This window comes from Mixophyes fleayi, chromosome 6, assembly GCF_038048845.1.
Source record: "Mixophyes fleayi isolate aMixFle1 chromosome 6, aMixFle1.hap1, whole genome shotgun sequence".
Taxonomy (NCBI): Eukaryota; Metazoa; Chordata; class Amphibia; order Anura; family Limnodynastidae; genus Mixophyes; species Mixophyes fleayi.
Window position 1 is genome coordinate 127,536,005 of NC_134407.1, and position 144,179 is coordinate 127,680,183.

Here is a 144,179-nt window from a genome sequence, read left to right on the forward strand (position 1 = left end):
CAGATACAAAACAAAGGCAGTCATAACAACAAGTTCCTCAGAATACAGATAATGTGAATGGTTATGGCACTGTTTAATTACTTGATCCAATACCTACAGGGTGTGGGCAACAACCTGACAATACCATTGCATGTATCACCGCTTATCCACGGGCATTTTTTTTTTTTTTACTTTTTATGTTCAATTCGTATAAAAATAGAAACACCAAACACATTACAAAGGAAGCAATCGAACATTCCAATGACATAGTACAGTAAATCCTACTGCATTTTTTATACCCATGCTTTCTCAGAGTTTCAAGCGCCTATTTCAATTATCTGACACTTTGCTATTGCTGCTCAAGGAACTCACTTATTATAGCATGTATTCCACTCACAGTAACCTCTACTATTAGTATAGTCAGCAGTGTAACCCGCAATCACAGGGCTTGCAGAAAAATTTGGGAAGACCTAGCAGTGCTTCTTCATCTCCTCTGCTTCACTGCACAAGCATGTATGCTCAGTAGACCATAGTGCGGATACTTTCTTCAGGTGATTTACCCCAGTATTATCTGTTGCATTTCATGAGCATTAGTATCAAGCTCATTAAAATTATGTAAGATTACTTTGCATATCCCGCCCCACATATCCCTTAAATAAATGTGCCACCTTTATTTATCCCCCATTCAACCTGTGCCTTTTTGGGTGTTGTGACATAGGCAGGGTTTTTCCTGGGTAGATGCTTACTGGGAGAAAGCACACTTCTTTCTTGGTGAGAGATCTCCTGCACAGACCTGCATGGTGGCACTAAAAGTACCAACTGTAAGTGAACAATTCTAACACATTACACTCCCTAGTCAACACCCTCCCAGTGATTACACCTACAAACCCTAATGCTGAATATTCACTGACATTATATACTGCCACTTATCAGATTGGTAGCCATGCACTTTCACATTGGTAGCCTGGTGTAGAGCCATACTTACTGAACTCAGACACATTTATTCTACTTTTCCCAATACTTATTTTACTATTACCAACAGACATCAAAAGTCAATTAAATATAAATAAACCATGTTCCTAGAAATATACCAGTTGTGTGATTAGTTTATATCACTATTTCTAAGGAAAAAGTCTAAAACTATGTCACAGAGCAGGTTTTAATAGTCAGTTTGATTTCAATTGGGTGTACTTGTGACACCAGAGGCACACACCCACTCCTAAAGTGAGGTGATAGTGGGTCCATAGTATTATTGCAACTCCATGAGTTACAAATTTATTTACACTACCCCCAATGTTGTCAGAAAGAGTTCCTGTCCTTTTCAGTGCAAGACTTGTTGTTTTGCTGGCTCCCCCCCACAGAGCCCTGCAGCGGCCAGACAGTGTCAGGTTTCCACTATGACACGGGAACCCCACACTGCAGGTAACAAAACGAAGCAAAAACAGATAAAATCCAAATCACAGTGGAAATCCTTTGGGCAAATGAACCTACATAACAGGGATGTGGATTGAACTTAGACCAGGAGACCTAGCAGTATTGAGATCTAGTGATTGAAAAATTGCTGGGTTTTAATAGTTTTTGAGTGGGTGGATAGGTAAGGGATGGGACAAAAGGAGAGTGCACAAATGAGTGTGGAGTGTTATGAAGGTAGTGGGGAAGGGAAAGGGCAGTAATCACAGCAACGCTGTGTGTGACCATATGAGGAATAAATGTATAAGAGCAACAAAAATGACTGTATCATGGAGAAGGCTAGTGATATATTCCATAGAAGCAGCATGCCAGATTCTATTAATAATCGCTTGTCTTCAAGGTTGTAAATCTTTCTTCTAATCGCTGGTTATTTGGAGTTGCATTGCAGATTGTTAGGACTGCCAGTATTTTGTATCTGGCTTGCAGTACCTCTTTAACACCAGAGGTGTTGCTGTTTTACCTTTGAACATTCCACATTGCCTGCAGGAGTTACCCTCCTTCCTTGATTAGTGCCTGCACCTGTTCCACTGCTTTATATACCGGCCCCAAAGATTGCTGCTTGCAGTTCATCTTTTGTCCTTGTTGCTACTGCTGTCTGTATACACTTTAAATATTCTGCTCCAGTTTGATACTTGGTTTTAACACTCTGCTTGTGACCTGACCATTCCTCATTGTTGCCTGGATTGACCAATTGTTTGTGAACCTGACTATGTATTTCACTTCTTGGACCAACCCTTTCCCTGGAATTTGACTCTGCCTTTTGTCTGAGATACCAACTCCCAGCCTCAGGTTTGTGCTATCTGCTGTCTGCTCCATTAGACTTCCCTGTGTTCACACTGTTTCACCATCCAGATTTACAGCTCAATCTGGCTTATGCACCATTCCTTATACAGTGTTGCTCTCCAGCGCTATATCCACACAAGCCACAACTGGAATAACACCCAACCTTGAATGTGTTGTTCCTATAGAGTGAACTATTACTTATTCCCTGCAAACTTGGCTCAAACCTGGTAGACGTGCTACTTTGTGCTGCAGTTAATCCTTCATATCCTGGAACTGTTGTCGCTATGGACTAACCTTGCTATTTCACATATCATTTCTGAACTGAGTTGTTGCTTACAGGTTCTATGCAGCTATTGACTCCAGGAGAAAGAAGACAAAAGAACGTTATATAACAATGAAATGTAACCTCGACGTCTAGGGTTATAAATACAAACATTCAAATTGTGTCTAGGTTCTAAGCCTGGATCATTGTGCTTGAGTCTGGATGAAGCTTTTATTTGGACATAATAAAATTGAAGGGTATTGGGGAGGTTATGTTTGTCATGCAAACGATTATGGAGCATGCTCTCCCATTATGTGGAGAAATCTGTCCAATACCACTTTTAGCCAGGGTTGGGCAAAAGCTGCAGTACACCCCAAAGGGGAAATTGGGTGTTTCCAGATTGGTAAAAGTGGGGAAGAATATGGAACTAATTCAAATTTTTTATTTAATTTATACCAAATCTCCAACGTGAAGCGAATGGAGGGGACAGTTTAAGCAGAGACTTGTCTGTCGGTCCTAGGAACCCAAGGCAGAAATCTCACTCCCATATCTACTGAGAGTGCACTCTCAATATCAACCCATTTCTTGCCATGAAATGAGGTGACTTAACTGTATAGCATGGTAGTAATTTTCAAACTATGGTAGGCCTGGGCCACTAGTGTACTTTGATGTAGCCAGGCAGGTTTTACTGAGTCTGGTTTTTTTTGCCGTTCCATCTAAACTTGCCGCAAAGGGTTTAGAGAAACTGAAAAAAACAATCTGGGATTTTCACTGGCAAAGTTTGAAAAAAAGACAGCAGCTTGGGCACTGCATTCATTTTAATTGCAATAATCTTCCCGAACCACGAAATGTAAAGGGAATCCCACATATGCAGATCGCGTTTAATAAGAGACAGCAAAGAAGGGTAGTTAGCCTGGAATAGTTGGTCCTAAGTTTTTAAGGGACACACCGGATTGCTAATGGATACCACCAAAATTCAAAGTTAAGTTCCAATAACGTCTTAGTGTGAGAAAGGAGGTGAAGAGCAAGCACCTCAGATTTGGAATTGTTCGCTTTGTCACTGGAGTGTAAACCAAACCTCTCTATTTCTACAAACAATTTAGGGAGAGAGTTCTGAGACCAGGACTAGGTTAAAAGTACATAGTCCATGAAGTGTGAAATTTTATATTGTCTGACCTTTATTTTGATTGCCTTCACATCTGGGCTCAAGCGTACTCTAGGGCAGCCTTGTCTAGTCTAATTAGCGATACCAAACATGGAAAAGTACAAGCCATTGGTCGAGACTGAAGATAATGGGTATAAAGCCTGGATGGCTTGAAGAAAATTGCCCAAAAAAATAAATTTGTGATTGAAACATAAATGGCAGGGAGAGCCTATCAAAAGCCATCTCGGTATCTAAGGTCAGTATCACAGATGGGGTTTTCCCCTGATTGATATAGAATATCAGGTCCACTGTTCTTCTGGTGTTATCAAGAGTTTGTCTTCTGGGGACAAAAACAACTTGGTCTGGGTCAATAAGTTGAATCAGATGAGCGTTTGCTAAGATCTTAGCGATTATCTTGACGTTCATGTTTAGTAAAGAGATAGGACAATAGTTAGCACAAAAGTGGGATCTTTATTAGACTTGGGAATAACTATTATGGTGAAGCGCATAATATCAAAATGAAACTTCCCTCCATGAAGAACAAAATTAAAAGTAGAGAGCAGGTGTGGGAGTAAGGTGGTGGAAAATGTTCTATAGTAGGAGATGTGGAAGCCATCAGGGTCAGGAGATTTCTGAAGGTTTAAGCGCTTGTTTCACTTCTTCCTCAGTTATGTCTGCGCTAATCCTAGAAGCTAATGTTATGTCTAGTTTAGGGAAGTTACAGCTAAATAGATTTTAATTTGTTCGCGAGCATAATGTCAGATTTATTACTCTTTTCATAAAATTTCTAGTTCAACCAGCGGAGGGCTTGTTTGGGTTTTCTCAGCAAGAAGCGATTGAATCTTCACTATAACAGAAAGGATTTGATCATACACTGTGTCTAAGTAAGTCTGTTAATGAAAGTACCCAAGCTGCTGTAATCTAAAGGTAAGGGAGTCAAGCCTATGAGTTTACTCTTCCTCGTGAAACAAGGCATGTTTGATAATACAATCTCTAATGATTGGAGTCTACTCTTGTCACAATATTAATGTGGTTACCCTGCTTAGGGCAGTGACCCTTTCTGTTGATCAAGGGGTTTCTTTTCTACCTTCCAGTGCTTTATGCAAGGAAGTATTTCTTCTCTCTGATCTCTCTCTTAATTAGGGCTCTTCAGTGCAGCAGACCACGGACCTGTTCCCAAATTTGCCGGGTGATACCTGGACCTCCTCACCTCCTCATCTCCGTCCTGGGTCTTTGGCTGTCACTCTCTCCCCACACAGGTTCTGATTAGCTCATACCACTCTTATGTTGTTAAGCAACCATTCCTGACATGTTTCCTCTTGGTCCTATGGCACACATTCAGTTACTGAGAGGTGGGAACAACAACGCCAATAGGGCGTTAAAAATATATACATTGACAAAATTTATGCTACAGCAAAAGAGGACCATCATGTATCACACATTCCTAATTTTGCTGCAGAGCTCAAGTTCACACAAGTAGAAGCGGTGTGTGGTACAATTTCAAAGGAATAAGAAACACCTGATGACCTGTTCTTCCTAAAGCCACACAGTGTAAAGTACTAAATCACTGTATTGTATTGCTCCTATGTAATCTTTGTCTGCCTGGCCTTCATTTACAGAGTAGTAAGGTACTTGATGGAAGAGTCAGTGCAAGGATTCTCAGCACCATAGGGAAACTATCAACCTACTGCCCCCAATACCCTCACGCACTTGACTTTTGTAATATAAAAATAATAACTTATCTCCTACTCGCTGGCAGGTAAGGCTGCATTTTCTAGAAAAGGGGTGGGGGACAATTAGCTGGCAACAGCCCTAACCATCTCCCCACACATTACACCAATACCAATATAACCCATCACTTCACACATTATACCAATACCACCCCCACTCCTCTCCCCACACATTACACCAATATCACCCCCACTCCTCTCCCCACACATTACACCAATACCAATATCACCCATCACTTCACACATTACACCAATACCAACCCCACTCCTCTCCCCACACATTACACCAATATCACCCTCACTCCTCTCCCCACACATTACACCAATACCACCCCCCCTCCTCTCCCCACACATTACACCAATACCACCCCCACTCCTCTCCATACACATTACACCAATACCCCCCCTACTCCTCTCCCCAACATTGCATGTAGGGGCTGGCTGGCGAATAAAGTCTGGGGGGGCAAGCACACAGCAGTGGTGCATCAGAAGTAACCCACAAACACTCATAACTAGCCCCTCATTATAATCCTTAACCTCGTCTGTGGCCGGGTCCCAGAGTCCTGGCCGCTGCACATGGATGGAGCTCCAGTGCCGTGAGGGTTAATAACCGGCTTACTGACCTCTGAGTCAGCTTAGGCTATGATTAAGGGAATAGATGTTTCTCAAGTTCATCACTATCAAGAACCAGCCTGGCACAACATTGCAAGGCATAGCAATAGCTACTATTATAGGAAATCTGGCACTTCATGATTTTATCGCATCGCACCATTGATGTATTACAATTTTAGTCTCACTTTGCTGTAATGTTACAATTCAGAGATCATTAAATAAATTTGCTTGTAGTACCACCGATGATCACTTGAGGGACTCTTATCTCACACTATAAAAGTAATTCCTAATATTCTGTGCCACACTGGTCCATGTACTATCTTCAAGTTTATTTCCTGACTGTTATCTCAAGTGACCGGTGCTTTTGTTAGCAACTCATATTTATTTTGATTAGCCCATTCAATTCATTTAATGCTAACTGTTCAAATAAATTATTCCCTTGCAATCTGTTGTTCTCAAACTTTCAGTTGTTCCCCCAGTCATTTGACAATTGTACAAAAAAAGTAATTGCAATTGTATACCATTTCACTGACTGGTTGTCACACAGCGCTCCTCGGGTATCTCCACCTGAGCCTCAGTACGCTTACCCTCACATTAATTCTCCTCATTGTGCAGGCTGTCAGCAGCAGTTTGCACCTGTGCTTGCTTCACATGTGTTTGGCCTGTCTAGCCATTGGTCGATCCTCCTTTATAAGGCTCCTCCCTTCACCTTTTAACTGCTGGTTCTTCAAGTCTACACCTGGCTTGTATCAGCTTCCTACTCCCCATTGTATCTACCCCGCTATCTACTCTGCATGCACTGCTGACCTCTGCTGATCCGTTCCACATCCCTGTGGTAATAGCTGTGGCTCACCGTTTGCTGCATACCTGGATACCGCTGATCTCTGCTCACCTGTTCCACTCGTTAGTGGTAATCGCTGTGATCAACGCCCACTACCTACTCTGCATGCACCGCTGACCTCCACTGATCTGTACCACATTCCTGTGGTAATAGCTGTGGCTCACCATCTGCTGCATACCTGGATACCACTGATCTCTGCTCACCTTGTCCACTCGTTAGTGGTAATCTCTGTGATCATCTCCTACTATCTACTCTGCCTGCATCACTGACCTCCGCTAATCCGTTCCACATCCATGTGGTAATATCTGTGGTTCATCGTCTGCTGTATACCCTGTACTCCATTGAACGCTGCATAGATGTTCCACTCCTTAATGATATTTGCTGTGATCAACGCCCGCTATCTTTTCTGCATGCACCGCTGTCCTCCGCTGATCGTTTCCACTTCACAGTGATAACAGCCATGGTTCATCGTCTGCTGCCTACTCTGCACTCTTTTGAACTTGGCATACATGTTCCACTCCTTAGTGCCATTTACTGGGATCAACGCCCGCTATCTATTCAGCATGTACCATTAATCTCCGCTGATCCATTCCGCTTCACAGTGGCATAGCCGAAGTTCATCCTATGCTGCATACTCTCTACTCCATTGAACTTTGCATACATGTTCCACTCCTTAGTGGTAATTGCTATGATCATCATCTGCAATTAGAACTGTATTTCTCTGAACGCTGCCAAGCCACTTCTCTAATCTGTCTCACTGGGAACTTCCCTAGAGGGCCGTGACCTGCAGAGTGGAAGCCGTTGAAGCCCAAATCTCCTTGCGGGGATCCCTGACCTTCCACTCTGTTAGACTCCGCTCCTCTGGGGAAGTCTAACAGAGTGGAGACAGCAGGATCTCACTCATCCTTCGTGCGCAAACCTGACACTGATTTACTGTTTGCCCATCCCCCATTTCTGCAACTATTTTCATCTAAGGCCGATAACATCCCTTTCAATGATTTAATATGTCCTTTATTCTCCTACAGTGACAGTAACAATACACATGTGTAGCGCCAGAATTATAGTTCTATTTAGTCAGAGGACTGCTGTCCTTGGTAAATAGGTTTCCTCATTCTTTGCATTACGCATTTCCCCCAGTGATGTCTACCCACCTATGATAGAGGTTAATAGCCTTTACCTGCCCTGGGGCTTTTGTAAATAGGGAGAAGTCCTAAATCCTGTGGAAATGATACTATTACAATCAAAGCAGTAGGAGAAGTGGCGGTATGGCATCCTGTAGACTCAACTTCTAAAATACGGTGGTTAAGAACATTGTTTCCAATATATACAATAGTGTGTCAATGTCTACTTTACAATACTTTTGATACAATTTGTTTAACTTTAACTCAGCATGTCTAAAGCTATTCAACATTATTTGTGAGCTAGATAAGATGTTTAAGCTAATCTATGCTGGCATGTGTGCAGCCTCGGACTGGCCTGCCAGGGAGCTGGACTATACACCGGTAGGCCCTGACACCTGATAGCCCCACCCACTTCCTTGGTGGGGCGAAGCAAAGTAATGATGGTCCTGATCCATTTTCATTAAAACAGAGAGCTCAGACTGACTACTATGATAGCTGTGCACCGCTGCTGTCTGCTCCCCAGCCTCCCAGCTGCTGCTGTGAGCCTCTCAGTGACAGGCAGCAGCTGTCAAATAAGATCGGAGGTGAACTGCAGGGGAATGACTCGTGATCATGTGATCGTGACTCTGCTTCCTAGTTCATCAACTTCCTACTGCTGCTGTAAAAAGAAGGAGGCTCTACTGTTAGAGGCTGTGTAAGTATTTCTATTTCTCTCATCTTCCAATTATTTGTCTTACTTTATGGAAGTGGAAGTAGAGGATATCTTATGAAAATACTGGCACCTGAATATTATTCAGTGTGTGTACTGCAGTGCTCACCTACATATTGATGACATACTTGTTTTAGAGAATGCCAGTTATTACAGTAGGGGAAAATGGATAAAACACTATCAGATATATATGAGTATATGTTAACAATCGATTCTTTAAGAACTAATCTAATCTGTCACCAAGGACAGGTTGTTTTGTTGTATTGCTGACAGAATAATGGAGGTGTGGAGAGCAGTCACTCCATATTGTTGTTTCTCACAAGTATCTGAAGCCTGAAGCTTTCACATCCAAGCAAACTGCCCTGATAAAGCATCTGGTAACGTGTATTTGTATAGATGTATACATATACCGTATTTCCCCATGTATAAGACGCACCTTTTTCCCTAAAATTTTGGGTCTAAAAAGTGGGTGCGTCTTATACAGTGCCAGCGCTATTTACATCCCTCCAGAATGAGGAAGAAGACCCCTGTTGGACTAGCACCACTTACTAACCCCAACCACAGTGGAATAACCGGACACTGATCCCACCACTCTCCGCCTGCGGTGACACGGATCCGGTACCGAAGAGTACCCAATACACCCTATAAATTCTAATCAATCTAACAGTTTCCTCTCCCGGCACCTTTTTTGGGTCTCCGCGGTGTGTCGATCACGGGGCTTGAGCGCTGATTGCGGTGGGAGGATAAGAGAGGAGTCGCCGCCCCGCCACTGCCACCTCACAGGAAGCGAAGGGATTTACATGGCCGGGGTCCTACACGGTGGTGTCCGCTCTGCTGCCTGCAATTTGTCCAAGACAAGTATGAGCATTCACTCACCCCGGTACTTGTACCCGCAGAATCGATCAGCTCACTCTATGAACAAACTCTTTTGTTTCCTAGTTTCGGTATTCTAAAAGAACAAAGGTCCCTCAGGCGCCTCCCGCTCGGTGTGTTCAGCGAGGGAGAGCTTTGCACTGCCTACACAAGATGCTAATGAGTTTGGGAAGGTGAGTTTACAAAACACAGCAACTCTCGGGAATAGCTGGAGTTACTTTGTATAATACATCTTTTTTCAGATTTTGGGCCCCAAAGTTAGGGTGCGTCTTATACATGGGTGCGTCTTATACTTGGGGAAATAAGGTATATATATATATATATATATATATATATACATACACACACACAGATATACATAATCTCAAAGTTTTCTGGTATACAGTGGTATATAGATAGCTAGGTGTGTGTATATGTATGTGTGTGTATATATATATATATATATATATATATAGCTCAGTGGTTCCCAAACCGTGTGCCGTGGCTCCCTGGGGTGCCTCGGCAATCTCACAGGGGTGCCTCGACCAGGGCCTGTGGTAAGCAAGGCGGGGGACTACTTGGTAATTATTTTGACTTAGGGGTGCCTTGAAAAAATTATGGAGGCCCTAAGGGTGCCTTGAACTGAAAAAGTTTGGAATCCACTGATATAGCTACCTATCTATATACCACTGTATGCCAGAACACTTAAATTATATATAATTTAAATTGAATTATTTCTTATTTTATAATGCTAATACCATGTTAATATTAAAAATAATGGGACCAACAAATAAACGTTCATGTTATTTCACACAATAGTGCCCCCAGTTCATATTATGCCACACAGTTGTGTCCCAGATCATATTATATCTTAAAACTGTGCCCCCCAGTTTTATCCATCATAGTTGTGCCCCCAACTCGCATTAACCCTCATAGTTATGCCCCCATTTCATATTATACCTCATAGTTGTGCCCCCAGTTCATGTTACATCTCTTAGTTGTGAACTCAGTTCATGTTATGCCTCATAGTTGTGCCCCCATTTATGTAAGCTACGTTTGCATTTGAATATTTTACTTGATTGTCAGCAAGAAGATAGTTTTGCAAGAGAGAACAGATAAAATAATGTAGTAAATGCTTTCAGGTATGTGTGAGCAACTACTCATTTTGTCCTTTGTTCTGATGCAGCTTAAACTCCTTTACTTGATATTAACGGTGCTTTGGTAGACTTGTTTTTAACTAAACAGAACTCGTTCAGCGGCAGGGCTCAGCCTCTCATTGGAACAGGGAGAGGAGAGGGTAGGAAGGTTAGTTTCTGACAATAAAAAAACACTACTTGTAAACATAAAATTATACTGTTAATGGGGAGGCTGTTAAACTAATTTAAAAAATGTCCATAACTGTATGTTACAACCATTATGATGGTTAATTTATATGCCTTCATTTAAAAGCTGCTGTTTAATTTTCTATTTCTAATTTATATTTTTGTATTTAATCATACATGTGTTTATCAGTATAAATAAAGGTTATTTATTATTGATTGATACACATTTCATCTCTATTTTCTTTACATGATAAATGTGAAATTGACTTTATTTGCAAGGTACGCTTTTTCTTTATAGACTACACTAGGGCAGACCACACCCCCATAATGACTGACCACACCCCCTCTTGCAGTTGGCCACACCCCAATGTAGTGGGCCCCTATCACCGCATTCCCCCGGTGGGCCCTTTATGTCCCAGTCCGACACTGCATGTGTGTGCCACATTCTCACACTTTTAGGTAAATATCAGCATTTTCAACTTTGCAGAGCACTGATTAAAATTCTGGCAAGAAAAAAGCCCTTTAAAATTGGTATTGATCAAACTATTGCAATTATCCTAGGCAACACGGTGGCTTGTGGCTAGCACTTCTGCCTCACAGCACTGGGGTCATGAGTTCGATTCCTGACCAGGCCTTTTCTGTGTGGAGTTTGTATGTTCTCCCCGTGTTTGCGTGGATTTCCTCCAGTTGCTCTAATTTCCTCCCACATTACAAAAAAAACCATGGTAAAACTGGTAGGTTAATTGGCTGCTCTCAAATTGACCCTAATGTCTGTCTGTGTGTGTATGTTAAGGAATTTAGACTGTAAGCTCCAGTGGGACAGGGACTAGTATGAGTGTGTTCTCTCTATAGCGCTGCGTAATTAGTAGCGCTATATAAATAGCTGACGAAGATCTTTAGCTAGGTGGTTGCACCAAAATGTTTTAGTTATTGACATCAGTTGTTCTTTTTTATTATACTTTGCCACTGAGATAGAATTGTTTGAATAATCAATCTGGGTTACAAAATAGAGTTCAGCAGCCATTAATGTACTTATATGATTCTGTTTTTTAGGAAGTAGGTTTTGCAAGAGCTAAATATGCTTATATTTTTCATATTTCATGCTTCTTGGAATGTGCTTATGCAAGATCCTACTGTCTTGCACCAGTGTTATTTAGAAACATTGGTAAGAAAATTAACATTTCCAAACCTCAGAGATAGGACCTCATTTTAACATATTGTGGTCAAGGAAGCATATTCTTTGAAAGAGGTGCCAGTAATTATTAGTTATTCAATCAGTGTAAATGACAATCTAAATACCCCTCTGCGTAAGGGTGCCAAGATTATTGTCTATAAAACATATGTGCAAATGTATTATTGTTACCTTCTGATCTGATGGTTGTTGGTCCAAGTATAAGAGAGTTAATAAACTTGACTCTATCCTTCATCAAATTATCTGAGATTCCTGTCTTTTAAAAAACAGCTACATCACTACCTTCTTTTCATTAATGCCCACTAATTTAATGCAGTTAAAATCAGATGAACTATGGGAGGGGGGGGGGGGACTTGTTTGCAGCCTCCGGCATCCTTCCCTCTATGTTGGTGAAGTAGGTGGAGGCAGAGCTAAATGTGTCCTCCTTGCCCAACCCCATGATGTGACAGGGCAATATTGGTAACGTTTGACGGGGCGGGGCATAATAGCATGATTTGTGTGGCCAAGCCCCCATGACAGAGCCCACTTCCGGAGATCATTCTCCCAAAGTTGGCAAGTATGATAAAACCACATTGAAGTCAAACTAAATTGATTCAAAAGTGCCCAGCTGTGCTCTAAATCAAACCCAGATGCAGACTGCAGTGTTTGTACCCACTGGGGACCACCAGACTCACCTGCGGCCTCCCTGTGAACGCCCAAGGCCTTCTTCAGACTTGTGAGAGACGTACAGAACCTGCTGCAAAAAGGAGGCGGTAGAAAAGATTACTTTATGGCTGCATTGCTATAACCTGCTCGCCGCACCGCATCTGGCCACGTGGACGGCTGCATCTACACTGACAGGAAAGAACCTAAACAGCATAAAACAGAGGCATTCAGTCTGTCCACAGCCGCCCTCTTCAGCCATTGCCTGGGAATATAATTCCATATAGAGGGAAGAGACACCATAAGAAAATCTCTCACCACTGGGCATTTTCATCTGAGGCCTGCACTGTATTAAAGTAATTTTATCGTTTTCAAATAAGCATTGCCCAAGCGATTGTATTGTGTTTCCGAAGCACAAGCAATTTATTTAGCAAAAGCAATTTGTTTAGCAGTTCAATAAACAAGTACAATACAGTACAATATAGCCGATACATGATACCTATTAAAGATGTTACATTAAAGCAGGGAAGTATGAAAACACTGAATACATTACATTTTCCTTATAGAGCTCCCCCGAGGTCCATGGAACACAGCCATGCTCACATGTAGCCACGTTCAGAGAGAGAGCAAAAAAGAAAAGCGCTGGCTGATAAAAAAGCTTGATAGTATCCGGTTTCAGTTTAGAACATGTTTCCAGTGGTTCAGGGTTCAAGACAGTCTAATGTAAATCAGGTCTTAGGTTAGTTCAAAGGATTCCTCTGGGAAGAGGGGATCACCTTCCCCCAACAGCTGAAAACATGTGCTTCTCAAGGAAACTGACCCAAACCAGTTCTAAACACAATGCCATTTTGATCATTCAATCTTTTATCTTCCATAACTATTGATTGCAGGAAGCGATCACAAAGCCGAAATTATAGGATGAGAGATAGTAATGTGCAGATCAAAATGACACTAAACATGATACATTTGCTAAATCCTGAGCCTTAGATACTTTTAAAGTGCTTTTAACATTATTATATTTAACTGTAAACTCTATTACATTTGATTATAAACAACTGTGTGTTGGAACTATTTTAAGGTGAACTATTTACAAGTGAATGTGTAAGTGTATGTGTGCGTTATTTATCGTGCCATTGCGTCATAACAATATCAATCAATATAGTTTATTTCATCCAATTATTCAACTTTGACAACTGGATTCCACAATTACCACTACATGAGTCGTAGGCCTAAAGCAACAAATTTACTCTCCAAAATAAAGTTATTAATCACTATAGCACCAGCACTCATCACACAAAATTGCTGAAAAATTATAGGCATAACATATTCCCCCCCACACACACTGCTAGCTCTCTTTTGCATGCCCAAGTGCACCTCTCACAATAGGGATCTGGGACTCTCCAGGCCAGCAACTTCTCCACTTCACTGACTGCATTAAGGTGTAGCTACTAATCCACCACACTAGCCGCAGCAACGAGGTAACCGGGAGCCGCCTCCATAATTTGCCACTCAAGGGAGGTTTTCCTTAGTCCTTCCAAGCAAAGAAAAAGCCCTATACCCGAGTGAGTGCTCAAATATATACACTTTCACCTGCCTAAACATATTCTTTATTATCCAACTGAAATTAAGTCTACTAAAGGAGAGTGCACCAAAGCCACTCATCAAACATATCTGCAGAGACATTCAGTAGTAACACTGAACTGGAACCTATAAACCGGCTGCCCCCAACAAATGGTAATCATACTCTTGAATACTGTTCAATTTTGTCTTAACAAGGCAGAGATACTATATATAATGAGCAGATATTGGGAATTGGGTGTGGGTTTCTGAAGATGTTGACAGGAGGTGGAAGTGGGTTGACAAGAGGATAAGGGTGTCACGGGCACTAGGAGTCTTTACCCAGGGATCACCAGGTGATAGGCTTACCAGAGCAGTATAGGTGGTAATATGGTACTCTGGTAGCAGGGTGATCACGGAACAGGAAATAGCAGATGATGAGATGCTCAGGAAAGTCTATGACTAGCAGCACTGGCAATATGGAGGTAGTAATACACGAGGAACTGTATGGACAAAGGACACGTGAAGGTAGTCAGTGGTCTGCGGTAGCAAGTTGTACCACTGCTATAGTGAGGAGGAATGTCCAACAGAAACGAGGAGGTGATGAGAGTCAGCGGTCTGCGGATAGCAAGTTGTACCGCTGTCTGAGTGAAGGAATGGAATCCAAGTGGAGATATCCGGGGAGTCAGTGGTCTGCGTTAGCAAGTTGTACCACTGCTATGTGAGAGGATACTGGAACAGGTGAAACTGTAAACAGGAGTCAGTGGTCTGCCACTAGCAAGTTGTACTACTGAATATATATGTGAGGAGGTGCACGGGGAGAGACTGCAACACAATATATACACGGGCACCTTGACTTTGATCCACAGTAATATGCACAATATAAATGTATAAATGACTGAACAATACTGCCAATATAGAAAGTCTCTTGAAGTAGTCCAGCATAAGATAACACAGTCAATGATGGCAATAGACTCAGCGGATAGCACACTCCAGAGGAGAACCAACACAGTCCAGCAAGGTATGCAATACACAGCACAGTCAATGAGAAGTATGCATACCGTGGTTCAGGAGGCAGTCAGACAGGAGTGCAGAGATACCTGAACGGCAGGAGGCCGGCAGGATGCGAAGTCCCTGGATGGGTGAAGCGGTGGTCTAGTAGGTGCAGCGCACGGGAAGGTAGACCAGCAGGGAACACAGGAAAGCGTGGAGAGCGGATCAGCAGTAGATGGATGAGTAGTGCTGAGGAGTAGCAGCAGCGGGTCTCTGCGGGAACACGGAGGTAGCCAATAGCAACCAGCAGGTGCAGTAACGATGGGACACGGGAGAGCAGAGTTGAACAGGCACTGTTGATCACGGAGAATAGCGGGTAGCAATAGTGGAGGCAGACTCGAGAAAACACGGGAGCGTTGACAAGGACTGAAGACTGAAGCGCACAGAGGCAGCGGATAGGAATCAGCCAAACAGTCACGATGAAACACAGACGGGTTGCAGGTTGAAGACTGTAGTGCACGGAGGCAGCGGATAGGAATCAGCTAGCAGTCACGATGATGAAACACAGACGAGTTGCAGGTTGAAGACTGTAGTGCACGGAGGCAGCGGATAGGAATCAGCTAGCAGTCACGATGATGAAACACAGACGAGTTGCAGGTTGAAGCCTGTAGTGCACGGAGGCAGCGGATAGGAATCAGCTGGCAGTCACAATCATGAACAGGTGAGTGGATGTGGTTGAAGCCTGTAATGCACGGAGGCAGCGGATAGGCATCAGCTAACAGTCCCAATGATACATGGTAGAGTTGAAGTGATTAGAAGACTGTAGTGCACGGAGGCAGCGGATAGGAATCAGCTCACAGTCACGATGATTCAGTAGATGGTAGAAGTGGTATGGGAACCACAGTAGCAGAAGTGGTTTGGAAACCACAGAGGTAGAAGTGGTTTGGAAACCACAGGAATCAGCAGGGCTGAATAAACAAGGAAACACAGGAACACCTTCAGAGACTCATGGGGAATGAGACTCCAAGATCAGGCAATGTGGTGATGACCACAGGTGCTTAATATAGGGAGGTTGCCTGATCTGCCAATTAAGTTAAAGGAACATACACTGAAGGTTTGGAAAGGGCTGCGCATGCGCAGTCCCTCAGGATAGAGGACGTCCACGGTTCCTAATAGTCCGGGAAGAAGCACTCACAGTCCGGTGAGTGACAGTACCCCCCCTTTTAAAGGTGGGCACAGAACGCCTGGAACCGGGCTTGTCCGGATTTTTGGAATAAAACTTCTTCAGAAGGGCAGGAGCATTAAGATCTTCAGCTTTGATCCATGAACGCTCTTCAGGACCAAAGCCCTTCCAATGAACGAGGAAACGGAGGACTCCTCGCGAAATTTTTGCATCCAATACCTCAGTAATCTCGAAATCCTCCTCCTGATGAACTTGAACTGGCTGCGGTGCTGAGGGAGGAGTCGAGAAACGATTGATAATAAGAGGTTTGAGTAAGGACACATGGAAGGCATTGGAAATCCGAAGATTCTTAGGAAGAAGAAGTTTAACACATACTGGATTGATAACTTGAATGATCCTATATGGACCAATAAAACGAGGGGCGAATTTCATAGATGGGACCTTCAAACGAATATTTTTGGTAGATAACCAGACACGATCTCCAATTTTTAGTGGTGGAATAGCCCGCCTCTTCTTATCTGCGAAAGACTTATATTTGTTAGATGTCTTCTTTAAACAGGTTTTGACCTGAGACCAGATATTTTTGAAGGTCTGACAAGCAGTCTCCACAGCAGGAACTTGGGTGGGCGGGAGGGCAGGAAATTCCGGAAAAGACGGATGGTGACCGTAGACCACAAAGAATGGAGTTTTGGATGATGACTCATGGTACATGTTGTTATGGGCGAATTCAGCCCAAGGGAGCAATTCTACCCAGTTGTCTTGGTTGGCTGAAGAGAACATCCTAATAAAAGTCTCAAGATCTTGATTGACTCGTTCCGTTTGTCCGTTAGATTGCGGATGGTAAGACGATGAGAGTGCTAATCGTATGCCCAAGGTTTTACAAAGGGCCCGCCAGAATCTGGAAACGAATTGTACTCCTCTATCTGACACAATCTCAGACGGACATCCATGGATGCGGAAGATTTCTTTAATGAAATGTTCAGCCAGAGTAGACGAGGAAGGTAAACCGGACAGAGGGACGAAATGAGCCATCTTCGAAAATCTGTCTACCACTACCCAAATAGTATTGTGATTCTTACTTGGTGGCAAATCAGTAACGAAATCCATACTAATATGGATCCAAGGCTTGGACGGAATGGGTAGTGGTCGCAGCAACCCTGCTGGAGTTCTGCGGGAGGATTTGAACTGAGAACATAAATCACAGGAAGCAATAAACTCTTTGACGTCTCTCCTCATTGAAGGCCACCAGTAACTACGAGAGAGAATCTCAAAGGTCTTATGTTCACCGGCGTGTCCAGAAAAACGAGAGGCATGGAACCACGAAAGGATTTTCCTCCTCAGAGTAGGAGGCACGAGGGTCTTCCCAAATGGTAGCATTTTGGTGGATGACGCAGCCAGAGAAATACATTTGGGGTCTAGAATAGCATGGTTGGGAACCTCTTCTACATCAGAGGACGTCACAAAAGCTCGAGATAGAGCATCAGCTTTCTTGTTCTTAGCAGCTGGTTTGAAGGTTATAATTAATTCAAAACGGGAAAAGAAAAGAGACCATCTTGCTTGACGAGGGTTCAAGCATTGAGCAGATTGCAAATATGACAAGTTCTTATGATCCGTGAAGATCGTCACAGGATGGCGAGCTCCCTCCAACAAGTATCTCCATTCCTCTAATGCAGCTTTGATGGCCAGCAACTCCTTGTCCCCGATAGTATAGTTTTTCTCTGCGGGCAGAAGACCCCGAGAGTAGAAGGCACAAGGATGTAATTTTTGTTGCTCCGAGCGTTGGGAGAGAATAGCTCCTAAGCCCACATTAGAGGCATCTACTTCTAGGAAGAAGGGGAGTGTCACATCAGGTTGTCGCAGAATGGGAGCAGACGAGAAGGACTCTTTGAGGATTTGAAAGGCTTGGAGAGCCTCAGATGACCATTGCTTAGTATTAGCCCCTTTCCGAGTTAAGGCCACAATGGGAGATGCAATGGATGAGAAGTCTTGAATGAAGCGTCTATAGTAATTGGCAAAACCTAAAAAACGCTGGATGGCACGAAGAGTAGTTGGCTGAGGCCAATGTAGTACAGCATTTACTTTGTCTGGATCCATCTTCAGGCCAACTCCGGAAACTATATACCCCAAGAATGGAATCTGGGGTAACTCGAATGAACATTTTTCCAATTTACAGAACAATGAGTTTTTCCGTAGTCTGGAGAGGACCTCTGCCACATGTTGGTGATGAGAAGGCAGGTCCTGTGAGAAGATCAATATGTCGTCCAGGTAGACAACGACACATACATATAATAAGTCCCGAAAGATCTCATTGATGAAACCCTGGAAAACCGCGGGGGCATTACACAGCCCGAAGGGCATTACTAAATATTCGTAATGACCATCTCTGGTGTTAAACGCGGTCTTCCATTCGTCACCGGAACGGATTCTAATTAAATTGTAGGCACCACGAAGATCCAACTTAGTAAATATCCGAGCTCCCTTGATGCGATCAAATAGCTCAGTGATCAGCGGAATGGGATACCGATTCTTGATAGTAATGGCGTTGAGTCCACGAAAATCTATACAAGGGCGTAATGATCCATCCTTCTTTTTGACGAAGAAGAACCCAGCTCCAGCGGGAGAGGTGGAAGGTCGAATGAACCCACGCTGGAGATTCTCCTGTATGTACTCAGATGTGGCTTGAGTTTCAGGTAACGAGAGAGGATAGACCCGACCCCTGGGAGGAGTCTTGCCAGGTAGAAGGTCGATCGGACAATCCCAAGAACGATGAGGAGGAAGACGTTCAGACTGAGCTTTATCAAACACATCGGCAAATGAAGCATACTGAGGAGGGAGTCCCGGGGAGGACGATGAGATGGAAGATTGCTGTACTTTAAGAGGAATAACTTGAGAGAGACAACGATGGTGACATTCAGGCCCCCAAGACGTAACTTGAGGGGTGCGCCAGTCAATCTGGGGAGAGTGACATTGAAGCCATGGAAGGCCTAAGACAATCGGACTTGTCGTAACAGGAAGAATTAAAAACGAAATTTCTTCATGGTGTAGTACACCAATCTGAAGGGTTACTGGAGACGTACTCTGGGTGATGAGACCATTGATGAGACGTGATCCATCTATAGCCGTCACAGTAATGGATGTTTTTAAAGTGATCACTGGTAGGGACCATTGATTCACTAGTGATTTAGAAATGAAATTTCCTGCTGCTCCGGAATCAATCAATGCCTGTGACTCAAAGGATTTGGTAGCAAAGGAAATCGTAACATCGAAAGCGCAGACTTTAGATTTCATAGACAATGGAGAGGACTCCAGGGACCCTAACTTCACCTCTCCAGAACTAGTTAGGGCCTGGCATTTCCCGATTTCTTAGGGCAAGAACTGAGCATATGTGTGGAATCAGCACAATAGATACAGAGTCTATTCTTTACTCTTCGTTTCCTCTCTTCTAAAGATAATTTGGAACGTCCTATCTCCATGGGAATCACAGAAGGTGAAACTGGACGAAATTGAGGGTTTAAACGAAGAGGTGCTTTAGCAGAAGTTGTTTTCTCAGATTCTCTTTCACGAAATCTCATGTCTACACGATGGCAAAGAGAGATCAAATCTTCTAGTGACGAAGGAAGCTCTTGGGTAGTCAGTGCATCTTTAATTTTATCGGAGAGCCCCTGCCAGAAGGCGGCAACTAATGCTTCAGTGTTCCACTGAAGTTCAGAGGCTAAGATCCTAAATTGAATGACATACTGTCCTACTGTATGGGAGCCTTGTCGCAAACGAAGAATGCTGGAAGCAGCGGAGGTCACACGACCTGGTTCATCGAACACACTTCGGAACGTGGAAATGAATTTGGCACTATCTTGTAGAATTGGATCGTTTCTTTCCCACAGAGGGGAGGCCCAAGCCAGGGCTTGTCCAGAAAACAATGAGATAAGATAGGCCACTCTGGAACGATGGGTAGAAAAATTTTGAGGTTGGAGTTCAAAATGGACTGAACATTGGTTAAGGAAACCTCTACAAGTTTTGGGGTCCCCGTCATATTTTGACGGAGTAGGCAGGTGAAGCGTAGGAGCTGTAGACACCTGGGATGGCACTGGGGAAACGGAGGAAAGCACAGGAGCTTCAATACTAGCTGTAACAGTCTGTCCAGATGTTCCTTGGGAGGTTAACGATTGGTAACATTGAAGTAACAGCTGTTGGCGAGCATCCTGTTGCTCCACACGGCTGACCAGATGCTGCAGCATCTCTTTAGCAGTAGGTTCCGTATCTGGGTCTGTCATGGCCTGATCTTACTGTCACGGGCACTAGGAGTCTTTACCCAGGGATCACCAGGTGATAGGCTTACCAGAGCAGTATAGGTGGTAATATGGTACTCTGGTAGCAGGGTGATCACGGAACAGGAAATAGCAGATGATGAGATGCTCAGGAAAGTCTATGACTAGCAGCACTGGCAATATGGAGGTAGTAATACACGAGGAACTGTATGGACAAAGGACACGTGAAGGTAGTCAGTGGTCTGCGGTAGCAAGTTGTACCACTGCTATAGTGAGGAGGAATGTCCAACAGAAACGAGGAGGTGATGAGAGTCAGCGGTCTGCGGATAGCAAGTTGTACCGCTGTCTGAGTGAAGGAATGGAATCCAAGTGGAGATATCCGGGAAGTCAGTGGTCTGCGTTAGCAAGTTGTACCACTGCTATGTGAGAGGATACTGGAACAGGTGAAACTGTAAACAGGAGTCAGTGGTCTGCCACTAGCAAGTTGTACTACTGAATATATATGTGAGGAGGTGCACGGGGAGAGACTGCAACACAATATATACACGGGCACCTTGACTTTGATCCACAGTAATATGCACAATATAAATGTATAAATGACTGAACAATACTGCCAATATAGAAAGTCTCTTGAAGTAGTCCAGCATAAGATAACACAGTCAATGATGGCAATAGACTCAGCGGATAGCACACTCCAGAGGAGAACCAACACAGTCCAGCAAGGTATGCAATACACAGCACAGTCAATGAGAAGTATGCATACCGTGGTTCAGGAGGCAGTCAGACAGGAGTGCAGAGATACCTGAACGGCAGGAGGCCGGCAGGATGCGAAGTCCCTGGATGGGTGAAGCGGTGGTCTAGTAGGTGCAGCGCACGGGAAGGTAGACCAGCAGGGAACACAGGAAAGCGTGGAGAGCGGATCAGCAGTAGATGGATGAGTAGTGCTGAGGAGTAGCAGCAGCGGGTCTCTGCGGGAACACGGAGGTAGCCAATAGCAACCAGCAGGTGCAGTAACGATGGGACACGGGAGAGCAGAGTTGAACAGGCACTGTTGATCACGGAGAATAGCGGGTAGCAATAGTGGAGGCAGACTCGAGAAAACACGGGAGCGTTGACAAGGACTGAAGACTGAAGCGCACAGAGGCAGCGGATAGGAATCAGCCAAACAGTCACGATGAAACACAGACGGGTTGCAGGTTGAAGACTGTAGTGCACGGAGGCAGCGGATAGGAATCAGCTAGCAGTCACGATGATGAAACACAGACGAGTTGCAGGTTGAAGACTGTAGTGCACGGAGGCAGCGGATAGGAATCAGCTAGCAGTCACGATGATGAAACACAGACGAGTTGCAGGTTGAAGCCTGTAGTGCACGGAGGCAGCGGATAGGAATCAGCTGGCAGTCACAATCATGAACAGGTGAGTGGATGTGGTTGAAGCCTGTAATGCACGGAGGCAGCGGATAGGCATCAGCTAACAGTCCCAATGATACATGGTAGAGTTGAAGTGATTAGAAGACTGTAGTGCACGGAGGCAGCGGATAGGAATCAGCTCACAGTCACGATGATTCAGTAGATGGTAGAAGTGGTATGGGAACCACAGTAGCAGAAGTGGTTTGGAAACCACAGAGGTAGAAGTGGTTTGGAAACCACAGGAATCAGCAGGGCTGAATAAACAAGGAAACACAGGAACACCTTCAGAGACTCATGGGGAATGAGACTCCAAGATCAGGCAATGTGGTGATGACCACAGGTGCTTAATATAGGGAGGTTGCCTGATCTGCCAATTAAGTTAAAGGAACATACACTGAAGGTTTGGAAAGGGCTGCGCATGCGCAGTCCCTCAGGATAGAGGACGTCCACGGTTCCTAATAGTCCGGGAAGAAGCACTCACAGTCCGGTGAGTGACAAAGGGAGTGTGATATGTGGGTGTGAGTATAATTCCTGCTTGTGTATGCTGGAAAGTGAGAAGTCTGTGATGAGCAGAGCAATCTGAATTTGCAGTCATGTGAGCTGTAAGTGAATGTAGTGGAGGTAAGTAATGAATGGAAGGGTAGAGCTAAGATGATGGAGAGAGTGGAGGTGGTAAGTAGGAGGAGGATGCTTGCAAGGGGGAGGTGAGCAATTTTCAGCTCTATCAGCAGCTTTGACTAAAAAAAAAATACTTCCAGCTGGTCGAAAGTTTGGCCAACTTCCACAATTCTCCAGTTTCTAAACAGGATGTGGCAACACCCACTGGGCAAGGTCTAACCTTTAGAGTCATCTATCCAAAGTATAATCTCAGAACCTGCAGCATTAGAGAGAGAGAGAGAGAGAGAGAATGGAGAGCTCATTTAGAGTCTTTAACAAGCCAAAGGTAAGCAGAATGTGAGCTATCTAGCAATAATAATGCACAGCATGTGGAAGGAAGACTTTCAGCTATACCATTTAACTCTAAATTATGAAAGGATGTCAGATTACAAGCAAACTTGTTACAGCTTGTTACACGGTAGATGTACATTTCAATAGCAGTGGCCACAAAGCAGCGCAGATTTAACCCATTGTTTCCATGCAAGCCACCTTATTGTAAGGTACAAGCAGTGCAAAATCACTGATCTTTCCTCTATCATGTCTTCAATTTCCAAACACAACACCACAAATGCTTATTAGCAGAAATATTCCATCTGTTTTTACAGTTTCCCATCTTTTCAACACATTGAGAGATAGGCTCAAAAGGGGTGGAAAGGGTCTTAAGCTCTAAAAAAAACTACAAAAAAGAGTCTAACACTGGTTTTTCCATTTTTGAATCCTATTTTCCCTGTCACAAAAACACATTTACATTTCAGTACATTTGAGAATGCCCCACAATGAGTAAAAATAAAAACTGGAATTAATAACTCTAAAACTAATATATGTTCCATGAGGGCTTTATCCAAGGAGAAATAAAGAGAAAATTGAGTGTAAAATACTAAAGACATACTTCCACAGGTGGTATAGCCTGGGTTGCAAGGGTTGGGGCATTTTCTACATTGTAAAGCCACCAGAGATTTGGTGGGGGGGGGGGGGGGGGGGGGGGGGAAGGGGGGGATGATCCTTATTTTACATTGACATTCAGAACAGAGTTGACAGTGTATTATTATCAGTAATATTCTAATATTCACTGTGTTGTATGCAAAGGTCACTGGGATGCTCTTTGTATTGTATAAATTTACTAGAATGTTCTCTATATTGTATAAATATCACTAGAACACACCCTATATTGTAAATAGGTAGATATAAGATTTCAAAACTATCACACAGAATATTCCCCTGAATTTTGCACATTTCAGTGCAGAATTCCCATTAACGGCTAGCCCTAAAAATGGAAAAACTAAAACCAAAACTGCAAAATTGTATGGCGCTTGGTTTCATTCATATCATTTGCACTAGCTACAGGGCAGGTGTAAGTGCAGGCTGATAGTTATGACTGACATGGCATAGTCTTTGGTTAGAAACTACATGTATGTGTGGCACTAGCTAGCACAGAACATGTGTATGGAAGTAAGATAGGCTATAAAAACAAATAAGATTATAGAAAACAGAGCTGCTCTAAAAATGTATCATATATGTGGCTGCCAAATGTGAAACTGTGGGGGACAAATTCCAAACATATTCCCAATATACACAAAGCAGAGCAAAACTTATCCCACGGCCCGCAAAACTTGCGTGTGACAAATAGAATCAGACTAAGTATGGGGAAACAACCAACAGGTCTACATAACTCACTAATAGCTATATGCAGTTGGGTGAAACAAATCCCCTTTAATATAGCATTCAATTATAACAAATGGTAAAAAAAATGGTTAAATAAATCCCACGTAACAAAAATCGAGTACGAGTAATAACCAAGAATGATAACCAATAATGTCATATTGAATCACTAACATAAAGGATCTATAGGAAAAGGAGTTCAGAAATAACATATATTTATTTTATTTATTAGTGAATTATGTAGACCTGTTGGCTGTTTCTACACACTTAGGGCTATTTTTACTAAGCTGCGGTTTTGAAAAAGTGGGGATGTTGCCTATAGCAACCAATCAGATTCTAGCTGTCATTTTGTAGAAGGTACTAAATAAATGAAAGCTAGAATCTGACTGGTTGCTATAGGCAACATCCCCACTTTTTCAAACCCGCAGCTTAGTAAATCTAGCCCTCAGTCTGATTCTATTTGTCACATGCAAGTTTTGTGCACTGTGGGATAAGCTTTGTTCTGCTTTGTGTATAAAAATGCTTTGTATTTACAGTATGCATTGAAACATCTTGATTTATGTATTGAATGTAAAAAAAAATAAAAAAAAATATTTGAAAAGCCATATTTATATTAAAGATTACACTGATAATAGTTGTTCATTTGTTTTATAATATATTTTTTGTATGTTTTCTGACGTGACCTTACTTTGCACATATCCTTGTGCGTATCCTGCAGTCTGCTCTGCCTGTCAGCCTAAGGCAAGTACCATTTAGGCAGAACGTACTTATACCTAGATTGAAATAAAAATGCATCTTGAGTTCTACTTCAATTTAAATACAGTCGGAACCGTGCATTTTCTTAAAATGCAACTGCGTGCAAACATGAATCAGGCTCCATGTGTGCTATAAATCTGTGTATTTATAGATAATGCTGTTATAGGCCATTATGAAGTCTCAGCTCTGAAAATGAATCTGTCATTTTTTTGAAGTAGCTTTTTTTTTCTTAACATCCATGACAGATCACTCCCATTGTATTTTTGCCCCAAGCTTCCACACTCATGATTAGTAAAAGTACAATAAATTATCTAAAAATAATATAACGTTTTGAGTATGCAAATCATAAAAATGCACATTAGACATGAAACACGGATTTGTCAACCAATAAAACCAAACATCTGTATCTAGATCAAAGTCTCAGTAGAAAGACTTCTCTGGCCTGGTCTGGTGTCAGTATCCAGGGAGGGCTGCCAGTGGGATTCTATGGTCAAGAACAAGACCGTTCCAAAAACTGTACCTTACACCATGGTAAAACCTATGTGCCAGTAGTAATATCCATCAAGGCCTATTTTGCTATTGGTAATTCCATCAAGATTTAATATTTTATTGTTAATGCCCAGCACCATAAAATGTGCCTCTAATAATGCTCAGCAAAATCTAATACACCAGTACTAATGCCTAACAAGATCTAATATGTCAATTATAATGCATCCCAAGATATATGCCAGTGGTAATATATAACAAAATTCCCTATTTCAACATGCTACCAAAATTCTTATCCATTCTCTTATCATCTCCCATCTTGACTATTGCAACCTCCTGCTATCTGGCATTCCTGACACCCATCTATCCACACTTCAATCCATCCTAAATGCTGCTGCAAGACTGATCTTCCTCGCTCACCGCTCCACATCTGCTGCACCACTTTGCAAATCCCTAGACTGACTCCCTGTTTTCTCCAGAATCAAATTCAATCACTCACCCTTACCTACAAATCCCTCAACAACACTACCCCTGCATACATATCGAATCTCATATCAAAACACTCTCCCTCCCGCCCTCTTCGATCTACTTTTGACCTGCACCTTGTCTCGTCTCTGCTAACCACCTCTCACTCACACCTACAAGTCTTCTCCAGTGCTGCTCCCCACTTATGGAATTCTCTACCACGCTCAACTAGACTTTCTCACAGCCTTCAAATCTTTAGATGCTCTTTGAAAACCCATCTAATTTTTAGAGGAGACCGTATTCTCGATAACACTATTCACACTAATGCTCCCTCACAACTGTCCCAATCTGCACTATGAGCCACATTTGCTTCTCCTGTTTCAGCTGTGCCCTCTTCCACTTATAATGTAAGCTCTCTAATGAGCAGGGTCCTTCATAAACTTTGTTTTCATGTCTGCATTTATTTTGTCTACCTTGTATGTCCCTATTTTATATATGTACTGTTTTCCATACTGTACTGTGGCGCCATACAAATCTCAGATAAGAATAAGAATAATATGCCATCAGTAATGCCCAGAAACATGGTAATGTGTGGCATGATATATGCCAATGGAAATGCACATCAAAATCTAATTTATCAGTGGTAGGTCACACTAGGGTACAATATGCCACTGATAATGACAGATAAGCTTAAATATGGTATAGTTTATACCCACAAAGATCTAATTTACTATTGTGAATGTCATAATTTGTAAAAGACAGCGACTACCCAATAAAATGTAATATGCCAGTGAAGTGTGAATGAAGTGTCAGACAAAGATTAGGAAATGTTATCAGGCAATAGTTTATACATGAAACTAAATCTGCATCCAGGAACAGGTTATGACATGTTCTGTATATGTATTTGTATTATTACATTATGCAATCATTTCCACACCATATGATCCTCCACATTCCATGTTCTTACAGTAAATCCTAAAGTAATCATTCTCTTCCTGATGCCACAATATCCAACATTATAAATTATTAGAGTCACGGTTCATATTGTCATGGATAGGTGTGGTGTAAACCTTAAATTTGAGCCTCATAAAATGCACGTTGTTATGAAAGATGGTCAGGAATACAATGTTTATGATTGTTGGAACATTGACTGGCTGAGAAGAGAAAAGGGCCATTCATATGGCACCAAAGCCTTTTCTGTGCTTCATCTCTCAGGCTGTTTTCCACTGTTTTTGTTTGTTGCCACTTTAGCCACAAGTTTCTGTAAACAAATTGCTGTGCCCTAAGGTCAGAAATTTTTGGCACCTTGAGCAAGGAACTTGAGCTACAGCAAAATCTGTACCTGAACCATCAGTGCAGGTGGTGTCATGATACCTGGGTACTATATGCTTGTTTTGCCCTGGAAAACCAGCGGGGAGTATGTGCGGGTAACTGCAGTGTTTACCAGGTTACATTCAGCCCCTTAGTATTGCAGACATGGGAACATACCACACACACAGGCAAATATACAGTAATATAATATTTAAGATTTATTAATAAAAGGGATGCCAACTGTGTTTAAAGCACTATAAGGGTTAACACAGCAATTCTAGCATTTTTAAGAAAATTGTAAACATATCATACTGCACTGGATGTAACAGTAACATATCAAACACAAATGTATCGCAATACACCGGTCTATCAGTGGCCAACCACGGGAACCCGAACTGTGCTTGTTTCAATGCTGCAGAGGTTTCTTCCCTTGTGCTGCTGGCAAGGCAGCAGTCCTGCTTCATTGTAACTTGATGAAGGAAGAAGGCTTGCCAATCCTTGCAGTCCTTTAGTAGCCCTCTGATTGTTCAGGTAGTCCAGCGGAAACCATAACCCATATTCAGCCTTGACAGCCAACTCATGTACACCCAGGTGTATAAGATGGACAATACAGCAACATGTGTTTTTTATATATACCTAAAACCAGTCTCCATCCCTGCTATAAAATCAAATAAGCACTTGAAGTATAGCACAATCCTTGTGGATGTATGAGCAGGGTGGCCAATCTAGGAGAAGGGATAGAGTGCACTGAGCCAACTAATCAGAACTAAAATTGACTGGGCCAATGGACAAGGTCTTTATGAGTTCATTATGTGTTCAATGCTTCCCTGGCTGTGTGAGACATACCTCTATTCCTCTATTCCTTAACAGCATATCATAGCTTCAACACAGAGATCATTTCATACAGTGGTTGTACAATGAATTAGGAATTTTTAGTTTCTTGTAAAATGTTGATATATGTCATGGCGACCCATCTTGCATGAATATTTCAGCATTTTCCGGAAACCACTCTTACCTGGCAGATGAGACGACTGTTAACCAGCTCAATGTACTGTTCCTTTCTCATTGTGCCTTTAACAATGTACAATCTCTCTGACGTACAAACTTTAAAAAAACACAAAAGTTTAAAAATTCCTAATTCATTGTTCAACCACTGCATTAATGTCTAGCATCAAAGGGATTTCTACTCACAGGAAGCAAAGTGTTATCTAAATTGGAATTCAAACAATATAGAACAATAAAATATAACAAATATATAGTAATATTTATTTTAATAAAGAACTGTATCATTGGCACACTATCTTTAATAGAGACACACAGAGACCCGATGGTGTGCCTTTAAGCCATGATCAAGATAACACCATCCCCTGCGTAGCTGAGACAAGAGGCTAATTTACATGTGACTGTTAGAACATTACCCGTTGAGATGATAACACCCCTAGAACAGCTTCATGCGATCTTCACCTATAGTAGCCCCTTGATATACTTGGAAATACTCGGTTTCCCCAGTACTTTACTCATATTAGTAGGGGCTTATTAACTATGATTAGATAATAAGAAAGCCAGAACAGATATCAGTTGGAATGCTAACTTTAGAGGTGAGTGCAATAAACTATTCGAGGTCAGGGGCAGACAGCGCACAGAAGTAGAGTCCAGTAAAGAATACAAGGTCAGGGGCAGGCAGTGCACAGAAGCAGAATCCAGTAAGCAATCAGAGGTTAGGGACAGACAGCGTACAAATGCAGAGTCCAGTAAGCAATCTTAGATAAGGGGCAGACAGCGTACAAAAGCAGAGTACTGTAAACAATCTGAGGTTTCTCTATATTAAGAAATAGAAGAAATCTATTTCTTAATATAGAGAAAAGTAATAGTCAATTCTGGAGATTATGAGTACATGTTTTAAAATATTTGTAGTGTTTTGTGTGTGATATGTGTGGGTTCTGAAAATGTTTCTTATATGTATTTAAAAAGATTTGGATACAAACTGAATGTATGGAACAAAGGACATTTCTGAGTCAGCGAAGACACCTAGGCAGCAAGTTTGAGGAGCATGGTATATTGTTGTGTTGTCAACAGAATTTAGAGATGTCAGGCAGGTTGTTTCTGTTGACTGGTGGAAAGATTATTAGCGCAGTGTTTGAAAGATTAAGTCCAATGGGTTGTTAAATAGCCCATCATTGTAAATACAGGACTCACTATACATTAGGTTCCAAAAAGGAAATGTAATTCATACTTCAGATTTCCCACTGACATCAGTTTTTTAGTCAAGCTATCAAAATTATGACTTCATATCATCATCATTATAATCATCATTTATTTATATAGCGCCAACATATTCCGTAGCGCTTTACAATTGGGGACAAACGTAATAAACTAATAAACAAACTGGGTAAAACAGACAAAGAGGTGAGAAGGCCCTGCTCGCAAGCTTACAATCTATGGTGAGGAAAGCAGGAAAAAAACAGGAATTAGACTAACCTGAAAGCTACCTATTATGGAAGTTTTGCATATGGTATTTGCTGGGTATCTGAAAGATGCTTTGTTTAAAATGAAAAATGAACCTTTATCTTTGACTGGATCATTTTTATGGATAGCATTTCATACAAAAGTGGTGTTATTCTACAATCACAGGGTATATTCTACAAATGAACATATAAGGCAATTTTATTTGGAATCTTGTTACATTCATTTTTTATGGTGAAGTCTATATTCATCATATGAATGTCAGACATACATCAACAGACTTCCCACCACCACATAAACATGAGAGAAGCTTTTAGTGACATTTGCTTCCCTATGAAGGCCTTAGATATTTCTTTCATGCTGCAATATGTGTCCCTTAGATGGAAATGTACATAGACTTGACTAACCGCAGGGCTCATGCATGACCTAATGATTACAAGCATAACAGACTAGAGCTAAATATTGTATTTGCTTGTACAGGTAGAACTTCATATTCACTTGGATGCAAGCATACGACCGGAAACTATCCTGTACTATGCCAGGTAAGATATCCTCAGTTCCTGGTTTCAAAGAGTGTTATTTTTTGCTGCTCTGTGTTTTGTTTTCTGCTTTGTCTCAGAATTCCATTCCAGGTTTTTCTGAATATCAGAGTTGTTGTATGTCTGGTTGCTGAGCAATCTACCTCACCCTGCTTCCTCAGCTGCTAGTGAGGATTCCACATTGCAGCTGATTACCAGCTCTTGGTAGACTCATCTCTGCGGAATACTTAACTACTGAGCAGTCATCACTCTCTGCTCACATGCTCTCTAACCAATAGCTGATCAGTCACACTTGCTGCTCACATGATTTCTACCCAGCAGCTGATTGGCCAGGACCTGCATAAATACACCTTTTGCCATTATTGCCCTGCTGGTGTTAGGTTTACCTATGCTAGTTCTGGCATCGTTATCCTGGGATGTAATGATCCTCTGCTGCTGGATTTCTGTGTTTGACCTTAGCTTTGTTTACTGGACCTTGCTGTTGGATCTCTGCCTGCCCTTGAACTCCTGGCCTGTTTATTGACTTTGTGTATCTCTCCTGTCCTCTGACCCGGTTTGCCTATTGACCATTCTCTGTTGTGTTCCGTTTGTCTTGATTTGTCTGCGCGTTGTTCCATAGTTGGGAGTCTCCCTGACTCTACCTCACTCACAACCAATAACAACTATACATTACTGGTATCAAGTCCAGGGGACATCCAAGTACCAGTGAACAGTGTGGTTCTGGGAAAGGCGGCTGCTAGTGGTGAATAATATCCCACATGATATTTTCTGTATAGAAGGTATTAGTCGCTGATTATGGGGTTCATAACAAATGGTAGATTTTATATTTTAACATATTATCTATTGTGAAGTTCTCTATAACCTAAGACTACTCTCTTACCAGAATTACTAGATTGTGTCTTTTTCATTCAAGATCAGCAGAACAGGATAAATAAGCTATACAAGCCTGGGAGAATTCTCTTTCATGCTAACAGCTAATTAAGTCTTCCCTGAAAACATGTTAAGATTCCCTGATTGTTACTGAGACACAAAAAACTTTTTATCATTATTCATTCTTAGGACTCCATAAAGGGTGTGGTGGCATGGACAGAAAGTATCACATGTTGTAGGTGACATCACGGATTCAGGATGAGAACTCATTGTTTTGTTAGTGGTTGAAGATGGTTCACCTGAAAGCAGAGTCTAATTGATGTCTGTTCTTCACAAGAGACCTCCTCAAGGAGGTTACGGGTTTCACAGCTGAACACCTACAGTTCGTAGCAGTGGCGGATCCAGGGGGGGGCGATAGGGGCGATCGCCCCCCCTAGCAGACACTTGCTGCCGACGGCTGCACAGTATGTGCAGGTCCGTCAAGCCGTGACAGGCAGGGACAGTGTGCTGCCCGGCTGCTCTGATTGTGTTTAAAACACAATCAGAGCAGCCGGGCAGCACACTGTCCCTGCCTGTCACGGCTGGACAGACCTGCACAAAGTGTGCAGCCGTCAGCAGCCTAAGATTTTAGAAAGGGGCGGGGCCTAAATCGCCCCGGGTACAGTACTTTTCTAGATCCGCCCCTGGTTCGTAGTCCTAAGGCTCAAATACTAGAGAGCAGCTGACAGCAGAATTGATAGAAGTAAAATAATGCAGTAAAATCATATCCAACGACAGTACAGAGTTCAGGGTGGGCAGAGATGGCTCAACTTTAACGTATGAGCCAAGGTCTGGGTCACTAGAATACAGTAAGGACCTCCACTTAAATACATGTGAGAGATGTTGCCTGTAAACATCTCTACTAGGCAAATAACCAGGAACCTACAGACTGACTGTTAATGGTAGGCCCTTTTTTCTGGTGATAAGGCTGACTTTTTTTCTTACCTTTTATTGAGGCAATAAAAATCCCTGATTGCCACAGTTTATCAAAAAAGAACATCCACACCCAGCTGCTCCTCAAAAATAAAGCTTTTATTATATAATTCTTATTCAGTTATCTCTATCCATACATGTTTAATAGGCATTCCCATGCAAACTAATATGTTCTTAATTTATAGTCCAGCTTCCTTCACTCCCCCCTTTATCCCCAATGTTTATATTTCTCTGGTTTCTAAACTCAGCTCCACTTAACTTTTTAAAAGGGTTATGGCACTTGTTTTGTTTTCTTTAAAATCAAAACTGTATAGCAGAATGGAGGCATGAACAAGAGCTACTAAGAGTGAAGAGATGAAGGGGGCTGTCACGTCTGCACCTGTCACCATCCTTGTCTCTCCTACTCACTTATCGCAAGGAAGACTTTTTGTCTTCAGCATTTACTCCTTGTCACAATTTTGCACATCCAAAATGTTGGTGCCCTACCCCCCAAAAGCTGTGTGTCATAGGCTGCAGTCTAGTCAGTCCATTGGATAATCAGGCTCTGGTCTTAACAGATTACAGGAAGAAAGTTCAAAGGGTGATGAGATTGTAAGCAGTGAGATTTTACTACAAGATATAATAACAGTGAATCAGCAAATATCAGGATGGGCTGTGGTTACTTTTGTGATCAAAGTTCAGTATGATAAACAGCTTATTCTACAATGTGCTGATTCCTTAATAAGTTCTGCAACATCTGTGACTATGCAAATAAATTACAACTTAGAGACACAGTAAAGCTAAAGAAAATTTCTCCTGATGCAATATCTTTAATGATTTTACTAACTACTTTAAGTCCCGATCAGCATGCTGATTTATACGTAAACACCTATGTGATTTTACATATTTTACGTTCAGATCTGTGCTCTTCATCTGTAATAAATATCTGCTGAAAAGATCGTGACTCTGTAAACTCTATGGAGATCTGTCTACACTGCTGGTCGTGAGTACATACACACTGCAGAATTTGCTCGACATCGTTTCATCGTTCATAGTGATTTTTTGCTCAGTTTATAAAATCAAAGGAAATGATTCGATGTGATTTGATACAATAAAACATGATTGTGGGAGCGTACACACTAATGCGTTATCAGACCTAACAATCATTTATCGTGTGATTGACAGGATAATTGGTGTAGAAACCTGTGGTGCATACCCTGCTTAAGGTACAGGAAAAACTCATATTACAGATCAAAGTACAGTGTGATATGAAGCCTTGTCTGCAGAGTCCTTGATGTATTTTTGCAGTATCAGCTGTAAGTGGTAAACAATTTAGAGATGGCCTCATTTAGAACAAGGTGCAAGTTCAGCTAGGGGGTGCAAATTTGCACCTGAGCAAACAATGTTGCAAATGCAATTTGCGTTGTGCTGTTCACATCGTTCGAGTAATAAATGGTATGACAAATATTAAGTGCAGCAATATCCAAACCAATAGGTAAGGAAAGGGGTTTTTTTTACAATCCACAAAACAAACAGTAATCAAGGAACATAATGTTCAGGATTGCAAAATATTCTTCAGTTTTTATTTAAGTCATATAGTTAGTATTGTTGTTACCATCGTGTTTGCGATTACTCCAGAGTGACTGATTTGTGTTCTAACATGAGATGCCCTCTAGCAGTAGAGAAATAATCTGTAACAACTTTGAACAAAATACTTTGTGACAATTACCCAGCTTCCAAGAGTGATATATACACTGTATAAAATGAAATGTAGTGTATTTACAATCACAAATACACTTCTGTAGAAACGATCTAGCTACTTTTGTTGACCACATTTGTCTATATGAATGGTCTAGTATACAGAATTGTGTGGATATCTAGCCTACTATATTACATTACAGACCATCTAGCCTACTATAATCAATTATGGCTCAGGATGTAATATGATTTATGTTCAGTCCCAGTCAAATCCAGGAAACCAGCGCAAACAAAATATATATTACAATATCAATAAGTCAGCATAATACTGCAGTGTATACTCACCTGAGCAGTGATGTAATCAGAAAGCTAATGGTTCAGTCACTGCTCAGAGGAGCATACAGTGGATTATTAAGCTGCCTTATTGAAGTTGTAACAAATATGTTGTTTGTGTTGTTTTCCTGGATTTGACTGGGATGGGACCATTATTGATTGCTTTTACCAAGAACTTACAGTTTTTTTCTTTTTGAAGTGCTATGATCTATCTATCCTATTTTTTAATAAAAAAATCCACATGTATATTCAAATGACAGATTTTAATATATTTTATGAGATGTACGAGGCACTATCCTAGCACAGCATAATTGGGACTGTGACAGGCTATGTGAATATTTTTTAAATAAATAACTTTTTTTTTTAAAGATATTGTACTAAATATATTATTTTTTAATGATTTTTTTTATCTTGACTCCACCAGTGCCTCAATTATAAAATAACCTTTTTCTTCTTTATTGTTGGATATATGCAAGTGTTATTCTTTACAGCACACTCTGCACAAATACTATTTATGAATTAATATATTTCTTTCATCAAATATATTAAAATATTTTGAATCAATATATATTCTCTCATAAATGTATTACAATATGTTTCCAGTGCAGATTATACTTTTTATTTATCTCGAACAGTGAGGCTCAACCGCAGTCTCGCCAGCATGGTGCTGTATTCCTTAGCATAATAAGGCCCATAAAAAAAAAATCACTTTGCTGAATAGCACTTGGACTTTCCCCAACTGCCCTGTGTTTGGAGGGTTGGGTTAATGAGTGAGAGTTAGAAAGAGATTAAGGCATGTGACTACAAGTCCCAGCAAGCCCTGGCAGCATCTTACAGGAGCTTAAAGAACTTGTTACCAGAGCTTATATGTGCAAGAATGCTAGAGCAGCCAGGGCTCGCTGGAATCTGTAGTTCCACGTAGTAAACTAATAGTAAATAAACACTCAGCACCATTAAAGAAATCCATATTCAAAATAAGCAGTCACTACTTCCCTAACAATGTTAATAAAAGTAAGGGGGTCTGTCCACAAATAGCCAATCAAAGTATAAAAATAACAATGCTCTGAATTGCTATTATGCATGTTTATAGGTAACATATGATGCATGAATAAACTACAAAATTGTAAAATAAATTTGAGATCTATAAAGAGACATAAGATAGATGTTAGATAGGAGAGATTATTAATAACGACACAAAAATCCACAGCACTATACAGTATGGTAGTGATATTACAGAGGCATAGAGGACCAACAGACAAAATATACTACATTCAAGAAGCATAAATACAATAGGAGATAAAATGTATCAAAATACTGTAGATAAGACATAATAGGTGAAGTATAAGAGGTGAAGTATAATGAACAAACCAATGTTGTACAGAAAATGGAAGAGGAATGATACAAAAGCACACAGGTGGACGAGGGGGGAACTAAAGCAGACAGGAGGAAGTGGGGCCCTGCTCATGAGAGCTTAAAATCTAATAGAGAGGGGCATGGCTGAAAAAAGAGGGGGGAATAATATGAAGTGAGAATGTGAGCAGGATTAGGCAGCGACAGTGGACTTTGGTGGACCACTGATATTCTTTGATGAGCAATTGAGTTTTAAGCTGTGTATAAAACTTTGGCTGGTGGAGAGTATAATTGGGTGTGAAACTGTATTCCATAGGTGGGGAGCAGCATGGGAGAAACTTTGGAGGCAGGAGTGGGATGTGGATATCTGTGGAGAGTTGAAGCACTGAACATTAAAAGAGTGGAGAGGAATAGGATTATGTAGGGAAAGAAGAGCCAGTGTAGAGCTGGGAGGCATAAATGGAGAAGTGGGAGAGGATAATAAGTTTCACCACAGCAATGGGGATGGATTGAAGTGGGGAGAGATGGCTGAAACTGTTAGAAATTACAGTAGCCAAAGAGGGAGATAATGAGAAGGTGGATGAAAAATTTGGCATTATCATGGGCGAGAAAGGGTCTTTTCTTGGCAATGTTTTGAAGATGGGAGAGGGGGAGAGACACTAGATGTAGGGAGTGGAGAGGGAGAGAGACACTGGATGTAGGGAGTGGAGAGGGGGAGAGACACTGGATGTAGGGAGTGGAGAGGGGGAGAGACACTGGATGTAGGGAGTGGAGAGGGGGAGAGACACTGGATGTAGGGAGTGGAGAGGGGGAGAGACACTGGATGTAGGGAGTGGAGAGGGGGAGAGACACTGGATGTAGGGAGTGGAGAGGGGGAGAGACACTGGATGTATGGAGTGGAGAGGGAGAGAGACACTGGATGTAGGGAGTGGAGAGGGGGAGAGACACTGGATGTAGGGAGTGGAGAGGGAGAGAGACACTGGATGTAGGGAGTGGAGAGGGGGAGAGACACTGGATGTAGGGAGTGGAGAGGGGGAAAGACACTGGATGTATGGAGTGGAGAGGGGGAGGGACACTGGCTGTAAAGAGTGGAGAGGGGGAGAGACACTGGCTGTAGGGAGTGGAGAGGGGGAGAGACACTGACTGTAGAGAGTGGAGAGGGGGAGAGACACTGGCTGTAGGGAGTGGAGAGGGGGAGAGACACTGGCTGTAGGGAGTGGAGAGGGGGAGAGAAACTGGCTGTAGGGAGTGGAGAGGGGGAGAGACATTGGCTGTAGGGAGTGGAGAGGGGGGTAGGGAGAGGGAAGATAATAATAGCAGGAAGGGTGAGTTAAAAAAATCAGACATAGAACCGAGACTTGAAAAGAAAACATCAAGAGAGTGACCATTACAGTGGGTGGGAGAGGAAGTCCACTAGGATAGGCCTAAGAATACACTAAGAATAGATGTAGTAAACTTTGGCGGTGGCAGAGGGTTTATCAATAGGAATATAGAATTGATAGAGTAAACGGAGATGGAAAAGTAGGCCTCAGGCAAACTAAAACTGAATTAAAAGCTGATGATTTGTGAAACTTGCTTGCATTGTTTTGTGTGGGCTGGTCATTAAGTAGTAGAAATGAAAACTCTAGTATTAAGATCAGGCAGGTCATAAGATTTAATTTAATCTTATGTTTTTGATAATAGCAATCTGCTATCCTGATGAACTGTATTTCCTTTATTGGCTATTTGTTGAACTGGAACTGTACTCATTACAGGAAAATTCTGAGTATAAACAAGAAATGCCTTTTTGTGCAGCAACAAATCATTACAGAGAGATATGTTTGAGAAATTATGAATCAACAATGTATTTATTTATTTTCAGAAAGAAACAAATGGATTCACATATTTTTGAAAATCTTGAAACTCTTCTGAAAAACGTGACTTGCACTAAGCCGGGGAGTCTTACTGAATTCCTCTCAAAGTTTCATTATTACATGCCAGCAGTTGTGTAAGTGCACTACCTAATGAAATGCCTACTTCATCATAGACGACATGAATGATGTCATCACAGACTGGCTTCAGGGGGAAACCTTGAGCTAGGGATCATTGATCTATACCCTACATATATGTAGAGGAATTATGCCTGCTTTAGACATGCCTAGTCAATGCTTATCCATGTATTGGCTATATAACCATCCAGATCAATGCCTCCTAGTTCTGTTAGAGTTCCCCTTATTGCAGGGTAAGAGTAACACATGTCATACACTTAGGAAGGAATCATGCACAACTCTTCTTTATTCAGAATAAGCTGCTCATACCAAAATGTTGCACTGTTTCACCATAAACGTTTTCCACCCAATAAGGATTTTGCATGTAAGAAACCAAGTCTACATTTTTACACTCATTTGCTGCTCTCCAATAACTGAATACAATGTTCATGGACAATGCTTAATGGATGCATTTATACACCTAATAAAGGAGATCATTATACCGCAATAGGAACTGATCACTGAACATTGTAATACTCTTCAACAAAGCTTAAAGCTGATGCTGCTGCATTATGTTACATACCAATAATTGTCATGAGTATTTTTCTTACACTACTCTGACCAGCTTCACTCTCAGAAAAGCACAGCTCTACCTTGACTTAAACAAACAGTTAAAATCATAGAAATTTACATTGCACTGGGAATAGTGGGTACATGTGATTTACATTCTGATATTTGTGTGAGGTTCAGGAGGTACAGTATCTTGCACATTGAGGTTAACAATACATATTTGGGGAAGTTGCCCCTCTAAGAAGAGCAGTACAGAATGGTAAGAGTTAAAAGATTAATCCGTATAGTTTCATTTTTATCATCATAATTTTCAGAACTCAAGCTCACCTTAGAGGGAACAATGATTGGGGAATATACTATAAAAGTGGAGGAATTGAGATTTTGTCCTGTTACTGTCTCTTCTACCTCTTCTCTCTTATAGACCCTGTCTATTACTTTGCTCCATGCTCTAAACACTACCTCCATCCCTCCTGCTTCTGTTAATAACCAATTCTCACCCAATGGACCTCTGCCTGCCTCCTTCTTATACATAAACTCACCTTTAGTTCTCTGGACTCCAATGCAATGGCTTCCATCTTATTCACCAATTTACCATACACTACCCACCTCTACTTCTCTGGCTTCACTGTCAATCTATTTGCTCTGCTGTCCCCTATTCATTGCTCCCCATCCAAAAATCAACCCTGTGCTCTTGTGTTAATTCTCACTTTCCAATACAATAGTGACTATTTATTATTATTATTAATTTTTATTTATAGGGCGCCACTAGGTATCCGTAGCGCCGTACAGGGACAGACAGAAACACGATACAGGGTGAGACAGCACAGTACAGTTAACAGAAATCACAGTAACTCAGAAGCTCAATGAACAGCTAGATTAGAGGTGAGAGCCCCCAGCGGGGTAGAGACAGGGGCCGGAGGACCTCACGGAGGAGACAAGGAGCTGGAGAGCAGAGTTAAGGTGGTGGAGAACAGAAGGAGAGGAGGCCCTGCTCGGAGGAGCGTACAATCTAAGGGGAGGGTAGGACGGACAGAGACACAATGGTAGGAGGAGGGACTATGCTGTTCCACTGTCCATAACCCTCGGTGGCTTTGTTACTACTCTCCTTCCACTTGCTACACAATACCTCTCTCAGCTCAGTATCTTCTTCTGCTCTACTCAGCTGTGCAGTCATCACCAGAGCAGTTACTACATCACTGTATGCCTCAACAACCCACAATGCTATATATGGCTTAGCCTACATATAATTGCTATTTCCACTATTCCAGAGTCTCTTCATTTGTCTTACTCATCTCAGTTATGTATCATAAAGCCATATTTTTTTTTTATTTCTAGGGGTGACCGTCAAGCAGTGAAGAGAATTGCCTATGAATTTGTAGAAAGTAAAGCTAAAGAAGGAGTTGTTTATGTGGAGGTTCGGTACAATCCTCACCTGTTCGCTAACTGCAAGGTGGATCCCATCCAATGGGGACAGAAAGAGTAAGTCCTTAGTTGACCCTTAATTTATAGCCTGTGACTTCACATTCTCTGCATCCTCTATATACAGAATGTAATACAGAGAATGTTCTCAATCACTTCTATTTCCTTAGTGCTTGCCAGTGGCAAATGGAACTCACTGAATGCAGAGCTTGCCATGGGCCAGTGGATCTCTGAGTGCAGTGCCTGACTTGGGCCAATGGATTTCTAAGTGCAGTGCCTACCATGGGCCAGTGGATATCTGAGTACAGTGCATGTCAGGGGTTAGGGCATCTTTATTACTTATCTATTTATTACGCTATTTATATAGTACCTACATATCAACAGCTTTACAAAGAATATTTATATTATTCTTTCACATCAGTCCTTGCCACTTTACCATACATATTCCATTAATAATCCAGCAGTTTAAGCAAAACCACCAGAAAAAAGTCCCAAAATTGGGACTACCCCATCAGAATTGGGATAGTTGTCAAATTGTGCTGCTCTTTTCTACTTGATCTAGCAGCTTTGACTACATTCTGTTGCTAATTGTGTCTTAATCTCAGTTGCTGCTTGGTTGGATCCTGGAATGTTGGGGCTCTGTTTGAAAAGGAGATAGGCACTGTTCACCTCCTAGGCCTGCTTCTCCCCAACCAGACCCAACATTACATGGAGATTTGCACTGTCTGATGGGAGGAGCTGGGTGGACCAGGAGTGTTCCTTGCTGAGTATGGATTATGCTTCTGAATGCACTCACATGCAAAAATATTTATTTTCTATTAGAGGCCTCTGAGAAGGCAAAAAACAAGTCTCATCCTATACTTAATGAGTCACCATTTGCACTTTCCAGTTTTATTTTTGTACAAAAGTTATTTTCCTGGGGCAATTCCAAGGGCCGTAGAGTGGAAGTGCTCCTTGAAATGTATTAAACAGACAAGTAGATAAACTTGCATATATAAAGAAGCAGTGCACATCCACAAGTTTGTGGTTCAGAGATGAGCCTTTACTTTTTTACTGTATTATTTAGAAAGTGAATTACTAACATAGTGAATTTGTTGGCACAGAGGTGATCTCACTCCAGATGAAGTAGTTGAGCTTGTAAACCAAGGGTTGAAAGAAGGAGAAAGAGATTTCAACATCAAGGTCAAGTCAATACTATGCTGCTTGCGGCATATGCCTGGTAAGCACCATTTCTCTGTCAGTAGTTTTATTCTGCTTTATGAATCCACCCTTTCTATCATCAGACTTCTCCCGTTTTCCATACAGGTTAATTTATCAAGTTAAGCATGTTTAGGCTGAAAGTGCTATAGGCTTCTATTCTGAATTTAGGGTCATAGGGGCTAACGCCAAGTTGGACAAGCCATGTATCCAAAAGAAGTTCTGAAAAGACGAGTGTCAAAATGTTGTATTTATGCCCATTACTCAAGATGTGTCCAGTTCTGTACCATAAGCATTTGTGGCAAATTTATATCAGGCGTACATCTTATGCACATACTCCCAGATAGGTCATAATCACAAGATTGTTTTAATAGCAAGTAATACAGTGGGTTCCTTCTCATATACAAATGACAGTAGGAAAACTTTATATAATCTGATCACAAAATCACGTAATGCAGACACGACCAATGAAGAAAACACTACCAGCTTCAGAGGTCAATCCACAATCAGCCATCAGTGTATATTTGTGTATCCGCAAGTGATATGGCTACTAACAGGTGTATCTCCGAGCCAGTCTGCCTCAGTCATAATTATGTGAACACGCCCTTATTGTGATCAGACTTTATTTCCTTCAGTCCACCTCTAAAAGCATAAGGGGGTGCAACTGAGAGATGCAACCAAATCTGCACAGACATACACGTTATATTGCGCAGTATAAATTTGTGTATTTTACTCTAAACAATCGTGCGTATGTTCAACTCTGCATCATCCCCATAGTATTTTAGATGCCATTAATTTGTACATTTTATTAACCCCTCACATTTTGATCTTGGCAAAAACATTTAGGGGTATATTTATCAAATGGGTTTGTTTTTGATGGTGAAAGGGCCTGTTTTCACTTTGCAAAATCTATTAATGAAGTTGCATGGATAAGTTTACTTGTCAAGTATCATAACGGTACTTGTACTGCCTAGTTCCAGCCCATGTAACAAAATATACTGTGCCAGGGTGTCTAGTGCCAGCCTTTACAACAAGACAGTGTGACCAGATCTCGCCTACAGGGATACATTTAACATTGATAATTCTGCATATAGGTGGACAAAGTTATAGTTTTACCCATCACACCCATCACACAAAATAAATAATTTCTCACTGCAATGTATGTTTTTACATATAAAGAGATATTTTCAGAATTAAATTACATTAATTTATGTTTACAACAGAATGGTCACCTGAGATTGTCGAACTCTGTAAGAAGTACCATAATGACACTGTTGTGGCCATTGATCTGGCTGGAGACGAGGGTTTAAAGAATGAAACTTTTCCTGGACATCTCAGGGCTTATGAGGTCTGTAATTTCTGTAACTTGTAAATAGAAAACACTCATTTACAAACAGGAAAATATGCTGCTGCACAGCACATAACTAGTGCATTTGCCCTGGGTGCAAATATGAAGGGGGGCCCAAAGAATTAATATGACATTAATTTGGTAGAATTGAGCGTTTAGGAGGTGTCGCATATCCTTCTTGCCCCACGCTAAAATGTTTAGTTGCAGCTTTGTACTGCAGAGGTGTAGATATCAGTAAGAGCTGAATGTGGAAATGTCAGATAGCAAAAACATTTATACATTAGATTTGTAGTGGAAAATTTCATAGACAATGGACCAGACCCCATGATGTGAGGTATGAATAGTATGTCTGGTATGAGTTTTAATATGAATATTGAAGGTGGCAGTACACCTGCCATGAGTGCAGTTCAGTAATACTCTTCAGAAAGCATGCTATGTATAGTGGTATACATTATATACTGCGCCTGTCTTACACACTTTCAAGTATTTGCCTGTCGACATTTTACTTCTTTTTTCTTTTTTTGTTCTGATACAGGAGGCAGCTAGATGCGGAATCCACAGAACAGTGCATGCTGGGGAGGCTGGACCACCATCAGTAGTCAAAGAGGTGGGAATTGTTCTTTGTCTCATTCCTATACTATGTGATGTCATTGTGGTCATGGCTATGAGATGTGACGTTTAGCACATGTATGTGATGCCATTAGGGCAGCAAGAGAAATCTTGGGTATACTTGTGGTCACTTCTTGGCCACCCAGCCCCAGGCTGCCTCTGCTGGGAGTGTGTGGCTGCATAGGAAGCTTTTGGACCGGATACCTGCTTTTTCTTGCCAACAATCCAGCTCAGATCGGGCTGTGAAAGGACAGGATAGGGCCGGAGCCCCTACAACCGTACCATAATCCACTATCTCTAGGTGTCCAAGGGAGGCATGGGTCCAGATTCTTTGTACCCCCTCAGTGCTCCTTCTCCCTCATAGCTACTTATTGTCATTGTGGGCGTTGCCATGAGATGCAGCATGTGTACGTGATGCCATTGTGGAAGTGACTATGAGATGTGTCATGTAGCACATGTGATGTCATTGTGGGCTTGACTATAAAAGCATGCGTATGTGATGTCATTGTGATTGCAGTGGCTATGGGATGTGTCATGGACAATTTGGGCCAGAGAGAATCTCTTTCAGAACATGTTCCTAATGATGTTTTTCTACTCTCACTACAATTGTACTAAGTGCAGAATAGCACAGATACGACAGCTAACATAATGATGGATATGAATATTTAAACCTTATTAGCATTTGTCCTTTATATATTTTGAATCTGCATGCATGTTATAGAAGTCTTGGAGAGTCCTTGGCTTTCCAATAATGATTTTTGTGGCTTTTCACATTTCTGCAGCTGCCCACATATGATGACTAATTCATAGCTATAGAGAAGATTGTAATGAACACAAGAATATGAAAATCCCTGCAGCCTGTGACAGTCAGGAACCTATGGAACAGAACAACCTATAAAACATATATTTAGACTGAGCCCAATTACCAACCACTTTTCCCCACACAACGTCTATTTTAATATCACAAGCTATAATTCCAAATCTATGCAGGGCCATCTTTTCCATTGGGCACAATGGGCAGGTGCCCAGGGGCCCCACAGGCAGGTCTCTTAATTAGAATAAATAATCCTGCAAAAGAAAAAACCTGCAAAAAAAAAACCTTCAAGGGTCACTGAGCAAGTACATCTATCTCTATCTCTATATATCTATATCTGTATCTGTATCTCTATACATCTATATCTCTATATATATGTAGGGGCCCCAGTGCACTGCTTTGCCCAGGGTCCATAATGTTGTTAAGATGGCCCTGAATCTATGTATAACAGCGAGTGATAATTCAATAATAGCACTAAGAAATTGCGCTAAATGCTTGATTAATAAAACTGTCTGTCTGTTATCTGTTTCTCTCCTAAGGCTGTAGAGCTACTAAAGGCTGAGAGAATAGGACATGGCTATCACACCGTGCAGGATCCAGTGCTGTATGACAGGCTACTGAAGATGGATATGCACTTTGAGGTATGAGAATTTACACTGAGGAAATACAATATATCCTTCTATGTGAATGACCAATGCAAGAAAATAATAGAAAATGTTATCTTAATAGGCCCCAGTGCAAAAATGATACATGACACTATATACAACAGTGATGCCACACTTATGGGTAATTTCTCTTATGGAATGTATTACTGTTACAATTTTACTATTGGACATAAATAGACATAATGTTTACATTTATTATTTAGCTGTTAATATTCTACATTAAGATTGTTTTTGTTGTTTTATATTTCAGATGTGTCCTTGGTCAAGTTACATTACTGGAGCATGTGACCCCGACTTCACAAAGCATCCCTTAATCCAGTAAGTATTTTGTCAATTATACACCTACAGCAGAAAATGGTATTTATTGTGGACACAAAGAAACTTTCTATATACTAGCAAATTACAGGAGCCCAACAGTCCTTGAGGTGTATGAACAGGGGCAGGTTGCCAGGGCAGCAATTGCTAGCCTGAGCTGGTCTACCTGCCATGAGTTGAGAGCCATCCATTTCTCTGAGCTACCTACTGGAATCATAATAGCTGATGACTGGATTGGTTCTGGTTGGTGATGAAGTTGCAGTCATAGCCATCCATACTTTGATGCATGGACGACTTTTAAGTTTGCAGCCATATCCTGTACTGGCAATACCTCTTTGTTGGAGAAGAACAATGGATTGATTTATTAGCCCAGTGTTTCTCAAATCCAGTCCTGGGGCAGCCCTAACACTGCATGTAATTAGTGTCAACTGGATATTTTAAAATGTATCCGTTAGTAATGAATACACTTGTGCTCCAGCAATAAGATATGGAAAACATGCACTGTTAGAGCTCCCTGAGGACTGGATTTCAGAACCCCTGTATTGGCCTATCACTTTACTAACACTGCAGCTCCTTCCAATAAGGAGACAACATGCCTGCATTTCATCCAATTAGCAGCCCTCATTGCCTCTGTCCTGGCTGCTCTGGTCTGTGATTTGTCTGCTCAGTTGTGTGGTTTCCATGGCTCGCATAACTGAGCAGAGTGGATCATGGGACACTGCAAGAGACAATGCAAGACAAACGCTGGAATATATAATATAGAACTGTGGACACTTCCATCACCACCTTAGCCAAGCAAACTTATTCTAATTTCTTTAATGGACTAAGATGCATTACTACATCAGCCAAAGAACCATAATTTGCTTTCTTATTTTATTTTCTGCTCCTAGTTGTGTCATTTTCACATACCTGTTTTCTATTATCTGCCCCCACTCAACAGTGCATCCATACTACATTCATTTGCTTTACCCTTTATAGGAGACTATATATTGTAAGCTTTTTACTCATACCAACATATGTTGTTGTGTTTGCATAATTATTATAATGTAAAATGTTTAGCATAATAGAAACCATATTCTATAAGATCTTTTGGTTTAGATAAGGCACTAGCCTCAAAATTGTTATTTATTTGTGCAGGAAAGTAAATGTGAAAACATTGTCTATTTTTATTTTCTATCATAAAAACAATTCTGGGGGAGATAAAGAACATGTACAACAGTGAAGTGCAAATTAAACTAGTGGAGAAAGATTTTTTACTTTTGCAGAATTATATAAATGAGTTGCCGTGGGTGGAAAAGTGGTATTTATGGAAGCGTGCCCTCTATTAGGCGTGGCCACAGACTCTTTTTCCTTGCAAAAATGACTCTTGCTCTTCAGCCAGTCAGGTGCCAGAAACCCACACTCATACCTTTGTAGTACGTATACTCTTAATGGCAAAGAATTAACAATGAGGAAACTGGATACAAAAATAAAGTTTATTTAAACAATTAGTGAGAACAGAGAATTGACCATACACACTTGGCCAGATTTATTCTAAGGATTTTCACAATGGTAATGAGCTTTTACACATCAAGAATAAGTAAAACAGGTTATGACTTTAGCCATCAGATGGCAGTAGACACATGAAAGAATGTAATATAGCAAATATGCAGAACTCATAATAAGGAGAAAGAAACACATAGTAGAAAAACAGAAACCCGGGTAGAAGTTAGCTCCAGTTCGTAGCAGCCAATCTAAAATACCTGCAGCGATTGATATCTCAAGCATTGTTTGTATATGAGACAATCTGTTGTTCAGAAACATATATATCATTTCAGTTCTTAAAGGAGAAAGGAGGAATTTTAAATATACAAATACAGATATGTGGCTAACATAATATTACATAAAAATGAAAAGTTTCTAACACGTTTATGTTTAACATTTTTCACCTTTCACGCCACAGGGTTTCTGCAGAGCCGTAAAATATACAGTACAAACAGTAGACCAAACAGGGTACAACGGTACAGAGTGAAACGAGTATAACCAAGACTTCAGTAGCTCCAAGCATAGCAAGTACAGTGACGTAGGAGAAGAAATGGTATTGAGATAGAAGGGAAATGGCCCTGCTCATAAGAGCTTACATACTATAGGGAGGGGAAATAGACGGCAGTCACGAGAGGGGTCAATGGAGGGGATCAAGCGTATGAGGAGACAAGGAACATAAACTAAATAGCACTTTGGCAGAAAAGCACATTGCTATCCTCAATTAAAGCAGTGTAATGATATATTTCATAAAGAGTCTTGGGGATAAATTTATGAAGTTGCGGGTTGGATAAAGTGGAGATGTTGCCTATAGCAGCCAATCAAATTCTAGTTATCACATAGTTGCCTACTTCCGGGAGGCTCCCAAATTTTTGGGAGCTCCCCCGGACTCCCAGGAGAGTAGGACAACCTCCAGCATCCTGCCCTGTTTCTTGGTAAAGTGAGTAGGGGCGGGGCTAATCACGCAGGCTCTCTTGCTTTTTTTTTTTTGGGTGGGGGGAGGGGGGGGGAAACCCCTCCCTAAAAATCCTGCGTGCGCCCCTGCATGTGGCCACACACCCAGGAAGCGGCATGAAGATCTTCCCTCCTGGACGGGAGATCTCCAAAGTAGGGAAGTATGAGTTATCATTTATTTAGTACATTCTACAAAATGACAGCTAGAAATCTGATTGGTTGCTATAGGCAACATCTCTAATTTTCAAATCCACAGCTTGATAAATTTAACCCTTGGTATCCATTGACTGTCATGATTAATACAAGCAATAACTGAGGATAATCTAAGCAGTTTTTTTAAGGAGAAAAAAAATGAAAACTTTAAATTAATGAAGTGAATAATACTAAAGTAGAAGTAATTTGAGCTTTCCGTTGATGATTCTATTGTTTCCATAATGTACACTTTGTGTTGGATTTTCATCTCAAGCAATAGGCAAAATGAAGAAAAGCTCTATCACCAACAGAAAAACTCCTTTTCCCAGCAGCAGGAATTTTCACCCATTACCAAGTCAGACGCTCACTTACAGAAAGCAGTGGAAGTCTTTCTGCATAAATAACTATATGCATATATTTATTAGAGATGTTCCCTGACCCCTGTGTTTTGGTTTTGGACCCGGACTAACTTTGTGTTTTGGATTTAGTTTTGGCAAAACCGCCCTCGCGTGTTTTGGTTTTCGTTTGGATCCCGATTTTTTTTTTTTTTACTAAAATCACATAATTTGCCTCTTTTTTCCCTACATTAAATTAATGTTATTGAGGTTAATAAGTCATTTACAGTCAATTTTGTCAAATGACTAGAACACTGCTACCCCTGTTTCTGTGTGAGCAATGGCGCTGGATCTCCTGGGGAGGGAGGTACTTATGGAATCCAAAACCCGCGAGATCCAACAATGCAACGATGATGTTTTGCCTCGATTCAGATTGAGGACGTGTGAAGGTACCGAGCTGGCTCGTGAGCTTACTCGGATCCCCTAAGTTCGGATGGGCTCTGTTTTCAGAAAACCGAGCCCGAGCATCTCTAATATTTATAACTCCTTTATATATGTAATATAAGAACCTTTCAATTAGGTTAATATGCCTTTAAAAAGCATTAACATCAAAGCAGTTGCAGAGCAAACCACAGTTTGTGAGGACACAAGCTATTAGCAGATTGTCCGATTAACAATATTTCTTATCACTTTGATTTTTTTTATTCTATTAAACCTTATATTTTTTTTTAATCAAGGCTCAAGAAAGATGGAGCTAATTATTCTTTAAGTAATGATGGACCTCTCCCTATGGGTGCAAGTCTCGAGACTGATTATAACATTGCAAAGACTCACATGGGATTCAATGAAGAGGATTTCATGCAAGCAGTGAGTACTAAAACTTATCATAATCTTAGAATAGTTCTTTATTTACAATACTGTATGTAATTATTTTATATTTAGAATATAATAGAATTTCTATTTATCTAATTATTTACACATTTTTTGAAAGTGGCATAATATTACACACCAGACTGCCTTCACAAAATGATTACACACCAGTGTATTACCCCCATAATGTTACAAACCAGTCACCAACTCCCAAACCATCATCAATTTATATAGCGCCACTGATTCCACAGCGCTGTACAGAGAACTCATTCACATCAGTCCCTGCCCCATTGGAGCTTACAGTCTAGATTCCCTAGCATACACACACACACACACACACACACACACAGACAGAGAGAGAGAGTGAAAGAGACTAGGGTCAATTTTGATAGCAGCCAATTAACCTACTAGTATGTTTTTGGAGTGTGGGAGAAAACCGGAGCACCCAAAACCCACGCAAACACGGGGAGAACATACAAACTCCTTACAGATAAGGCCATGGTCGGGAATTGAACTCATGACCCTAACGCTGTGAGGCAGAAGTGCTAACCACTGAGCCACCGCGCTGGCCACCAAATAAAATTGCTCACCAGCCTATGGCCCTTGTGATCGCTTCTCCTCTCCATCTTCACTCCAAGGTATCTTCTGGGAACCACTAGAATTGGGCTTCTGCACTCTAGATGTTTCACAAATAGGCTGATGCAAAGTTGGTCACAAAATCAGAATAATTTACTTTTACAAAATAAGCACATTAAAATAGTATATTTTGGCCCATGTGCAGATTAGTACACATTGATTACGAAAAGTCATCATAATGAGCAAGTATTTGCACTTGTGTGTGAGCAGTGCAGCTGGTGCACATGGCAATTCAAGGGTGGTTTTGCTACGGTTGGGGCAGCCTAGTGGTCACACTTCAAGGTTATGTCCCTAATGTGACGTGGTCATGTCCATTCTTCAAAGGGAGATTTAGTATTTTTAATTATTGGGAGCTATCTAGTAAAGTGGTAGCCTCATAATTTTGAAACAGGATAATCTAAATGTTGCTCACATTGAGTTCAATGTACAACATGTCTTTTTTATCTGATATTGTGATCATGGGTTTAGTGACCATATAAACTGGGACTGGAAAAATCCCAGTTGTCATGATGACTAACAACAATGTGCTCTGCTAACTGCAGCAAGTCCCTCCCTGCTCTGTGTGCCCAGCCTCTTTTTCTGCACTGGAGGTGGGATCTAGAATGGATCCTCAGTGCAGCTCCAGGAGTCATAAGCAGGGCTGCCAAGAGGAATTCAGGGCCCCGGTACAACAAATTCATGGTGCCCCCCCTCATAGTCGAGTAAGCCCTAAAAATTTCAGGGGTGGGGTCATACATTTGGGGGCCTGGCAATGCACCATTGGGGCATGGCTAGCACATCAAAATCACTAGGTCCTGAATTCACCAGAGTGTGACATATGTCCCAGCACTCCTGACTTTTAAGACATCCAGCACCACAGTGTTGTATAAAAAGAATGCAGTGTGTACACAAAGAGTTCAGTCTTGGCCTGCACCTTACATTGGGCACAACACTCACCAAAAATTGCCATTGTCCCTACTAGAATCACAACAATTCACACACTCTGCTGCTCTCTCCTACTTGTTCTTCTCACTTTCACCACCTGTGACTGCTGCTTTCTTTAGTTGTGGCTTGTCCGGATTCTGGAATGTTGGAGGACCTTTTTGGGAAAAAAAAAAAATGGCTAAATTTAGAAAATTACAGCCAGCCCCGGCGTTAAATCAATAGCACCCACGATTAATAATTAGGCCTTTCTCCAGCCTGTCACGGCTATGGATATTTTATGGATCCCTTTTGCCACTACTTAGATGTTATTTGCAGTTGATGGTGGAGGTTGAACAAAACACAGATGTTAGTAGCATTGCAATATAGTATATTGATAGACAGTATAACAGCAATAGTATAAGATATGTACAACTCAGCAAGCTGGGTACACGGCAGTTCACAAAATACAATGAAATCACGAAAGAAGTTCAGTTGGTAACCAATAGCAACAGCATGAAGATTGAACGCAAACAACTTGAATAACAGAACGGTCTACTAGCTTGGCAATATATTCTTAATAACAGTCCAGCAACTAATAATCAGCAGAGTAATAATAATAGCCTTGCCAAACATAGAACCACAGATGACAAGGTAACTTGATTGTAGTTCAGTAAAGAATACAGGCAGCCAAGCAGAGAGGTAGTTGAGCCAATCAATATGAGTGCAGATGTAATAGGCAACTCACGAGACAGTTCAGTGTGCAGATGTAGAAGTCCAGTACACAGGTAACAGCCATAGGAGATTCAGTAAGCAGTGTGGAACTACAAGTACCAGGTATGGTGGTTGTAGATGTAGAAGTCCAGCACACAGGTAACAGCAGTAGGATATTCAGTAAGCAGTGTGGAAGTACAAGTACCAGGTGGTTGTAGATGTAGAAGTCCAGCACACAGCAGATTCAGCCTAGACCAAGGTAGACTGAGTAACACGAAAATCAGGCAATAAGTCTATAACCTTGGGAGGTTAATATAGTGCTCCAGGACCAATAAGGTTTAGGGAGTGGTCCAGATCACAGTAGCTGGGAACACCTGTGAAAGTAAGGTCTGAAGGAGAAGCAAGCAGAATCATGGTTCTTAAAGGGAAAGTCACAGAGCCGGGACCTGATTAAGGGAATGGTGTGTGACACAGCCCCAACATTAAAATAATAGTATTCACATTTAATAAATAAACCTATTTCCCTTCCTACAAACAGCCCCAGCAATACCTATTTCCCGCAACCATCACTGCCATTAAATAATTCATAGTCACATTTAATAAATAGACCTCATTCTCTCCAAACTCACCCCAACATTCAATAGCCCCCAAACCACCCCATCTTAAATTAATAGTCCCCACTATTAAATTGCCTCACCATCACCCTACAAACAAAATAGCACCCATTAATTAGCCACCACCTACCTCACACACACTACATTGCAACAAGCCCCCTGTGCCATCACACATACATTACTGTGCCCCTTCTTCACAACTACACTGTGCCCCCTTATGCTCACACTGTGCCCTCCATGCTGCTCTCCCCCCTTCTTTTTCCCTCTGTGCCTCTCTCCCCCTTTTTTCACTCTGTGCCTCTCTCCCCCTATTTTTTTCCTCTGTGCCTCTCTCCCCCTATTATTTTCCTCTGTGCCTCTCCCCCCCTATTATTTTCCTCTGTGCCTCTCTTCCCCTTTTATTTTCCTCTGTGCCTCTCTTCCCCTTTTATTTCCCTCTGTGCCTCTCTTCCCCTTTTATTTTCCTCTGTGCCTCTCTTCCCCTTTTATTTTCCTCTGTGCCTCTCTTCCCCTTTTATTTTCCTCTGTGCCTCTCTTCCCCTTTTATTTTCCTCTGTGCCTCTCTTCCCCTTGTATTTTCCTCTGTGCCTCTCTTCCCCTTTTATTTTCCTCTGTGCCTCTCTTCCCCTTTTATTTTCCTTTGTGCCTCTCTTTCCCTTTTATTTTCCTCTGTGCCTCGCTCCCCCTTCTTTATAGTACTGCCCCTTTCTGTTCTTTCCTCCCCTTGCCTCTCCATTTCTTTGCTTACCTTTGTCAGCTTATTTCTTTTTCTCTTCTTCTCTTCTTTCTTCTGGCTTGGTCCTGGCTCCGGCGCTCCTCACTGACTGACGGGCGTGACTTGATGACGTCACGCCCGGCAGTCAGTGTGAATGGATAAGAGAGCAGAGGATGGACACTGCCGCCGCGATCGCGTAAGTATGTTTTGTTTTTTTCGTCCAGCTACCGCCAACAACGGAACCCCCCTCCCAACCCCCCCACCCCCAGAAAAAAATAAAAATAAATAAAATATCGCAAAATAACAAATGAAAAAAAAAAAAGGAAAATGCTAAATCAGCAGTGGGGGCCTTGCCTGGGCCCCCTGACATGGTCGGGCCCGGGTAAAAAGTACCCGCCCCTCCCCCCCCCTCTCAGTGGCCCTGGTCATAAGACTCAGTGCTGGCACTCTAACTCTTACACACTCTGTCTTGACCGCGATATTAGGGTTGCTGAATGCTGCTACTGTTACTGCGGTTAGAAATGGAAAAAACAGTGATGTCACAAGAGAAAGCGATAACAGCAACAGTGCTTAGCAAGGCTGAAATCTGTTGGGCTAATGTCAAGTGGGATGTACTCCAGTTTGCATGATTCTGGCACCTAAGCCCACTACATCAGGAGAGGTGTGACAGGGAGGGAAGGGGGGGTTCAAGCACAGGTTGCGTACGGTAAAGTCGTGTTCATGCAAATGCATACCTTCAGAAAGATGCATATATGTCCGTTAAGAGGCGTAGGTTTTAAAACTGCTATAGCGCTCATTATAATACACGCTGATGATGCCGACTTATCATAAACGAGGTGCATATGGTGCAAATGCAGACGCATCTTGGCATGTGTAAGACTATGCATTTGGTCGGAAATGCGCATATTTTTCATGCTTTTAATTTAAAGAGTAATATACTCCCATTCTGCATCGAACTCTGCATTAGTCCCACAGTGTTTAGGTGCGATTTATGGGTAACCATGTAACTTAATCAATACTGGCAAAAATGAACTATTTGCAAAAAAAACCCTAGCACCCCTTCAGGGCTTTACCTCACTTCTTGAACCCTCTCTATCAAATGGGCAGCTAGGACACTTACTAGTCTTACTATAGTAACAAATATAAAGACTACAGTCCTTGCACTTGTTAAGTTCCTCCTCAACCAGTCATTCAGCATGGTTCCAGCTATACAGGAAAAGGGCTACCTCCTGTCTCCAACTTGTCATTGTAACCATCTGTAACACAGGACTCTCCTGGAAGAGACTTTGGGGGCTATTTATTGATGGCCACATACACCCACACTTAAATATCATCCCTTATTGAATAATAAGGAATGATATTTCACATCCATTTATTAAAAAATGATCCAGGGACAGCGCATATGATAGGAGGCTGGCATGTCAGCTACTACTCAATATAGAATGGCTTTTTTTGATTGGTCAGAGTGTGGGCTCTGTATTGGCTAGTAGCAGTTACACCATACTTGCCAACATTTTTTTTTCTTTTTCCGGGAGATGCCGGCTGGGACGTGGGCGTGCAGGGGGCGGGGCTGCGAAATCGCGTCATTTTGGCCCCGCCCCCATGACGGAATGACGCAAATCGCGTCATTTTACAGTGGGGGCGGGGCTAAACGCCGCGATTCCGGGTGAATCGCGGCGTTTAAACTAAATTTTTCCCCCTTCCTATCAGGGAGATTGCCACACTCGTCCGGGAGAGTCTCGCAAAATGCGGGAGTCTCCCGGACAATCCGGGAGAGTTGGCAAGTATGAGTTACACCCCACGCAGGACCTGATTAAGGGTTCAGGCCACCCTAGGCTAATAGGCCTGCAACGCCACCTTCTGCACCAGGATAATACATGGTAGGTAAAAACAAATGTGTCCTTTAATTTAAAACCCGGCTTCCTTCACCCCCACCAATGTTTTTGTTCCCATGTTTTCAAAACTCAGCTCTACTTGACTTTTTAAAAGTGTCCCGGCAATCTTTAGAATTCATTTTCATTAAAATCAGAGCTGTATAAAAAAATAAAGTGATGAACGAGCGATACTAAGGGTGAAGGTGTCAAGGGCGCTGTCACTCCTGCCCCCGTCACCACCCTTGTCTCTCCTATTCACTTATCTTCAAGAGCCCGCCCAAAGATGGCTCTTTAACTTCAACCTGTACCATAGGAATACATCAAGATTAAAATCTTACTATGCTTTTATTTCATTTTTTTTTTTATTTTGAAGAACAACTATTCTGTCATATTTTAAAATTAATTTCAGTTTATACCTCTCCCTGCCACAATTCTGTACATCAAAAAATTTGCGCCCTCCAAATCCTTGCACCCTAGACTGCAGCCTAGCCAGCCTATTGGATAATCAGGTGCTAAGCACACGTGGGGAATAACCACAATGATTTAACTACATTTTATCTAAACTACATGTATGCGTCCAACTCTAGATGAGTCCCTGAGAGCTCTACCAATGCAATATGTTACTGTTTTGCTGATTGTATTATGCTCATAGCAAACATGGCACATGATAAATCAGAAATAGTTACTGTTCTGTATCCTCAGCAATTGTGCAAAATTATGCTGAAAATATTATTGATTTTTTTCCTGCTCCCTTCAGAATATCAATGCAGCTCGTTCCTGTTTTCTACCATACAAAGAAAAGAAAGAACTATTGGATCTCTTGTACAAGGCCTATGGGATGACGGACTTGTAACGCTGCACTATAAATAAAAAATGACATGTCTGCGCACAACCTGGTTATTCCTGCTTCTGTCACATCTTCCGTTGTCTGAAATATATTTATTACCAGAACTTACACTCAACTGTTTACATATTTATAGTATCATTATACACCTGACGGTACATACACACAATTTTTTTTCATGCACCAATGCTATATTATAATTAGGCTGTGTTGGTATGTCACAGATATCTCCAGCATTAGTATCACATTATACTGCAGTCCCCATAATTGTCAATTGGAACTGCGGACTGGGACAATTTATCAAGCTCAGAAAAGATGGTGTTAGCCAATCTGCCCCATGGGGAGAGCATCCTTCTATGGCAGGGTTTGTGCTCTCCACCATTAAATAACGAAAATTAAGATTTAAATATAATTTTTGAGGTAGAAGAGCAAGCAAACGTTATTAAATCCCTAAAAATGCCAAATCCCCAAATGTAAAGTAAGGTTTCTGCAAGCAGGAAACTTGGTCGCCATACTAGAAGTTTTGTCTGCAACTTTGTGCAGCACTGATTCCCCAGTTTATTGTGGAACCTGCTGTTACAGTATGCACTGGCCATCATGGATTGGAAGGGCATGCTGGTGCTTGAATCACAAGCACCAGCATGCCCTCTTGGACTATGACTATGACTACAGGCTAATTATTAGTTGAGTGACTATGCTGGAGAAACAGTAGATGGCACTAACTTATTTGCTATGCAGCCACTCTTTGCTGTGATTGTGATGTTACTTTATCTTTCCAGTTTTTAAAATTGTTAACGCTGCATGTTATGAATCTTATGTAATGGTCTCAGTAAAGTTTTTCTCGCAAAATTTTACTGCGTGCTGATGCTTGAGCATAGAAGCAGTATCTTCAAAGTCCCTGGCTGCTGTTGCTTGCCAAAACATGTAGCTCCACAATAGCAATAAAAATATATCTATATATATTTTAAAATACAGTTTAATTGAATATAACACTCACCAAAACTCCTTGTTTTCAGTTTAATATAAAATACAATTTTATTTCTTCATTCTTTATCATACTCTGAGAATCAGAACTGAGGGCTGAACTTAAGCTTGAAAGATTTTAAAAGCTAAAGCTGTAATTGGACTGTATTGGTACTCTGAGGATTAATAATTTGTCTGAGGAAGTATGACCATCTGAGTCATGGGGAGGGATCGTTGAAGTTATATGTTGGATGGGCGGAGGAAAAGCAATCTCTTGTGCAGCTGGACGTTGGATGGATAAGTATCGCTTCTCCCTTGCTCTCCTTGCTGTCCCTTAGTGCATAATTTTCATTGGTTTTCTCACTTGTCTTTCATTTCTGTTACCTGTATTTCTCTCACTACATTTCTTCTCTGGTCTAAATTCCCTTTATTGTTTTTTATATTGCCTGAACTCCCCCCCCCCCCACACACACTTTTTTCTTTAATCCTCATGCCCCCCCCTCAGTGTATTGCCATTTACCCCTTCTCCCTCTGTCCCACCACCTCCCTCATCCCCCCTCCATTTGTTTGTCCCCTGCTATCCCTGTGTATTCTTCCCTTTCCTTCGTTCCACGTGTCTTTCCTCTTCCCCTCCGGTGATGGATTGCCCGTCTGGTTCCTCCTCGCACCCCTCCCCTCCGCTTTAGGTTCCCTTGTTGTCCCCAGCAGAGCGTCCCACTCTCACTCCAGGATGGTGAGCGGATGCACCTCGTACCCTCCATCGTGACGGATGTCACTTCCGATCTCGCGGCCATTCCTCCGGCGCCTCCTCGAGCTGTCTTGGAAAGCACCAGGCCATGCAGGTAGGCCGGGCCACTCTTTATCGGGGGTACATGTTGCGGGAGGGGGGTGGTCCCCCCCGCTGGATCTAGTTTTAGATCCAGGGCGATAGGCTTCCTGGGGATGGTAGGGTGTCCCGGGCCAGGACACAGCATTCAGGTTTGGGCAGGGGCGGATTGGGAACTCAAAGTGGCCCTGGAAAAAATTCTGGAAGTGACCTCATGTGGGCGGGACCAAATCAACTGTAGGCAGGGCCAACACAAGGAGGCGGGATTAGTACAAAGCTGGCTATACCCCTAGAGGTCTACACACACATACAAACATAACATTAATAAAAGCCGCTTGCCGTCACACACACACATACATACATTAATATAAGCCACCTGTCCTCACACTTTACACTGAATTAACCCCCCCCTCGCCTTCACACTTACCTTGGGGCGGAGATGGAAGATCAGTTTGACGGCTCTGAGGGCGGTTCCGTGCTGCAAGGTGAGATGAACAAGTATGATGTTACGGATAGGCAAGCTTTGTGGTTAGACAGTGGTAGTTCTAGCATTGCATCTTTGGACTCGGGGGGCAGCCCTCAGTGGCTAGTTAAGCGCTTGCAGTAGCATTTCGTTCCTCGCCAGAGCAAGCGCACTGCAGCAAGCAGGTACGGGCGGTACAGGGTCTCCCGGCTCACAGGAGGGGAAATGGTGCGCTGTGCTAGCACGGCCATATTTCAAGGGGTCAGGAGGTCTGTATAGAGCAAAATTGATAGGGGACAGTATGTGGATATGTTTGCCGTGTCCAAGCAAGGCAAAAAAGTTGTCGCGGCGGCGATGTCTGGGGGGGGGAGTGAAGCTAGCTATAAGTCCTATTAGAACTGGCTTACTTGCGTCTACCTTTTTACTGCCAGTTACTTGGAGACCTGCCCGGTGGAATAGATGAACATTTTGAAGTACCTGCACATGGTGCACGAGATGTACGTGTCCTCCTGCCCCGGGGTTTGGTTAGCCTACGACTAAGTGTTTCGGGAGAAGTATGATGGGCACTCCAGCCTGATGCTGGGTTATCGGGATGTGGAAACATGGCTGAAGGTATCCCAGGATGGTTGGGGGGCCGGTGCTGTGACCACAACGTGGCAGCTGCAGCCGGGGTGAGGTAGGGGTAGTGCCAGGGTGTAAGTTCTCTCACATTTGCATCAGATGTGGAGGAGGTCACCGTCACCCGGCTAAGTCACGTGATAAGCAGGACAAAAGAGGAGGACCAAGTGGCCAGCCCGGCACTGGTGCTGCGGGAAACAGGATCGCCGATTAATGTGGTTAGCCTGAGTCGATGGCTCAGTCGCTACCTGCGCAGGTATGAAGCAGAATTTTTGAGGGCTTACTGTACGAGTTTCAGGTGTTTGTTCCCAGAGGTGTTGGCAGCTAAGGTTTACAAAGAAGTTGCGTTCCGGCGCATGAGCGGACCATTTCGGAACCCACCGTACCGGGACTTGGTGGTCTCCCCAGTAGAGGTGGTTCCAAAGAAGGTTGCTGGAAAGTTCCGACTCATTCAGCACCTTTCATTCCCCCAGGGCTTTTTTGGTGAACGATGCGATCGAGGAGAATTTTGTAGGGTCAGTTATCAGTCCTTCGAGTTCGTCCTTGACATGGTGCGGGGGTTTGGTGAAGGGGCGTGGCTGGTGAAAGTCGACGTTGAGTCTGCTTTTCGTTTGTTGCCGCTTCATCCCAGTTACTTTTCCCTTTATCGGCTTCCGGTTGGATGAGGGCTATTATGTAGACAGATGCCTTCCTATGGGCTGTGCGGTGTCCTGTGCATTCTTAGAGTGCTTCAGTTCGTTCTTGCACTGGTGTATCTGTGCGGGCATGGGCCATAAGGGAGTCGACCATTACCTGGACGATTTCTTGGTGGTCGGGCCGGGGGGTGTCGATACTTGCTAGAATATGTTGTTTGCAGTTAGGGCTCTTTTCCATTGATTGGGCCAGTCGCGGGAGAAAAAACAAAGGGCCCCACAACCCGGTTATCGTGCCTGCGAATCGAGCTACATGCTGTGTTGGGCTTTTGTCGGTTACCGTGGGACAAAGGGAGGTGCTACAGCAGGCTCAAGCATTGTTGGGGCGTTTTAATTTCTCCTGCCGAGTGATGCCCATGAGACTGGTATTTTGTCAGAAGATTGAGAGGACAACGGCCGGGAACAGGCGCCCACATGGTCGTCTCACACTCTCGGAGGAAATCCGGGAGGATTTGGAGGTTTGGGACCTATTCCTTTAAAAGTTTAATGGAGTGCGGTTGTGGCCTGTGCCTCCAGTGTCTAGCCAAGAGCTTGAGCTCTTTACAGATGCGGTGGGCTTCAGGGCCTATTTTGCGGGGGAAGTGGTGCGCTGCCCCGTGGCCTGAGGAATGGGAACTGTCCGGCTGGATGGCTAACTTGACACGTCTTAAGATTTTCCCGATAATAGTGGCGGTAGAGCTTTGGGCAGGCAGGTTTGTCGGGAAGCAAATAGTCCTTTGGTGTGACAAACTCGGGGCAGTGCAGGCAATCAGTAGGCAAAGGGCCATGTCACCTCCGGTGATTACGCTCTTACGGAGGTTGGTTTGGTGCTGTCTGACCTGGACATATGCTTTCAAATTACACACGTGCCTGGGGTGGAGAATGAGTTGGCGGATACGTTGTCAAGGGGGCAGATGGAGAGGTTTAGGGCTTTAGCACCTGGGTATCCCTAGTCCCTGTCCCTCTTATGTATGGCAGATTGTCAAGCCGACATAAAGGGACTGGCCGAATCCTCCCTGGCTCCTTCGACTCTGAAGAAGTATCGAGCAACTTGAAATGAGTGGTGCACTTTCCGAAGCCAAGGCCATGGCGATGAGGAAGGTGGGGACAAGCGCATGCTTGCTTTTTTCTGGGCAAGTCTAGAGCTGCTATGGCAGGGACACTGGCAGGATATCGTTCTTCACGAGGCCCATTAGTGATTCCTTGTTAAACAGCCTGTTTGCTGCGATCCCAAGACTGGCACAGGACAACTATGAGGCGGCTGTGTTTTGCGCAGCTTTTGTTATGTTATACTTTGGCGCCCTGCGGGTGAGCGAGCTGCTTGCATCCTGCCCCTTGTCAGGAATGCTGGGGCAACACGTGGTGGTATCTGGTACTTCAGTGTATTGCAAGGTGAGAGTCTAAATCAAATCAGCTGGGGCGAGGGCGTTGGATTACAATGGTCCCGAAGCTGGGGTTCTCTGTTTGCCCGATTGCAATAATCAGTCAATTCGCTTCCCTGAGGCCAAGGGTCGCTCCCTTGGTTAGTGCATGGCGATGGCTCTCCCCTCACTAGGTACCAATTTTCAGTGGTGTTTAAACGTGTCCTGGCGGCTGTGGATATGGATGGTTCTCAGTTTGGCATGCATTCTTTCCGCATTAGGGCTGCCACATCTGCTGCGGTCGCTGGGGCATCAGGGCCCGCTATAAAGGAGCTAGACAGGTGGAAAACTGATGTGTATAAAGGTTATGTACGACCCTCTCTTCTTCCTTGACTTTTCTTCTCACCTGACTCTTGCTGCTGTGGTGGCACAAGGTTTCGGCTGCTCGTGCTTTTGGAAGCAGGGCGTGAAGGGATTTGTCAATTTTTTTTCCTCTAAAAAGTGGACCTGATTGGCAATTGGCACCACAAGATTTTATGGTTTTACCTTTGCTTGTGCTTCTGCTCCCATCTATGTTTCCTTCTTTTACTCTGTGTGAATGTATACTTCTTGTGCGGTGGATTGCTGATTCACTGGCATGGATGCTCATAATAAATCTATAGGCCATTCTGGCCTCCCTTTCTGTTTTTCTTTACCCCACAGCTGATCTAGCTGTTGGAACATTCGTATGTTCATTGGGCTACATTGTATAGGGCAGGAAGGGACACATCGTCTATTCCGGGATCGGTAGTGGTTCAGTGGATTGGTCAGAGGGTTTTAAGGTGGACAGGTTTTAGGAAACTTCTGGTAGACGAGGTTGCGAAACGAGAGGTGCCCCATGTGTTGGTAGTTCATCTTGGAGGAAATGACTTGGGTTTAGGCATATCTTTAAATACAATTTTCTTGATTCGGTCTGAGTTAGATTGGGTCCATGCCTCCTGGCCTGACCTTACTATATGCTGGTCTGATATAGTGCCTAGGCTGAATTGGCGATACTTCCATGATGGCAGGGTGGCCGATGAGTTGCGGAGAAAGGTTAAGTTGGTGATGGAGCATCCGCTTATTCGTTTTCAGAATCCAGATCTTTATCGAGTAGATGGTGTTCATTTTAGCGATGAAAACATGTTGTTGTTTAAATTTAAAGCGGCGCTGCATTGTAAAGGGAAGTTTCCCTTTACAATGCAGCGCCGCTTTAAATTTAAGCGCTGAAGAGGCTGAACACGCCGGAGATGAAGAATCCGGAGATTCATACATTTACCCCCTGGTGTCCTTTGAGAGACTTGCAAAAAGGGCAAAATGGCCTCCTAAAGTTTGGGCTGAGAGGCTGGCGCCATATCTGACTGGTGAATCTCAGCAAGCTTATATGGACCTAGATGAGGACCAGGCCTCTGATTATTTGTGCCTAAAGTCTGAGATATTGTCCCGCATTGGAGTTTCCGGGCCAGGCCAAGCCCAGCGATATCACCAATGGCGCTATGATAAGAAAAACCGGTCAGAGCGCAAGTGGCTGAGCTTTCTAAAATTTTAAAGAAATGGCTGCAGCCTGAGGAGAATTCGGCTTCTCGGATTATTGAAGTTCTGGCGATAGATCACTGCATCCAGGGGCTGAACCGCGATTTGCAAAGGTGAGTGCTGCAATCAGACCCACAAACCTATGAAGAGCTTGCCACAGTGGTAGAAAGGTTTTTTTGCGCTACAGCAAATGACTAAAGAACCTGCATTTGTCCCAAAGCCGCTGCCACGCCAAAAGCCAGGTTTGAAAATCCTTGCTACAGGACCCAATGCAAAACTGCTACGGACAGAGGGCCAGGTGCAAAGCTGTCTAATCTGAAGTGTTTCAAATGTGAGCTAGGCCACTTTAAGGCAGAGTGTCCTAAACTACAGGAACCCATGGACTGTTCTGTGGCACATATTGGGCCTGCTTTTCCAAGCTGTTTTACCATGAGTCCCACATCAGGAAGTCCTTGTTTGTTCCGGGTGACTGTTCTAATCAACCAAAACCTTGTTCTGGCCTTGGTTGACTCGGGGAGTGAACTTTCATTGGTTTCCAGCTCTGCCTTACCCGAAACCATAACTGCTCGGTTGCCCAAGATGAAGGTTTTTTGCGTACATGGCACGACAGAGGAGTATGAAAGAACAATACTACCAGTCACACTCAAAGACAAAACTGTTATGGTGGTAGCTGCCATAGCACCTAAACTCCCATATCCACTCATTTTGGGGTGAGACTTCCCACTGTTTAATGATGTCCTCGGTGAGCGGATCCGGCCGGACATGCCGGCAACTGTTACATCGGTAGGAAGCCCGGTCTTAAAGGAACCGCCTAAGAATCCACAACATCTGGACACCGATCTTTGGGAACCGCCAAACCGGAATGCCATCCTGGGAGTCACAGCAGGAGTTCCACAAAAGAATCCACCTGCGGGGAAACATGGACAGTCCAAACTAGCATTGGTTGGTGATGTCGCAGATGAGCCCACCCCGCCTGTCAGTGAGGATACGGACTGGTCCGCAATACCAATTTTGTTTCCTCTGCAGGACTTTGCTCGAGACCAACTTAATGATGCCACTTTGGAACATGCCTTTAAAAGTGTGACTGAGGTAAATGGGGTAGCGAAAGCCACCCAGCCTGCAGAAGGTATACCATATTTTATTGTTAAAAATAATTTCCTGTATAGAGTTGCTAATGTACAGGGGGAAAAAGTAGAACAATTAATGGTTCCTCAGATCCATGTACCCCTAGTGTTAAAAGCAGCACACACACATGTCTGTGGGGGACACCTAGGGAAGGATAAAACACGGGAATGAGTTCTGCTTAGGTTTTACTGGCCCGGTGTACATATGGCAGTGAAAAAGTATTGCCGGTCCTGTCCCATTTGTCAGAGAACCTGTCCCAAACCCATGTACAGGGCACCTCTCATTCCAATACCAATAGTACAAGTTCCCTTTGAACGGATAGCTATGGACCTTGTGGGGCCACTGGAAAAATCCGCACGTGGGCACCAATATATACTAGTGGTGCTTAACTATGCAACCAGGTATCCAGAGGCAATTCCCCTACGAAACATAAAGTCCAGCACCATAGCTAAGGAACTTGTATTGATGTTTACACGCTTGGGAATACCCAAAGAAATTCTCACAGATCAGGGTACTCCATTCATGTCTAAACTGATGAAGGACATGTGCCAGTTGCTAGGGGTTACGGCGCTTCACACCTCTGTATACCATCTACAAACAGATGGCTTGGTGGAACGCTTTAACCGCACATTAAAGCACATGCTCAGGAAAGCAGTGGCTCAAGAGAAAAAAGATTGGGACACTCTTATTCCCTATTTGATGTCTGCCATCCGTGAGGTACCTCAAGCTTCAGCAGTGTTTAGTCCCTTTGAGTTATTGTTTGGGAGACAGCCCAGGGGTATCTTGGAAATGTTAAAAAAAGGGTGGGAGCAGCAATGTCCCAGGGAGCCAAATCTGGTACTATTTGTGTCCCAAATGTATGAGAGGCTAGGAAAGATAGGGCCCATTGTGCAGCAACATGTAAAAGAGGCTCGGGAACGACAGAGAAAAAGTTATGATAAAAATGCTGTTGTTCGATCTTTCAAGCCTGGGGACAAGGTCCTAGTCCTGGTTCCCACCCAGGAAAGCAAACTTTTCCATTGGCAGGGTCCATATGAAGTTCTAGAGGCTGTCGGTCCTGTCAGTTACAGAGTCCGCCAGTTAGGTAGGAGAAGGAAGGAGAAAATATATCATGTAAACCTCCTTAAACCTTGGCATGATGAGGAAACCTCTCCTCAGGTAGTGAGTACTGCCATTGAAAAATCTGAAGTGCCCATAGTGCCAGCTTTGTCCATTCAGCAGAGACAACAGACTGAAGAAATGATTCGCCGGAACAGGGATGTCTTCTCTTCCATTCCTGGGCGCACTACCATAATCGAACACGACATTGTCACTGTGCCAGGAGTCATTGTAAAGCAGAAGCCGTATCGTATTCCAGAAGCCAGACAGGTGGATGTGAGAAAGAAGGTCTAGAAGATGCTCCAGTTAGATGTGATTGAAGAGTCCACTAGTGAGTGGAATAGTCCCATTGTGCTTGTTCTGAAACCCAATGGGACAATTAGGTTCTGCAATGACTTTAGGCGCCTGAACAGTATGTCGCAGTTTGATGCCTATCCGATGCCACGTGTGGATGAACTAGTGGAAAATCTTGCTGATAGCAATTATTTAACAACTCTTGATCTATCAAAGGGTTATTGGCAAGTTCCCCTGACTTCCACGGCCAAGCCAAAGACTGCATTTTCCACCCCTGATGGTCTCTATCAATATAAAGTCCTTTGGGTTGCATGGGGCACCTGCTACCTTCCAAAGGGCCATGAATAAATTGCTACGACCTCACACAGCTTATGCAGCCGCTTACTTGGACGATATAGTGATTTATACCCCAGACTGGGGATCACATTTAGCCAAAGTTGAGGCGGTCTTAGCTTCATTAAGGTCAGCAGGGTTAACAGCTAATCCAGAGAAATGTGCCATAGCCATGAGAGAAGCCAAATATTTGGGTTACGTTGTTGGTCGAGGGCTTGTACAACCCCAGCTAAACGAAGTGGAGGCAGTCAAAAATTGGACAAGACCAGAAAAAAAGTCGAAGTTAAGAACCTTTTTAGGCTTAGTAGGTTACTACAGGCAGTTTGTAAGCCACTTCGCCACTAGAGCTGCTCCACTTACGGACATGTTAAAAAAAAGTTGTCCAGATAGATTAACCTGGTCTGATTCTGCAGAAACCGCCTGGTCTGATTTTCAGTTAGCTCTTTGTTCCTCCCCAGTTCTACAAGCACCGGATTTTACCCGGAGGTTCTTCCTCCAAACTGGTGCTTCTGGTGTTGGCTTAGGTGCAGTCTTGTCACAGGAGAAGAATGGAGTAGAAAATCCTGTCCTGTACCTAAGTCGTAAGTTGCTTCCAAGGGAACAAAAATATGCCACTGTGGAGAAAGAATGTCTCGCCATAAAATGGGCTACAGAAGCTCTGCGCTATTATCTCCTAGGCAGAGAGTTCACCTTAATAACAGACCATGCACCATTGAGATGGATGCAGAGCAACCGGGAGGTAAATGCCAAGGTAATCCGCTGGTTCTTGGCACTACAACCTTTCAAGTTCTCAGTAGAACATAGACCTGATATTCTGCACAAGAATGCAGATGCATTGTCACGAAAATATGCGCTCCTCGCGAAGTCCGCGTCCCCTGACTTGGAGACACTAGGCGGGAGATATGTAACAAAGGGAGGCATTTATCTGACAAGATGCAAAGAAAACATACAAGCAGAGTAAAACATTGGCGCAGTTATGCACCTAGATTCAGGTTAAACCAAGTAAAGACTTATGTGTAGTTTAAAGTTGGTTAACTTACATGATTTGAAAGCTGCTTCCTCTCAGCAAACAGACAGGGTGTGTCTGTTAGTTCAAACAGAGCCAGTGATGGGTGTTTTCTCTTAAAGAGAAGGTGGGTGTGTCACCTGTCCATCAAGCTAAGGCTGGGGGAGGAGTATCATGTATAAAAGCTTGTTTGTGTCATTTGTTCATGGAGACCAACGCTGGGGAAGCTGGCTGGTCCTGAGAAAGAGCTGGTCTATGTATAGCTAGCGTTTAGGGTCTCCATAATTGCTGTGAAAGTATACGGTGTCAAAACATTTACCATCCTGACAATAAAGCTACATAAAAAGGAAGAAGTTGTTCGCATGTGCTTATGCAGTAGCGGGCTCTTGCCACAATATATATATATATATATTATTACTTGTCAGGTGAAAGGTTGCAGCTTGAGGTGTGAGGCACTGCAATACCTCAAAGTAGTTTAGGCAAATTTTCTTGAGTTACTAAAGTCAGACTTTAGTAATACATCAGCAGTGTAACACTGTAATCACTTTTCTTGATAAGTTGTATATGTGAATGCGATAATAAGGGGATCACACTGTAATATCACACTTGATTGACAAGTGATGTTTGTCTTCACTTGCCCAAGCTGCCAGGTCATTTGAGCTAGTCTATAGGTGATCAAATACGACCTCTCAGAGCCAATGAGGGCATTTTCCATTGGACTTTTACAGTGCTTCATCCCTTCAGACAATATGGGCACTTCATATCATACAGTCATCACATCTGTGGATAACAGGAGAAGCAGCAAAAGAAGTGCCCATTTAGAGGGCACTGCCATCTCTGGGTAAAGCTAAGAGCTGACGCTGTCTCCCCACATGACAGGCTGTACTGGAGTGAGCACTAACCTGCTGGCACTAAGTGTCTCCTGATCTTCAATGACAGCCATTTGCGGCACTATGGTCAGTGATAGGGGCAGGCTGTCAGTAGAAGCTGGGATGGGGCTGAAAGTGGCCAAATTACAGCCCACGCCCGCAGGCACCAACGGTGGTAGGGTAGGCAGCGTCATATTACTCGGGTGCAGGAAGAGTGATGTGAGCTTTACTGACAGTGAAACTGCTGGAGGAAGCTTGTTATCCAAGCAGCAATGCTTATTGGGATATGCTCTTTGAAGCAGAAAGTTTCCCATGTTCCCAATATATGGCAACGGCCGGGCCCGAGTAACCGGAAGTGACACCCCGGTCGTCATGGCGACAGCCGGGGACGTCAATACAGGAAGGAGGAGAGTTGCGGCGTTGCCCGTGGCCGCCGCGGCTCCTGACACTCCCCTAATAGTATTAGGGGAGAGGGAGGGAAAGAAACACCTCAGACCTTAAGTCCTGCAGTGGAACACATATGTGTTCCACCTACAGAAAGTTTGGCTTTTGGAACTTCCTGTAGGTGGATGCGTTCCACTGCGGAAGTTAAGGCTGGTGTCTTCGCTGCTGTCTGCAGTCTGGCTGTCACAGTGACAGCCAGGCTGAAGATAGCGGGCCCCATGGTAAGAGTGTGCCGCTGAGCCCCTTGGTGAGCCCGGGCCCGGTACAAGGGTACCCCCTGTACCTCCCTGATGGCGGCCCTGCAAACACTTGCCCAGTGTACAGCACCGCGGACACTTAATCGACAGCATCGCGGGTGCTGTATATTCTAGAACTACCAAAACGGAGCTGCTGCGCATGCGCAGTCGCAGCAGCTCCTCTAAGGAACAGACAGCCAGTGCTGCGCCAGTCAGTCTCGGACTGATCACTGGTAGGCCCCGGCGCGATTAAGCTCCGCCCCCTCCGACGTTAGGGCGGAGCTTGCAGAGATCACTTGACTGCCCGACATCTGCGGGCCTCTGCGGCAGTGTCAGTAACAAACACACTGCCGCGCAGGTGCAGAGAGCCTGTCTGGCTCTCTGCACCTGCGTGGTAGTGTGTTTTTTAACTTCAGCAGGGGAGGAGGAGTTGTCTTCCTGTCGCGGCCGCCCAGAGGAGCAGCATGCCGGAGCATTTCACAGTCAGGTAAGTGACACATTGCGCTTGGCCCTGGGAGCTATTAAAATCATTCTAATTCACATTCCACAAGCATTGCCTGTAAGCATTCAATTAAAGAGTCTCTTTCTTTTAACACCAGAGTTTGATGGACCACTTTCTCCCATGCTCGCTCTGGTTTGCTCTGATGTTCCTTTATACATTAATGTTTTGATTGAAAACACAACTGCGCTTAACCAGAACTACAAGTTGTCTGTCTCCTTAAAAGTAGTGACAACTGTCTGCTTCTCCTGTTGACTCTGCAAAACATTCAATTTAAGAGCCTTAGTTTCACACTGTTTTTCTTCCAAACACTCTTATAAATATATTTTTCAATGCTGTTCAATTTTGTCCTCTTGTCCACATTATTTATAAAGGAAAACAGCTAACAATTCAAAATCTTGCTCCTGAACTTTTGTATTTTCATTAGTGTAAATCTACATCAAACATTTCTCTTGCCTGTTATTTTTAACTAAAGCCTCTACCCCCCTCTATGTTATGTGCATTGTAGCACTGGTATATAATAGCATTTCTCTCCTTTCCTTCACACTGTGGTATATGTGATTAGTCTTTCCCCCTCCCTCCTGTACATTAGTTTCATTATGATAGAGAAAAGAAAGAACAGTAATTTTTTGAAACTAGGTGCACTATGGGCCTATATCATTTATTGGTATCACTGAACCATCATTTTAAAACATAACTCTTATTGGATATAATGTTAAAAGGGAAATATAAAATGATATCAATATAATTAACAAAATTAAAATAAAACTGGATGCACTGTGTATCTCTACCTATATATCCAAACCAAAGAATATATGGTAAGGAGGCTGTATAAGTATTGCTAATATGCATATGTCATATGCATGCAGATATACTATTGTGTGATCAGTGGTCAGTTATCATCCACCACTTCAATAGGATTAGTAAGGACTATGGTAATATATTTCCAAGTCCTGGTGCTTTTGATTATTCAGATCAGCCTCCTTACCATATATTCTTTCAAGTGATAACAATAAAAGATATAGGCCCATAGTGCACATAGTTTCAAAAAACTACCGTTGTTTCTTTTCTCTATCAAGTTATCCTCTAGTTTTAGGTTGCACCCCAGTTATAAAATAATATTTTATCAATACTTATAAAATCCTAGAAGGGAGCGAAAGAATTATTCCTAGAGATAGATTATAAATACTGGCTCTAGAGTTGGTGCGGTAGTATAACCCTTTTTCTCTGCATATGTGAATTTTTGATTTAGTTAGACTCCTGTATCACACAGTCTCTCTTGCTGTCTTTACCCGTTTATATTATCTTTTCTATCAGACTTCCTTCCTTATTAACTTTCTTTCTCAGCAATTTTTTTTTCTTCATAAAGAAAGCACTGCATGGTAATTAAGTGATTGGAAAATCACTACTGTGTGGTGTTGAAATATTAAGGAATGTTATTTATATTTTATTGCGTTGTTGTGTCAGATGTTCTCAGTGTTAAACTAAATAGTTTTGTTTAAATTTTCTAATTTTCTAGTTCTAATTTATATTTTTGTATTCATACATGTGTTTATTACTATTAATAAAGGTTATTTATTGATTGATACACAATTTGTCTATAGTTTTGTGTACATGATATATGTAAAACTCGTCTAATTTGCAATGTACACTTTGTTCTTTAAGGACCACACTATAGTGCTATAAGTTCTCCTCCTTGGGCTGACCACACCCCCTTGACTGACCACACCCACTCTTACAGTTGGCCACACCCCAACGTAGTGGGCCCCTATCACTGCATTCCCCTGGTGGGCCCTTCATACCCCAGTCCGACACTGGCGCCGGTTGTTAGATAAGGTGAGAGAGTGTGATGTGTGGGGAGTGTGTGATGCAGGGGGTGGGGAAGGGTGTGATGCTTTAGTGTGAAACAGGGTGGGGAAAAAATGTGATAAAGGGGGGGAGTGTGATGGGGTGTGATGCAGGGGGACAGAGTGGCATGAGGGGCACGGTATGTATATAATGTACATACACATTGTGTACAATCTTTATTGAAATTTCTCTTATGTTCATGTTTAACAATAATTTCACCTCAAATGCAAAACTTCACCTATAAGCTACTTCTTCTAAGAGCAATTCAATGCATTGGTTATCTATGATCAGAAGTATAGATAGCAAAATGTTGCAGAAATCCTGTTTTATGGTGGAACAGATCATTTCGCAAAGCTTCAGCAATACAGTCTTCAATCAACTATTTTGTTTTGCTATTCAGGGGAAATGTTCATCTTGTAGAATTTATAGCCTATAAATAGAGTAGAAATAGAGTAGAAATGATTCTGCTCTGTGTAGTTAATGGAGCATAATAAGGTAGATGTCCAGGAGGGACATTCCGCACGGAACACTTAAGACTAACTTCCAAGAAACAGTCTTGTAATTCTCTCATCTATAATAGAAAGTATTGGCACGTTTATTATTTTAAGGACAACAACACCCTTATCTCTGTATTAACATTATCCATAAGATGGCAGCAGAGTTGAAAGAATAAAGCCCCTGATCATTGCTCTGCCCATTCTAAGCACAATAATATATGAAAATATTTGTCAGATATTCTTACTGTGCATGTTGATTATACAGTATAGATTGAATAATCTGACAATGTACAAAAAATACTGACTCTTTAAACACCATATATATTGTTTGGTATCAGCCTTGACTGCGTTTTGATAATGCTTTATGAATTTTTATTTGTCTCATTAATTCACTATAGCAATGTTATGCGTAGTCCAAGATGTTTTGTGTTAAGCGTTATGTAATGCGTAGTCCAAGATGTTAAGCGTTATGCGTTATGTTGTGCGTAGTCCAAGATGTTATGCGTTATGTTATGCGTAGTCCAAGAGCTGTGAGTGAAAAGACTCGATTTTAATTAGCGATTTACAGTAGTCCAGAACAAATTCACAAAGCAGTTGAAACTGAAAGCCAAGAAAAACAAAGAAACAAGTGGAGATGATGGTAATCTTATAAGTCACTTAATATTTTGTGGAGACTCAGTCCAGACTTCCGGTTAGTTGATAGAATAATGCTTACTAGGGCTATAATTAATTAATTAATAATACTTCAGGCCACATAACTCTGTTTCAGCATATATCTTGGCAACTGTTTTATTTCTTTAAGATAATATGGACATTTACATTTCTAAGCAATCCCTTTGTAGAACTCTGAATTCATCCCTCACAGTAGTCCAAATTTAGGTATACACTCCTTAAGTGATTTATTTATTCTTTTTACTTAAGGAAAAATGTCTGCTTTGACATGTGTGTAGGCGATAAACTGCTCTGAATACATACACATTAATGCATTCTTTTATATTTTCTGCAGTTTACCAAAAAGGAACACAATCATATTTATAGTATACATTATTTCTTAGATAGTGTAGTAGACTGATCTAAGATAACAAAATATGTTGTTACAAGGCAAGAGAGAAGAATAATGCCCTAGTAAAAAGTTGTTTGAAAATACAAATTATCTATAAAGGATAGATCTTATTCATCTTAACAGATTCAGTATTTTAGGTATATATTCAGTTATATAACACAGTCTTTGTTATACTGAAATGTCAAACGTGGCCTTTAATATTGCAAATAGATATGAATAGAATTAGGCAATGACAAAAAATATCATATGATTAAAAATGAAATAAAATTAAGACAAAACTTCAGACCTTCATTAGCCAAGTAATATAAAAACATATTCAAAGCAAAAAATGTAGTTAGTACAGATTTGAAAAGTCTGTCTTTGGTGCTTGCAGTCGAAAAACCACCCTTGTACCCTGGTATGGTTGCATCTTATGCCCCCTGTAGACAAAAGCCAGTACTTGCATCCCGAAGGGTGTGACCACAAGGATCCTGCCTCTGCCGCGCATGCAGGTTCAGGAACAGGGATGTAGTCAATCTGTCGAGGCTAAACCTGTTAACAGTTAGACTATTGACACAAAAATGTCGACAATCAGAAATGTCGACATGTCCAGTGTGTCTACGTGGTTAAAATGCCGACATTGTGACTGTTGACAGGTAGTAAAGTCGACAGTCACAATGCAATACAGCCGCCGGACCCGTCAGCACAATACATCTGCGTAATGACTTAATTAAACCCCCTAGGTGTATTTATAATAAGGGGCTTTCCCATGACCTCAGCGATGGGACGTTATAACATGAGGAAAGCCTCATGTTCTGAATAGACCGATCAGCTGTAATTAAGTCATTACGTCGTGGGAGCTCATGTCAAGAGCTAGTTTGCGGTGGTCCCAAGATTTTGTTTTTATTTTGCCAAGCACCGATTTTTAGGATTGTTTGTTTTTTGTGCTGGTGGGTCTGGCGACTGTATTGCTGTTGCTGACACTGCCATTTGAATGTCGACATTGCAATTGTCAACTTTATTTCCTGTCGGCATTCACAATGTCGCCATTTTAACCAGAGAGGTGGACACACTGAACCTGTCGACATTTCTGACTGGTGGCATGGATTGTCAGCTCTTCTGTATCATCTGTGGGACAATGTAAATATGTGGTAGAGGTGTTATCCTAGAGATTATCCTACTCCAAATTATTACAATAAGTGTAAGGGGACTTGTATTGTTAAACCTTTTATGTCTGCTAGCTATCTTTGTTTTCAACTTCCATGTGCAAGAACCCCTTTCCAACATTATAACCCACAAAGACCAGGGATGTAATAGACTGAGCTAGATTGAAGGAACCCCAAACGAGATGTAGGAGCACTGGCCACTAGCACCCACATCACAAACACCTGTAGAAACAGGGCTACAAGCAGTGGTTGAAGTGGCGGTGTATACAGTGGTATGCTAGATCGTCACCTCTCCTACTGCCTTCATTGCAAATCTATCAAAATCCATTCAGTTACATTTTCCATATCGCCACTTCTAAATTTCCACTTTAACCACTAGCTACAAGTATAAAACCAGGTGCATTTAACAGCTCACAACAGCATTTACACTGCAGGCCACAATTCTCAAGCTTCATATATGACCATTAGTCCAGAGTTTACGAGCTGTTCACTTGCACCATAAGCTGGAAAGACATGGAAGAAATGATAATTTCTCCATTCTGCCCTGTGACAGCAATATTAAAAAGAAATGATACAATGTTTGTATTTCACAACTCATATTAAAATGTGGGATTCGGGCATTATGTGACTGATTGAAATATCTGTATGGAGATATGTACTGTACTATAGCTACTGGCAAAATGTGAATGTTGTTTTCTACAATCCTCAGATGATGATCCAACAATTCATTATGGTGTCAGTAAAAATTACAACCAGATGTGGTTTGCAGCAAGGAAAAGACAGATTAATAGATATTTATCCTTTTCTGTTTAAAAAATCTGGCAACTTTAAAAAATAGAATTATTTTTTAAAGTTGCTTGAGTTGAGGAGCTTGATATGAGTTTGTGTATTATTATGTTATTATAACCAACATATCAAAGAGTGACTAGTGTGTAAAAGCACTCTATGCACCTTAACATCTCTCAATCAGATGGAAAAAACACCCATATAACTATTACAAACATTAATATGTATTCCTTAAGCTTAATCAGCAAAAGAAGATCAGATAGCCAGTCAGGTTTATTATTAACTAATAGATTAGACAATTAAATTGAATATTACACTTTATGATCTATTAATAAATCTAGTTTAAAGCTCCAGTTGAATATAGTATTACTATTTTATTGGTATATATATTTGCTCAAGGTGCAAACTAACTGCTTGGAGTTCTGTGAACTTTGGTGCGTTTCCATTCTTTCCTCTGTATCCGACGCATTTTTATTATTTTGCACGGCAATGCGCTGTAAGAGGAGGAGTAACGGTGTAGCTGCCAATTAGGGTGCACGTAGAGGGGCTACTTCTGGGCCCTTTAATGGGGGCAACTTAATTGCCGAGATTCCCTCGCCTCTGGCCACATCCTCCGCGCCCACGGTAGTTCTAACACTTTACTTGTGCTTGTTTGACGTTGCTGTTCAATGATTTTATGTATGTAGACCTGGAGGACCTGCCAAGGAATTTACATGAAGAAGTAATTCCTCACAACTTGCATCTATATTTAGACTTGTACATGTGGCTCCCTGGACAGAAGGATAAGACGTTTTAAAGTACAGTATATTAAAGACACAAGTTAAGCACACCCCTTTCAGTTGCCTTATTCAGGGTGGTAAGTGTCTTTAAATACATTAGTTACCAAATGTAGTTTTGTGAAAACAACTGCGCAAACTTTCGTAGCTGACGATGATTGTCGAATTTTTGGACACATTTATAAGATATATTTATGATTGCATGGATTTTTATATAGGTGCAACTCAAAATACAGATGTGGAAATATTTACTCATATGCACACAGTGTATCTTATTAAGGTTCAACTTTAAATCAGGCTCTAGGGTGGTAAATCCAGTTTACGAATCAAAGAGTGGAGGTAAACTGGACGTAAAGACAGTCGTATTTACTATTATATGGAGTTAATTTAGGTTTAACGCCTGCAGGAAATAATAAGATGCACACAGACTGATCACAATGCAACCACTGGGACATACACAAAAAGGCTCCATGTGGGGGTGTAGCAATTAGCCTTGAAGTCTTGTACCAATTGTCATTGCTGGGATTCTCCTGCCTCCTCTCCTGTTTGGCACATATCTTATCTGTCTTCTTAAATCGACTCCATCGGTCTGGTACTCTTGATTGAAGAGCGTCTATTCTTTTCGCACCCCTGTGCCGTTCTATTCAGATTCACTGTCACCAATGCCTGGAAGCGCTGCGGGGGCAAGTAGACTTACCTATGCTGGAACGGAAGTCTGGTAAGTAGAAACTTTTTCTTTTCTTCGTCTCCTGACTGGTTCCAGCACTGTTGTCCACGAGTCTCCACTTCTTCGCCCTCCTAGAGGGCACCACTTCAGGTGGACACTCTGCTTCATGCTTCCATGTCAAAGAAAATTTACCACCACGTCCTGTTTCCCCCAAGTTTATAGGATCCACCTTAGTCACTGTCAAGTCTAAGGGCTAGATTTACTATCAGGCGTGTTTGTAAAGCCGCCGACTTTCGGCGGGTTTGCCGGCGGTTTAGCCATCGCCGGATTTACTAACGCTAAACCCGCCATCCAAACGGCCAGAAATGATGTTTTCAAACCCGCCTCTGTATAAAGCGCCGTGACGGTTTCAACAATGCTCCACATACAAACAGCCGGATTTACTATTAGGGGGTTTATAAAGGCGCCGGAAAACCGCCATTCAAAAGACCAAAATGAAAGCGCTGCTTGTGAGCGGCGAGATTGTTCAAACAGTGTGCTGTTTGAGGTATTTGGTCAATCTGAACAGAAGGGAAAGGGCCATTTCATGTGCAAAGTTTGTCCCTTTGGGATTGTATATGTTAAAAGGCCAGTGTCTTGTAATGGCAGTGTAATTTGGGTTTCTTTTTCTCTTCTGTTTTCCCACGATGCAATTTTTTTACTAAGTTCAACATTTGTTTAATATTGCAACAAATCCCTTAACAGAGTGTAAAAGCAATTTTAACTGTACTCAATAAAGAATGGGTTTCTGGCTGATGACTCCTCTGCTGCATCCTCACACATCTGCACAGCACAAATTCAGGCACAAACCCACTAGTAGAGGTGTGTTATAGCGTACATTTGTACTTTGGTAAACCAGGTTCAGCTTACTAGAATAATCTGGTGGGGTGGTTATGTATGCACCTGAAAAGGGGTCTGATATTATCCTGGCTGGCTGTTTTATACATAATCTAGCATTACATCAATTTACCCCACCGATTAGTGCAGTACACACTGAAGCAGAAGGGGTCTGTGTCACATCTGGTGATGTGCAGAGCACAGAGGGCGGAAGGCAGATTAGAGTCCGTCTCATTACAAACTACTACACAATAGGAAAAACATTTATTTCTCTAAAATGTGTTTGATGTGAGTGCAATGTTTGTGACAGTCAGAGGGCAATGTGTAAATGATTTGAGTGCCTAGTTTTTTAAAACATCACTATACTCTTGTTTAATTAGCAGAAAATAAACACTGACACCATAGAAATTTAACTGCATTTATTGCAGTACAACACAATAAATAATAAAGGATAATGCTTATACAAAGTAAAAAAAGCATGAGGCAATAGTCATGTGTTAGCGCTAGCGACGCCTTTTTGCTTGCATATCGCTATGTTTTGCCCCACTCTGTCCTCTCCCTGGCCCACCCCTGGTGCGAGCACCTCTCCTTGGAGGAGTGCTCTGTGCCGATCTGCTTGGCGTACTAGCGGTACTTGTGGTGGCCGAGGAAAAGGGTGCAGGCAAGCGGGCAATGAGTTCTTGCTGCAGTTGGCCTGCCAGCCGGGTCAGGTTCGCATTCCCCTCGCGAACGGAGGAATTTAATGCCTCCACAGCCCCAGTCATTTGGGCCATCTGCAGATTGGATTGCTCCCAGGCATTAGCCAGACGATTGATTGCAGCAGGAATTTGGCTATTTGTGCGGTGTATCCACCTCAACTGGGCCGCAATTTGGGAAATGTTGTGAGTTTGGCTCTCCATGAAGACTGATTGCTGCTGCTGGAAAGCACCAATAGACTGCGCCATTTCACGGGCTGGGTCCATACTCTGAGGTGCCGGCTGCTGGTGTGCTGGGGCTTCAGCAGGGCCAGGTGCAACATCCTGGAAACCAGACACAGGGGCATCCACTGTTTCCAGGGTGATTATGGTTTGCTCATCTGGCTCAGGGGACATTTGGAGGGACTCCACCTGAGGTGCCTGGTATGAAGAGGGCCCTGTGTATGAAAATGACGGTAAGTATATAGGATATAATATGTTTGTATATTGCATTCTGAACACTTGATAGGAAAGAATAATCTTTACAAACTACAGATTGTTTCACAATTTTTGCATTAATGATTTATTGTCCTATGCTACCTGCTTAAGGATGCACATATTATCCTTTTAATACCCAGTATCATATGAACTATGTATGGTTGAGGGGGCTAAAAAAGCATAGTATTTGTAACCTACAAATATTGTGATTTATTACGCAATATCTGGCTAGACCGTGCCTTGGGGTACACAAATCCTATTTCAGTCCTCCCTCTGTGTAGTACATGCTGGGTATTTTGACTTAACTGCGTGTGTAAAAAAGTGAAGACGTTGCCTATAGCAACCAATCAGATTTGAGCTCTCTTTTTGTAGAATGCAATAAATAAAGTAAAGGTATATTCAGATTGGTTGCTCTAGCCAACATCTCAGTTTAGTAAATGTAGCCCTAAGGTCGCATAGCACACCATATTTTAATAAAAAAAATTTTGCCAGCAACATTTCCACAGAAAAACAATTAACTCCATTATTTAGCACAAAAACATAAATCACACACCTGCTTGCTCTTCTGTGGCCGAATCTCTGACTGAAGGTGGAGGTGTAGCTGTAGGAATGGGACTCAACTGTGGTCCAGGTGAATCTGGATGTATTAGAAAAAGCATACAATGTATTTGCAGCAAAAAGCCTTTTACAAATAATAAATCTTTGGAAGACATGTGTTTGCACATTAAAAAACAGTTATAAACAAAATTATTGCCCTTTACATACTGATTGAGTAAAAAAGACACTTTTACAATAAAAAAACATTTTCAATATTGTTAGCTTAAAAAGGACAAATCACTCACCAACTCCTTGGGCAAACGAGGGCGAATCTGTGTCTTGCACATTAATTCCCTCCACTATTTCACGGGGCATTATCTGCCGCAGCTCCTCCTCATAGCTGGTATATTCAACGCGAAGAGGGGGGCCACCACCCGTGCGTCTTGTGGACCTCCTTTCCTGGGCCATTTTTTCCTTCAACCTCCTCTTAATGTCCGAAAATCTCTTGCGGCAGTGCGCCACTGTCCTCTTTAGTGGGCCCACCGCGTTAACAGCGTCGCACACTCTCCCCCACAATTGGTGGCGCCGCCTTAGCGGAGTCCGGGCTGCCAGGTTCCCCAAGATCACCTCGTAGCAGGGAATGATATTGTGCACCAACACACAATTCTCATCATGTGAGAAGCGCACATTCCTCCCTGTCTTGGTCTTCCTGCTCTGTCCTGTCTCCTCAACCTCTCCCTCTCCCTCCTCTGACCCCTCAACCTCCATCTCCCTCTCCTCAGCCTCTGCTCCCCTCCTATCTCTGGACATTTTTACCCAGAAGACAGAAAAACACAAAACACTGAAGGACTTACAAACACAAAGAACAAACTACACTACCTACAGACACACTCTCCACACAGTCACACACAAGTAACACAGACAGAGGACAAGTCAAATACAAAAAATACAAGACAGAAAATAAATGAGAAAATAAATGTACAAAACAGGAAAAAACCACAGGACTACTCACACTTCAATCAGATATCGCTCCACCAATCCACCAAACACCAACTCTCAGCAAACCACTATCCTCCAAACTCCTCTCACAAAACTCCTCTAAACCCTATCAGAGAAAAAAGTGTCAGGCCAGTGGTTTATATAGGGCTTGTGATGTCAAATCTCCTGAGTTTGAAAATAGCCAATAGTAACAGGCCAGGAGACAGGTGTAATTTTCAAAAAAAACGCCTTTACACAAAAGCGCCGTCATTTAAAGCAAAAGCGCCATGTTCTATTCAAAGCCGCCGGCGGCTTTGAGCATTACATCCCGCCGTTACATCGCCGGCGGCTTCAAATTGAAGCTGAAATGCGCCCATTAGTAAATCCGGCTGTTTGCAATGCAAACACGCCGGAAAACCGCCGCGATGCATGGCGGTTTGAAGCCGCCATGCATCACGCCTGATAGTAAATCTAGCCCTAAATGTTAGTACTCCTTATTAATTCACCTTTTTGATATCCCTTATTACTATTCCTGGACATTCGTCGTCCCCCCCCCCCGACGTTTTCCCAAACTCTGTGACCTCTACTGCTTGGCCACCTATGCTTTTAACCACACATTACAGGGGTAGAACATAATGAAGGTAAGTTGTATTTAATATGGCAGTTATTTGCCTCCATATTATATAAAAATACAACTATTTATTTATAACTGGAGATAAAAGTGGTGATGTTTTATAAATTATGGAGGCAATTTACTACAATTTAAAGACAATTTACCTCCATGTTTTGCTTCTTGACCTTTATGGAATACATTTCATAATGTAACGCTTAGTCACATATTACTTTGTCTGCTGTTATACTCATCTTTCTATTCTGGGTCAAATCAGAAAACATCCAAGCAAACATGTTATGCAATAAAACACTAACTTTGTTGGCAGAGGAAACTGTTATTCTAGTTTTTCCCTCCTCTGATGAAATGCGGTTTAATAAGATAAGTCTCTTTCATGCCAGGTTTCAGCTTGTTGGCTTTAAAAAGTGGAAATTATTAGTAGCTTTTTGACATGCATTTGCTATGACAAATCTATGTTCCGTAGGTGTTTAATAGAACTCAGTTCAGTTTGTAAATTTTGGGATAAGTTGAAAGTCTGAAAAAATATACCAAAGCATCTGTAAAGAGCGTTTCCCCCCCAGAGGCTGCAATTGAAGGCAGCCAGCTTATATTCTGTATCTGAACATTGGCAATTGTGTGTAAATGTTACAACCATTAAATCTATTGTCTGATCAGGGTTGTTCATACTTCCCATTAGGCAGGGCTAGTACAGCACCATCCAAGTGTGGCAGAGATGAAGTACTTGCCTCTGTGTTTCCCTCTCTCTGCCTCCTGTAGCTCTGTATGCTGGCTGCTCACTGCAGGAGTCATTGCTGTTACTGTTGGCACAAGAGGCGTAGGCATAGGAGGGCACAGAAAAGGAAGAACTTTTCAATGTACAAGTACAGCATCAGCCATCAGAAGGGAGCTGAATGCCCATTCACCTGACCTGTGCTTGCTATTCATTGATAGGTCCTGTACTGCTCCTTACCGCCCCAGCACTCAATTCGCCCAGGACACACCACTTGATCCCTAAAGAAGATACCCTTGTCCCCTAATCACGCACACCCATACTTAAAAGGAGCAGAAAGGCTAAAAGACGGCCCTTTAACCATCCGAAGTCTTCCCCACAACCATTTAATAATCAGCCCCACCGACATGTTGTCTTAACCCATTCAAAGTTATATTTACACAGACACATCTCTAATGCCAATCATTGCCTCTATCCCCCGCCTCCAAGCCATTCCCCCTCCCCTCCCGGAATCCCATTGGATACAACACACAGAAAACCGGATAAAAAGCACAGAATACTCACAGACCAGTCATTACCCTGACGAAGTCCACGGATGAAACGCGTTGGGTACACAGCCTACTAAGACCCAAAGGAACAGCAAGCTCCCACACCAAGCACAACACCTGGACACCAACCGCACCACCCGAAAAAACTTTTACATCCCAAACAGAGAAAGAAGCACACAGAAAGAACTGCTCTGCGGTGGAACGCACAGGCGCTGTGTGTTCCATCACAATACCGGAAGTTCGGCATTTGGAACGCATCTGCGTTCCAAATGCCGGTATAGGAAGCCGCTCTGCCACAGCTACACTTACCGCTCGGCAGACGCTATGAACACAACCCGGGAAGCAGCCTATACTCACCAACCAGCACTAAGGCTGTGTCACTCACCGGAGTGTGAGTGCCTCCACTCTGGTACGTGGTTCTCCATCTTTCCCGCTCACACGTGTGTGGAACCGCGGCCGTCCGCCATCCTGTCGCACTGGGCATGCGCAGGTCCCTTTAACAACTACACCTGACCACTAATGTGATTGATGGATCAATCACCCCTCCCTACTTAAGGCACCTGCAGCTTTAGGTAGTGGCCTGATCTTGAAGTCTCACTCCCTGTGAACTTCTATAGGTGTGTGCAGTTTCCAAACTGCTTCCAGCTCTACTCCTGTGTGCAGTTTCCAAACTGCTTCCAGCTCTACTCCTGTGTGCAGTTTCCAAACTGCTTCCAGCTCTACTCCTGTGTGCAGTTTCCAAACTGCTTCCAGCTCTACTCCTGTGTGCAGTTTCCAAACTGCTTCCAGCTCTACTCCTGTGTGCAGTTTCCAAACTGCTTCCAATTATACTCCTGTGTGCAGTTTCCAAACTGCTTCCAGCTCTACTCGTGTGTACAGTTTCCAAACTGCTTCCAGCTCTACTCGTGCTTCAGCTTCCACGCTGCTCCCTGCTCAACTCAGCGGCGGTTCCCATACCGCTACAACGCTTCACTTCTCAGCTGATTCCGGATCTACACAACTGGGTATGCTCTTCTGACTATTGAATATTGCCTATTGCTCGCATACCAGTTGTTTCCATTGTTGTTTGCTGCACAGGGTACAAGTACCCATATAGACTGTGTTACTGCATTGCTTCATTTAGGACAAGCTTTCACTCAAGCTACGATATCTCCTCACGCTACTACTTAGCGTTATTGTGCATATCTGCTGTGACCAGCTTCTCCTCCCGGCAAGGCATCTACTCCATACAGACTATTCATTGTGCCTTCCATCTCTGCCTCACAAGACATTGCTCTACTCGCGCTGTTTCCATACAGCCACAGTTTGCCTTTCAACTTCACTCTCCTGCACCTGGACAAGTCCTCATTCCTTCTCACAGCAGTGGTACAACTTGCTGCACGCAGACCACTGACTTCCCTGTTACCTACCCGCACCTGGACAAGTCCTCCTATCACAGCGGTGGTACAACTTGCTATACGCAGACCACTGACTCTCCTATTACCTACCTACACCTGGACCAGACTCCTCACCATAGCGGTGGTACAACTTGCTGAACGCAGACCACCGACTACCCTGCTTCCTACCTGCACCAGTACTATTCTTCCCATCACTGCAGTGGTACAACTTGCTGTACGCAGACCACTGACTCCTCCTCTACCTACCATCACCTATCCACGATCACTCCTCGTGTCTACATTATCTTCAGCCTCCAGTTTACTGCTCCAAGTCGCTGACTTTCCTCTAACCATAGCTGCAAGTCGCTGACTTCCTCAGACTATCTCTACTCTCCTGCTGTTGTGTCGCTCCAATCATTCACCTGCCTGCTTTGAGGTGCGTGCCATAACCCCGCCTCTCTAGCAGAGTTCCATCTGGTGAAACTCGGGTAAGCAACTCCTAGTGCCCGTGACAGTAAGATCAGGCCATGACAGACCCAGGATTGGAACCAACAGCTAAGGAGATGCTGCAGCATCTGATCACTCGGGTAGAGCAACAGGATGTTCGGCAGCAACATCTGTTCCAGTGTTTCCAGACTCTGGCCACCCGAGGAGTTCCTCTACAAACTGTTTCAGCGACTGTTGAACCTCAAGCGCTTTCTCCTTCCCCAGTGCCATCCCAGGTGTCTACTGCTTCCACGCTACACCTGCCTACTCCCTCAAAATATGATGGAGATCCCAAGACGTGTAGAGGTTTTTTGAATCAGTGCTCTCTCCATTTCGAACTTCAACCTCACCATTTTGCCACTCACCGTGCCAAGATTGCCTACCTCATTTCTCTGTTTTCCGGACAGGCTCTTGCATGGGCCTCCCCTCTGTGGGAGAGAAATGACCCCCTATTGGAGGATAGTGCACTCTTCATTTCCACGTTCCGCAAAATTTTCGATGAACCTGGCCGCGTTGTCTCTGCGGCTTCCAGCATTCTCCGACTACGCCAAGGATCACACACTGTGGCCCAGTACGTCATTCAGTTTTGGATACTCGCCTCTGAACTACAGTGGAACACCGAGGCCCTGATAGCTGCCTTCTGGCAGGGTCTGACGGATAAGATCAAAGACGCACTGACCACACAAGAGTTACCCTCCTCCTTGGACGATCTAATTTCCCTATGTCATAGGGTAGACATGAGATTCCGTGAGAGGGAGTCTGAAAGAACAAGCACCTCTAAGGGGTTCACTCGCCCATCACCTCAAGTTCGTCACCTTCCCTCTCCAGTGGAACCCATGGAGGTAGGACGTTCTAAGTTAACATCTAGAGAGAGGGATCGACGAATACAAAATAGACTCTGCATCTATTGTGCTGACCCTACTCACAGCCTGAACTCATGTCCTAAGAAGTCGGGAAATGCCAGGCCGTAAATAGTTCTGGAGAGGTAAGGTTAGGGTCCCTGGACTCCTCTCCATCTTCTATGGATTCCAAAGTGTGTGCATTTGATGTTACCATCTTCTCAGCCACCAAATCTTTTATCTCTCAAGCACTTCTGGATTCCGGTGCTGCCGGCAACTTTATCTCCAGTGCTCTTGTTAACCAGTGGTCCCTACCAGTGGCCCCGTTAAAAACCGCCATAGCGGTCACCGCTATAGACGGCTCTCGCATCATTAATGGACTTATGACCCACTGTACGACTCTTTTGACCCTTCAAATTGGAGCCTTACACCGAGAGAAAATCTCTTTGCTGGTCCTTCCTGCTACTACTAGTCCCATCGTTCTTGGCCTTCCATGGCTTCAGCTTCATTCACCACAAGTTGATTGGACTACTCCCCAAGTCACATCCTGGGGCCCGGATTGTCATCATAGATGCCTAACCCGAGTGGTACCACTCAAAATCAACAGATCATCTATAACACCTGGTCCTCCGGGCCTTCCTCCACAGTATGCCCCGTTCGCTGACGTGTTCGATAAGGCGCAAGCTGAACACCTGCCACGTCATCGGGCATGGGATTGTCCCATAGATTTACTACCTGGCAAAAACCCTCCTAGGGGCCTTGTATACCCTCTCTCACTACCAGAGACACAGGCTATGTCAGAGTATATCAAGGACAACCTTCATCGCGGATTCATTCGACCTTCCAGCTCTCCCGCTGGAGCGTGCTTCTTTTTCGTGAAAAAGAAAGATGGGACCTTAAGACCCTGCATTGATTATCGGGGGCTCAATACCATAACCGTAAAAAATCGGTATCCGATTCCTCTTATCACCGAACTCTTTGATCGTATAAAAGGTGCTCGGATTTTTACCAAACTTGATCTCCGTGGCGCTTACAACCTAATCCGGATCAAGTCAGGCGATGAATGGAAGACAGCAGTCAACACCAGGGATGGGCATTATGAATACCTAGTTATGCCCTTTGGACTGTGTAATGCCCCAGCTGTCTTCCAAGGATTCGTGAACGAGATCTTCCGGGACCTATTATACGTGTGCGTTGTAGTCTATCTGGACGACATTTTAATCTTCTCTCAAGATCTTGTCTCCCACCATCAACATGTGGCAGAAGTTCTCTCCAGACTGCGGAAGAACCTCCTATTCTGCAAATTAGAAAAATGCTCCTTCGAATTATCCCAAATTCCATTTTTGGGATACATCGTGTCCGGAGTAGGTCTGGAGATGGACCCAGACAAAGTTAATGCCGTTCTACTTTGGCCCCAGCCAACTACCCTCAGGGCTATACAACGCTTCCTGGGGTTTGCGAATTATTACAGATGTTTTATCCTGAACTTCTCATCTATTGCTTCTCCTATTGTGGCCCTGACCAAGAAGGGGGCCAATACTAAACACTGGTCCTCCGAGGCCCTTCACACTTTCCAAAGCCTTAAAGAAGCATTTTCAACCGCCCCTGTTCTTCGGCAGCCTGACATAAACCTTCCCTTCTTTCTCGAGGTGGACGCCTCCAATGTCGGACTAGGAGCTATTCTCTCCCAAAGATCTGAGCAACAGAAATTCCATCCTTGTGCCTTCTACTCCCGGGGTCTTCTACCCGCGGAAAAGAACTACACCATCGGTGACAAAGAACTGTTGGCAATAAAAGTCACATTGGAGGAGTGGAGATATCTACTGGAGGGGGCTCATTATCCGGTAACCATCTTCACCGACCACAAAAATCTCCTCTATTTACAAACAGCCCAATGTCTAAACCCTCGACAGGCGAGGTGGTCACTTTTCTATTCTCGCTTCGAACTCATTATAACGTTCAAACCTGCTGCAAAGAACAGGAAAGCAGATGCTTTATCCTGGGCATTTGCTCCTCCTTCTGACATCTTGGATTCTTCCGATCATCCTATACTGGATCCCAAATGTGTGACTTTGGCCACTTCGTCCACCAATGTGCTACCGTTTGGGAGAACTCTTGTTCCGCCATCTCTACGCAAGAGAATATTGTCATGGTACCATTCTTCACGCTTCTCTGGACATTCTGGTGAACGAAAGACTTTTGAGATCCTTTCCCGGAGTTATTGGTGGCCTTCTATCAGAAAGGATGTCAGAGAATTTGTGGCCGCTTGTGAGATCTGCTCTCAATTTAAGTCTTCTTGCAGAACACCAGCGGGATTGCTCCAACCACTACCTATCCCTACCAAACCTTGGACCCACATAAGTATGGACTTTGTCACCGAACTTCTTCTTAGCAAGAGATGTAATACCATCTGGGTAGTGGTGGATAGATTCTCCAAGATGGTTCACTTCGTCCCTCTCACCGGATTACCATCTTCTTCTACCTTGGCTGACCATTTTATTAAAGAGATTTTTCGAATTCCCGGCTGTCCGTCCGAGATTGTGTCCGATAGAGGAGTGCAGTTTGTCTCCAGATTCTGGCGAGCCCTTTGTAAGAACTTGGGTATCCGACTGTCTCTATCATCGTCTTACCATCCCCAATCAAACGGCCAGACCGAAATGGTCAATCAAGATCTCGCGATCTTCATAAGAATCTTTTCCTCAGCCAATCAAGATAATTGGGTAGATTTACTCCCGTGGGCTGAGTTTGCCCACAATAACATGTACCATGAGTCTTCAACAAAAACTCCTTTTTTCGTGGTTTACGGTCACCATCCGTCTCTCCCAGAGTTTCCTGCCCTCCCTCCCACCCAAGTCCCTGCGGTGGAGAGACTTTGTCAAAACTTTAAAACCATCTGGACTCAGGTGAGATCATCCCTGAGGAAAGCATCAGCCAGATACAAATTCTTCGCAGATAAAAAGAGGCGAGCCATTCCACCACTCAAGCTTGGAGACCGTGTATGGCTTTCTACAAAAAACATACGCTTAAAGGTTCCGTCCATGAAGTTTGCGCCACGCTTCATCGGACCATACAAGATCACTCAAGTCATAAATCCAATATGCTTCAAGCTACTATTACCAAAGAACCTCCGGATCTCCAATGCCTTTCATGTCTCTCTGCTCAAACCTCTTGTTATCAATCGTTTTTCTGCTCCTCCTTCTGTACCTAAACCAGTACAGATTCATCAAGAAGAGGAGTTCGAGATCTCTCAGATCCTGGATGCTAAAATTTTGCGAGGAACTCTCCGATTCCTCATTCATTGGAAGGGCTTCGGTCCAGAAGAACGCTCCTGGATTCGCGCTGAGGACCTCAACGCTCCAGCCCTGCTTAAAAAATTCTACCAAAAATTTCCGGCCAAACCCGGTTCCAAGTGTTCTGTGCCCACCTTTAAAAGGGGGGGGACTGTCACTCACCGGAGTGTGAGTGCCTCCACTCTGATACGTGGTTCTCCATCTTTCCCGCTCACACCTGTGTGGAACCGCGGCCGTCCGCCATCCTGTCACACTGGGCATGCGCAGGTCCCTTTAACAACTACACCTGACCACTAATATGATTGATGGATCAATCACCCCTCCCTACTTAAGGCACCTGCAGCCTTAGGTAGTGGCCTGATCTTGAAGTCTCACTCCCTGTGAACTTCTATAGGTGTGTGCAGTTTCCAAACTGCTTCCAGCTCTACTCCTGTGTGCAGTTTCCAAACTGCTTCCAGCTCTACTCCTGTGTGCAGTTTCCAAACTGCTTCCAGCTCTACTCCTGTGTGCAGTTTCCAAACTGCTTCCAGCTCTACTCCTGTGTGCAGTTTCCAAACTGCTTCCAGCTCTACTCCTGTGTGCAGTTTCCAAACTGCTTCCAATTATACTCGTGTGTACAGTTTCCAAACTGCTTCCAGCTCTACTCGTGCTTCAGCTTCCACGCTGCTCCCTGCTCAACTCAGCGGCGGTTCCCATACCGCTACAACGCTTCACTTCTCAGCTGATTCCAGATCTACACAACTGGGTATGCTCTACTGCCTATTGACTATTGCCTATTGCTCGCATACCAGTTGTATCCATTGTTGTTTGCTGCACAGGGTACAAGTACCCATATAGACTGTGTTACTGCATTGCTTCATTTAGGACAAGCTTTCACTCAAGCTACGATATCTCCTCACGCTACTACTTAGCGTTATTGTGCATATCTGCTGTGACCAGCTTCTCCTCCCGGCAAGGCATCTACTCCATACAGACTATTCATTGTGCCTTCCATCTCTGCCTCACAAGACATTGCTCTACTCGCGCTGTTTCCATACAGCCACAGTTTGCCTTTCAACTTCACTCTCCTGCACCTGGACAAGTCCTCATTCCTTCTCACAGCAGTGGTACAACTTGCTGCACGCAGACCACTGACTTCCCTGTTACCTACCCGCACCTGGACAAGTCCTCCTATCACAGCGGTGGTACAACTTGCTATACGCAGACCACTGACTCTCCTTTTACCTACCTACACCTGGACCAGACTCCTCACCATAGCGGTGGTACAACTTGCTGTACGCAGACCACTGACTCCTCCTCTACCTACTATCACCTATCCATGTCCACTTCTCGTGTCTACATTATCTTCAGCCTCCAGTTTACTGCTCCAAGTCGCTGACTTTCCTCTAACCATAGCTGCAAGTCGCTGACTTCCTCAGACTATCTCTACTCTCCTGCTGTTGTGTCGCTCCAATCATTCACCTGCCTGCTTTGAGGTGCGTGCCATAACCCCGCCTCTCTAGCAGAGTTCCATCTGGTAAAACTCAGGTAAGCAACTCCTAGTGCCCGTGACAGGCTGCCCACAACCCCCGCCAGGAAGGACACCCTTATCATTAAACTGCTCTTATAAGAGCAACCTAAGCAATTAAGCATTTGCGCATCTTCAACATACACTACACAGCACAATCTCTACATAATCCTCGCAAAAACATACACATTTAAACGCACATACGACACATAGCCATCATACCAATTTCTGCTCAAAAGACAAACACCATCCCACTCATCACCTCCACCACTCACCAACTTTGAGACAAAGAGCAAAACATAGAGAGCTGTAAACAGGCAGCCATTATTACCTCTGCCTTTACTGCGAGCTATAATAACTGAGGGAATATAGGGCTATAAACACCCCTGCCCGCCACAACTGTCAGAGCTATAAACTACTCACCGCATTATTAACGGTACCATCACCACAACAATATACACTGCATTAGAGCTTTAAACAAGGCAAAAGAGCTATAGACGTAAAAACGGCAAAACAAGCTATTATCAACTGCTAAAATCATAAGCATCAAAGTATATTGTCTGTACCGTTATACTGTGTTCTCCTACCCCTCGCTCTTCCACCCTTCCACACCCCTCTCTATCTCCACCCCAGTTTGCGCCACGGCAGAAGGAACGAAATATTCATTGATAGCGTTTCCAAAAAGCTGTAGTACTCATTTACTACTATTAAACACAGAATATGTAGACACACAGCACATTTTATTTTGGGCGCAAATGCAGCTATTTTTCCATTTACATTTTTCTATTTTTCACATAAATGGGTGCACTCCCACATCATGGTTTGGGAAGCAGATGTCCTGGTCAATCATTTCTAGAGATGAGGGCACTCGGATTTCTGAAATCCGAGCCCACCCGAACGTTGCCGATCCGAGCCGGATCCGAGACAGATCCGGGTATTCCCGCCAATTGCAAAACTGAAACCGAGGCTCTGAGTCATAATCCCGCTGTCGGATCTCGCGATACTCGGATCCTATAAATTCCCCGCTAGTCGCCGCCATCTTCACTCGGGCATTGATCAGGGTAGAGGGAGGGTGTGTTAGGTGGTCCTCTGTCCTGCTATATCTCATGCTGTTCAGTTCTGTGCTGTGCTGTGCTGTGCTGTGCTATGCTGTGCTCTGTGTTCTGCTCAGTCCAGTGGTGCTGTGTCCTGTGCTCTGTCCTTCTGAGTTCAGTGGTGCTGCTGGGTCCTGTGCTGTGTCCTGTTCAGTCCAGTGGTGCTGTGTCCTGTGCTCTGTCCTTCTGAGTTCAGTGGTGCTGCTGGGTCCTGTGCTGTGTCCTGTTCAGTCCAGTGGTGCTGTGTCCTGTGCTCTGTCCTTCTGAGTTCAGTGGTGCTGCTGGGTCCTGTGCTGTGTCCTGTTCAGTTCAGTGGTGCTGTGTCCTGTGCTCTGTCCTTCTAAGGGCATTGTTATTTCCCCCTTATTCCAAATTAAAAAAAAATTCAAAAAAAGTTTTAAAAAAAATTACAAAAAAAGTAATTATAAAATAAATAAATAAATAAAAAAATATCCCAAAACAATGAGTGTGTGTGGCTTCGGGGTACACTCTCTTGTGCTACATATAATGCAGAACAAAAATTTGGAGGATAAAGTAGGGAAAGATCAAGACCCACTTCCTCCTAATGCTGAAGCTGCTGCCACTAGTCATGACATAGACGATGAAATGCCATCAACGTCGTCTGGCAAGCCTGATGCCCAATCTCCTAGTACAGGGCATGTAAAATCCAAAAAGCCCAAGTTCAGTAAAAGTAGCAAAAAGAGAAACTTAAAATCATCTGAGGAGAAACGTAAAGTTGGCAATATGCCATTTACGACACGTAGTGGCAAGGAACGAATTAGGCCCTGGCCCCTGTTCATGACTAGTGGTTCAGTTTCACCCAAGGAACTAAGCCCTCCTCCCCCCCCTACAAAAAATTTAAGAGAGTTATGCTGTCAGCAACAACACAGCAAACAACTCTGCCTTCTAAAGAGAAATTATCACAAATCCCCAAGGCGAGTCCAAGGGTGTTGGTGGTTGCGAAGCCTGACCTTCCCATCACTGTACGGGAAGAAGTGGCTCCTTCCACCATTTTCAGCACGCCCTCTGCATATGCTGGAAGGATCACCCACAGTCCAGTTACAAATTTGGCTAATGAAGGTGTGAATGTTGTACACCGGGAGGAGGATATTGATGTAGCTGGCGCTGAGGAGGATGTTGATGATTATGATGCAGACAGATACCAAATTGCCTTTCTCAATTTCTATTTATATTCTAGATTATATAACGGCTGAATAGTTTTCTATTTTACTCCTAGTGGAGAGGGGATCTGATGCAGACAGATACCAAACTGCATTTGTCCATTTTTTTGTATATTTGAATTTCTAGTTCTACAGCCTATGCAGGCTGCTTTTTTTATATTCAACTACAAGTGTAGCGCGGGGGGCATAGATAGCCACCAAAGTAACGTGGTCCATTTAATTTCACTTTCTAGCTCCACAGTCTGTGCAGCCTGCATTTTTTATCTTCAAAGTATTTACAAGCCTTGCAATCTAAATTAACAAGAGGTAGTGACGTGCTAGAACTCCACTCTCTATATGCTGCAGAGGATGGAGGAGCATCAAAAGGCCATTCAAGCCTACACAGCCACCTAAGACATAGGAAAAGGAGTGGGGATGCGCCTGAGTCAAGCGCACTGGAGAATGATTTCCGTGTTGCGCAAGGTTCTGCAGCCATTTGAACTTGCCACACGAGAAGTCAGTTCCGACACTGCCAGCTTGAGTCAGGTGATTCCCCTGATCGGGCTTTTGCAGAAGCAGCTGGAGAAAGTCAGGGAGGAGCTGGTACACCATTGCGATTCCACCAAGCATGTAGCTCTTGTGGATGAAGCCCTTCGTACGCTTCGCCAGGATCCGAGGGTGGTCAGTCTTTTAAAGTCAGAGGAATACATTCTGGCCACCGTTCTCGATCCTCGGTTTAAAGCGTATGTTGTGTTTCTGTTTCCGGCGGACACAAGTCTACAGCGGTGCAAAGACCTGCTGGTCAGGAGATTGTCCTCTGAAGAGGACCGTGACATGCCACCAGCTCCACCTTCATTTTCATCACTGTTTGTGCAGTTCCAAAAAAGAGGAACTGCCATTTCTATTGCTACCTTCTTTCTTTCTGTATTACCTGTGTCCTGTGGTCTGTTCTGCTAAGGGCATTGTTATTTCCAAGTTATCCAAAAGTTCTAAAAAAACAAATTTAAATTTATAAAAAAAATTATAAAAAATTAATTTTAAAAAAAATAAAAAAAAATAATAATTTTTTTTCCAAAAATATTTTGAAAAAAATATTACAAAATGTAAAAAAATCTAGCTTGTACTGCTATTTAAAAGTCTAACTACGATCATTCACTGTTGCTGTACCCAAAAATAATAGGTACTGCTTTTAAAGTACAGTCCAGTGGTACTCTCCTGTGCCGCAGATAATTTGTAAAAGCTTTGCCGAGTGTGTGTAGTTATGTATCACAGGTTTTAAGAAGAGGCACAACACTGACAACCTGTTAGAGAAACTGAGGGAAATAATCTCTCTGTGGCTCACCCCACTTAGACTCTCCTGGGGATTCGAATAACTGCCATTTCTAGTACTACCTTCTTTCTTTCTCTATTTAAAAAAAAACAAAAACTGTCATTTCTATTACTACGTTGTTTGTGCAGTCACAAAAAAGAGGAACTGCGCCCTTAACTGCTATGTTGGTTTTAGACGCCCATCCGGTGTCCGCCATCTGTGCACTGGAATTCAGATCAGTTGAGGGTTTTATTATTATATTGTGGGGACCACTCCACTACGCAGTCCAGATACTTGTTTGGTGGAATTCAGAACAATTGAGGTTTTTTTTATTATATTGTGGCCCTAGTATCAAATTGGGTACCGGGGCCACTCCACTAGGCAGTCCAGATACTTGTTTGGTGGAATTCAGAACAATTGTTTTTTTTTTATTATATTGTGGGGACCACTCCACTACGCAGTCCAGATACTTTTTTGGTGGAATTCAGACCAGTTGAGGTTTTTTTTTATTATATTGTGGGGACCACTCCACTACGCAGTCCAGATACTTGTTTGGTGGAATTCAGAACAATTGAGGTTTTTTTTATTATATTGTGGCCCCGGTATCAAATTGGGTACCGGGGCCACTTCACTACGCAGTCCAGATACTTGTTTGGTGGAATTCAGAACAATTGTTTTTTTTTTATTATATTGTGGGGACCACTCCACTATGCAGTCCAGATACTTTTTTGGTGGAATTCAGACCAGTTGAGGTTTTTTTTATTATATTGTGGGGACCACTCCACTACGCAGTCCAGATACTTTTTTGGTGGAATTCAGACCAGTTGAGGGATTTTTTATTATATTGTGGGGACCACTCCACTACGCAGTCCAGATACTTTTTTGGTGGAATTCAGACCAGTTGAGGGATTTTTTATTATATTGTGGGGACCACTCCACTACGCAGTCCAGATACTTTTTTGGTGGAATTCAGACCAGTTGAGAGATTTTTTATTATATTGTGGGGACCACTCCACTACGCAGTCCAGATACTTTTTTGGTGGAATTCAGACCAGTTGAGTGTTTTTTTTATATTGTGGGGACCACTCCACTACGCAGTCCAGATACTTTTTTGGTGGAATTGAGACCAGTTGAGGGTAATATATTGTGGCCACGGTACCAAATTGGGTACCACTCCACTATGCAGTCCAGAAAGCTACTTCGGTGAAACGTTTTGGACTAAAAACAATATTGTGAGGTGTGAGGGTGTTCAGAATAGACTGGAAATTAGTGGAAATGATTGTTATTGAATGTTATCGAGGTTAATAATAGCGTAGGAGTGAAAATAAGCCCAAAAACTTGATTTTGGAACTTTTTATGCTTTTTTCAAAATAAATCCGAATCCAAAACCTTAAATCTGAACCAAAACCTTTCGACAGGTGTTTTGCGAAACAAATCTGAACCCAAAACATCAAGCAAATCCGAAAACAAAACACAAAACACGAGACACCAAAAGTGGCCGGTGCACATCCCTAATCATTTCTAGGATTGAAATAATTTTAGTACCAACACCTTTATTCATTTCAACTTTTTCAGACCCAGTTTTCCAGACCCATTTAATCTCTTAAATAAGAATGAAGGGACCTTGGTACTGTCTTTTTTATGTGTGTCACATTTGTAACAGTTTGGTTAAATTGCGATAAGTTCACATTTCCCATAAAATTGGAAAGTGCATAACACATCCCACTGAAAGTATAGGTAGACGTCTGCTGTCTAAATGGACCTAAACAATGAAGACTTTTTGCAGGGTTAAAAAATAGCTCTGTAGCTTCTGCTTACCCAGGAACGCCCCAACAAATGTGCACTCCCCATCCACACAAATTTTATTTGTGCATAAGTGGCCTAGCCTGCATGTAGAAAAAAGTGCCTGGATCTCTACAGCTCCTTTTCTCACAAGGAGGAAACTTTTTCTGCCACCACAGTTCATACTTGTGTCGGGGTCACTGGGAGTCTTTAAATGGACTCCGATGCTGGGAGGGTTAAAGTACCAATGCTAGGTGCCGTGTGCATATGTTATTAATAAAAATGTATTTGTTAAATAAAAATGTTAACTTAAATGTGCTGCGAGTGTAAAATTGTAGTGTAACTATGTGCATTTAAAATGTGTATGTTTATTAACTAAAAATGTGCCTACCGTTCTCCGGTTGTTCCATTGGGGATCTCGGCTTCCTGCTGCAACTCCAATCCCTGCCTCCAATCCAGGAGGTGCAGTGCCTCCTGGGGGTCCAAGCAGGCTAAGCCACATTCAGGAGCTCAGGGAGCTCCAGGTAGTGACAGCTGGGGACTACTGCCCCGGGATATGGCAGCCTTCCCCCTGCAACTGTTTTCAGCCAGACCCCGAGGCAGAGTTCCTGGAAGTATTTTTGGCGGGAGATTTAAGAGATAAATCTCCCGCCTCAGACATTCTGGCACCAGGGAGGAGAGGAGGCTGAGCCTAGTGGCGGATCCAGGGGGGGGGGGGGTGGGGGGGGGGGTGGGGGGCGGTAGTGACAGTGTGCTGCCCGGCTGCTCTGATTGTGTTTTTAAGCACACTGCCACTGCCGAGCGGACCTGCACATACTGTGCAGCCGCCGGCAGCCTTAGAAGTCAGAAAGGGGGTATGGCCTAAATCACCACCCCTAAAATCGTCCCTGGTATATCAATAGTCTAGATCCGCCCCTGGCTGAGCCCCCCTCTCCCTGGCAGCTTGTGGACAGAGGGGAAGTACACTGCTCTCTTCCACTAGCAGCAATGTAAAAAGCTGTTATCCCTCCAGGCTTATTCATGTGCAGGCTGCATGAATCAGCCTTGATTGGTTACAGGGCAGAAGGCTGGATTACTTCCTGCCAGTCTATGTGTCCAAAACATATCTGCATGAGATTTACACCTATGTAACAATTCGATTCATTGAATGTTATATATTTTTTGTATCCGTGTTATATTGTTTCAACAAATCCTGTTTTACTATTGACATACACAAATTGATAATCATCTTTGTTAGAGAGATCACTGAGAGGGGCATACCCATAGCACAGGTCATTTGGATATAACAGTGAGCGCTGAATTTATAGTTTGATTAAAAGTGTTTAAGATGTGAACGATCTTTTCATTCTTGGCTGCTGCATTATAATCCATTCAATATTGTCCTGCAACAGGCTAGTTGTGCGCATTTCAGTTTTTGTCGACCCTGATCTAAAGGAAGAAGTTAGGGGCACCAGCCCAGGTGCCCAGCAAAGGGGTACACTAGCAGTGAGAGATACCCAGAAAGAAGCGGTTCTAGAGGCCGGCGAAGGAGCCTAATGGTGGTAGCATGCCCCTCTGACTGTGTTTAGAGGGGCGCAATTGGGATACAGAAAGGGTACGGTGTCAAGGCAAGCCCAGCCGGTCCCCAGCAACATGGACAGGGTGGCATAGGAGGTCCAGCCTGTCACAGTACTGTTTTGCAGTATAGGAAAACTGGCATAACACAGACTGGCATTTGCATTGCAGACCAAGTTTTTCCAGCTCTGCGTTTGTGCCATGATCCTATATCTAATGTACCATGATAAAATTGTAGATGGTTACATTTTATTTGTCCACACCTGCTTTGTAAAACATAGAAATGTGGAACCATACCTGTATCTCTCTGCTTTGCTCTCACTGGTATTTGTAGGGGTTTCCATAACAAAACTGAGGACAAAACTAATTATTGTGGACTAATTACCTGAGGACAAAAAAGAACAGTCACCTGTAATGGAAATGTCTTCTACTACCCATTTTAGCAAAAAAATTGCACCAGGGCAGTCGAGCAATGCAGTTCAATTAACAGTTATGTATATTCACTAAGTTTATGGATTTGGATTGTATACAGATGTTTAAAGAAAAATAGGGACAACAAAAGGAGGATTTTTGAAATATTCCCAGTAAAATGAGATCTAAGAACCACAATAAGGAGAATCGAGGACACATTTAGGACCAGAGAAAAGAAAGGAGACAAATATGAAGTAGGAAATACACACATTCATTCAATAAATATCAACGGAGGGAAGTGGATAGAAAAATGCAGGATGATTGGCAACAAGTTTCATACATGGGATAAAAGGTTTGAGTTTGTGTGTGTGTGTGTGTGTGTGTGTGTGTGTGTGTATGTGAGGGGGCATTATGTAACTATAAAGTGATGAAAAATATTTTTCCTAGAAAATAATTGGCCAGGTGATGATACAAAAATATTTATCTAATCCCACTCAAATTTGAGGTTGCTTTATTGTCACATTTGGCAAGATAGTAAGTGAAAAGTAAAACCAAAGCTACAAAATACCAGCATTGCAACCGTAGTCCCAAAATTGAAATGAAAATGACATTGAAGAATATTGTGCTAAAGCCACATATAAAGAGAGCGTAGTTGTTATTATTGAATACAAATAAATATTATCAGGGTGTTTTGAGTCGACTAGATGATAATATGAAATAGTTAGGCACAATTCAACTGAGATTATTAGGAATAAACTTAATGAAATCTTAATAACTATCATAAAAAGGAGTTATTGAAGAGAAGAACTGCAACATTTGCTTAATCAAAGTCTAGGTATCCCTGTACTTACTTCCTAAAGTACATAAAGACTAAAAAACAAAAACCAAGAGACCCATTGCGACAGGGACAAATTTATTAACTAGCCTGTCACATTTTATAAACCATCATCTCAAATCATACGTCAAAAGGGCATATCTAAAGTATATCATACATACCATTTGTAAACTTAATGAAATAACCTGGCATGAAAGTTTTTATTTCGTTAAAGCAGACATAATAAGGGTGAAATTATTGAATATTTAAAATTATTTCTTGTAGAAGGCATTGACTTTGAAAACAATAGTTGGTCCAATGATAAAATCTATGTACAAAAATTTGGAATGGTAATGGGCATCAGATTCACACCAAGAAATGCCAGCATGTTCATCGGCCACTGGAAGGACCGCATAAATCAGAACCAATGGGGGATTAAACTAACATTTAATGTAAGAAATAGGGAGCTCAACTTTTTGTACTTATCAATATATATAGAATCTCAGAAAATCTGTACCAAAATTTATATTAAACTGACAGATTGCAAATTGTGCTAAAAATAATTACCATAGGATGTGGTTATATAAAATTCCTAGTGGTCAACTCAAAAGAGTTAGTACAAATTGTTTTGATAAAAAGATTTTTGGACACAAGCAGAAGAAATGAGTAAACAATTTTATTTAAAGAATATAATCTTGAGATTGTTAACAAGGCCTTCACTATAGCGAACAATACTGATAGAAAGGAATTATTAAAACCATGAAGTAACCAGTAAAATATTATGAAAGAGGGGACTGATATAACTTTTCATATGGAATATAACCAACAATAAATGGAAATAAAGAGAATCATCAAGAGACATTGTTGCCTTCTTAAGGATATTGTTGCTCACTTTCTAAAATGTCTTTAAAGAAAGGCAGCTAATTAAAAAAAATAAAAATTTAGTTAAAAGTGCCTTATGTAGTATCCTTGATAGTGAGATCTAAAGGCTCCTATATGTGTGGTCTATGCACAAAGTGCAACTTTTGCAAAAACATACTAATGTTGACAACTAAATTTAGTTCAATCACAAAAAAAACCCAAAACATTTGAAATGAAAAGCTTCATAACATGTAATAGTAGAAATGTAATTTACCTTTCATAGTGTAAATATGGAAATCAGTATGTTGGTAGAACATCTAGAAGCCTGCAAGAAAGATTAGGAGAACATAACTATAAAGAATGGTCTTGAGAAACATACAAGTGTAAAAACTTTGAAAGATTTTGTGGAATTGCAATAGTTAAGAAGCATTGGAGAAGAATTTGGTTTCCATGCTGGCCAAAACTGAGATGCAATGGATCCACAAGTTGGGTACACTGCAGTTTAAGGGGTTAAATATGGTCTTTACATTAAAATGCTTCTTAGAAGAATAAATAGTGGTTATATCCATACTATTTCTGTTATGCTAGCTGATATTATTAGTGCTTATTTTGATAAAACAGAGGATATAAGTATGAGATGTCTATTTTGATAGATGAGTTTTTCATAGACGAGTTTGTTATAGTTGACTAACTGTAAGTCATCATTATAGAACTGTAGAGTATACCCGTTTAGTGGGTTAAGATTATTTTTAATAATGAGCATATATTGTTCTTCTATTTATTTCCCACAACCATTGTAGAATTGCCACAGCTACTCTCTGCTAATAACATTGTAATCCTACAACGAGTATACAGTTTCTCTAACTTATGCTGATTACATCAGTGAATCAACGTATAAAAAAACTTTTCTTTGCAATGAGCAATGCTGGACGAACATAACATACTGTCTCAGGACAGAGTTAACAGGAAGGAACATTGTGTTTTGTTAAATTTGGTTCATAATACTGACATACAGTAGATGGGGTGAGTAGCCATACTACACTGGTGTCTTAATCGGGAGGTTTCTGTGGCGAGTTGTCATGGTAACCAACATCATGCTGACAAAGATGCAGGGAGCCCTAGGAATGGTATTATGTACTTTCTGTGGCAGTGGTTATGGATGTCAAAAATGACCAGCAATAAACTCACAACATGGAGAATTAACTAGAAGAGATAGAAGAGAGAAGAGAGTACATTATCACAATAAAGAGACTACTCAGTGACAACTTAAGACATAGCGCCACCTACTATGCCTCAGTCACTCAAATAATACAGCCTGTAGCTGTTACAATATTCCAACAAAAAGTTACAGTGAGCTTCCTCCTCCACTCTGTCTCTCCTGCGGATCAAAACCATTTTGTTAATGTCATCACATGCCCTGTAATAAGGCTCTGTGAGCTTCCTCCTCCCATCCGTCCATCCTATAAGTGGATAAAAAACTATCCATGTGCACATACCCATAGCATATTTTATTAGACATATTATACATGTCAGGTAGAACATCTATAACATCTATCTAAAGGAACAAACAAATAACAGAAATATTATGACATGCTGCTCCCCTCACTCAACTGTGGTTACAGTGGAGAAGTATACAATGCAGAACATAGGGTGCTCACTAATTTCATACAATAAAGACAAACAACCCAGGTCACTACTACTTCATACTTAGCTATAGAAGACAATGTAATGACCTAGGATGCTATACTAGTTTTGGGCTAAGAAATGAGATTTCATTTTGTGTGATGGGATTATTTAACTGCGGTAAAGGGGTGGAGAAAGTGCATTTGAGAGGGAAGTTCGCTCTCTGTTTTGCAGGAGGGCGCACTGCAAAAGGACTACAGTCTTGGTATTCTAAGGCTGCTGAGATCAGGCCTCATTTTATACTTTTAATAGAACACATTTTGTACATTCCTGTTGCATTTTAACAGAAAGTGCAGATCTAGGCACACTGGGACCAATGTAATAAAAACACCTAAAATTGACACATGAAATGAAGACACTCAAGATACCTTATTTTTCAAATTACTATAAGACATAAATGAAGTTAAATCGAGCTATATTATAATAGAAATACATAAATGTTCAAGTTAATGAAGGCAGTGGTCTGAAAGTGGTGAAAGTTAGTTGGACTTTTAAGTGTTGATATGCTTGAGTGATGCCCCTGTGTGATATGGTATGAACAGAACCATCTCTGAGTCAGATCACTGGTGTAATGCCTGGACCAGAGAATTTAAATGTGTACTCAGGTGTCCCTGAAAAAAATGATTAAAACTGCAAGTCTACCTCCTTCCTCACATTGAAGTTAAACTCGTACCTTTGGGCTTAATCTCTTTGTTAGGTGTTAGATCCTCTTTCATTCCAAAGCCATTCACCCAATATCTGGGCTAAAGATAGAAAGGTAGTTACAACTGCAGAGTGACAATATGAGCCAGCATGTGTAATGAGATTGAGATTCTGGGACCCAGTATGTGACAGAGAGAGGAGCTGTGTGTAGTGGTTAGAGATAGGAGGTGCGGCCAAGCCAAATGCTGTCAGTGAACCAAGTGCAGTAGTGTTGAGTGGGGCAAAATGAAGAGCAGCTGAAGGGGGAAGAGCCTGTAGAGAGGTGTGATCAGGGCAATAATTATCTATATCATCAGAGATGGTCTGGAGCACATTCATTTGTCAACAGTAACTGTACTGCACTCCTATTCCTCTGCCCACAACACATATAACATTCATGGTAGTAAACATGCATGTGCAGAGGCCAGGGGCGGATTGGCAATGTAACCTACCGGGAAAAACCCCGGGAGGCCGACGACCTCAGGAGGCCGACTCGTGTCTTTTTAGGAGTGATTTAAAATAATAATAATAAATAATTATGTGTAGCGCGCCCCCCCCTTCCCCCCCCCCCCCCGAACAGCGGGGGAGGGGGAAAGGCATTGTGGTACTAGGTAGCTGGCCCCTCCTCCGGGACCAGCCACCTACCTTAATGTGGCCACGGAGAATGGTCTCTCCCCTCTCCCCCCCTCTGTGGCTGCAGTCTCCTACACAGGGACGTGTCACATGACAGCTGCCGTCATATGTGTGCAGTGAGGGGAGTCTGCAGAAGGAACAAGGTAAGTGTATGTCTGCTAAAGTGTATGTCTCTGCTATAAAGTGTGTGTGTATGTGTCTCTCTCTCTGCTAAAATGTGTCTCTCTGCTAAAGTGTGTGTGTGTGTTACTGCTAAAGTGTGTGTCTCTCTGCTAAAGTGTGTGTGTGTGTGTGTGTGTCACTGCTAAAGTGTGTCACTCTGCTAAAGTGTGTGTGTGTGTGTGGGCTACTAAAGAGTATGTAGGAGAGGAGGGGGCTACTAAAGGGTGTTTAGGATAGGAGTTGGGGCTGCTAAAGGGTATGTAGGATAGGAGTGAGGGCTGCTACAGGGTATGTAGGATAGGAGGGGGGGCTACTAAAGGGTGTGTAGGATAGGAGTGGGGGCTGCTAAAGGGTATGTAGGATAGGAGTGAGGGCTGCTACAGGGTATGTAGGATAGGAGTGGGGGCTACTAAAGGGTGTTTAGGATAGGAGTGGGGGCTGCTAAAGGTTGGAATGGGAGGGTCTTAATATATTGTGTGATAAGAGGGAAGGGAGGGGGCTGTCTTAATAGTTCATGGGTGGGAGATAGGGTATTAATTTAATGGCAGAGTTTATGTTGGGTCTAATTATTTAATGGGTGCTTATATTTGTGGGGTGATGGTGGGGCAATTTAATTTATTGGTGGGATAATTTCATTTAATACTGGGCCTATTAAATTAATATAGAGTGAAGGGACCTTTAATTTAATGCTGGGATGGTTTGGGGCTATTAATTGAATGTAGGGCTGAGTTTGGGAAGAGGAGCTATTTATTATTTAAATGTGAATATTCATTATGTAATGCCGTGATGTTTTTGGAAAATGGTTATATTAAATGTAAATGCTATTACTTTATTGCTGGGGCTGTTTGGAGGTAGGGAAACAGGCCTAATTATTAAATGTGGGTGCTATTGATTAAATGCCAGGGATGGTTGGAGTTTTCTAAATTTCGTGTACCCATTTTTTTTTTCCATGTAGGGCTGCCAACATTCCAGAATCCAGACAAGCAGCAAATGATCCAACAGCCACAGGTGGTGACAGTGATAAGAACAGGTAGGAGAGAGGAGGACAGTCTGCCAACTGTCCTGAATCTGGTGGGACAGTCCAGAATTTCGGTGACCGTCTCGCTTAGGATTTGGTCCTACTGAAAGGACAGTTGGGAGGTATGCCCCGCTTCACACTGTACTACTTGTGAAGGCAGAGCGCGTGTACCTAACAGTAATGCACACAGTTTTGCCTGTTTATTTGTCATATATAATAACCCCCCCCTGTCTTAAGTGCCCCGGGCCCCCCAGAGCCTTATTCCAGCTCTAGCGATACTTTAGTGGTTCTCGCCTTGACTCCATTGCTTCCTTCTAGCTTGCATTGGTCCCATTCTCAGATCACTTTGCTGAACATATTGCCAGCCCCCATTGTACTGACAATATAATTAATCCTGCCTCCTTTAAACTTACTATATCACCAGCAAACCCTTGGAATAGCTCTCCCCTTCACTTATGCCATTGTCTGCCAACCCTCCCTGCACTGTTATTAAATCAAAACACCACCAATCACAGGGCACATTTAGGGCTCATACATAATTGTTACCAAAGAAGTGTTTTCTTGCAGATGCTTGAAGCATTTTACTTTTCTGGTGATCGCACTTGATAGCCATTTATTATAAGGATTATTTTTGATGCATTTTTTGAAACACACAGTACACATTTTTAAATATTAAAGAGAGAGATTTGGCTGGTAGTTACAGCTCATGATGTCAGGGAAAGATGCAACGGTGCGGTGCTCATATGCTGCTCTGGCAGACTGATCAAATAGGATTCTGCCAACATGTTTCGTAATAGTTAAACTTATTAAACAAAGTCAGATATGTTTCTATGAAGGGAATTTTGGAAGAATGTGTTAGTAGGCAACTAAAGAAGTTTGAGCACAGAGGCATAAATCAGTCTCACATAATGTAAAAGATTTCATGTATTTTTATAGCACAGGACTGGCAGCTTTTTCCCTGCTTTGCTTTAGAAATGACCCACTGTGTCTTAAGTCATCACATATAGGTTTTCCTAAATGTTACTACAACCGAATTCTAGTAGTTTTAAATCCCGCCTACTTTTGTGTTGGCCCCACCCACAGTTGATTTGGACCCGCCCACATGAGACCACTTCAAGAATTTTTTCCAGGGCCACTTTAAGTTCCTAATCCGCCCCTGGCAGAGGCGCGGGCGCCTGTCCATGTAACTATCTGCTGTATCCTGGGAAGAAGAGGACTGCACCTGCATAGTTGCTAGGGAGTATGTACCTACCCCATCCCACAGCCTGTTGGCTAGAGATAGAACAATCAAATGATCTACTTAAAAGTGTAAAAGATTGAACATAACGTGCTGATAGTCAATGTTCCTCATTCCTACTAAATCAAAAGAGTCATCAGTATTGGATTTACCATTCCATTGCCTTAATTAAAATAATTATAATAATAGATACCAATTGGTCCAAACAATCCAATATGGTTACTTATGGTTCAGACAATCATCAGATTGAAAGCTGCTTGGTGTGGTGACATTTCCATTCATTTTCATGTTTTCAGCAATGTATAGATATCTCCTTTTTAAGCCAGACTAAGTTCTTGTTTCCCTTGCAGAACTCAGCTATTTCCTTTAAATAATAATATATTTTTACTTGGAGGTGAGTTGAAAACATCAGCTGGAATGTGAAAAAAAAGTAAAAAAAAAAAAAAAAGAAATCTTGATGGGTGTCCAAGGGACTGATGTTTGTGTTGCAGCCTGTGAGTAATATCATAGCTCTGTGATCATACACAGCAAGAGCTGCACTTTCCTGAGAGTGGGAAGTGTGGAGACAAGGCCCTTGTTTGTTCGATGGTATTATGCTGTCCAGCAAATGTCTTCTGGTCTTTCTGGCTTGCACTTTGTCACAGGTAATGTTCTACCATGCACATTGCAAAGGAATATCAACTCTGAAAAAAATATTATTACAAGTATTTAGTTAGTTGTCATTGATATAGCAAGATTTTGTTAAGGAAAACTATAGTTATTGTGCACAAAACTGTTGTATTACTAGTTTCCCTGTTTGTGTATAGAATTAGAGCTGGATTTACAATACAGGTAAACTATGCAACTCAGCAGCACAGAAATGGTTTTAAGTTTATTTTGTTTGCTATTTTTCTTTTTCTTATTTGATCATTTATTCTGGTGTTTGAGATTTATAATAACTAACATAATGAGAGTTTATGGCAGATTATATTAGGGGTCTTTTGTGGTAGCCAGGGGCTTAGTAAAGTCAGTATAACTTTGACAGGTGCTAAAATGTCATTGTAATGAAAAGCTTGCTCTATATGCCAAGGAAATTGGGAATACTATATGATATTGCTGTTTACTTTAAAATACTTGTAATATGAGGCTTGCTGAGTAATTTATACACTTGGGGGTAAGGTTTGAGGATCAGACATGAAAAAGTATGTTGACTCACCCAGGGTTCAGTTATGTTTAATCTGCACACAGGGAAGCATCACCACTAAATGGTAAAAACTGTCAGCTAATCACTTCCAAATATGTTGTATCTGTAGAATATTTCAGTTGTTTCAAGAATACCAAAAGGAGCATATCTGATGAATAGGGCATCCACAAGCATTAAGGCAATGAAACACAATATTCAGAGATGAGACCAGAATTACATAATTTGAGTCAAATAAATAACTTTTAAGGGAATTCAATAGATACATACATACAGTAAACCAATAATGAACCTTTAACTGCTTGTTTACAGGAAGCGCAAAAGATTTGTAACATAAATATGTATTCAGGCAGTGATTGTTCTTTCTGCCAAATAACAGATCAATTAATTCCTGACTTGGCCATTTGCTATACTAAATTTTTACATCCCCTCATATAGGGCCTACTTATCAAATGGAGAAATAACCCTATTGTCTGCAAAAACAGTTGGCGATAGCAGAACAAAAGCATTAAAAAATGTGTTTTGTAATCAGAATAAAGCATTTTAAAGATTGTTTTTATTTTTGTACCACAATTGTCTGTTGAAAATAAAAAAAAAAAAATATTTAGTTAATATTTTAAATAAAAAGTATTTTTAAACTTTATATTTTATATTCTATATTTTACATTTTACATTTTTATATCATTACTAGTGAAACACAAGCCCTAGACTTGGCTTCATTTCCATTTTGCATGTGTAAGCCGGGTTACGCAAACTCATAACTGTTATCCAACGAAGTGGTAAGTTACCTCTTCCAGCTCAGGGCAGTATCGTCAGAACACTAAAGTTTCGTTCAGCTGCCTCTGAAATACTTTTTTGATAAATGCCAGCAACAAAGCTTTTATTTCCAGCACTAAGCAGCAGTAAACAGTGAAACTTATTGTAGCTGGGAACTAATGATAAATAGAGATGCTCACTGATCCCCTGTGAAGTGGTTTTGGTTTTGGCAAAACCGCCTTTGTGTGTTTTGGTTTTGGTTTTGGATCTGTTTGTTTTTTTTAGAAAAATTGCTAAAATATGCTAAAATCATATACGTTTTCTCTTTTTTTGATCCTACATTATTATTAACCTCAATAACACTAATTTCAAGTCATTTGCAGTCAATTTTGACCACCTCACAGGCCACATTATTATTTCATTACATTTTTGGACAAATACTGCAACGACCTTTGCTGGATGATAAGCGAAAGAGCAATGACTCAACCACACGGCAGTTCCTAGCACATCTAGGACACATTGGCACACAGCAGTGTCAGAAAAGAAATGTGGCGCAAGATGGAATTGTCCTTGGATTATGAAACCAGTTATGGTTCATTTGATCGCTCCACCTGCTCCATGCTTACACTACTGTGGCTTTACAAATGCTACAAATGACTAGACAACTGTAGTCAGGATTTGGGTAAAAATAATTCCACACATAACAAAGTGGATTTTTTGGTCTTATGTCCAGGCATGACAATGGCCTTCTTCTTATCACGTGCCAGAACTGCTTCCACCGGTGCAGGACTTACACAAACAACATCATCCTCATCAACATCCTCATTAGCGCCCTCGTCGGCTACACAAATACCCCCCTCATCCTGTTTCAATTCCAAATTGGCATCTTCAATTGGTGTATTACCGGCTACACTTGGGCTGTTCATGCACACATCTGCAGAAATGCTGAAAGGGGCCTTCTTTATGTGTACATTATCAGAATGGTGACGATTACACATAGCACTCGTGGATGGACTCTCCTCAGGGATTTGTGTCGTTTCTGAATCTGAACATACATTTTCCTCTAATGCCTTACTGTTTTCTTCCAGCTCGGCTTTTACATGTAAAAGTATTTGGCACCACTTTTGGAGTCCGAATGGCAAGGTCTTGCTTGGTCATGACTGACCTTACAAGAAGATGCCTCAGTAACAGTTGCAGAGCTCGCGCTCATAGAGAATGGTGAATGCCTCATTCTTTCTTTGCCATTGCGTGTGTAGAATGGCATGTTGGCAATTTTAGTTTTTTCTGCGGATAACTTTGCCTAGATTACTGCTCTTTTTTTTATTGACCAAGGTAAAAGGTGTTTTTTTACATATTTGTTTCCCTGACTTAAAAACACTATCTACTTTTACATAGGCTTTACCAGATGACGTACAGGGATTACTATCATCATGACTGGTGGCAGCAGGTGCTTGGTGCTCCTGCTCTTCTGTGTACTGCTGTGAATCCATTTTGATAACACCGTACACTTTGACTGCAAATTCAGACGAAAAGCCTGCAAGGCCTAGTATTTGTATTTCAGCAATGACAATTAGCAATGGAGCAATGAAGCATTTCTCTTTGTGTGTTACCTATATAACACAGTAGAATTTGACTGCAGAATTACACCAACCCTGTCAGCACTAGTATTTGTATTTTTCTGCAATGAGAATTAGCAATGAAGCTCTCCTCTTTGTCTGTTACCTATATAACAGAGTAGAATTTGACTGCAGAATTACACCAACCCTGACAGCATTAGTATTTGCATTTTTCTGCAATGAGAATTAGCAATGGAGCTCTCCTCTTTGTGTGTTACCTATATAACAGAGTAGAATTTGACTGCAGAATTACACCAACCCTGTCAGCACTAGTATTTGTATTTTTCTGCAATGAGAATTAGCAATGAAGCTCTCCTGAATGTCAATGTAGACTTTGTTGAACACTGCTACCCCCTCCTCTATCAATTCTATTTGGCTGTCCAACTGCTCTACACACTGGGCTACCCCTTCTGTCTCCCTCTTTCAAATGGTGCTAGATTGCTGTGGAGGGTGATATTTATAGATTTCAAAACTTGTGAGATACCAGATCCGACGATGATTCCGAAAAAGCACAAAAGTACTGAGCCAACTCGGATCCCCTAGGTTCGGGTGTGTTCGGTTCTCAAGGAACCGAGCCTGAGCATCTTTAATGATAAATAGGCTCCATAGCAAAAAAAAAAGAGATTACATTAATATTTTTTATACTATCTCTAAAAAATATTATTTATTATGTGTTACATTATCATTTTTATTGGTGGTTAAAGGATTCTGTTGTGATATCTTCCATTGTGCCCACTCATTTTTTAATATTTATAATAATTTCTTTATCCTAAGTGAGTTGAAAGATAGTATAATACAATGTATTTCCTATGTGGTGGAAAAAGGTACTTGTACAGAATATATTTCATTTATAATTATAATAACATGAGTTTGGGTGCAGTGAGTAAGAAAACTAGGCATTCCAGGCACACATTGGTTGTTGGCAACTACAGTTTCACGGTATGCTGTTTTGTGCCTCCATTCACCATGAATAAATGTGCTTTGTCTCGGTACATGGCTTGCTTCGTTTACCTCACCAATTTGACCACAAACTCTGGTCAGCTCCTTCTCTACACTCACAATCAGCTCTACTCCGCTACATTCACCATACCAGTCCTACCAAAACAGACAGACACCCGCAACTAGCTGTTCCCATTTACAATCACAAGGGAAGTCTCACCATTATTGACAGTCCTCCACAGCCAGTTCTTTTCAACTACATTAACCATGTCCGTCCCATTATCACTGAAAGATACCTGCAGCTAACTTTTTTCCCTAATATTCACCACATCAGTCTCACCATCACTGGCAGACATCCAAAGCCAGCTTTTCTCCTCTCCATCACCATACTAGTCCCATCGTCACTGAAGGACACCTGCAGATAATTCTCCTCCCCTACATTTACCATGCCATTCACACCATCACTGAAAGACACCTGCAGTTAACTCTACTCCCTTACATTTACCATGCCAGGCCTACCATTACAGACATACACCTGAAGTCTGTGTTTCTCCCTTAGCTTCACCATGCCAGTCACACCATCACTGACAGACACCTGTATCCAGATCTCCTCCCCTACAACTACCACTTCCAGTCTCACCATTAATGACAATCGGCCCATAGCTAGTTCTCATCTACATTCACCAGGCCAGTCCTATTATTACTGAAGAACACGTGCAGCCAGCTCTCTTCCCTTCACTGTGACAGTTCCACTATCACTAATGGACACAATAATCTAGCTCTCTTTCCCTGCATTCACCATACCAATCCAACAAGAGCCAGATTAAGATCCCATGAGGCCCTAGGCAAGTTAATGTTTTGGGGCTTACCACTCTGTTTACTTAGTCAAGAAGAAAGCAAAAAAAAAGAGCTGTATCTGGTGCAACAACTGGATGGTAGCACCTCAAGACTCAAAAAAAATATGAGAAGCAAGGATCCCTATATGGAACCTATATAATGGATAGATAAAAACTTTAATGAGCATATGTGGTTCTAGGAATTAACTAGTGCAACAATAACCCCAACAAACACTCTGTTTACTTACTCTGATCACTAGACACCGGTCACTCTGACATCACACACCTGATACACACTAATCACTATACACAGGTCACACTGTTATCACATACCTGGTACACAATGAACACTATACACAAAACACACTGCTGAAGGACAGTTGCATGCAAAAACACACTGACATCATACACCTGGTATACATGGTTAATTCTACAAAAGTCCCATTGTTATCAAACATCTGAAATCCACTGGCATTCCCCAAGCTGCCCACCAGTTTTTCTGTCACATTCCCACCTGCTCACTAGCTTTTCTATCACATGTTCCCCTGCCCACCAGGTTTTCTATCACATGTCCTCCTGCCCACCAGCTTTTCTATAAATGCCCCGCTGTCCACCAGCTTTTTCTCACACATGCCCACCAGCTTTTCTCACACATGCTTCCTGCCCACCAGCTTTTACACACATGCCCACCAGCCCAGTTGGTAGAAACTATGATTAACGTAGAAGGGGTATAATGGAGTCTTGCACCTGGATGTTCCATGAGAATTCTGCCTAAGCACTCATTTGGGACTGGTCATCTTGGGCATCTAATAAAATGCATCACATAAACGGCTTGAATAATTACATAACACACTCTGTCTATTAATTCAACTGAGTGTGGTACCTGAATGAGAAATGGAGAGGAAGTGCATAAAGTGGACTTGGAAAAGGGATCCACTATAATGAGGATGGTGGTGTTATCTTGGGAGTTCGGGAGGTCAATGATGAAAATCCGTGGAGACATTGGTCCATGGCCTCTGTGGAATGGACAGGGTTATCGGAAGTATAGGGTTTATGGCACCTTTGTTCATGCACAAGTAGTGCAGGAATGGAAGTAGACAACATCTTTCCTAACAGTAAACCAACAGAATTACTGGAGAACCAAATCAATAATTTTCCAGATCTCAGAATGCCCTGCCATTTGAGAGTCAAGTCACCATTGCAGGATCTCAAAGCTGTCAGTTAGGAATCATGGATCTCTTGCTGTTGAGTGCCTCAGACACCATGGTGAGTACTGTTGTCCATCAATTCCAAAATGATGGGCAATTCCAAAATCAAGCCTGGAGTGATAATGGTTTCACCCTGCATGATTCATTTTTCAGGAGATTGCACCAGCCTTGACATTGCTGGCTCCAGGCTGATAAGTTATGATGTCCAGTAGTAAATTATGGTAGGTTATGATAAATCTAGTTAGGAATAGTGCACACTGTGCCTGTCAGGAATTCAACTTATGTACCCCCTAAATATATTGCAGGTTCTTGTGGTCAATGGGAAGGAATCTAGCCACTTACAGATGTCCAGAAGGTGCCTCCACTCAGTGAGGGCCAGCAATTCCTGGCTACCCCCATTGTTGTTGACATCAGCAGAGGTGAATATCTTCAAAAAGAAGGGACATTGTCATATGTGACATCAGTCTGTGAGACCATCAGTCCTGAGAGACCATCCTCTTGGATACATCAAATTCGAGGGCATAGGTCTGAATGGGAGTTGGGATATTGAGGATTTGCACGGAGGTAAAGAGATATTTCAAGCTGTCAAAAGCCCTTTGTGTCTGAGGAGCACATGTGTCCTTGGGAACTCCTGCTTGGTAAAGGCAGTTATAGGGCTAACAACAAAATTCCAGGTAAAACTGTATAGTTGATAAGTACAGTGGTAAACTCCTCAGATTTAATTTCTATTCCAAAATTTTATGTGCCAGGAAACTTACTGTGGATTCTTCATGTTGGCAAATAGCCAACATGGAGTGTCCAGGTGACTCTATAATACCTCTCTCACGTACCTCTCTCTGAGTTGTGATGTTCCTCAAGTGTACTGGAAAAAATGAGTATATCATCCAGATGAATGAGGACTGCTGTCTCCAGCAGGTCTCTAATGAGGGATTTCAAATATGCTTGGAAGACAGCTGGGGAATTGGCCAAGTCGAATTATATGACCTAATATTAGCAGTGCCCATTCTTCATATTTAAGGCCTTCATTAGTCTCCATGATGAACACAGATTAGTTAGTAAGCCTCTCACAGGTGAAGACCATGTATGATGAAGACATGTCCAAGAGGTCCAATACCTGTGAGATGTGAGGCAGCGCCGCTTTAAATTTAAGCGATGAAGACGCCGATCTCGCCGGAGTTGAAGAATCCGGACATTGATACATTTGCCCCCCAGATAACACACTGATTATTTGTATAGTATATAGTGTGTAGTATAGCTGCTGCATTGTAAAGGTCTGCTGAAGGACAGTTGCACGCCAAACACTCATAATTTATATCTATGGTTTTAAGCCCCAGTTTTCTACACTCAAGTACTGGTCACACAAACAAGACCAACATGTGAATATTACACACATGTAAAGCATGTTTTTCAGTCAGTGACATAGTCCTTACATTCTGATAATAACATATAGTATACAGAGCATGTAGGTGTGATGGTTTTCTGTTGCACAACAAGTTTATTTCTTCTTTAGGGGTATATTTCCTAAACTGCAGATTTGAAAAAGTGGAGATGTTACCTAAAGCAGCCAATAAGATTCTAGCTGTCATTTTGTAGAATGTACTAAATAAATGATAACTGTAATGTTATTGGTTGCTATAGGCAATATCTCCACTTTGTCAAACCCGCAGCTTGATAAATTTACCCCTTAGTGTTAACTGGTCACAGTAGACAGACAGTCATTTTGAAATTTATATCATCTAGTAATAATAACATATGTTGCAAACATTGTTATTCATTCTTGAAGTGCTGTCTACCAAATTCAGATGTAGTAAATAAAGAAGGGAATTTGGCTCACAGATATTCACTTGATAGAGCCAAATTCTGCAGCTCATAAGTAGTTAGATTAGACACACAGTTAATACATGCATACTTCTTCACCAGAAGGCTATATATTAGGGTTTCTCACAATACTGGGGCACCTACAGGCTATTTGTCCACACAAACCAGCAGATAATGTACCTGAGGTTAATTGTCAAGGCCTCCCACTTCAAGTCAATGCTAACCTGGCTACCTCCTGTACCATGGACATGGGAACATATTTTCACACCCAGGCAAATATCCAGCTGGTTACTTATATTGACCCAAGTCATCAGCAGAGCTACAGCACGTTGATGAAAGAGTTAAATTAATAATAGTAGCGCAGATGCAATATAACCCATAAGCAACACAATCATGATATGATATTGGTCTCCATGTAGCCAACCCTGGGTTATCTGCTTTGGGCTTGATCCTTGGTAGTGACTCAATCTTTCTGTTGCAGCTGGCACAGCAGCTGTACCACTTCAATTACACCCCACTTTTGGTAGGTAAACACATTCACAAATTCTGCAAGGAACAAGAACGCAGGAAGAAGATTTGCCTTCATAGTCCTTCATTGTAGCCTCCAATTCTTGGTTAGTCCAGTAGGACCTGTAAACCAAGTCTTCTTCTAGTCACAGCTTCTGTCATTGCTCTGGTTCCCATGCTTGTGGCTTCTGGGTACAGAGAGGAAACTAACTGTCCTGGCAAGCCGATTGTCAAACCATATCTCCCAGGGGCTGAACAGGCACTGACAGCTGCCCATTCACTCCTGAACACTGCCACCGCTGGTTTCACAAAGTCTAGAGATAATAGACTTGCACAACAGTTGTCAACAAAAGGAGCCTAATCATTCAAGATTAAAAATGGAGCCCTGGTAACCTCCCTGAACTAACCACTTCCTGTCATTTAGTGAAGTCCAGAGTTCCAGACTTTATAGCAATTTCTATAAGTGTTTGCTCACACCCCTGAATGCATAATACTGCTACCAGCAGTTGTAAGAGCGGGCTCTTAGTGCACCTATGGAACAGGTTGCACTTGGCATGATTGGTATTGCCCAGAGTGCCTATAGCTCTCTTGCAAATTTATGGTTGACATACACGGAAACACAGCCTTAACCTTTATTGAACATGTCCAGTCCTGAAATTGGAAATTTGGGGAACAAAACAATTAAAAAGTATGAGGTTCAGCAACAGAACAGTGGTTTAAAGGTAGCCCCTTGTATTATCACAGACTTGTCCGATCAGACACGGGAGATATAGATTTATATAATATCTCTCTCTCTCTCTCTCTCTCTACATATATATATATATATATATATATATATATATATATATATATTAACGTTGCCAGAATCGAGCTCATTGTCTTCCCTCCTTCTAGATCTTAATTCCCATCTTAATCACTATATCACTGTTAACAACACCACCATCTCTTCGGTTTCCCAATTCCACTGCTTGACTCTTCACCCTTGACTCTTTCATCTCCTTTGCCCCCCACATTCAATCTCTTGTTCAATCCTGTCGCTTCCAACTCTGCAACATTGCCCGCATCCGACCTTTACTAACTCAGGATGCCACGAAAACCATTATCCATCTCGCCCCCCTCAGGTCTATATTTAACGCAGCTGCGAGACCCATCTTCCTCGCCCATCACTCCTCTTCTGCCTCACCTCTCTGCCTTGCCTTATACTGACTCCCCTTTCCCTACAGAATCCCTTTCAAACTTCTCACCCTCACCTACACGGCCCTCTCCAACTCCACTACCCCGCCATCTCCAACCTCCTCTCCATTCACGCTCCATGACTGTTTTTCAGGGTTTGGGCTAGGCCCTTTATCTCCAGTGAAGGACAATCGTAATGCTTCAGCATACCAAGTCATTTTGGACAATGCTATGCTTCCAACTTTATTTGGGGAAGGCCAAGGATGAACTGGAACAGAGATTGCGAGCCAGAGATTTTCATCCAACATAAATGCCTGACCTGATGTATGCTTTACAGAATCAATGGTCACAAATTTCCACAGAAACACTCCAACATCGTGTGGAAAGCCATCCAAGAAGAGTGGAAGCTGTTATCGCTGCAAAAGGGACCAACTCCATATTAAAGTATATGTATTTGCATACAATGTCATTAAAGTCCCTGTTGGTGTAATGGTCAAGCGTCCGAATTTTTTTGTCCATATAGTGTATATTATATTTTTAACTTTGGAGGTATTTTTCTATTTGTTAGTCTTCTACCTTTTTCGCTATGAATGAACATGTATGATGTTTTGAATCTGCCTCAATTTTAATGCGATTGTGAATAAAAAGGTAGTTATTTTCAAGAGAAAACACAAATTATTGGGCCTCATAGATAGATTTTAAAATAGTCCTGATGTAACACATGATGATCTCTTCCCAACACTGAATAACACAATAGAACACAATCTGACAGAGATGCCTGCATTATATACATATAATTCATGTCCATTTGTAACTTACATGTAAGTTGTGCTTTTATAAAAAGCACGGAACTTGTGTGTAGTTTTGACCGTATTCAAATCCAGATACATTTTGATTTGAATCTGGTTGGAAGTACACACAGTCTAAACAGTACTTGCTTAAAAGTAGTCACACAAAACAGACTGCAGTATATGTAATATATACAATAAAAGGTCACATTAGAATGTTTAAAACTTTTATGTGATCTTAAAAGAAAATGACAATTCTTAATAGTATAATCATTTACATAATCATTTATTAACATCTTTTTATAGGATTGTTTTTTACGTTATCTACATAAATAAAGATGCTTTCAATGCATACTGTACATACAATGATATTTTATAGTATATCTTAGCGGTGGTGGTCATAATTCCAGCACTGGAAATTTCGGCACTTAACTTGCCGACATTTCAATTATGCTGACAGATTGACAATGTCAATAGTGTGATTGGTGAAATCCACAAAGTCACCAATCACAATGGCGACATTAAAAGAGCAATGGCGTAGGGTCCGACATTGTCAACCTGTCAGCACAATTGAAATGTCAGCAGGTTAAGTGACTACATTTTCAGTTCCGGAATTAGGTACCCTACCCTATCTCATACTTGCCAACTCTCCCGGAATGTCCGGGAGACTCCCGCATTTTGTGAGAGTCTCCCGGACTCCCGGGCGAGTGTGGCAATCTCCCGAATTCTGCCCACTTCACTAGGAAGTGCCCCACTTCCTAGTGAAGTGGGCAGAATTAGATCCCAAACGCCGCGATTCCCGGTGAATCGCGGCGTTTGGCCCCGCCCCCGCTGTCAAATGACGCAATTTGCGTCATGACGTCACAGGGGGCGGGGCCGAAATGACGCGATTTCGGCCACCCCGCCCCTTCACGCCCCCCTCCACTGGCTGGCTCCCGGAAGGGAGCTGAAGAAAGTAGGTAAGTATGCCCTATCTTAGTTGCATACAGTTGTCTGTGATAGCTAGTGGCAGGCATACATGTACTTTATAAATCATAGACTATGTCGTGTCAGTCATCGCTGTCTTTCAGCATTAAACCTGCTCTGTAGTGGGTGCAAAAGATATGGGTGAAAACAAACGTATTTACAACAAACACAGGACTTGAAGCAGCCATACCTGCATTGGAATGTCTTTTCTGTACATGGCCCATGATAATCCATCCCTTCATTCCCCTGTTTCGCCTATCAAGTAGTAGGGAGTCGTGTCTTTTGCATTCAGACATGAGCTGCACGTAATTTCGTTTATTGATGTAAAGCCCATTTTTGAGCACGCGCAGAGCTATTTCATACAAGATACCCTACGCAAATGGATGTACATCCGAACATGAATTATGTCTATTGCTTTTTCCCTATTAGATGCCCAAAACATTCTGCCTAATCCAAAATAATAATAATCATGATTCCTCAGTCCCATAGCAGATGCATGAACTGCTAAAGCTATAGATATTTTCTGCATTTTTGACATTTAAAACACACTAATGTGGTGTTATGTTACAGTGGCACATTCGCTTTAATTTACTACAATAATATTTCAACGCTCTCCCAGCTCAACATATTTAATATATTTTAAGCTAGTTAGGGCTTGTGATTCTTCTTTAAATATTTATCTAGCTAAAAATGAGGTCACATAACTTATATTTTACCAGCTATAATAATATTATATTATAATACAGGCTAGAAAACGAATTCATTTTACAAATCACTCCTTATCCACACCAGATTTTTGCTGAGCTCTGCCTCAGCCCGTGTGTCTGCTCCTGGATCCCACCAAGATGTTCTCCTGGTGTCCCTCTTATTATGGACGGTTGCAGTTGCTGTAAGATATGTGCACGCCGGCTTGGTGAATTCTGCAACCAGATCTACCTTTGTGACCACACACAGGAACTGACCTGTGATTATTCCACCGGGAGCAATGGAAGAGGAGGAACATGCAACTGTAAGATTTTCCTTCCTGCAAATTTCTCAACCCTTACCCTCACCCTACCTTGCAGCATGTCAAGTTTTAAGGAATTCATTAATCATGAATTTAACTGGGTCAGTGAGTGTCCCACTTGTTGGTGAGATGATTGAGTTATATAGAGGCACTGAGGGGTCTGGTATAATTATTGTGGCTACCAATGACCCCAAAAGAGGTGTCAACTGGCCCAATTCACCTTTAAAAAAATGATTCAAGTTGATGTTGACACTGCAGTGTGTTTGGTAAGTGTATTAGTACTTATTTGTTTGGTTGGTAGGAGTCTGACTGTCAACCGCTTGATATTCCACCTGGGGCAGATTTTACATGGAACTATTCCCAGTCCAGAAGTATGTGTCATTTCTATGGTACTGTAGCGGCCTCTGTAAACTCCATCCATGCTCTACTCTACTTCTCTTCCTATCTCCTAAAAACACCTCAGTGTCTATCGTTTTATTCTCCCAACTACCATCTTTTATTATTGATATCTAATGTCTTTGTATCAGTTTTCTGCTTCCTTCTCTCCTGTTCTCATAAAAGCCTAAAATGCCTCTTCAGTATTTCTGTCACAGCTATCATTCATCAGCTGTTCCGTTCCCTTTCTTTGTTCTGTCTAATGTCCCCAAACTGTCTTTCACTTCTCTTCCTCACAACTATACTCTTCATTCCTCTTTTAATTTCCCTAGCTGCCTATCTCTCCTCTTTCCCTGAACCCTATATCTGTTGCTCCCTTTCTTTCTTTTCCTTATCTGTTTCTTTGACCGACTGTCACTTTCCCCTGTGGTGCCTTCAGATCGATCCCCTCAATTGGGCAAATGTTCCCTTTGTTACTTTTCCCCTTTATTACCTCTGTCCAGTGTTATACTAATTTTCTTATGTCCACTTTTATCTTCTCTTCTATCATTCAATTCCACTTTCTGACTGAAGCTCCTTCCTTTGCACAGGAAATTAATGCTATTGTAAGATGAGTGACCAGCATGCCTCATAATAATAATATGATTGATTTCAAAACATTTTGGAACATCAAGGTCATTTTTAGGGCACACACGCTGTGCAGAATAATAGATGGTCACTGACAGCACATAAAGAAGTAACAGAACATATGAATTATTACATATATTTTACCAATATATGAAATGTTTGCTGATGGTAATTACATAAACTTTCCCCAGATTATAACAATGGCAGCTGTGACATAGATGGAAAGGTCTATGAAGATGGAGAGACATTTCAGCCAAGCTGTAAACTCCAGTGTAAGTGTGTGGATAGTGGAGTCACATGTATCCCACTGTGCAGTGAAGATGTAAAGCTCCCCACACAAGAGTGCCCCTTTCCCCGACGTGTGGAGATCCCTGGCAAGTGCTGCCAAGAGTGGGTATGTGATGTACAGCAGCAGACCAAGATTCCTAACAATGTGAGACAAGGTAACTGAAAAAAGGTGCTAATAAGTCAAAAATTAAAAATGAATCCAATATTAAACAAATCTGTTGACATTCATAAATATGCCTGTAAATATCCCCACAGCATAACTGGAGGTGCAATCTATTGTCCTCTGTCATTTACCATTTTAGGATTAGATAGGCTGATTGTAAAGCTGGGGTACCGATTGTAGAGTCTGGGGTACATTGAACTGGAACTTGATACAATCTACCTCATATATATACTGGCTGGAGGCTATCATTTTTAATGTATTACACTTGATATTTTTATTGTGCATAACGCATATGATATTCATTTATTGGTATTTATTATGTTGTTTCTATTTATGTAAAATCTGATTGTTCTTATATTAGAGATATGCAGACAGGGTTTAACCTAATTTTGTAATATTTGGAATGTATTAAATTGTTGTTATTTATTTGCCATTTACACTCAGGCTTTTACCACATTTATTTGTTTCTATTAGAAGGTATCTATAGTCAATGAGCGCCTAGTTAAAATCTGGTATATATCTCTTCGTGATTGAGGGAGGGATACCCTCAACTGGTGCAGCTCATGCAGTACATTTTTTCAGAGAGCGCGATCCTTCCAAACCATATGGGGTACACAGGAACAAATGCCTCCAAAATTAAAACCTGATCTCAAATGTATTTAGTTCTGGTAAGCTTACAGTATGTGTGTACATTCTCTCATAATAAACCTAAGAAACATAATACATAATACACTGTATATTTTTTCCTAGGTCTTATACATGAAGCAACATACTTCTTTAAGAGGTGTAATATCTGCTGTAAAGTTAAGTTTTGGTGAGGCGTTTTTAATAGTGATAATGATACAAGATGGTACAAATAATCCTTTTTATTTTATTATGGAAGGACTGCCACACAGCCCAACATTTAGTTGTCCAGAGTGGAGCACAGAATGGGGTGAATGTTCTGCTCGCTGTGGTATGGGAGTCTCTTTAAGAGTGACCAACCAGAACCAATACTGTAGACTAGAGCGCCAGAGTCGCCTGTGTTTGGTGAGACCTTGCAGAGACAGCCCAGCCAGCACAGTAAGTATCAATAAATGCTGAGTGTACAAAATATGAGAATGACATGAACTGAATTCATAAACATTTTGTTGCAGATGCCATTATACATTATTACAAACATTTCTAATTTGTTCAATCAGTCATCAATACAAGGGATTGAAATAATGTTGTTACTGGTTACATTTTAAAAACTTCTCAACAGAAAGCGACTCCTCCTACAGCACTGCTGGCCAGGACAATTGCAGGTCACAATCAGTCCAACCAAGAAGAAAATCAGGCCTGAGTACAGCAGCATCTTGGGGCACCTTCCATAACCAGCAAAGGGGGTGGAGCCACACCAGGTTAGGGACTCCTCTCACTATATAGGCAGGCCCGGGCCCCCAGCCCGATACTTTGTAACCCACCCACACACCTTGGCACCACTGATAACAGTAATCAAAACAATCTTTTACTAGACAACTAAAAAAATCATTATAACTTTAATAATTACATACATGTAGAGGTTTATATTCATGAGCTGCATCAAATGTGTAGCATGTAGCATGAGAGCTAATATACACATGATCACAGTGTAGTGTGGTGGTTCATAGCAAAAATCAGTTATGGTTAAGTGTGCACCCAACCAGTTTTAGTAGCAACTGATTTTAAAAAATAATTTGTGGTGCAGACAGATGCATCAGATGTGGGGTCAGGAGCGGTGTTATCTGAAATCAAAGATGCTGACGAGCATCCACTTATTTAAGTAGGAAGTTGAATGTGCATGAGAGAAATTATGCCACTGTTGAAAAAGAAGAATTGGAAGTTAATTGGGCATTGAAAACACTAAGGAATTACCTTCTGGGGCGAACGTTTAGGTTGATTACAGAACAAACGGATCAATGGAAGAATAACTAGGTAGTTCTTGGTCTTGCAAAATTTAAAGTTTTCGGTAGAGCGTAGGCCAGCTAGGAAGCCAACTGGCCAATGCAGATGCGTTGTCCCACATTTTTACTTTAGGGACTTCAAGTGTTCCATCCCACAGGTCAAAACAAGGAGGGGACATGTGCTACTTCCACTTTAAGGTGGGAAATCCTTATTGTATTAAGGTTATAATGATACTGGACTAACGCTTCCCAGGATGGGGGAAACGGATTTTGGGCTGCTGCCACAAACCCTAAGGGGTTGTCTTTCTTCCCCTTTCAGGATAAATATAAACACAAAAATAGGGAAAGTGCGCAATCGGCGGGTATGCAGGTAGGGGGGAGAAATAATATCATCATCATCATTTATTTATTTATATATATATATATATATAGCGCCAGCAAATTTCGTAGCGCTTTACAATTGGTAAATAATATATTTGATAGCTTTATTTTTACACTGAAATTTAAAGTTGATCTAGGACATGCCCTGCCCCAATTATGAATCTGTCACCACATTTTAAATTTGCCTCCCCCTCCAGGGCAACATGGTTTTGCCACAGTGCAGTTACTCCTTTTTTTGCTTTTTTTTCCTTAATGAATCAGGTCCTGTGTCCTTATATTTACATAGAATCAGTCTATAATGTAATAATCTGACACTGTCCAGTATCAGCCATTTCCAGCCTGAATCTGTGAAGCAATCAATTCCGCCTGATCTCCCCCTCACTTGTCCATCGCTAAGTTACATACAAGAGATAGAGATAGGGCCAGCAGTGAAGTAGATGTTCCCAATTTATTGATAAAAGAGCATAAAATCAGACTCACATTTGTAAGAGAGTAAAATACATTAGTTTGTGTGGGTCTTCTCCCAATAGCTCCCTTGCAGCCTCAGTCTGACTCGACGGTCCATGCACGCTTGCTTCGCTCAGCCGGATGTCAAATGATTGCGGGTTTCTGTGACATGTCAGAGGAGAATTCGTAATGTCCCTACGCCTTTCGTCACAAGGGACTTCATCAGGGGCTGACGTTCTTAATACATGATCTGGTTAAAAACTTCCTTTAGCCAGTCAAATGTTTCTTATATTATTTAGGTATGTGCACCGGCGACTTTTGGTGTTTCGTGTTTTGTGTTTTGGATTCGGATTTTCGTGATGTTTTGGGTTCGGATTTGTTTCGCAAAACACCTGCCGAAAGGTTTTGGTTCGGATTTAAGGTTTTGGATTCGGATTTTTCTTGAAAAAAGCATAAAATGTTCAAAAATCAAGTTTTTGGGCTTATTTTCACTCCTACGCTATTATTAACCTAAATAACATTCAATAACAAGCATTTTCACTAATTTACAGTGTATTCTGAACACCTCACAATATAGTTATTAGTCCAAAACATTGCAACGAGGTATCTTTCTGGACTGCGTAGTGGAGTTGTCCCCACAATATAATAAGAAAACCATCAACTGGTCTTAATCGCACCAAAAAATGTACCTGGACTGCGTAGAGGAGTGGTCACCACAATATAATTTAAAAACCCTGAACTTGTATGATTCGCACCAATAAATGTATCTGGACTGCGTAGAGGAGTGGTCACCACAATATAAATTAAAAACCCTGAACTTGTATGATTCGCACCAATAAATGTATCTGGACTGTGTAGAGGAGTGGTCACCACAATATAATAAGAAAACCATCAACTGGTCTGAATCGCACCAAAAAATGAACCTGGACTGCGTAGAGGAGTGGGTCACCACAATATAAATTAAAAACCCTGAACATGTATGAATCGCACCAATAAATGTATCTGGACTGCGTAGAGGAGTGGTCACCACAATATATATAATAAGAAAACCATCAACTGGTCTGAATCGCACCAAAAAATGTACCTGGACTGCGTAGAGGAGTGGTCACCACAATATAAATTAAAAACCCTGAACTTGTATGAATCGCACCAATAAATGTATCTGGACTGCGTAGAGGAGTGGTCACCACAATATATATAATAAGAAAACCATCAACTGGTATGAATGGCACCGAATAATGTACCTGGACTGCGTAGAGGAGTGGGTCACCACAATATAATAAGAAAACCCTGAACTTGTATGAATCACACCAATAAATGTACCTGGACTGCGTAGAGGAGTGGTCACCACAATATAATAAGAAAACCATCAACTGGTCTGAATCGCACCAAAAAATTTACCTGGACTGGCTAGAGGAGTGGTCACCACAATATAATTAAAAAACCCTCCACGGGTCTGAATTCCAAAAAAAAAGTTTCTGGACTGCGTAGTGGGGTAGCCCCGGTACACAATTTTTTACCGGGGCCACAATATTATTAAAAAACCCTCCACGGGTCTGAATTCCACCCAAAAAGTTTATGGACTGCGTAGTGTAGTGTTCCCCACAATATTATTTAAAAATTTTGCAGCAACAGTCAATGTTGTTTAATATCTGATACACCTCTATCTGGACTGCATAGTGGAGTGGCCCCGGTACTAAATTTGGTACAGGGGCCACAATACCTCCGCCTTCAAATGGTCTGAATTGCACTGCACAGCTGCCTGCTCCTACATCCTCTGCAGCATATACATGGTGTAGTTCCAGCATGTCAATACCTCTTGTTTTCAACGATGACAGGTCATTTCGATAAATTTTGGTTTTGGCAGCAACAGTCAACGTTTTTTAATATCTGATACGCCTCTATCTGGACTGCGTAGTGGAGTGGCCCCGGTAACCAATTTGGTACCGGGGCCACAATACCTCCTCCAACCATGGTACAGAGCATTCATAATTGAGATCCCTTCAAGTATGTTAAAGACAGACAGGGTCGAAGTGTTATTGGTTGACTTTGTAAACCAAAAAACTGTCCCTGTTGCACATAGTCGTTCAATGAAGAGTGACTTTTTCATTTAAAGGCTCCATCTTTCAAGTGTAGTGTTTGTAAGTCATATTATACTTTTGGTAAAATTTGTTTAATTTGTTCCTCTTTGTGGTAACTACTAATAGAATTAAAGTATTAAATAGAAGCGGCAGTTCCTCTTTATGGGAATTAGTAATAGAATTAAAGTATTAAATAGAATTGAAGTATTAAATAGAGTGGTATAGAGTGGTTGTGTGGTATAGAGTGGTCCCCACAATATAATAATAAAACCGTCAACTGGTCAGAATTCCACCAAACAAGTATCTGGACTGCGTAGTGGGGTGGCCCCGGTACCCAATTTGATACTGGGGCCACAATAAAATAAATACACCCTCAACTGGTCAGAATTCCACCAAACAAGTATCTGGACTGCGTAGTGGGGTGGCCCCGGTACCCAATTTGATACCAGGGCCACAATACCTCCTCCAAGTTCCAAGTGTAGTGTTTATAACATCTTAACACTACACTAATTCTAGCACGTCAAAACCTCTTGTTTTAAATAATGACAGGGCATTTAACTTTTGATTTAATTTATTGAATTTGTTGCATTTTCTTTTACTTTTTGAACATGGCAAATGACTGTTGAATGGTCACATAATGCCAAAAAAATAGTTGCAAGATGGAATTGTCCTTGGGCCCTCCCACCCACCCTTATGTTGTTGAAATAGGACATGCACACTTTAACAAACCAATCATTTCAGCGACAGGGCCTACCAAACAACTGTGGCTGAAATGATTGGTTTGTTTGGGCCCCCACACCAAAAAAACAATTCATCTCTCCCTGTACAAACGAAACAGGCTCTACTGAGGAAAGATGTCGTCCTCATCCTCAACCTCTGATTCCTCTCCCCCTACAGTGTGTACTTCCTTCTCCTCACACATTATCAATTCGTCCCCGCTGGACTCCACAACCACAGGTCCCTCTGTACTATCTGGAGGGCAGTGCTGTACTTCATTGAGGAATTGATTATTCATTTTTATAAACATCATTTTTTCAACGTTGTGAGGAAGCAACCTCCTTCTCCGCTCACTGACCAGGTTCCCCGCTGCACTAAAAACTCTTTCCGAGTACACACTGGAGGGGGGACAACTCAGGTAAAATAGAGCCAGTTTGTACAGGGGCTTCCAAACTGCCTTTTGTTCCTGCCAGTAACAATATGGACTGTCTGACATGTCTATTTGGATGGTGTCAGCAAAATAATCCTCCACCATTTTTTCAATTGTGACAGCATCCAATGCAGCGACAGTAGACATGTCTGCAATTGTTGGCAGGTCCTTCAGTCCGGACCAGATGTTATCAGCATCCCCGCCAGCGGCTCTTTTAGGAAAACTGAGCTTTTTCCTCACAGCCATAGATGTGGAAGAAAATGAGGGTGGAGCTGTTGGCATGTCACGGTCCTCTTCAGAGGACAATCTCATGACCAGAAGGTCTTTGCACCGCTGTAGACTTGTGTCCGCCGGAAACAGAGACACAACATACGCTTTAAACCAGAATGTATTCCTCTGACTTTAAAAGAGTGACCACCCTCGGATCCTGGCAAAGCGTACGAAGGGCTTCATCCACAAGAGCTACATGCTTGGTGGAATCGCAATGGTGTACCAGCTTCTCCCTGACTTTCTCCAGCTGCTTCTGCAAAAGCCTGATCAGGGGAATCACCTGACTCAAGCTGGCAGTGTCGGAACTGACTTCTCGTGTGGCAAGTTCAAATGGCTGCAGAACCTTGCACAACACAGAAATCATTCTCCAGTGCGCTTGACTCAGGTGCATCCCCACTCCTTTGCCTATGTCGTAGGTGGCTGTGGCTGTGTAGGCCTGAATGGCCTTTTGCTGCTCCTCCATCCGCTGCAGCATATAGAGAGTGGAGTTCCAGCGCGTCACAACCTCTTGTTTGAGGGGATGGCAGGGCAGGTTCATGCTTTTTTGATGTGCCTCTAGTCTGCGGTAGGCACTGGCTGAATGCCGAAAGTGTCCAGACAATTTTGCGCGCCACCGCAAGCATCTCCTGCACACCCCTGTCACTCTTGAGGTAATGCTGCACCACCAAATTAATGGTGTGGGCAAAACATGGGACGTGCTGGAAATTGCTCATATTTAATGCCCGCACAATGTTACTGGCATTGTCTGACACCACAAATCCCCATGAGAGTCTAAGTGGGGTAAGCCACTGGGAGATAATTTCCCTCAGTTTCTCTAATATGTTGTCAGCGTTGTGCCTCTTATTAAAGCCTGTAATACACAGTGTTGCCTGCCTTTGCACGAGCAGCCATTTTGTAGATGCTGCTACTGAGGCAGCTGTTGCTGTTGCTGCGGAAGGGGATGCATCTACCCAGTGGGCTGTCACAGTCATATAGTCCTTCATTTGGCCAGAACCACTTGTCCACATGTCCGTGGTTAAGTGGACAGTGGGTACAACCGCATTTTTCAGAGCACTGAGGACACTTGATCGTACTTCTCTGTACATCTTTGGTATTGCCTGCCTAGTGAAGTGAAATCTCGACGGGATTTGGTACCGGGGACACAATACCTCCATCAACCCTCTAAATCCCACTCCACTGATGGCGGACACCGGGCGCACATCTAACACCAACATTGCAGTTACAGCCGCAGTTATACGCTTTGCAATAGGGTGACTACTATCGTATTTTGTGGTCATGGCAAACGACTGTTGGACGGTCAATTGTTTTGTGAAAGACTTAGCGGTCTTACGACTTCCCCTCTGGGAAGATGACCGACTAACAGCAGCAACAGCAGCAGTGGCAGTAGTAGGCGTACCGCTGCAGGATTCCTCGGATGAATCCCGTATTGAGGAAGACTCAGTCTGGCTGCTGACTTGGGCTGCAGGACTGAATCTGATGGAGATTGTGGAGGAAGTTGACGAGGAGGGTGTTGCTGGTGTGTATCCAACTGGACCACGGGATTTAGGTGTCCCTGTACCGATGACGGTCCTAGACCCAGTTCCTGAACTAACCACTGAACTATGAAGGTTATTCAGGTGACGTATAAGGGAGGATGTCCCTAGGTGGGCAAGATCCTTACCCCTGCTTATTTGAGCTTTACATAAGCTACATATGGCCATACATTGGTTGTCCGGATTTGGATAAAAATAACTCCAGACCGAAGAGGTGCATTTTTTGGTCTTCTGACCAGGCATGACGATGGGCTTTTTCATCCCATGGACATCAGCTGTTTCCCCCCCTGGTGCCTCATTTTCAATAACCACATCACCATCCTCATCATCAAGTTCCTCCACAGCGCCAGCTACATCATCAATAGTCTCCTCCCGAGCCACCTCTTCCCGTACAGTGATGGGAAGGTCAGGCTTGACAACCACCAACTCCCTTGGACTCGCCTTGGGGATTTGTGATAATTTCTCTTTAGAAGGCAGAGTTGTTTGCTGTTTTGTTGCTGACAGCATAACTCTCTTCAATTTTTTGTAGGGGGGGAGGAGGAGGAGGGCTAAGATCCGTGGGTGAAGCTGAACCACTAGTCATGAACACGGGCCAGGGCCTAAGCCGTTCCTTGCCACTCCGTGTCGTAAATGGCATATTGGCAACGTTTCTCCTCAGATGATTTTAAGTTTCTCTTTTTGCTACTTTTACTTAACTTGGGCTTTTTGGATTTTACATGCCCTGTACTAGGAGATTGGGCATCGGGCTTGGAAGACGACGTTGATGGAATTTCATCGTCTATGTCATGACTAGTGGCAGCAGCTTCAGCATTAGGAGGGAGTGGGTCTGGATCTTTCCCTACTTTATCCTCCAAATTTTTGGTCTCCATTATATGTAGCACAAGATACTGCAGAATGTGTGAACTTGGTAATATTGCAGACAGTACCAATGGACTTATACTGCTGGATTGGTTTTGCAAATTTAGTTATAATTATTATTTTTTTTAATTTATTTTTTTAGTGTGTTTTTATAACTTTTTTTTATTTTTTAAAACACTTGGGAATAATGGGGAAATAACTATGCCCTTAGAAGCACAGAGCACAGGACACAGCATCACTGGACTGAACGGGACACAGCACAGGACCCAGCAGCACCACTGAACTCAAAATTGACAGAACACAGCACACAGCACCACTGGACTGATACTGCAGAAGAACACAGCACAGCACAGCACTGCACAGCACAGCACAGAACTAAACAGCACAGCACAGAACTAAACAGCACAGCACGAGATGTACCAGGACAGAGGACCACCTAACACACCCTCCCTCTACCCTGATCAATGCCCGAGTGAAGATGGCGGCGACTAGCGGGGAATTTATAGGATCCGAGTATCGCGAGATCCGACAGCGGGATTATGACTCAGAGCCTCGGTTTCAAGTTTTCATTTAGCGCCAATACCCGGATCTGTCTCGGATCCGACTAGGATCGGAAAGGTTCGGGTGGGCTCAAATTCACAAAATCCGAGTGCGCTCATCTCTAATATTATTATACGTAATTTCTATCAGAATTTTCTTTCTTACAGTTTTTTTGAAAATTATACATATGCCTCCAAATTCAATCTTAAAACAACGAGTGCATACAACATATAAATATATAACACATATCACAAATAATCTTACCAAAGTGAATAAAATAAATACAATATTTATTGCAATCACTCTGGGAGCTTGTTAGCAGGACCTCATTTATCCTTTTTTCCTAATTAAATATCCACTACCTCTTCTAATAAAAATATATACATCATCAACATCAATTATTTATATAGCGGCAACAGATTCCGTAGCGCTTTACAATTGGGGACAAACTGTAATAAACAATACTGGATAAAACAGAAAAAGAGGTATGAGGGCCATGCCTGCAAACTTACAATCTATGACATTAGGAGTCAGATACATGAGGTTAAATCTACATACTGCCTATTGGTCCAGCCAGATTGCAAAGGATGAAAAGTGATTTGTATGTTATGTGATCCAGTCACAGAGCAATGTTGGCCTGGGGTCAGAAGGTTGTTGTCGTGTGTGAATTGTATAAAGGGTGGTAATAAAGTAGCCTAGTGAGTTTAAGAGGGTGGATGAGGAATATTATAAGCGTGATGAATGCTTGAAGGTTTGTAGACCAGAGGAAAGTCTTATTTTGCAAGGGAGGTGTGGTGATTATGTAGTATATCTGAGCGGCACGAGCGTGTCTATCAAGACTGAAATGTCCAATTTTCCACAACTGTGTTCCCTCACACACCAGGGGGTTAATGTATCAAGCTGAGAGTTTTCCGGCGGCTTTGAAAAGTGGAGATGTTGCCTATAGCAACCAATCAGATTCTAGTTGTCATTTTGTAGAATGATAAATATAAATGATAGCTAGAATCTGATTGGTTGCTATATTTTTCAAACCCGCTGGAAAACTCTCAGCTTGATACATTTACCCCCAGGTCTCATTTAGTGAGTAGTGACTCAGAATTTATTTGTGCAAATTTATTGTATATTTTCTTATTAACATTTTTTGGAATTAAGCCTTGGAAACATTTTTCAGATGAAATATATTTAATCTAGCGTGTTCTCCGTGATTCTTTGTGAACTTACGAAACCCAGGGAGGCTCATGCTACATGTGTATGTGATTAAAGTGCGAAATATTAATAACTGGTTTGGTGAATGTAAAGGCACCTTAATAAATTCTTTGTGGTGGCAGGAAAGGTGTGTTCATTGCTAAGTAACTAAGGTGACACCAGTCATGGTCAGCTGTTCGGGTTGCTGTATCTGGGACAGGCTGGGCGGTCGTGACAGGAGGGTGCAGCTTGAAAAAAGTCCTGTAAACGGGAATGGGAGGATAAATGAGAGTGGATGAGAGACGCAGATCTTGTGCAGAATGGAGTTGTCGAATTGGGAGATATTTTGAGACAAGTGGGCAGATGTATGTTGGTGCAGTTTTGTTGATGGCCTTGTACGTTAGTAGAATAAATTTATATTGGATTCAGTAAAAAACAGGCAACCAATGTAGAGAATGACAGAGTGACTCTGCAGAGGAATAACAATTTTCAAGGAAAATCAGTCTGATCACTGCATGCAAAATAGATTGTATGGGTTTGAGTCTGTCTAGGGGAAGACCAATAAGAAGGGTATTGCAATAGTCAATGAAGGTAAAGATAAGTGCATGAATTAATGTTTTAGCAGTGTATTGTGTCAGATATGTGCATATTTTGGAAATGTTTTTAGATGTATGTAAAATGATTTAGATATAGAGTCAATGTGGGGAACAAGTTCTTAGTCATGCATCACACCTAGGGGTGTGATTTATGGTCATGTTGTCAAAAGAAATAGAAATATCAGGTATGCTTCTGTTGGTGGGTGAAAATATTATTAACTCTGCTTTTGAAAGATTGAGATCGAGTTGGCGAGAGGACATCTAAGTTGAAATCGCAGGCAGACAGTCAAAAAAGCGGGACACCACACAGGCTTGTGGGACTCCTACTAATAAAGGAAGCGGAGCAGAGGTGGATTCAGAGAAATTGACACTGAAAGAGTGATTAGATAGGTAAGATGAGAACCAGGAAAGGACAGTGTCTTGAAGACCTAGGGATTGTAGCATTTGTATGAGAAGAGAGTGGTCAACAGTGTCTAATGCAGCAGAGAGATCCAGGAGAATTAAAAGAGAGTAATTGCCTTTAGTTTTAGCAGTAATCAAATCATTGACAACCTTAGTCAATGCAGTCTCTGTGGAGTGTTGAGAGCGAAAGCCTGACTGAATAGATTATTTACGGAAAGGAAGCGTGTGAGCAGGGCCGGATTAACCATAGGGCTAACTGGGCTATAGCCCAGGGGCCTATGGCATCCAGGGGGCCCTTGAAAGTGCTCAGCAGCAGTATTGATCGGTCGGCGTGATCAGTGCTGCTGAGCACTTTCACTGCGGTCCTTCTCTGACATGCTGTAGTCTCCTTACTGAGGAGATCTCGTGAGTCTCACTCTCACAAGATCTCCTCAGTAAAGAGTATACAGCGCGCCAGAGAAGGAGGTAAGTGCGGGGGGGGGGGAAGCGGGGGCGTGGGCAGCTCGTATCACGGTGGGGGGGGGGGCGCGGGCAGCTCGGATCATGGGGGGGGCCTCCATTCCCTTAATCCGGCCCTGCGTGTGAGGCGAGTGTAGGCAAGTCTCCCTAGAAGCTTGGAGGGGCATGGGAGCTAAAAGATGGGACGGTAATTTGAGAGAGAGTTTGGGTCAGAATTTTGTTTTTTCAGAAAAGAAATAATCACTGCATAATGACGGGAAGATACCAGTAGAGCTAGATTACAGATTTCAGTTAGAAGTGGAATGAGCACAGGGAGCAGGGATATACCTGTTTGTTAGGGTATAGGACCAAGAGGACAGGAGGTAGAGTAGAAAGATAAGAAGAGTGTAGATACTTCATCTTCATTTGTGAGATCAAATGAAGAGAGGGTGTCAGAGGGTGCTGGGAAGGAATAGAGCAATTGCTTGTCTAGAAATATGATACAATTTCCAGACAGATTTTTTCAATGTTGTCCTTGAAGTAGGAAGCAAGATCCTGGGCACTGATAATAGTCGGAGGGTTTGCAGTGGGAGGGTTAAGAAGAGATTTAAATGTGTTAAACAGACGTTTGGGGTTTGAAGAATAGATGAAAGATTGGTAGTATAATTGTTTTGCAGTGTCCCGAGTATTTCAATGGGAATGGTAGATAGAAGTATATGTGAGGAAATCATTAGAGGTTTTAGATTTAAGTCAGTGACGTTCTGCTTTACGGGAAAGTTTTTGAAAATTTTGTGTTCCTTTAGTGTGCCACGGTTGACATTGAAGTCAACGTGAAGTATAAATATTCGCTGGAGCCACATAATCAAGGGCTGTTGCTAGGGTTTGGTGAAAATGAGGTACTGCCCTATCAGCAGTATGATAGGCCAGGGGATACCATCCACAGCAACCCTGATCTAAAGGAAGAGGTCAGGGGTACCAGCCCAGGTGCCCAGTGAGGGGGTACACTAGCAGTGAAAGTTATCCAGAAGGACCCGGTTCTAGGTGCTGGCGAAGGAGCCTTGTGGTGGTAGTAGAAAGCTCCTCCTATTGCGTTTATTGGGAAACAATTTGGGATAACAAAAGGGGACAGCGGCAAGGTAAGCCCAGCTGGTCACCAGCAGCGCAGACAGGGTTGCATAGGAAGTCAATCCTGTCACAGTATGCTTTGAATTTATTTGATAAATTATGTGTTTCCATCCCTATTTTAATATTTTTTATATGTTTGTTCATCCTATTCTTCAATTTTCTTAAAGCCCGGCCTACATACTGCAGTCCACATGGGCATGTAATTAGATATATCACCCCCTCCCTCCTTGGAATCACATGTAAGTCTCTCCGTTAAATCAAAGACTTTGTTTCTCTGGATGTAAACTGCATTATTGGTTTTGTGTTCAGGACCCCAGAAATTCCTGCGTGCGGCACAATTGTTGTAGTGCAAAAGTCTTTTGTTTACCGTTGTAGCCAAGTTTCATGGATCTTCGGTAGATGGCTTGTAACCAGTTTCTATTTTATATTAGGAGCTTTTCTAAACGAGTTCTTAGAGTTCTCTGGGAGAATTCTTGAGAGAATTTCATCCTTCCGGAGGAGGTGCCAATTGTTTTTGATAATTTTCTTAATATCGCTCGCCGATTCCAAGTACTATGATACAAATGGGATGCAGATACTTCCTTCTGCACCTACACCTTTTTCAGTCCTTTTTTCTTCTTTTTTTCTTTGTACTCTAAAATTTCTCCCCGATTCATATGTTCTGTCAATCTTCTCTTCTCTATATCCCTTTTCACTAAAGCGGGATTTTAAAATTTCCCATTGTTTCCTAAAGTTTTCTATATCTTAGCAATTCTTTCGTATACAAGTAAATTGTCCACAAGCGATATTATCAAGCCAGTTCCGATAGCGATTGCTGGTGAAGGAAATGAAAATATTGAAATCCACTGGATTAAAATACGCCTGTGTTTCTACTGTAATGTTCACAATGAAAATATCTAGAAAGATGGTGCGTTCATTACTACATGATATCATAACAATATAATGCACCTTTTTATTACATTCACCTACTATTAGTCGTATTATGATGATGTATATATTTTCATTAGAAAAGGAAGTGGATCTTGTATTGGGGAAAGAGGATAAAATGAGGTCAAGCTATGAGGTCCAGCTAACAAGCTCCCAGAATGATTACGATACATATTTATCATAAGGAATTGAGGAAATGTAGGATTGGAAGCATCAGGAATGTATTTATTTTATTTATTCCCTTTGGCAACATTATTTGTGATACTGTTGTATATTTACATCACGGAAACCCTCTATCATCTGACAGCTAGCTGAGCAATTCAAGCGTACATGGAACACCGTGTCAGACTGAGGCTGCAAGTGTTTGCTGAACGGAAGCTATTGGCAGAAGACAAACACTAATTAATGTATTTTATTCCAAATGTGAGTTTGACTCTAAGCTCTTTTATCAATAAATTCTAAATACGTACTTCACTATTGGACCTTTCTCTATCTCATGTATGTAACTCAGTGACGGATGAGAGAAGGGGACATCAGGAGGGATTGATTGCTACACAGATTCAGGCTGATTGATACTGGACAGTGAAGAATTATCACATTATAGACTGATTCTATGTGACTTTAAGTTGCCAGTTTATGCATGAAATTGCATATTTGAACTCTGGAGTTTTTTGTTCATGATTAGGACAATTGTGTATTTGATGTAGATGAACCTCTAAACATCATTGCAATATTGCAAACACTTGATTCATTTGAATCTATTCATTTTACTCAGTATTGCCTTCTAAAAAGGAGGTTAGGTGTAATAAAGTAAATTAAGTAAAAATATAATATTATACCTAATTTGCACCTGCATATCCACTTATTGTGTCCTTTCTCTATATTTACATTTTGCTTGTTTTTGAGTTGCTAAATAATACTAGCTGCAGCTACTTGTATCGAGTATAATGGTAGCAATAAGAAAACAAACTCTGTTATCCTACTCCAGTGGATGGATTCTGATGGCTGGAAACAGGATGATCAGAGAGGACTTCCTGATGAAGCTGGCTGGGAAGTGATTTGAGAAGCTGCTGAGATGATGGTTTCAGCAGAGTAGTTTCTGGTACAGACACAGATGTGAGAAAACAATGAGAACTGATCTTTCACACTTAGAGACACAGTTCAGTTTCCCAGCCGAATTGGTCTACAAGGTGGTAATATAAAAAAAGTGAAGCTCCAAGTGGTTAACAATAAAAGCTAAATAGATACCTAATATAGCAGAAGGTCAGTTGGGAGACTTCCAAGAGGTATAAGCTGTAGCGAGTCCAACTGTCCAGAGCCAGTTCGGTACACGGTATAACAGTGTCTGTAAGCAAGGTACCGAGGGGTTAAACAATAGCAAGTCCAATTGACCAGAGCCAGGTCGGTATACAGTTTTTCAAAAGTTGGTAAACAAAGTTTCAAACTGTTAAACTGTAGCCAGGGCCGGATTAACCCGAGGTCTAACTGGGCTACAGCGCAGGGGCCTCGGGGATCCAGGGGGCCCTTGAAAGTGCTCAGCAGCAGCGACTCACATTGAATGAAGGTGACGTCACTCACCTCCATTGACAGGCTGCTGGCAATGGTCGGTCCGCGGCGCTCATTAATCTCCTTGCTAAGGAGATCTCGTGAGAGTGAGACAGTCTCACACTCACGAGATCTCCTCAGTAAGGAGATAGGTGCGCGCCGCGGAACGGACACTACAAGCAGGCAGGCAGCAGGGAGTGAGCTGACTGAAGAACACAGTGGTAAGCTGGCTGGCTCAGACATTGTCTTTTTGGTGCAGAGAATTACAAGGGGGGGCTGGCTGGTACCATAGTGTGCACTTTTGGGTGCGATATTTGCAGGGAGGGTTGAGGGCTGGTTGGTGCAGAGAATTACAAGGGGGGGGGGGGGCTGGCAGGCACCATAGTGTGCACTTTTGGGGGTGATATTTGCAGGGGAGGTTGGGGGCTGGCTGGTGCAGAGAATTACAAGGGGGGGGCTGGCTGGCTGGCACGCATAGTGTGCACTTGTGGGGGCGATATTTGCAGGAGGGGTTGGGGGCTGGCTGGCACAGTGTGCACTTTTGGGGGTGATAATTGCAGAGGGGGGTGGGGGCTGGCTGGCACAGTGTGCACTTTTGGGAGAGATATTTGCAAGGGGGGTTGGGGGGCTGGCTGGCACAGTGTGCACTTTTGGGGGAGATATTTGCAGGGGGGGTTTGGGGGCTGGCTGGCAAAGTGTGCACTTTTGGGGGTGATAATTGCAGGGGGGGGTGGGGGCTGCCTGGCACAGTGTGCAGTGTTGGGGGAGATATTTGCAGGGCGGGGTTTGGGGGCTGGCAAAGTGTGCCCTTTTGGGGGTGATATTTGCAGGGCGGGGTTTGGGGGCTGCCTGGCACAGTGTGCAGTGTTGGGGGAGATATTTGCAGGGCGGGGTTTGGGGATTGGCTGGCACAGTGTGCAGTGTTGGGGGAGATATTTGCAGGACGGGGTTTGGGGGCTGGCTGGCACAGTGTTGGGGGAGATATTTGCAGGACGGAGTTTGGGGGCTGGCTGGCACAGTGTGCAGTGTTGGGGGAGATATTTGCAGGGTGGGGTTTGGGGGCTGGCTGGCAAAGTGTGCACTTTTGGGGGCGATAATTGCAGGGGGGGGTGGGGGCTGGCTGGCACAGTGTGCAGTGTTGGGGGAGATATTTGCAGGGCGGGGTTTTGGGGCTTGCTGGCAAAGTGTGCACTTTTGGGGGTGATATTTATTTTTTTATAAGTAACCTTGTATGAAAAAATAAAATTTTGTATTTTACTTCATTTTGGCATTTTGAGAATACTGATTTGGTATATTAAAAGTAGAGATGGGCGGGTCCGGTTCTCCGAGAACCGAACCCACCCGAACTTTGGGTATCCGAGTACCGAGCTGAGCAGCTCGGTACTCTCCCGCCCATTCCGAATCCAAATCGAGGCCGAACGTCATTGTGACGTCGTCGGATCTCGGGACTCGGTTCTCGCGATACTTCAACTTTATAAATACACGCCTCCACAGCAATCCATCGCCATTTGACAGAGGGAGAGAGCAGGGTGTAGTCATAGGCTAATTAGAGCAGGGACAGAGAATACCATATTGTTCTTGCAATTGCTCTAACCAAAATCGCTAGTGCAGAGAGGAGGATAGAGGTTTATTATTTTTTCTTCATATTTGGCACTCCCCAGCGCTTTTGGGGTGTCCCCCATAATTGTGCATTAATATTTCTGGCTGTCAAAAGTCATATCTGTCAGCAGTATCTACTAAATAATTTGTAGCACACCTCAGTGTTTTTGGGGTGTCCTCCCTAATTGTGCATTAATATTTCTGGCTGTCAAAAGTCATATCTGTCAGCAGTATCTACTAAATAATTTGTAGCACACCTCAGTGTTTTTGGGGTGTCCTCCCTAATTGTGCATTAATATTTCTGGCTGTCAAAAGTCATATCTGTCAGCAGTATCTACTCAATAATTTTTAGCACTCCTCAGTGTTTTTGGGGTGTCCTCCCTAATTGTGCATTAATATTTCTGGCTGTCAAAAGTCATATCTGTCAGCAGTATCTACTCAATAATTTTTAGCACTCCTCAGTGTTTTTGGGGTGTCCTCCCTAATTGTGCATTAATATTTCTGGCTGTCAAAAGTCATATCTGTCAGCAGTATCTACTCAATAATTTGTAGCACACCTCAGTGTTTTTGGGGTGTCCTCCCTAATTGTGCATTAATATTTCTGGCTGTCAAAAGTCATATCTGTCAGCAGTATCTACTCAATAATTTTTAGCACTCCTCAGTGTTTTTGGGGTGTCCTCCCTAATTGTGCATTAATATTTCTGGCTGTCAAAAGTCATATCTGTCAGCAGTATCTACTCAATAATTTTTAGCACTCCTCAGTGTTTTTGGGGTGTCCTCCCTAATTGTGCATTAATATTTCTGGCTGTCAAAAGTCATATCTGTCAGCAGTATCTACTCAATAATTTTTAGCACTCCTCAGTGTTTTTGGGGTGTCCTCCCTAATTGTGCATTAATATTTCTGGCTGTCAAAAGTCATATCTGTCAGCAGTATCTACTCAATAATTTGTAGCACACCTCAGTGTTTTTGGGGTGTCCTCCCTAATTGTGCATTAATATTTCTGGCTGTCAAAAGTCATATCTGTCAGCAGTATCTACTCAATAATTTTTAGCACTCCTCAGTGTTTTTGGGGTGTCCTCCCTAATTGTGCATTAATATTTCTGGCTGTCAAAAGTCATATCTGTCAGCAGTATCTACTCAATAATTTTTAGCACTCCTCAGTGTTTTTGGGGTGTCCTCCCTAATTGTGCATTAATATTTCTGGCTGTCAAAAGTCATATCTGTCAGCAGTATCTACTCAATAATTTTTAGCACGCCTCAGTGTTTTTGGGGTGTCCTCCCTAATTGTGCATTAATATTTCTGGCTGTCAAAAGTCATATCTGTCAGCAGTATCTACTCAATAATTTTTAGCACTCCTCAGTGTTTTTGGGGTGTCCTCCCTAATTGTGCATTAATATTTCTGGCTGTCAAAAGTCATATCTGTCAGCAGTATCTACTCAATAATTTTTAGCACTCCTCAGTGGTTTGCGCTCAGAATGGATTCAAAGCAGTCCACATATGATCTAAATGAGCAACCAGGTTCTGTCACCAGTCCTGATGTTAGTGTTCCCAGTACGTCATCTGGCCAAGGCGATGTCAAACAACAGAGTGTTTTCAAATTAGTGCAAAAAACAAAAACCAAAAAAAAATTTACTGTATTGAAGCGAAAAAGAAGTGTAACTGAGCAAAAGTTAAGTGACGATAAAAAAAAAATTGCAAGCATGCCATTCTACACACGCAGTGGCAAAGAGAGAATGAGGCCTTCACCTTTGGCTATTAGTGGCAGATCCCAAAAAGTTACCCAGGCTACAATTGGTGCACAACTACTGTTACGCGTCAAAGCTGAGCTGCAAGATACCAGTGAGGCATTACAGGAGAATATTTGCTCTGATTCACAAATGACAACAATCCCTGTGGAGAGTCCATCCAACAGTGGGATGTCTAATCGTGAGCATTCTGCTGATGTGTGCCTTAATAGCCCGAGTGTAGCCGGTGATACCCAAATTGAGGATGCCACTTTGGAATTAGAAGAGGATGAGGGGGAGATTTGTGTAGGCGACGAGGGCGCTAATGAGGATGTTGATGAGGATGAGGTTGTTTGTGTAAGTCCTGCACCAGTGGCAGCAGTTCTGGCACGTGACAAGAAAAAGGCCATTGTCATGCCTGGGCATAAAACAAAAAAATCCACTTCTTATGTGTGGAATTATTTCTACCCAAATCCAGACAACAATTGTATAGCCATTTGTAGTGTATGTGAAGCCACAGTCAGTCGAGGGAGGGACGTTAACCATCTTGGAACCTCGTCTATGTTACGCCATCTAACGAGAGTTCATGGCAAAGTGTTGGGAAAAGCTGAAAGTTCTTCCCAAAAGAATACAAGCACTCCCTCATCAGCTAAGACCCTCCGCTCACCGACATACCGACGGCTACAAAATACACCCACCACACCATCCTCATCAATATCCTCAGTAGCGCTCGGAGTTAGCCCGGCATCCCACTTAAGGCTGGATGACTCCGGCACTATTATTGATTCCTCTGAAGAAAGCGTTAGTCCTGCTGCTGCTGTTGCTGCTGCTGGGGGTGAATCGTCATCCCAGAGGCAGGTGAATAAAATGAGCAGTCCTACATTTCAGCAATTAACTGTGAAACAATCATTTGCGAGGGGAAGCAAATATGACAGCAGTCACCCAGTCGCCAAGCGAATCACAGACGCCATGGCTGCAATGTTAGTGTTAGATCTGCGTCCAATCTCCACAATAAACGCAGCTGGTTTTTCACAGTTAATTGAGGTTTTGTGTCCGCGTTACAGAATTCCATCGCGACACCATTTCTCCCGTAAAGCTATTCCACAACTATACCAAAAAGTGTGTAAAAATGTAGAGATTGCGCTGAAAAATGCCATTCTGCCCACTGTTCACTTAACCACAGATATGTGGACAAGTGGAAGTGGCCAAACCAAAGACTATATGACTGTGACAGCCCACTGGGTTGGTCATTCACCTTCACCAGCAGGAACAGCAGCAGCATGTACACCACTACGTAACATTTGTCACAGGCAGGCCACTCTTTGTATCACCGGCTTCACTAACAGGCATACGGCTGACAATTTGTTACGCAAACTGAGAGATGTGATTGATGCATGGCTTATACCACTCGGACTCTCCCCAGGGTATGTCATTTCAGATAACGCCAACAATATAGTGCGAGCATTACAGCTGGGTGATTTCCAACATATTCCCTGTTTTGCTCACACCATCAACTTGGTGGTGCAGAGCTTCCTACGAAATAACCGTGAGGTGCAGGAGATGCTTTCGGTGGCCCGTAAAATTTCAGGCCATTTCAGGCATTCAGCCACAGCATGTAGGAGATTACAGCAGCTCCAAGAGCAGTTTAACTTGCCCTGCCACCAACTTAAGCAAGAGGTGGTAACTCGGTGGAATTCCACCCTGTACATGCTTCAGAGGATGGAGGAACAGCGCAAAGCCATCCAAGCATATTGCACAAGTCATGACATTGGGAAAGGAGGGGGGATGTATTTCACTCTTGCACAGTGGGGAATCCTTTCAGTGCTGTGCAAGGTGCTGAAACCATTTGAAGTTGTGACATGTGAGGTCAGTGCAGACTCTGCTAGTTTGAGCCAAGTCATTCCTTTAATTAGACTATTGGAAAAGCAGCTTGAGAAAATGAAGGAGGAGCTGAAAGCAAGTAATTCAGCAAAGTATGTTGGCCTTGTCGATCAAGTACTTAATTCGCTTCACAATGATCCTCGAGTTATTAAGATCTTGAACTCGGATCAGTACGTTTTGGCCACTGTGCTTGATCCAAGGTTTAAAACCTACATTGAGTCTTTACTTGTAAATGAGCGAGATGTGAACTTTTGCAAGGAGCTATTGCTCAGCAAGTTGGCCGCTGAACTGGGCCTCGGCTTGACGACGTGTCCTCCTTCACTTTCTCAAGCTGTTGCTCGTAAAAAATTAAATTTCCAAAAAAGAAGCAGGGAAGACACAGGGGGCAGACGAGAACAATTTAACATCTGGGCTGGTTTGAAGGATTTTTCAAAAAAATGTGTCACTTTGCCCATAAGTCCATCCAATATGAGTATAAACATGCAAAGGATGGTGGAGGATTACTTTCAAGAGGTAGTTGATATGGAAATGTCAGACAGTCCCTTTCCTTACTGGGAAGAAAAGCAGGCCATTTGGAAACCCATGTACAAACTTGCTTTGCAATACCTAAGCTGCCCACCCTCCAGTGTGTACTCTGAACGAGTGTTCAGCACAGCAGGGAACTTAGTCAGTGATCGCCGTAGAAGGTTACTTCCCAAAAATGTGGAGAAAATGATGTTTATAAAAATGAACTACATCTTCCACGAGGAAGGCCTTCACCATCCAAGACATCCAAGCACTGACTGTTCTCTAATGGCGGATTCAAGCGGCGATGAATTGATAGTCTGTGATGATGACGTACACACTGATGAGGGTGAGGATGAAGCTGAAGATGATGCCGATAACATCTTTTTAAAACTTTCTATGTAAGTGTAGGGTGCAATCTACCCCCAAAGAGGAAAGGGACTTGTGGCATTTCCATATCACATACCATCTTGAAAGGCTGCTGTTAGGGCAATTTATCCTTAAGGGTAGGGTGTCATAGACAGAGTGACCCTAAACTGGCTTTGTCCATTTTTCATAATATTGTACAGTCTATAATGGCTGAATTTTTTAGTATTTTATACAAGTGGAGGGGGGCCTAGAGAGACAGAAACCAAACTGGCTTTCTCCATGTCAATTAATATTGTACAGTCTATAATGGCTGAATTTTTTGGTATTTTATACAAGTGGAGGGGGGCCTAGAGAGACAGAGTGACCCCAAACTGTCTTTCTCCATGTCAATTAATATTGTACAGTCTATAATGGCTGAATTTTTTAGTATTTTATACAAGTGGAGGGGGGCCTAGAGAGACAGAAACCAAACTGGCTTTCTCCATGTCAATTAATATTGTACAGTCTATAATGGCTGAATTTTTTGCTATTTTATACAAGTGGAGGGGGGCCTTGAGAGACAGAAACCAAACTGGCTTTTTCCATTTCTTTACATATTTAACTATAAGTGTAGGGTGTAATATACATTCAAAGACGATGGCTGCATTGCCAATATGCATAGATGGAGAGGAAGACAATCTGTTTTGTGTGTAGAATAGGCCTACCAACGAAGAATTAAACTGTTTTTTTGGATGATTTATTACCTCAACAATTAGATTACTTGTCTCTAAAACAGTTGGAGCACTAAATTGGGTTAATTTAGGCCCAAAAACATGGATTTTCCCAAAAAATAGCAAAACAAAACCAAACAAAACCAAAACCAAAACCAAAACACGCAATGGCGGTTTTGCAAAACCAAAACCAAAACCAAAACACGACGGTAATCCAGATCCAAAACCGAATCCAAAACCAAAACACGGGGGTCAGTGACCATCTCTAATTAAAAGGAACACAGCTCAAACTACTTATGCCCAATCCGATATTACTGGGGAGCCCCCAATAATATCGGATTAGGCATAAGTCGCTTGAAAAATGGGGGCCTCACAGTACCCCTAGCCCAGGGGCCTACAGTGTCTTAATCCGGCCCTGACTGTAGCAAGTCCAAGGTCAGTACACAGTATAGCAAAATCTGTAAGCAAGGTCCCAATTGGTTAAACAGTATTAAAAGAAGTCCACAAGCAAGACCAAAACATAGAAGTAAAAGTCAGATACAGAGGCTGGATATTAACACAATTATGTGGGCGTTTCTTGATGACCTCAGCAGGAAACTTTCAGAATGAATGCGCAGAACCACTGCCAATTGTTACTAGGCAACGCAGGAAGTGGATCTGACACCTAAACACAGTGCAGGGAGACATTATGTGGCTGCATTAAAATGCTGCTTATCAGTTTTCTAAGAACCAGGGACATCATGAAGGCACTTTATAAGTAATATGCATGGAGTTTAACAAATAAGCACAAGGTCTGAGTTACATTTATGAGCTTTCTGGTTCCCAGTGGTACCTAGTGAATTTATAGCTTTCATGCTTAATATTTCAGCCCATAAAATGGCTGCTTCCTCTCTGTGTAGGTGACAGATCCACTTGAAATGTTTTATTTAAGAGAGAAAATGGTTTGGAGTTTCAAGTTTCAGGTCCACTTTGAATATAACAATTATAATAAGCCATATTAGTGTATCTTGCACACCATTATAATATTAATCTGCATGTCATTGTTAGCATCTTTAAAATAGTTCTTTAACAGAGAAAAAGGTTTGGAGTTTGAACATTCGTCTTAGGGTCTCACTCAATGGCAGATCATCAAACTATGCCTAGACCAGCTCTGATGCTATGGGAATAGGACACCAAATACACCTTTCAAAAAAGGGAATTATGCACCATAACAATGGTTTTAAACTGAATAAAACGTCTTGAGAAAAACTCTTTAACCTGGAGATGATCTCTCCCTGTAATTATTCTATTTTTAACATTTTGCTTTATAGATACCTAAAATAAATTGTGGGAAATGTGTGTTGTGAGATATCCCTAATAAAGAATTTCCATTGTAGGGTGGAGCAGCGTGTGTCCCTACACTACTATCATCTCATCCAATCAGACTGGAGTTCCAGGACTGTATCAGTGTCGGCAGCTTTCTGCCCAGGTTTTGTGGATCCTGTGGTACGAAGAACTGTATCCCGTATCGAACTTTAAATGAGATGATTGATTTTCAGTGCAGTGGGGGATTCACAAGAAAACTTATGATGTTCATTGTTTCTTGTGTCTGTTACTAGTAAAATTAGTCAGAGTTGAGCAAACATGTATTCGCTTCAGTGGCACAAGAACCCAGAGCCTTGTATGCGCTGATGAAAGGACAATGGAAGAGCTCTCTGATCATATATACATATATATGAAAAAAAAACCAGAGCAGAAGCAAGGACCGCTGAAAAATTGCACCTTGCATCTATGTTATATCTTTATCGGTCCATAAAGGTATAAATTGTAATGGGAATATTCAGTTGCTGGTTTCTGAGCATACTTGCATACCCTGCTCATTGTATAGGATGACCTAATATAATAGAACAATTTGTATTCATATGACAGAAAAAGTACATCAAATGGTTACATCATAGCATGTGGAGGCTGAACATGACTACATAGTTCCTATAATGAATGAAGACAGAAAACGAAAGTTCATATCATGGAAGAAAAACAGTAACACCCATCTTTTGCACACATTTGAATGACAAAGCAGTTTACCAGAAAATAGTCGGAAAAATGTATATGCTGAAACATGACTGAAATAAAAACTAACCAAAAACATCTGCTATAAACATCAACCATTAAAATACATCTTGTATTATACTTAAATTAAAACAATTGATAGTGAAGATCACTCAATGATTGTGCTGACAAAAATCGTTATTCTAGACCTGCTCACATAAATACACTGTTGCATATCCATTACCTGACTACTTTATACACAAGAAATCATGGGACAGATGATGTGTTATACACATGCGACACAACACCCTGTAGGGCTATACTGAAATACATCAATATCTGCCAATTGGTGTAAAAGAATGTTGGGTATTTACCAATCACACACAAGTAGCTCACAATATAAAGGTAATATATGCTCAGGGCAGAAAGATAAGTCAGTCATTTAGTAATGAAAAACCAAAACAAAACAGGTGCTTCTTAAAAGATAACTTGGTGCTTATTAAGCGTGCTATAGCCCAGTGTTGGCTAACCTGTGACACTCCAGGTGTTGTGAAACTACAAGATCCAGCATACCCTTCCAGCAATAAGCTGCTATATATATTGGCAAAGCATGCTGGGACTTGTAGTTTCACAACACCTGGAGTGTCACAGGTTAGCCAACACTGCTATAGCCCATACTGGAACTTCTGTTTGACTATAACTTCACTTTTCTGATTCTGGGGGAGGAATAATACAAATTGTTACAAAACTTTTTTCTAAAAGACAAAATTCTATTTTATTTACAAAACAAGCAGAAAAATACAGAAACCGAGAATAGCATTATACAGATAGAAGGAAACCAGTAAGTGTGACAGTAAAAATACCTTTAATTTTGGAACTGGAACATGGACCAATCTAAGGTTGTGAGTCTTTCTATATATTTATAGCTTGGTGACACATTTATTTAGAAAAGCTCCTCATAGCTCCCTGACCTGGATATATAGAAAATATTGTAAAAAAAAATAAATAAATACACAAGGGACCTAATTTAAAGTTGGATATACAGCAATTTTGTGTATAAGATACTCATTTCCATAATGCACATGAACACTGCAACATGATTAGACATGGATGCACCCCCATATTCACCTCTTACGAGGTATAACTCTTATGGATATTGGAGGCCTGGTGTACCAATGTGCAATGATAACCATGATGATGATAACTATCCACTGTCACACATCCAGGTCTTAGTCCCATTTACCATGTCTGTGTCATCTTATGGCTATCTGTGCTTCTCCTAGTCACTTGTAGCATACCTGTACTCTATATTATTTGTAAACAAACAAACACTTCTATCTGTCCTGCTGCATGAGTGTGGCCATATTGGATTCTGTCAGGTGATCGTCTCAGTCCTACCAAACTCCAGCAACTGTGTTCACATGACCTGTGTAGCCAATAGGCTTTGGGAACACCCTATTTAAACCACCTCCTGAGATTAGCTCATTGCTGCAACAACTCACTTTTTTCTGCTGAGGATAGTGTCCTGGCTCCAGGCTTCAGATATTTCCAGCACTGTCCCAGACTCACTCTGCATTTTACAAAGTGCTCCACTTTCAGCAATAATTCTACATTTAGCAAACTGCTCACTTCTCTGCGATACCTTTGCATTTATCTAAGTGTTCATGGCTCAGTAAGAGGTTTGCATTTATCTAATGGCTTACTCTGCAGCAGCTTGGTGTTCTGCCGGTATCAGCTGCGGCTAGCTCTGAGTTTCTAGGTCTGATTTCCAGTTCTCTGAATCTGTGTGGGGGTTCCAGACCTTTGGCTGATTTGCAGTCCTGAGTTCTCTACTCCTGGGGGTAAACTTTTTAAGCTGCTGGTTTGAAAAGGTGGAGATGTTGCCTATAGCAACCAATCAGATTCAAGTTATCATTTATTTAGTACATTCTAAAAAATGACAGCTAGAATCTGATTGGTTGCTAGAGGCAACATCTCCACTTTTTTCAAACCAGCAGTTTGATAAATTTACTCCCTGGTCTCAGTTGTGAGTTCCTGTTTCCAGTGCTAGCTTATTATGTTCTGAGTTTCTGTGTGTTACATCTTCTGAGATTCCAGTAGTGGGTTTCAGCTTTATGTGCCTAGTTACAGGAGCCGGGGTTGAGTTCTCCACAAAACGGAAATGAAGAAGAATGGAACTTGTATCTGAAAAATGTTTTGCATTGTAGAAAGATGCATAAGCAAGTATAGCAATGGGATATTGCATTCTATTGATACAGTATCGCACCCAAAATACACACTAAATCATTGGTAGTAATATGGACAAATGTGAGATAAATAAAAACAATCAGGTTTTTATAGAAAAAGTTATTAAAATAATTTTCTCTTAGAAGACAGTACAAGACACAGCATCACTATTAATATGCCATATTTATGGGGAAAAGTCAAAGCAAGACATGTTAATTGTTTAGGAACTGAGTGAGGATACTACCTGGTTTAATATGAACTAGAAACACAGACGTATCATATGTGACAGCAGAAAATAACATCCTTGGGGTTCAATCTGTGTAACATGGAATACCACCCCCACTGGTAAGTTAGAGTAACATAGCTCCTTCACTTGTCAGCTCTTACATTTCCTTGTTTGTATCTTCCGCAACGTGCATATTAAGATACAAGATAAAAGGAAAAAAAATTACAGACAACCTTATATCTGGGTTACAGATGCATACTGAGACAGTATGCTTCAATCATTATCATCAACACAAAAAACTGCAGAGGTCTATGGTGACAGTGGTAAATGCTGGTAATCAGGTTAAATAAAGATAAAGCATCCTTTGAAGATAGGTGTACAAACCAATAATATACTATACAAGAATAAGAGTCAAGCAGTTTTACATAAGAGTATGCAATCGTCCACATCAACAGTAATTCAGACAGAAAAAAATACTACAACGCTAATTAGACCTTTTATGTGAAATAAAAAAAATTGTAATAAAAGAGGTCTCTCACAAATCACCAGATAAAATTTATTGTAATTTTAAAAGTACATCTGTATTGTAAATAACACACTATAAAGTGCACAACATTTAATAAAATAATATGGCATATAAATTTCACCGGAATAATATAGTGTCACATCTTTCACTAGAAATATCACTGACTGGTATTGGCACTACTAAACTGGGAGGCGCGGAGTCTAACGCACAACCGGTGTTCACCAGGGAACCCCACAAGGAGGTATGGGCTTTGCTGCGTGTGGTACGCAGGTTGCGGTTCTCCCAGATAGTTACCAGTGCAAAGAATGGAGAGAAGTCAGACAGGCCGAGTCGAAACCAGAGAAGCGCAGTACCACGGAGAGAAGACAAAGAGTAATCAGGGATGGTCCGAGGTCAATACCAGTGCGGGCAGCGAAGTACAAATGAGATCCGGAAGAGTAGTAGCCAAGGAATCAGAACACAGGAGACAATCTGGGAACAGGAATATCGCTGGAGCAGGAAATAAACCAATACTCTGGCACCCTAATGGTGCCAGAGTGAGGTTTATATAGAGAAGAACAGGAAATAGGTTGTGGGAGGATTTCCGGCGATCAGACTCAGCTGATCGCCGGGTAGCGGCATGCGTGAGCGCCGCGATCATGTGACTGCGCCCTGTTGCCTAGCAACGGGACGGAAGCAGCGGCAGAGGCCGCACGTCTCCGGCACCCATAGGAGGTGAGGAGACGACGCCTGACATATAGCCTGTAAAGGCACAAAAGGACGTTATTATTAATGAGAGACCGCCTCCAGTTTAACAAACTAGTCCAAGACAATCCAAACTCTGGAACTAGTGTCCCACAAAGCCTGACACAGTTCTATGTTTGGTTACACTGCAATTCAAACTTATGACATAAAGGTATTAAATAGCACCGTTCACTATGGAAACATAATATACTTGCGGAGAAACCCATGATGACAGAGGCAGAACTCATGAGCTGTGGGCCCTGGTGCAGGGAAGCGGAAAGGAGAGAACCGGGGCCCACAGCTCGCTAGTTTCCTGTGCAGCAAGCTCCATTATCTCCATGGGCCTCGGTGCACCACACCTGTTGCACCAATGGTAGTTCCGCTACTGCATGATGATATTCCAACTACCAATCTGAAGCTGGAACAAGTACACTGACATGTATTGGTGAACGGGGTATGATAGTCCAGTAATTAGGTTAATACTGGAAAAATCATAGATTTCTTCAGTGTTTGACCCTGTGATAAATTAGAAAAAGTGGTGAAAGAGCATTTTGCTATTAAATAGACCCCCAAGAGTGAAAATATGTAAATTATAATGGAAACAGCCATTTTAAAACAGCAAAACAGAGCAATGTGAAACAATAGTTTAAATAACATTAACATAAATAAAATATGAAAGTAAATTTAAATAAAATATAATAAAATAATAGAAACAAGCATAAATAAACAGTTAAAAGCATTCACATATACAGTAGAGCGGTAGTTAATAAGACAAAGTGCAGAAATGGGAGAGTGGGAGTATGTGCACTTATGGAAATTTCCCAGATCAGTTAAGAAGCGGTTGTTTAAAAGGCTGTGATCTTTGCAAGTAAT

At 42.2% G+C, this 144,179-nt stretch overlaps 3 protein-coding genes across 7 annotated transcripts; 2 read left to right on the top strand and 1 right to left on the bottom strand.

Annotated features, from left to right (window-relative positions):
- The first annotated feature begins 8,554 nt into the window (after positions 1 to 8,554).
- Positions 8,555 to 54,725, top strand: LOC142094358 (adenosine deaminase-like). Of its 5 annotated transcripts, none has more exons than XM_075176399.1 (11): positions 8,555 to 8,636; positions 30,344 to 30,405; positions 37,466 to 37,591; positions 39,477 to 39,620; positions 40,664 to 40,779; positions 41,981 to 42,105; positions 42,641 to 42,712; positions 44,068 to 44,169; positions 44,444 to 44,511; positions 48,248 to 48,377; positions 54,591 to 54,725. In XM_075176399.1, exons 3-11 carry the CDS (start codon positions 37,476 to 37,478, stop codon positions 54,684 to 54,686), a joined length of 969 nt encoding a protein of 322 aa, XP_075032500.1. In that variant the 5' UTR covers positions 8,555 to 8,636; positions 30,344 to 30,405; positions 37,466 to 37,475; the 3' UTR covers positions 54,687 to 54,725. The 5 variants fall into 5 exon arrangements, with proteins under 5 accessions (XP_075032500.1, XP_075032499.1, XP_075032501.1 ...); XM_075176398.1 differs by lacking the exon at positions 8,555 to 8,636 and adding an exon at positions 22,622 to 22,687; XM_075176400.1 differs by lacking the exon at positions 8,555 to 8,636 and adding an exon at positions 22,650 to 22,668.
- A 16,747-nt stretch (positions 54,726 to 71,472) lies between these two features.
- Positions 71,473 to 76,925, bottom strand: LOC142095354 (uncharacterized). Its single transcript, XM_075178307.1, has 5 exons — positions 76,707 to 76,925; positions 76,418 to 76,501; positions 75,261 to 75,824; positions 73,847 to 74,017; positions 71,473 to 71,549 (listed from the first exon to the last, which is right to left on the bottom strand). The coding sequence occupies exons 1-5, from the start codon at positions 76,867 to 76,869 to the stop codon at positions 71,473 to 71,475; spliced, it is 1,059 nt and encodes a 352-aa protein (XP_075034408.1). The 5' UTR covers positions 76,870 to 76,925.
- A 24,758-nt stretch (positions 76,926 to 101,683) lies between these two features.
- On the top strand, positions 101,684 to 139,746 carry LOC142160389 (CCN family member 5-like). The gene is made up of 5 exons (XM_075215295.1): positions 101,684 to 101,808; positions 113,744 to 113,960; positions 115,151 to 115,402; positions 116,294 to 116,472; positions 138,954 to 139,746. The coding sequence occupies exons 1-5, from the start codon at positions 101,758 to 101,760 to the stop codon at positions 139,173 to 139,175; spliced, it is 921 nt and encodes a 306-aa protein (XP_075071396.1). The 5' UTR covers positions 101,684 to 101,757; the 3' UTR covers positions 139,176 to 139,746.
- The last annotated feature ends 4,433 nt before the right edge of the window (positions 139,747 to 144,179 follow it).

Excerpts from the sequence above, each read along its gene's own strand:
- LOC142094358 (XM_075176397.1), top strand. The coding sequence starts at position 22,974 with ATGGAGAGCTCATTTAGAGTCTTTAACAAGCCAAAG. Across the intron at positions 44,170-44,443 it reads AGATGGATATGCACTTTGAG|ATGTGTCCTTGGTCAAGTTA; the intron begins GTATGAGAATTT and ends TTTATATTTCAG. Across the intron at positions 44,512-48,247 it reads ACAAAGCATCCCTTAATCCA|GCTCAAGAAAGATGGAGCTA; the intron begins GTAAGTATTTTG and ends TTTTTAATCAAG.
- LOC142095354 (XM_075178307.1), bottom strand. The coding sequence starts at position 76,869 with ATGGCCCAGGAAAGGAGGTCCACAAGACGCACGGGTGGTGGCCCCCCT. Across the intron at positions 76,502-76,706 it reads CTCGTTTGCCCAAGGAGTTG|ATTCACCTGGACCACAGTTG; the intron begins GTGAGTGATTTG and ends TAATACATCCAG. Across the intron at positions 75,825-76,417 it reads GGCCACAGAAGAGCAAGCAG|GGCCCTCTTCATACCAGGCA; the intron begins GTGTGTGATTTA and ends TTTCATACACAG.
- LOC142160389 (XM_075215295.1), top strand. The coding sequence starts at position 101,758 with ATGCTGTCCAGCAAATGTCTTCTGGTCTTTCTGGCTTGCACTTTGTCA. Across the intron at positions 101,809-113,743 it reads TGGCTTGCACTTTGTCACAG|ATTTTTGCTGAGCTCTGCCT; the intron begins GTAATGTTCTAC and ends TATCCACACCAG. Across the intron at positions 113,961-115,150 it reads AAGAGGAGGAACATGCAACT|ATTATAACAATGGCAGCTGT; the intron begins GTAAGATTTTCC and ends AACTTTCCCCAG.